Source organism: Mustela nivalis (assembly GCF_964662115.1).
Source record: "Mustela nivalis genome assembly, chromosome: 14".
In the NCBI taxonomy this organism is placed as follows: domain Eukaryota; kingdom Metazoa; phylum Chordata; class Mammalia; order Carnivora; family Mustelidae; genus Mustela; species Mustela nivalis.
In genome coordinates this window covers 39,632,832-39,762,105 of record NC_139033.1, presented here as the reverse complement: position 1 = coordinate 39,762,105, position 129,274 = coordinate 39,632,832, and the positions used below count along the sequence as shown (strand labels likewise).

At 37.7% G+C, this 129,274-nt stretch overlaps 3 protein-coding genes and 1 long non-coding RNA gene across 9 annotated transcripts; 3 read left to right on the top strand and 1 right to left on the bottom strand.

Annotated features, from left to right (window-relative positions):
* The first annotated feature begins 16,439 nt into the window (after positions 1-16,439).
* LOC309848189 lies at positions 16,440-20,494 on the top strand. Its single transcript, XR_014302887.1, has 2 exons — positions 16,440-16,518; positions 20,096-20,494. It is a non-coding gene; the product is annotated as an uncharacterized lncRNA (long non-coding RNA).
* A 3,904-nt stretch (positions 20,495-24,398) lies between these two features.
* POLI (DNA polymerase iota) lies at positions 24,399-46,999 on the top strand. 3 transcript variants are annotated; one of them, XM_082699419.1, is made up of 10 exons: positions 24,399-24,632; positions 26,256-26,366; positions 28,421-28,585; positions 31,564-31,716; positions 33,730-33,966; positions 36,474-36,652; positions 37,798-37,889; positions 39,417-39,547; positions 44,130-44,335; positions 45,915-46,999. In XM_082699419.1, exons 1-10 carry the CDS (start codon positions 24,485-24,487, stop codon positions 46,728-46,730), a joined length of 2,238 nt encoding a protein of 745 aa, XP_082555545.1. In that variant the 5' UTR covers positions 24,399-24,484; the 3' UTR covers positions 46,731-46,999. The 3 variants fall into 3 exon arrangements, with proteins under 3 accessions (XP_082555545.1, XP_082555543.1, XP_082555544.1); XM_082699417.1 differs by having other exon boundaries at positions 24,409-24,593; XM_082699418.1 differs by having other exon boundaries at positions 24,521-24,810.
* Positions 47,000-65,999: 19,000 nt separating this feature from the next.
* On the bottom strand, positions 66,000-85,613 carry STARD6 (StAR related lipid transfer domain containing 6). The gene is given in 10 exon segments (XM_082699425.1): positions 66,000-66,374; positions 70,059-70,152; positions 73,038-73,155; positions 76,049-76,175; positions 82,266-82,342; positions 82,344-82,349; positions 82,504-82,597; positions 84,213-84,296; positions 84,916-84,975; positions 85,491-85,613. Coding segments are annotated over 7 exon segments (714 nt in total). The 5' UTR covers positions 82,594-82,597; positions 84,213-84,296; positions 84,916-84,975; positions 85,491-85,613; the 3' UTR covers positions 66,000-66,172.
* Positions 85,595-111,750, top strand: LOC309848185 (lung adenoma susceptibility protein 2). Of its 4 annotated transcripts, none has more exons than XM_082699423.1 (9): positions 85,595-85,976; positions 86,696-86,762; positions 88,385-88,710; positions 89,977-90,282; positions 91,098-91,248; positions 94,360-94,462; positions 99,909-100,040; positions 102,150-102,220; positions 108,651-111,750. In XM_082699423.1, exons 3-9 carry the CDS (start codon positions 88,428-88,430, stop codon positions 108,721-108,723), a joined length of 1,119 nt encoding a protein of 372 aa, XP_082555549.1. In that variant the 5' UTR covers positions 85,595-85,976; positions 86,696-86,762; positions 88,385-88,427; the 3' UTR covers positions 108,724-111,750. The 4 variants fall into 4 exon arrangements, with proteins under 4 accessions (XP_082555549.1, XP_082555546.1, XP_082555548.1 ...); XM_082699420.1 differs by having other exon boundaries at positions 89,977-90,768; XM_082699421.1 differs by lacking the exon at positions 85,595-85,976 and adding an exon at positions 86,045-86,567 and having other exon boundaries at positions 89,977-90,768.
* Positions 111,751-129,274: the final 17,524 nt, after the last annotated feature.

Below are 129,274 nucleotides of genomic sequence, written 5' to 3'. Positions count from 1 at the left end.
TTGCTTTCATTCCAGCAAATACCCCCTGCAAATTTTTCAAAGCTTATGATTATACAAATGATGATCTATTAAAAAAGGGGAAAATATTAGGCAATTAGCAAAACCACAGAAGAGAAAATTAACAAATTTTTCATTTTTTGTAATAAATGGGAAAAATTGTATGGTTGCCAGGTAGTTTAGTGATAGTTTTAGTTAATATTGCATCCATTTTGGACAAAAAAATATAACATTTTAAAAATCAGAACTCCATGAGAAGCACAAGGATTCCTCAAACGCAACCTTTCTTTTTTTTTTTTTTTTTTTAAAGATTTTATTTATTTATTTGACAGAGAGAAATCACAAGTAGATGGAGAGGCAGGCAGAGAGAGAGAGGGAAGCAGGCTCTCTGTTGAGCAGAGAGCCCGATGCGGGACTCGATCCCAGGACTCTGAGATCATGACCTGAGCTGAAGGCAGCGGCTTAACCCACTGAGCCACCCAGGCGCCCTTTAAAATTTTTTTTTTTTTAAAGATTTTATTAAACGCAACCTTTCTTAAAGGTCCAAGTATATAGTTTTCTATGTACCTTTTATTTTAAAACAATCTCAAACTACCAGAAAAATTGTAAGAATATTTGTTTCCTCACTATTTGGAAGTAAATTGCTAACATAATGTTCTATAACCCCAAATATTTTAATGTGTAATTCTAATAAACAAGGACATTCTCCTTTATGATAACCACAATAAAACCATCAAATCAAGAAATTAACATTGACAGACAATCACGATCCTCAGACAGCATTCAAGTTCTGCCAGCTTTTCCAATAATGTCCTCTACAGCAGAAGGATCTAGTCCAGAGTCATACAGCACATTTGGTTGTCATTTGAAGATTTCAGATTTGAAGATTTGGTTATTTTGTAGAATGTCCTTCAGTTTGGGTTTGTCTGATGTTTCTTCATGATTAAACTCGGAATGTGCATCTTTGGTAGGAACATCACAGAAATGACACTGTGTTCTTTCTTCTCCTTACAACTTATCAGCTGACACAGGATTTCTTTTTGTCCCATTACTGGTGGGTATTCACTTTGATCTCTTGACTAAGGTGGCATCTGGAAATCTTCAACATGAAATTCTATTTTTTAACCTTTGTAATTTATACATATTTAAGTATGTAAATTAAACTTTAAAAAATGATAATAAAACACATTTGATGGTAGGGAGACAAACCATAAGATATTCTTAATCTCACAAAACAAACTGAGGGTTGGGGGGTTAGTTAGGGAGAAAGTGGTTGGGTAATGGACATTGGGGAGGGTATGTGCTATGGTGAGTGCTGTGAAGTGTGTAAACCTGGCGATTCACAGATCTGTACCCCTGGGGCTAATAATACATTATATGTTAATAAAAAATTTAAAAATTAAAAAAATACATTTGAATATGTTTTAAAACAACTTTTAATTCATTGGAGGCCATTTCAGCTTGGTGGCTTAGCTCATTTTGCACAGAGCTCAGAACATTGCTTACTAGTTCCCCTCAGGTTTCTACCATATAATTTTGAATGCCTCTTCATACTGATTTTTTTTTAGTTGATCTGAGTTTTCCGAGCTGACAGAAATTACTCTCAACTATACTTCTGAGCTTAAAGAATGTTTACACCAAATGATAGCTCTGAAATATTCATAGTATTTATTTGCCTGGGATTAAAGCATCTGCATTTGTTTTCTATTGTGGGATAACAAATTACCACAAGTTTTGCATCTTAAAACAACACACATTTATGACCACATAGTTTCCATGGATCAGGAGTCTGGGCGCAATTTAGCTGGGTCCTCTGCTCCAAGGGGATACGGAAGGCATTGACTGGGACCAGGGTCTCAATTTGAGGCTTAGGTCCTTCTTCAAGCTCACTTGGTTGGCAGCAGTATTCCTTCCTTATAACTCGGGGTGGCCTATGCCTTCAAATCCAACAGAAGAGTCTCTGATTTCTGCTTCTGATCTCTAGACCCTCTTTTAAAGGGTTCAGTGGGTTAAGTCAAGCCTATCAATTATAATATCTCTTTTGATTAACTCAAAATAAACTAATCAGGGACATTCATTACATTTGCAAAAGCCCTTCATATTTGCCATCTGAATTAGATACTTGAACTTCTGTTATTTCACAGGCCATTGGCTTTGTTACTCAGTTCTGACTCAGCTTTTTCTTTTTTCAGTTTTAATGTAGAGTTTCACATGTCTGAACACATAAAACTGTACAAGTAAAAACACTGTTGCAACATTTGTCCACCATTGCGAAATACCAGGTGAGACTTGAAAGTGTCTGCTCTACGTGTGCTCACCACAGAATAAAAGTTGTACAATAACAAATGCACAGCACACCGAGTTGTGATACTTCCATAGTAAATAATTTTAACACTTACTGTAAATGTTTAGTGCTTCTTGCCTGCTTTTTTTTGGTAAGGAATGAAATCAGGTGTCAGATACTATTGGGGGTTCCATCTGGAGGTAAACATTTATTAACATCCTCTCTAGTTTCTGGATCAGTTCAACTGAAGAGCATACTCAGTTTACAATGGGCACTGATCAAAAATATATATACCATTTGAAATTGCTTATCTATATGATTCTGGAATTTCTGAAAACTCTGTGATCCAAACCAGATAAAGAAATAGGTGCCGAGGTCGATATATGAACATCACTCACAAACCTAAATGGCAAATCTATGGTTACCATTCTTTAGTTACCTTGCACTTATTGGTAAGAATTTAAAAACACAACCTTATAAAATAGAGTCATAAGGTTTTACTTTAATCTACAGCAGAGACAATGATTGAGGTGGGTGTTTCAGGTGAAATTTTTCTTGATTAAAGAGTCTATTGCTCTAAGATTATTTATTTACTTATTTATTTATTACAGAAAGAGATAGTGAGAGAGGGAACACAAGCACTGGAGAGTTGGAAAGGGAGAAGCAGGTTCCCTGCTGAGCAGGGAGCCTGATATGGGGCTTGATCCCAGGAAGCCAGGATCATGACCTGAGCCGAAGGCAGAGGCTTAATGGCTGAGCCATCCACGTGCCCCCAGGAGTCTATTGCTTTAAAAGAAAATTTGAGAGTCACAAAAAAGTTTGAACAGAATAGTAAAGGGAAAGCTGGATCTATACAGTTAGTGAATGAATCTAGGAAATCCAGAGCTTAATTAATTAATACTTTAATTCAATTATTTCATGCCCCTTGGTAATCCCTCCCTAACTTTACCCCTTTCCACAGAAAGCCACTGATCTGCTTTGTGTCATTATGGATTAACATTTTCCGGAATTTTATATATATGTTATCATCCAATTGCTCTTTTTGTTGCCTGCCTTTTACTCAGCTATTCATTTTAAGATCCACCCATGTTGTGATGAACATCAATTGTCCATTCCTTTTTACTGCTGAGTAATGTTCCATTCTATGGATGTATCACTTTTATCTGTTCATTACAGATGGACATTTGGGTCGTTTGCAGTTTCAACTCTTTCAAACAAACCTGGTAAAAACTTCCATGTACAATTCTTCGTGTGGGCATCTGTTTTCACTTCTCTAAGTCAAATAGTTAGGAATTGAATGACATATGGCAATGCTATGTTTAACTTTTTAAGAAACTGCCACACTGCTTTCCAAAGTTATCGCGTTGTTTTGAACAGTGTATGAGAGTTTCAGTTGCTCCACATCCTCATCGACACGTGGGATAGTCCATTTTTCTTGAGTTTTCTCAATGGGCCTGCACTGGTTTTAAGTTACATTTCTCCAGTGACTCATGAAGTTAAGCGTCTGTGAAGTGTCTGTTCAAATCTTTTGCCCATTTTCTTGCTAGGTTGTCCAGTGTATTTTTAATGAATATGTCTGGAAAAGACTTGGGCTTTAAATAACCCATTTCCATATGTTGAACATTTTGGCTCTGGAAATGATACATCAACCGTTTTGATTTCCAGCGACTTCAAAGCAACTGCTACTTTCCTTTCCTATAATAGATCTGTTCTTGCTTCAAGAATCTGTTCTGTGCTGCTTGACACCTAGTAGATTCGATGTCCTCTACCTCTATATTTTTATCTCTCATACCCTGTGGCAGATACTATTTTTGGAGATATGAGTACTAGAATTGGTACAGAAGCTATTGAAAGCCTCCTTACGATCAATGTAGAATGGGAGAAGGGTTTTGTCTCTTGATTTATGATGATCCTTCCAGGGAGATCATGCCAACTTAAATGAAAAACTTTTCTCTAGCTATCTCAATAAATACATGAGATACTGCCAATAGAAATCTAAGGGAAGCCTTATTTTATTTACCCGTAGACTTAGCATTACCTGTTTAAAACAAGAGAGGTTGATTGAAAAAAATAGTTAATCTCTCTTCGCTAACTACCATCCCCAGGAGAGATATTTTGTATTCAATAGGCAGTGACTGATACCACTTTACTCTAAATCTTGAATAGTTGTCTCCAAAGGAAGCTGTGTGCATAACTGGACTTTGAAACCAATATTGTCTGATCAAACAAAATACAGATAAAAGAATGAAGTCACACCCAAAATAATCGTGGTCATCTATTTTTCCAACTGTTGTCAATAGTGGGGGAAGGGTGTTAAACATTTGCTCTTAATATTTTAATAATGAAAAGGACCTCTGCTCTACTGCCCCAGAGGCAATGTATTTACTTTCTCTCTCTCCTTTTCTTTCTTCATCCTCTCTTTGCTCTTCCCCCGGGCCAAAATAGGTATTTATTTAATTAGTGAGGAGGAGGGTCTGACAATCATAAGTCCAGGTGGGGTTAACGTGCTGCGGCTCTGCCTTCAGAATCCCTCCCGGCTCGCCTCCCCGGAGGCATTGCTGGCGTGCGGTGCTTCCAGGTTCCAACCAGGCAACCGGCAGGTGAGTTGGGCCTCCTGCATGCCCGGACAGGCCTCTGCTGTCTTAAATCTAGCTTCTTACCCTGTTACTGGGAAGGAAAGTCAGGTTGACTGTTCACATGGGACTATTTATCTTCAATTCATGGTGGGGAGGGCGATGAGGTAGAGGGGAAAAAAAAAACACCCTTTTTCCTTCAAACCTAGTTTTGTGGGGGCACATGGGTGGCTCAGTCAGCTAAGTATCTGCCTTCGGCTCAGGGGTTCTGGGATCAAGCCCCATGTCAGGCTCCCTGCTCAGCAGGGGAGCCTGCTTCTCCCTCTCCTCCTGGTTGTGCTGTCTCTCAAATAAACAAATGAAATCTTTTTTTTTTTTTAAGATTTTATTTATTTGACAGTCACAAGTAGACAGAGAGGGAAAGAGAGAGAGAGAGAGGAGGAAGCAGGCTCCTGCTGAACAGAGAGCCTGATGCGGGTCTCAATCCTTCATCACTAGGACCCTGGGATCATGACCCGAGCTAAAGGCAGAGGCTTTAACCTACAGATCCACCAAGGCGCCCCTAAACAAATGAAATCTTTAAAAAATACCCACAAAAAACAAACCTACATTTGCCACTAATAAAGTTGAGAATGAAAACATCGTCTGTGTCCTTGGGTCTATTTCTGAGTTAGTAGATTTGGAGGGAATGAGCTATGGGCTGTGAGATTTAAAAAAAAAAAAAAAAAAAAAAGCTTGAATTGACTTATATAAATGTGTGACTTGATTCAGTTCCTTTCATGGAAGCATTGCCCAATTCAAAGGACGTGTGCATGATGCCGTTTGTGGTGAAATCTGTTTTTTTGCTCCACACTCTGTACATTCCTTCAAGACTAAGCTCCCTTCTCCCAGCTACTCCGAAAGTATTGAGATAATTTGAAAAAAAAAAAAAAAAAAGTGTGTGTAACACAAGCATTTACTGAGATTTGCAAAAAAACAAAGGAAATCTTAAGTAAAAGAAATGTAAGTAAAAGAATTTTCAAGGTAGAAAGGGCTGGATTCAAAAGCATTAAATACAGTTACAGTCTGATAACACAATGTTCATGTGAGAATCTGGCTCAGCAATTTTTCCCGAACTGTGGTTAAAGGTGACGCAGGGCAAGGGTGACCCCACTGGAGAAGGTATTCAATGCCAGCAAGTCTGGCTTGTTGCTGAAGCAGATGTATTCTGCTTTATTGAATTAAACACATACATAATATTTTTATGACATGCATTTTCTCCTCACCCTCTGTGTTCTTTGTGATTGGGGTTGTAGAAATACTTTAGTAAATGGCCTGATCAAAATTAATGGGCTTTCAAATTCTATTATGTCTTAAAATTTGCCTTAGATATAGAAAAACAGATAATAGCAACATAAAGCTGTTTTATCCTTCTCACGTTTAGTCAGCCAGCTAGAGGCACAGACTCCAATGAGACCATCAGAGAACTCTATAATTTTCATTTTTATTATGAATTTATTATCTATAAAAATATGTATACAATCCTGAATCTGGCCATTAAAACTTCAGTGAGGACAGTGGAATAATGCTGGTGGATGAGATTATAGAAGCTCAACTCTAACAAAAATGTGGGAGGCCTTCTCAGTTCTAATATCCTAGGACAATTATCCTGAACTTTGTCCACTGAAGTCTTTTCTCTAATTTAACACCTAATAATATTTCCTTATCCACTGGAATAAAAAGTTTGAATTAAATAGGTTATACAGATAAGATTTTTGTGATCAGAACAGTTCAAAAATTTGAGATACATGAATTTGGAGGCTTGCCAGCTTTATCTTTCTTAAATTCTATGAGCAAAATTCTGTTAGAAGGTACAGAGAAGGAACTCAACCCAATGTCCAAGAAAGTATTCTTCCAAAATTCAACACTGTAAACAAATTAATGTGTTGTCTATTTCATCTAAAACTTATGTCAGTATCCTCTTCAATAATTCCAAATCTAAATTTTTACATCAATTTGAGTTAAACTTTAGGCAGAACCATTCCACGATTAACCTGTTACTCCACGTTAGCGTTTGTGTAATGAAATCATTTGAAAATGGTGATTATTGACAGCATATGTTATCCATTTGTTGACCCTGAAGGAAAGAGCTAATCTGTTTAAGCTTAATGTAAATCCTTGCTATTGAAGCTTTTACAAAACCGCCACCTCAGTGAGCAAGAATCATTTCCAGGCAGATATTTCACATAATGTCAAATAAAATTCCTACTCATCTATAATCCTTGTGCATTTATCTTTAAATTGTCCTGCTCTTTGTAAGCTTGTATATTTAATTATACTCTGCAGACCTGGCACTTGAAAAGTATTTGGCTGGGGTATCTGGGTGACTCCGTTGGTTAAGCGACAGCCTGATACCAGGGTCCTGGGACACAGCCCTGCAGCAAAGAGCCTGATTCTCCCCCTTCTACGCCCTCTGCTTGTGCTCACTCTCTCTCTTTGACAAATAAATAAATAAATAAATACGATCTTTAAAAATAACATAAGAATAAAAGTATTTGGCTCTCGAGATTGTGCTTTTCACACCATCAAAGCGTACAGCTGAATGACCGGAGAGGAACACGCTCTACCTAGGAAGAGTATGCTGAGATTAAAAAAAAAAAAAAAAAACACTGGTTTAGGAACCAGGAAACCTGCTCTGCTAAACAGCTCAATGACAACAAGGCAAGTTAATCTTTCTGGGTTTTACTTTCCTCCTCTGTAAAATGACCCAGTTGGACTCCATAATTTCTATGATCTCTTCCAACTCTGAATGTTTGAGCAAATACAGCTTTAAAATATTTTGGCATTCATTTGCAAAGACGTAGATGGAACTAGAGGGTATTATGCTAAGCAAAATAAATCCATCAGAGAAAGGCAATTATCATATGATCTCACACATATGTGGAATTTAAGAAACAAAACAGAGAAGGGGCACCTGGGTGCTCAGTGGGTTAAAGCCTCTGCCTTCGGCTCAGGTCGTGATCCCAGGGTCCTGGGATCGAGCCCCACATCGGGCTCTCTGCTCAAGCAGGGAACCTGCTTCCTCCTCTGTTTCTGCCTGCCTCTCTGCCTACTTGTGATCTCTGTCTGACAAATAAATAAATTAATTAATTAAAAAACAAAAAAACTAAACAGGATCATAGGGGAAGAGAGGGAAAGATAAAATAAGACAAAATCAGAAAGGGGGACAAACTGTAAGAGACTCTTAATCATAGGAAACAAACTGAGGGTTGCTAAAAGGAAGGAGGATGGAGGGATGGGGTAACTGGGTGATGGACATTAAGGAAGGCACGTGATGTAATGCGCCCTGGGTATTATATAAGACTGTTGAATCACTGAACTCTACCTCTGAAACTAATAATACATTATACATTAATTAATTGAATTTAAGTTTAAAAAATTTTGAGAGATAAATGAGAGAAGAAGCAAAGACGAAAGGGGGGAAAGCTAGAAATAAAAACCAGTAAGTGTTGGTGCCTGAGTGGCTCAGTGGGTTAAAGCCTCTACCTTCAGCTCTGCTCATGATTCCAGGGTCCTGGGATCGAGCCCCGTATCGGGCTCTCTGCTTGGCAGGGAGCCTGCTTCCCTTCCTCTCTCTGCCTGCCTCTCTGCCTACTTGTGATCTCTGTCTGTCAAATAAATAAATAAAATCTTTAAAAAAACAAACAAACAGTAAGTGTTGCTCCTTGTATCTAAAATAAAAAAGAGTAAAATAAAATATTCTGGCATTTGGTATAAAGCCCCTTCACATATACTTTAGCATTTATTCTCAAATGAATCCCTAAAGTAGACAAAGCAGGTCTTTAGAGGATAGAGGAGTGAGTATCCTTTTATTTATTTATTTATTTAAAGGTTTTATTTGTCAGAGAGAGAGAGAGAGAGAGAATAAGCAGAAGAGGGGCAGAGGGTGAAGCAGCCTCCCCACTAAGCAAGAAGCCCAACACGGGACTTGATCTCCAGGACCCTGAGATCATGACCTGAGCCGAAGGCAGATTCTTAACTGACTGATTCACCCAGGCTTCCCGGGAGTGGGTATCATTGCAGGTGAGGTGACTAAGGTTGTGAGAAGTTTGGTGATCAGAGATTACCTGTGTGAGAGTTTACCTGTGTGACAAATAGCAGGACTAGAACACGAGCTCAGGTCTTCCAGTTTCCACAAATTTCTGTGTAGGCCACAAAAAGACGTAAGAGAAAGCATAACTGTTTGGAATCCCTACTTACATGCATGAGTTACTTCTACGATCCATACTGACTTTAGTTACTAAGCCCATGCTAAGCTCAAAGTAAAGGTAAATAACAGAAAAAAAAAAAAAGTAACACAATTACCAGTGCTCTGTTGTGATAGGAATATGGGGGTAATTACAAGAGATGGAGAGATAGCAGCTGTGCTCTGGGTGGGTAAGTTTGAGATGGCAGTGTGGAGCAAAGTTATGATTCAGTTATGGCCACTCCTTCCCAGAAATGTAGAGATAAGCCACAGGAGGCGGTACGAGGAACAAAGCAATGAGCAAAGACAAGGAATTGGGAAACCCTCACTAGTCAGCTGGTTAAAAATGCAATATGAATCTAGAGAAAACTCATAGACTGAACGTATTTGAACAGCAAAAGCATATGAGAAACAGAAAATATGTACCATGTTGCAAGGAATTAAAATTAGGAAAGGATATAAATTCAATGGTTATATTGCAATAAAAAAGATCTGTGAATACAAAATTATATGTCAATATGAGTTATAGGATTTAGGAAATAGATGCTGGAATATTAAGGGGTAAGGACGTGATGTATGGTTCCCCCCTTCTTCAATACAAAAGTTTTCTCCCCAAGCTGCCAAACCAGCTGATCTTTAAGGATGATCTCAATTATGAATTGATGGAGTTCAACTCTTTGAGGGTAGTGCATTGTATCAGCTTTACAATGAGGACCCATGCACCAAATACAGCCTACAGAGGGCTTTGGTAGGACCAAGAGCTAAGAATGGTTTTGACATTTTAAAATGGTTTTTTAAAAAAAGAATATTTTAAGGGGTGCCTGGGTGACTCAGTGGGTTAAGCCTCTGCCTTCAGCCTGGGATGGAGCCCTGCATCGGGCTTTCTGCTCAGCAGGGAGCCTGCTTCCCTTCCTCTCTCTCTCTGCCTGCCTCTCTGCCTACTTGTGATCTCTGTCAAATAAATAAATAAAATCTTTAAAAATAAAATAAAATAAAATAAAATAAAATAAAATAAAATAAAATTTAAAAGAATATTTTATGACACAAAAATTATGAAATTCCAGGGGGCCTGGGTGGCTCAGTCAGTTAAGTATCTCCCTTGGGATCGGGTTGTGATCCGCCAAGTTGGGCTCCCTGCTCATGGTGAGTCTGCTTCTCTCTCTCCCTCTGATTCTCCTCCCTCACTCATGCGCGCTCTTTCGTTCCCTTGCTCTGCATTTTCTCTCTCTCTCAAATAAATAAAATCTTTTAAAAAGTATGAAATTCCAATTTCAGTGCTCATAGATAAAGTTTCGATTACAGCTATGCCCGCTTGTTGATGTATTGTCTCTGGCTACTTACACTTACAAAGGCAGAGCTGAATATTTGTAATGGACACCAGAGACCTTATGCCTAAGAAACTTAGATATTTACTACTTTGCCTTACAGGAAAAGTTTGCCAACCTCTGTGTTATGTAAAAACCAGTATAGATTATAAATTTCAGAAAACTCGGTGACTTTTGTGCAAGAAACTCAGTGACTTCCATGCAGATACTCAGTTCAAAAGGAAAGTGGCCTTGTAGGACTGCTACATTAACTAGGGCAAGCCCTTTAATTCACTCAGGAGGTGACAATAAACTGCACTTACTCATTTCCTGCGTTATAAGTATCATTTTTAAGTTGGTTCTAATTGGACAGTTGATCTTTGCCTCTTCCCACAAGTCTTTGCCTTTTCCCATATAAACCCCCAAAGGAAATTCTACTGTCAACTCTATAACTGCCGCAAGGGATATGTGCACTGCACAAAGGGCTCTTCTAGAACCCTTTTCCAGGGTGGGAATTTCAGGCACTTTGATAGTACCCTGGAGGTGTGAGAAGGTATGATGCCCTTAGGTAGTGCCCTTCAGATCTTACCATTTCCATATAAAGAAGGTCTTAGGTCCATCTCTCCTTTGATTTGCCAGACAGCCAATCTCTGTACAAACCAGAATAGGTATGTTCAGCTTTCTGCTGCTATCTGACACAATCATTCCTGATGGGGGCTGGGGCAGGGGCATGGAGTGGGGAATCCTACCCAGTTCCATAAGGATTTGGGATGTCAGCAGGGCTTATAGACAGACTGTATTAGCAATGTTCTTGCTACTTGGACCCATACTTGAAGGTAATACACTAAGCTCCTGTGTGGATCAAGGTTTCTGTGAAGATCAAAGAATTAACAAATAAGAAAGTATTTTGTAATGATAATGAAATAATACACATGAAAGCATTCCTGAACTGTGCCAGGCAATATGACTATAATAGTTACTAGTTATAATAGACGTAGTTGTTATTCAGCTAAAAGCAAGCCAAGTTAAACTGAAAAAAGAAAATATCAGATGTCTTGTTGTTTTAATTATAAGCACATTATAGACAGTTTATCTGCCCTAATCCTGACAAATACAACATCCCTTACTGTTTGCTCTTCCCAGTGACTCATGAGGTATGTTAATTTGCTAGATCTGTCGCAACAAAGTGTCACAAAATAGGTAGCTTAAACAATGGAAATGTATTGTCTCACAGTTCTTGAGGCTAGAAGCCCCAAATCAAAGTGTTACCAGAGTTTGTTTCTTCTGAGGTAAGACTGTGTTCCAGGCCTTTCTCCTTGGCTTGATGGATGGCCATCTCCTTCCCAAGTCACTTCACAGTCTTCCCTCTGTGAGTGTCTGTGTCTAAATTCCCTCTTCTAAAAGGACACTGGTCATATTGGATTAGGATTCACCCTCGCGACCTCATTTTAACATGATTACCTCTGTAACAACTCCATCTCTAAGTCAAGTCACATCCTGAAGGTTGGGACTTCATAATATGAATTTGGGGACGATATAATTCAACCTATCCCATGAAGGATGGTTTATTTGGTGAATTTAGGTACAAAATCCTTTTTGTTGAAGACCTAATCCTTTGGTGACCCCTTGATCTTAGTGAAAGATGTTCTCCCTTACTTTCTCGATCTTGAGACATGTCTCATTTTCCCTGCTAATCTATCCCACCAGAACAGAAAAGAGCAGATAAGCTTGTCCTCCACAACACTGCAAAGGATGGTAGTGAGTTCAAAGACCTACATGTGGAATTCAGGCATATTCAACTTGGTGTTCGGTCTTTCAATATACAGATTTTTTTCCCCCAAGAATTTAGGAACGATAGGTTAAGAGTGAATCTACCACCCTCTGCAGAGCGTAGAAAATGGGGGGGTGTGGTTGTGGTTGAGGTCAGTCCGCTGGCTTAGCTGCAGAGTATCGTGTAAGCAGAAGCCACTCAGGATGGGCGTTCATCTGTGTCAAAGGGAAAAATCAAAAAGACTATTTTTATGAGAAACAGGAGTGATAGGACCCTAACAAAGACCAGACTTCAATACTTCAATACGTTCTGTTGGGGAGCAAACTCATTAAGAAACACAAGGCATAGAAGAAGACTTTCGTTTTGTGCCTTGGGTATCTATGAATCTGAAAATTAGCCCATTTATTTTTAAACATTAAGCTAAGTTTATTTGAAGTTTTAATAAAAGCATTTCAGTTAAAATGTTCATTGTTGCAGCTGGCCTTTTCCATTGTTCCCTGAGTGCACCCCCGATGTTTAAAATATAGTCTTCATTTTCATTGTCATGTACTAACATGTGCTACTGCACATCTAATGCAGGCAATTACCGAAAATGTCTTTGATGCAGTAAGACAGGTTCTACCTAGTTCTCCTCCTCTGACATTGCAGGCTTCAATGATAAATCTGGAAGGGGGGGGAAGGGAGCCCCAAAACCCTTTTATGAAACCTTATGAAAATTAATAAATAAATTTTTATTTAAACAGCAGTTTAAACATTAACTACAGGTCTCCCCTGCTACCAATAGTTGCTAATTGGTAACAGAAGTTGAGCAGGAAGCTCCCATTGAGACACGTGGAGAGGCTTTGAAATAATCCTTAGAAGAGACTGTAAAATGACTGTTGTCAGCTACCTGCTTGGGGGAGTGTGAAGGAGCAAAGGCAGAAATCCTCAGACTTCACCTTTTGTGGTAGCCTGGTTTCCAGCCCATGCATTTGTTTACATATGGACCCCTTTCCACGGTGCACCAGAGAGAAGGGTACCTGCTGGGCTGAAACCAGCAATAAGAAATGGTGGTGACAGTCACTGAGCTCCAGCTGAACTGGATTATTGGTACAATGACGATAATGAAGAGGAAAGAATCTAGCATTTCCTGAACACTCACTCACTCAGTGACTAGGTCAGCGTTTCACTGACATTAATGTGCCTATGAATCATCCAAGACACCCTCTTAACAAGCATGTTCAGAAATCAGTGGGTCTGGGGCAGAGCTTGACATTCTGCATTTTTAACAAGTTCTCAGTGACTTCTAGCTGCTGATCCTCAGACCAGAGAGCCTGGAGCCTGAGCAAGAGCCTGGATCCTTTATATTTAATACTTATTATAAATTTAAGAGATAGATATTATCATTACCTTTAACAACGGGCATTGAAGGAGAGGTTAAAAAAATTCATAAATGAGGAAAACTGAAATTTGACAGATAGCAGAGTTCTACTGTCCCCAATATTCCGATAACACCCCATAGGAGCACAAGATATTTTATTTTATTTTTTTTTAAATTTATGTCTCAAATATGCCTCATCATCTGTGACATTCGTCTAAAATTCAGAACCTTGGGCTCCACTACAGTCTATAAAGTTAGAATTTCTAGGGACTCCTGGGTGGCTCAGTCATTAAGCGTCTGCCTTCAGTTCAGGTCATGATCCCAGTCACGATGCCAGGGTCCTGGGATCGAGCCTTGCATGAGCCCTACATGAGCCCCACATAGGGCTCCCTGCTCAGCGGGAAGCCTTCTTCTCCCTCTTCCACTCCCCCTGCTTATGTTCCCTCTCTCGCTGTGTCTCTCTCTGTCAAATGAATAAGTAAATTCTTTTTTTAAAAAAAGAGAAATTAGAATTTCTAGAGGACATGCCTGGAAAAAGGTATTTTAAGTTGGCGTCTAGATTATTCTTGTGCTCAGGAAAGTTTAGGAAACAATGATCATGCAGGTCACACTGTAGTTCTGAAAACTCAGGTAAGGAGGGCTGGTGTTCTTTGTTTATTACATCCCCCCGGAGGGAACATTGTCTGGTCTGGCAAGGAGGATCTCAGAACCCCTTCACTGCATTTTGACTTCACTGAGAAGGGTTGCTGATGTGCAGGGAATGAAACTTGTTGGGTTTTGTGATGTAAGGGATAGGTTTAAACCTGTATCTTATAACAGGGAGCAAAAGTATAGTATCTAATTATGTTCCTTTAATTGTAAGGTGAAAGGGGAAATAGGCACAACATTTTCCTTGCTTCTTTATCAAGTAAATGATCTTTGTCTACCAGTTCAATTACAGAGCATCTGTATTCTAAAATAAAAGCTCCACTGAATAATGTTTCCTATGTCCAAAGTCCATAATTAAAATTTTTTGTTGGAACTGTCAGTGAGATCAGGGTAAGATTGGTTATTTATCTTTGCTTTGAAAGAGTGACTTTGTACTGAAGAGATTACCCATAAATTTTTCACTATGCATCTGAACGATAAATAAAGGGCCAAAGAAGTAGACTTTTCAAAGTTAACATTGAGTTACTTCTTTTAGATCACTGACTTCTTTTCTGGCTTTTAAAAAACACATTTATTATACTGCAATACTATACATTATGAAAAAGCATTCTAGGATCTTGATATAGTTAAGTTAATGTACTTATAAAATACATAATGTATTAGCTTAATACATTCCATTACTAATAGAACCTAATAACTTAATAACTAGAAGATGTTGGATTTTCTCATATATTTCTACATACTGAAGGAAATATAATTATATAAGACCATTTTCAAGTATCACATCTCCTCTTAAAATTAGCAGACTATTCAAACAGGTCATAGGACTTATATTACTGAAATCTCACTATGACATAACTTCACTGAGGGTAGAATTTGTTGCAGGCTAGGCCAACCCCTACAAATAGTGAGACATTTAGAGATAGCCCAATCTGAGGTCAAAGCTTAGAGTGGGCCAGTGGCTTAACTCTTCTAAGAGTCCACTGTAAAATATAGATGTTTCCTTCTTGAGTTATGTGTTAGATAGACCAGAGAGAGACCAATGGGTAAGCACGTGGTAGGTGATTACTGAATAGTAATTATAAAACAATATTATTGCTGAAGTGCCAAAAGAACTTGCTTTTAATGATTATCATTTAGAAGATGATCTCAAAGAGTGAACTCCCCCAGCACTTGAATAGCAAAATTCGTGGGTACTTACTTCCTCCACTGGACCACAGTGAAGTCACATGATATCTACATTTTATTTATTCAAATTCCACTATGTGCACTTGACAAGAAAGAAAAAAAATGGAAAGAGGAAAATAGTTCCCCCAATTTTAAATTATCTAGGCATTATAGCCCAATAGTCCACTCAGTAAACCAACACTCTGGTGTAAACACAAGTTGAGAAATACGGATCTTTCTCTCAGTTGGTCTTGCCTCCGATGGGCCTCTCAAAGTATAGACATTTCATGGTGCAAAGTATAATTCTGGAATCTTGAAACATGTATTTCTGTACAAAATATTCCTAAAGCACACATCAATAATCGTACTTTATCTGCTGCTCAACTAAAGAAACAACGCTCTGTTCAAAGCTGGAGGGAAAACCAGCTCTATTGGAACTATTGAGAAACAGTATGTTTCCCTCTGAAATAACAACTTCCTGAGGAATTTTCCAACGCAATTACAAAAAAAAAAAATTTATTTTGCAATTATTATAGACTTAAAAAAAATTGGAAAGAAAGTTGCAAAAATAATTCAGAAAGTTGTTTTCTCCCTTTTACTCAGTTTCTCTGTCAACAATGTACATAACCATAATCAAATCATCAAAAGCAGGAGACAAACATTGGTGCAAAACTGTGGACTGCATAGCTGATTCAAATTTGCCTGTTTTTTTTCCCCCCAACGTCTTTTTTCCGTCCCAGGATGTGATCCAGGATCCTAGCTCTCATTTATTTGTTTCATTTTCTCAGTCTCCTCCCATCTGTGATATTTCCTCATCTTTCTTAGTCTTTCCTGATTCTGATCTGTGCCTTCATGAAGGGAAAGAAAAGAAAGTCAACATTTTATAAACGTCCCAAGTAAGGATTGATTTCTTACGTAATGCTGGATAAATCTAAAACCAGAATCTTTTCTGATTTTGTATTAAATTAAATTCAAAATCAGAATCGTTCCCCTTCAGTGGATTATTTATTGGTTTGTCATTATACAAGTGAAGGTAACAGATGCCATTATCTGAATGAAGATGACAGCCTGAGTGAGAACAAAAGTAACAAAGTGTTTTTGCTCTTGCATAGTTACTACCTTGTAGGAGGAACGATTTCAGACCCCAGCCGAAGAATCTGTTGGTAATGCTCCGTGTCTATCACCTCAGGTGGGTTGCATACTGAACAACTCTGACTTCAGGTTCTCATTACCACTGATTTCTTGATAATCTTTCTGGCTTTTACTCAAAAGAAAAATAACTAAAACTTATAGACAAGTAAGAATCATCTCATGTGGAAACTCTTTTTATGGAGTGATGATTTTAACAGCAGTAATTATCTGTCGGGTGCCAGTATGTTCAAAAATATCCTTCAATTATAAAAATTAAATGGGTATTAACTGCACAGATAGCATCTTTTAAGGAATTTTACAGTATGGGAGTAGAAATGGAAAACAATAGTTGAGACCTAGGAAGTTCAAAAATGTTGTAAACATGATTCAGAAGATAGTAGTTATCAATTTCTACACATGTGAACTAATAAAGAGGCAAAATGTTCATCGCACTTTTGGATATCAGCAACAACTATGTAAGTTTTTTCCCCCCAGCTTTATTGAGGTATAATTACAAATAAAATTATATATATTTAGGGTATGCAACATGATGATTTAATATACAAACACATTGTGAAATGATTACTACAATCAAGTTAATTAACACAGCCATCACCTCACAGAGTTAGTTCCCTGTGTGTGTGTGTGTGTGCTCAGTCTAGAGGACTCTCTTTTCCATTTTTGTATTCTTTTATTTGTAAAGATGTGAAAATAAAACATTAAGGTTTATTTAGGTTCTAGTTTGTGAGTATTTTTTAAAAATAAGCATCGTATTTTGGAATAAATTGACACTTAAAGAAAAGTTGCAAAGGTAAAGAAGAGAGGTCTCTCTCTCTCTCAGGCCTCAGCCGTTTCCTCAGGTGTTTGCATCTCACAATACCATGGTACTTTGGTCAAAACTAAGAAACCAGGGACACCTGGGTGGTTTAGCTGTGAAGCATCTGCCTTCGGCTCAGGTAATAATTTGGGCATCTTGGGATTGAGCCCTGCCAGGGGTTCTCTGCTCAGTGAGCAATCTGCTTCTCCTTCTGCCTCTATCCCCCACCCACTTGTGCTCTCTCTGTCCCTCAACTAAATAAATACAATCTTTAAAAACAAATTAAGAAACCAACATTGGTGTATTTCCACAAACTTGTGATTTTATTTGGATTTCACCAGTTTTCCCCATAAATGTTCTCTTTTTGTTCTGGAATTCGACTACATTGTGTTTAGATGTCAGGTCATAGTCTCTTTTAACCTATAACACTTCCTTTTACCTTTCTTCTTGTGACGTTGCTGCTTTTGATGACTACTAATCAGTAGTTTTGTGAAGTCCCTCAGTTGTCAGAGGTTTTCTTATGATTGCATTGCGGTTCTATGTTTTGGGCAAGATTTCCACAGATGTGATGTTATGCCCTTCAGAATGCATCTCACCAGTGGTTTATGATACCTATATGATCATTTGATTGAGTCATTGACTGCTGGCCTTCTCCACTGTAAATTTACCATTCCTCTCTTTCCATCCTCTATGCTTTGTAAGTCACTATCTAGTCCACCTAGAAGAGGAAGAGATTAAGCTCCACCTCCTGGAGGAGCTTATCTACATATAATATTTAGAATTCTTCTATAAGGAAGATTAGTTTATATAGTACTTAAAAATCTAACATTATTAAGTTAGCCAACGGATGTTGAAATAGTGCCATTCATTTACTGCACATATGTTTTTGTTGCCTTTGTTAAAAATTGCCTTTGTTAAAGTATAAGGCATACTAGGTCCCTGCCCTAATACAGTTTACATTCTAGTAGGAGAGAGAGATTAAAAACAAGTAAATAGCAAATGAACAGTTACATAGTTGGTGTTATAAATAATACTCGGTATGTCAAGAGAGAATCTGATTCTGGGGGAGGCCATCTGAGAGAGTGTGGTTTGGAAAAATCAGTTGGAGGTGTTGACATTTGAACTGAAGGCTGGAAAAAAAGAGCAAGCCAGTTAATATGAAAAAACTTTCAAATGGTTGAGTGGTCTAGAGGCTGGAAGGTCCTGTGGTAATTTCATTCATCAATTTGACTGGGCCACAGGGCGCCCATATATTGGTTAAACATTATTCTGGGTATGTCTATGAGAATGTTTCTGGATGAGATTAACATTCACATTGGTAGAGTGAGTGAAGTAGTGCCCTCCCCAATGTGGATAGCCTCATCCACTTCTGTCGCAGGCCTAAATACTGCCAAAAAACTAAGTGAGAACCTGTCTTTCTTTTCTACCTGTCATAGAGTTGAGATGTTGGTCTTCTGCTTTCAGAGCTGGACTCAAAGTGGAATTTACACCATTGGCTCTCCTGGTTGTCAGGCCTTTAGGTTCAGACTGGAACTGTATCACCAGCTCTCCTAGGTCTCCAGCTTGCTGACTGCAGACTACTATACACCCCCAGAATAGTAAGGGGGCTGGCGTGGTGCAGGTGCAAGGAAGAAATGATAAACCGTTATGAGAAGAAGTAAGGAAGAAAGGTCAAGTGTGCCCTAGTGGTGCCGTGAAGACTATGGCAAGAAAGGCGTTTGATTTTTACTCTAAACATTGTGGGAAGTCTTTAAAAGGTTCTTAGCAAGAAAATGAAATTATACATCATTAAAAGATCATTCTAGGGCCCATAGATGGTAAAAGGCAGATGGATGTGGCCTGGACATGGGGTGTATCAGTTGCAAATTCAGAGGAGTGGAGAATTTTGAGAGCATGTCCAGAAGCAGAACTGACAGGCCTTGTGTATATATCACAGTATGTTTTCACATGGTGTTTTCTTAATATAAAAAGATAAAGATAACATTCTTACTAGACTTTTAGGTTAAATTTCTGTTAGGAAAGGGTGGGTTCGAATTCCTAAAGAAGGGCAAAGATGTTTATTACAGTAGAAAATAGGTGATAAGTGCCTATCAATATGGAATTGTAGGGCGCCTCGGTGGCTCAGTGGGTTAAGCCACTGCCTTCGGCTCAGGTTATGATCTCAGGGTCCTGGGATTGAGTCCCGCATCGGGCTCTCTGCTCAGCAGGGAGCCTGCTTCCTCCTCTCTCTCTCTCTGCCTGCCTCTCTGCCTACTTGTGATCTCCGTCTGCCAAATAAATAAATAAAATCTTTAAAAAAAATATGGAATTGTAAAATAATGCAACCACTAAAAAGAATACAGTACATTTTTTTAAAGGATTTTATTTATTTATTTTACAGACAGAGATCATAAGTAGATAAAGAGGCAGGCAGAGAGAGAAGGGGGGAAGCAGTCTCCCCGCTGAGCAGAGAGCCTGATGTGGGGCTCGATCCCAGGACCCTGGGATCATGACCTGAGCTGAAGGCAGAGGCTTTAACCCACTGAGCTACCCAGGTGCCCCAAGAATACAGTACATTTTTGTACATAGAAAATAAATATTCAAGAGATACTAATTGAAAAAACATAGTGCAGAAAGTCTGTATGGTATGAGCCCACTCATCTAAATTAGAAATGATTATTGCTGTGTCTACCTTATACTAAGCATTATAAAAAAAGGTCTGATGTAGTATATCTATATATTGTTAATAGTGGTTCACTCTGTTTGCAGTGGTTGTATCAAAGTGCAGTGTGGTTATGGAAGATTTTCACATTATACTCTTTATTTTTTGTCTTGCTAGAAAATCTTAAACAATGGATAAGAAGAAAAATAATTTTAAAAAATATCAGGGACACAAGCAGTACTTCTAGGATTAACAGGAACTTTAATGAAGTCTTTGAACCAGCTTTAAAAACTAAGTCCTATACATATAAATACATTTCCTTTTGAGTTTATAGTAAACTCAAACCAGGGACATGGAGATTATTGATTAAACTGAAATTATTAACATCTCCTAGATGACGCTAAAACCATATTTATTCATTTCCTCCGTATTAACATCAAAAGCAAGTAAATGTATAAAGGTTTTTCGATGTCATTTGTTCTGACAATGCATCTCACAATGGTTTTTGCGGTTTGGTAAAGAAATAGATGTGGAAATGTATTTGTGAAATAAAGAAAACCCCTAAGTTGTGCTTTATGAAAAGACTGTTAAAGTATGGTTATCTCTGAGCACCCAAATTATGGGTTATTATGGATTATTTCCATTTTCTTTTTCCTTCCTTCCTGTATTTTCCGAATTCTCCATAATAATCATGAAATTGTCTTTGCAATCAGAAAAAGAGTTTCCTTTTTTAAAAATTGTTACATTAAAGCTAGATGCCTATAAAGGTAACAAAATAAACCTGATCTATTTCAATTTGCTTGCACTTTCTATATGAGATCCAGTAGTTCTCTTTCCCTCAATGGCTGAAGTTTGAAGACTGTATTTACAAGCTGGGACCTAATGACTTGTATTGTGATCACATTGGTCCCCATTTCTCCAAAATGACAAAGAAAGGTCCATTGAGCACAACCTGACAAGTCATGTTTTAAATGTCATTACTAAAACAACTATGCAGACTTTTCATCAGACTTCTACAGAACCACAAAGAAAGGTCAGAGCAATGAGAAGCTTACACCTTCTCATAGCCGCAGTCACATGGTATGAAGCAAATATTTTTAGGTGACACAGAGAAAATTTGAAACTGCAACTTTGGTGTGCATTGGGATGTGCAAAGAGAGACAGGGAAGAGGTTTTCTTCATGATGATTAAAGTTTTTGCACAAAGGGTTTGAGATCCTTGGATGAAAGCTGTTAAGTAAATACTGCATGATATGCATATTGCACGACAGTGTGTCATAATTATAGTTCGCTTTCAACCATCTGAAGCCTTTCTGTGTTTTCTGGTTTTCACTTCTAAACCTTATAAATTATTTCTGAGTCATCAGCCTTTCACCCTGGGGCAACTCACAAAATCCATAAAAATGTGGCTATTTTCTTAAATCTCTTTTCTAGCAAATGTGTTCCTCTTTAGCCTCAGAATGTAAATTCCCACAAAGAAAAGCAACTAAATAATACTTCTCTCCCTCTCTTATGTCCTCCCTTCTCTAAAAATGTCCATTTATAATGAAAAGCCCACATACGAAGAACAGTTCTTCATTCCAGTTGGGGACCTGAATCTAATGAGAAGAGAGAGAGATGGTAAAATGGAGGAAAGGATGGTAAAAATGCTACTACAAGGTCAAAGTGCCCAACCTCTGGCCAGCCCACCTGACACTTTGGGCTAGATAATTCTTTATTGTGCAAGGCTGTCCTGTGCATTATAAGATGTTCAGCAATATCCCGGGCCTCTACACACAAGACTACTAATTGGCTTTTGCCAATTCAGATTTTCCCTTTGACCTCAGACTCAACCTCTACCTGCCTAGTTGCTACCAACATAAAATACAGACACTCACAAACACCTTCACTCTTTTCATGTTAAAGCCCTTGAACACTGTCTAGAGTTTCTCCTCTGAGCCATATGTGGCCAATTTGACTAGGAGGAGAGAAGCACTGGTAACTTTCGCACACTTCACTGATGTGGCTGTTCATGCTTTTAATGTTCATGGTGTTTTTAAGTGACATGGTTGTTTGTGTCTTTTAATAGTCATGGTGTCTTGACAATTGAAGCTTGTAAATGTCTGCATTTTTAAAAATATGCTAGTCACACTGCAACCCCATGCTCTCCCACAAATGTTGGTTCAACTATGATTTTATTTAATTAAATATGTTTATATACCATCTAATTAAAACCAAGAAAGGGATGTATGGAATTTAAAAAGCACTTCCTAATTCATTCCACAACAAAGCAACACATGTTACTCATATAAACTGTATTTTTATGCCTCTTATTATATTCAAATAGTGTTTATTCTCCCTACTTCAAGTTGTCTGATGTTTGAAGCACCAAGGAAAATGGGCAGATGGAGTGATTTCCTCTATGGAAGAAACATTATTAGTAAATTCTTCTCTATGAAAAACCCTGACAAGTGGATTTATCATTACCAGATTCATAATCGTGAGTAAGTACCTTAGTCTCTGCTGGCCAGTTTCATTTTTGGTAAAATTAAAATGATAATCCCTACCTTCTAGGGCATGTTGAATGAGATAATCTGTTTTAAGCTTTTAGCCCTGTGCCTGACATACAGGTGTTTTATTAATATCATTTCTGTGGTACTTCCCTCCTTTGTTCCTAGCACCAGCTAAATAATTTGTGAGATTCAGTGCAAAATAAAAACGAGTGCTCCCCTTGCTCAAAATCAAGAATACCAAGATGACGGGGCGCCTGGGTGGCTCAGTGGGTTAAGCTGCTGCCTTCGGCTCAGGTCATGATCTCAGGGTCCTGGGATCGAGTCCCGCATCGGGCTCTCTGCTCAGCAGGGAGCCCGCTTCCCTCTCTCTCTCTCTGCCTGCCTCTCTGTCTGCTTGTGATCTCTGTCTGTCAAATCAACAAATAAAATCTTAAAAAAAAAAAAAAAAAAAGAATACCAAGATGACAACAGCAAAACATTAATCCAATGAGAGGCCCTTCTAAGTATGGGGCTCTCTTGGTGTTACTGCATCAGCTATATGTTCATAAACCCAGCCCTGCTTGCTCCCCTAGTGTTTTCAAGATTCCATTTGTCTATTCTACTAAATTAAAAGCCCCTCTTCAATTCGACAATTGACAGGTAAATAAATGTAACTAACCAAGCAGGGCCTGACTGTGTGGCTTGGTTTTCAATGCTGACTCACTTTTACTCAAGTTGTTGAGTGTTAGTGGGCCTAGAGCTATTATAAAGGAGCTATTTTAATCTGCCATGGCATTTCAGGGGTTTGTATCATTCTCAGCATGGAGGAATTAAAAAAAACAAACAAACCTTAGTTGTCTATAAGAAATTGGACGCTTGGTGATAGCTCAAGAGGCACTTAGAGGCCAAAGAGGCACCTAACTGAAAAGTTCTTCATCCAGAGTAATCAAACAACATTCACACAAAAAAAGCATAGCTTTAATTATTTTAGATCCTAGATTGGAGACCTGGTCCAGAAGTCTAAAAGCAAAATACCCAAAGAGGAAGACTTGGTCTCCAAACCGAGCCCCAGTATTACAGGTTACTCCTTCTTAAGGATGCATCAGCATGTCCTTTAAAGGGTTTGTCAAGGTTCTCAGATCTTACTTGTAAGAAGAGAATCCTGTAAAAAAGCAAAATATGTGTGTGAATGTGTATAAATACAAAGATACACAGAGAAATGTCCAAATTTCCTCTATTGGAGCACACACACACACACACACACAAGCACACAAGTATTTTAATAGAAGGCAAAGAGAATTAACATTTATTGAGCACCTTCTACATGGCAGGTGTTTTACATACATGGGAATACTAAGGTATATGTTAGTTTTCAGTTGTTCATTCAACCTCAAGACACTGAAACAACTTTATTTTTTTATTTATTTATTTTTTTTACAGTGTTCAAACTGAAGCTCAGAGCAGTTAGGCAAGTTGCCCAAAGTCACACAGTTAGAAAGTTGGAGTCTGCGTTGGAAATTGCATCTGATTCCAAAACTCATATATCACAACCCTATTGACATGGTAAAGAATTCAGGGGTCTAATTTGCCACAGTGTCTTTGAATGAAACAACAAACAAAATGCAACAAACTTTAACATACTTGCTAATTATATTAGTTTATGTGGCCGCCTTGCTCTGACCGTAAATTCCTTCCCTTTCTCCCACTCTCTATCACCACAAATGGTTCAGTGTCTAAGGGTTACCAACTGTGCTAACAGTTACCTGGAGAACAGACTGGCCTTTTTGCAAAGCTAAAAAGTTAAAATTTGTGGTATGGGACTAACTCCAAAGATCTAAAACAAAAACAAAAACAAGACAAAACAAAAACTGCTGTTTGGGACTGCAATCCCTCACTTCCGGCCTCGACTGGGCGAGATGGAACCTCAGCACGTGGCACAACACGATTCCCAGCACGCGCATCCGTTCCGGCCACTGCTCGGTCGGCCTGCACTGCGCAGGCGTGAAAGCCTAAGCGGCTGGGGGCGGTCGGCTCGCGGTTTCCCTGGAGACCGGGCGGAAGCGGCCGGAAGCTGCGCTGCGGTTGGCCGCGGCGGGATGGAGCAGCTGGGGGTGGAGCCCGAGGAGGAAGCCGGCCGAGACGAGGAAGAGGACGCGGCTCAGGCCATGGAGCGGGCGGAGGCGGGGGAGGCAGGCGGCTCGCCCCGTGCGCCCGAGCCTGAGGAGCCGGGCGGCCTCACTTGGTGTAAATAAGAAGGGCGGGGCGGGCGGAGGCCAGAGGCGGCGGCGGCCGTTGGGGTGCGACGGTCCCCGCCTCGCTCTGGTCCTTTCGTTTTCCCGGCTTGATGGAAAGAGCTGTTCTCCGCTACCTGGTGTTTTACGGTCAAGATCCCGAAGGGATGGCCTCGCCTAATAGGACTAGGGTGGGCGTGTCAGTTATGATAGTCGAGGATGCACTTGTGATCCCCCCCCCCCCAAAACCGCCCGGTGAAGGCCTAAGGGGCGCCGGGAAGGTGTAACGTTGCAGAAGTAGAGAACCTTGTCGCGCCCTTGGCAGAGGCTGGGGCTCAGGCTGGGCTCGGGACCGAAGACGGGGCACATCTGCAGTGGCCGTCTCCCCCTGACCCACTTCCAGCCTCTGGGCTCTACCTTGTACTGCCCAACCGCAGGGCCTGGGGCCAAGGCTCTAATTCCCGGCCTCCCCTTCCCCTTTTAACTTTTAAATTTAGGAATAATGCTAAACTTAAAGGAGTTGCAGAAGTGCTTTCCCTAATGTTAATGTCTTCTGTGATTGTAGTACGTTAGTCAAAACTGAGAAGTGAACACTGGCATAATGCTCTTGACTAAAGTGCAAACTTACCAGTTTTTTCCATTAAAGTTTTTTGTGCCATATTCAGACCAGAATTCCACATTGCACTTAGCGTGCCTTGTTTTTAACTGGGTAAAAGCTGGAATCTCCTCTCTCTCTCTTTTTTTTTTTTTTTAAAGATTTGATTTATTTATTTGACAGAGAGAAATCACAAGTAGATGGAGAGGCAGGCAGAGAGAGAGAGAGGGAAGCAGGCTCCCTGCTGAGCAGAGAGCCCAGTGTGGGACTCGATCCCAGGACCCTGAGATCATGACCTGAGCCGAAGGCAGCAGCTTTAACCCACTGAGCCACCCAGGAGCCCTGGAATCTCCTCTCTTATCCCCCATCCCTTCCCCACCCCATGACATGAGCTACTTTTTAAAATTCGAGAAATATTTATTCCTTCTTTTAATTTAGTGAGTATTTATTGGTAGTCTGTTCCATACCAGGCACTCTTCCAGGTATTTGGGATTCAGCACTGAAATAGATAATCCTGCTATCATATGGGCACAAAATATAGTCCATTGGAACCCATAGGTCTGGCTTCTGCCCTTTTGTATTTTTGATTCTTTTTTTTTTTTTTTTAAATTTAAGAGCATGCTACTTAGAATAATTTTTAGTTGGTCGAAATCAGTGTTTAAACTTTTCTTTCCCTTATGATTTATTCTGAATGTTGTTAGAAACTTGCAAGTGATAGGATTACCTCTTCCTTCTATTATTGATCAAGATTTTTTGCCTCAGAGTTATTTCTAGCCTGAGAAAAATGGAGTGCACAAAGAAATAGTAAACAGGACTGAAGACGCTACTGTAGATGGAGTTTCTCTCAAGTCTAATTTTTAGATGCTTTGATACATGAATCCAGGATAAAACTTAAAATCATTCTGCATTCTTCTTTCTCAGTTACCATGTTTTAAGGAACTGCCAATTGCTCAGAGATGATAAGCAGCCTGAATATATTTTTCTGTTTTTGTTTTGTTTTGTTTTTTGTTTTTGCATATTGTGCATTGGTTCATGATCAAGTGGTGTCAGAAGGAAGTTCTTCATCCAGAGTCATAGTCCATGTGGATCTGGATTGCTTTTACGCACAAGTAGAAATGATTTCAAATCCGGAATTGAAGGGCAAACCTTTAGGTAATAATAATTTTCATTTTGTATTAGAGTATTATTCATTCATTTATGTTGATTATATTCTGATTGATTAACCATATTAAAGATTTTGGAAGCAATTCCTAAGGTCCTTTATAGACAGTAAACTTTGCTTCACTACAAGGTATAAAACTTACAAACCTTATTTAATAAATGGTGAATTTTATACAAGTAGTATAGCCAACTGAACATGTGAACAGAAAGACCATAATGAACTTTTAGTCTTGTTCTCAGTGATTGAAATTTTATAATCTCTTATCTCAAAAAAAGCCATCACATTCTAACGGACATTTTAATTTATCCTCTCCAGTTTTGAAATTAACTCTTGGGTTATGTAACATGACAAAAAAGTTGGATTTTGAAAAGGCCCCTAAATACTTAAGGGCTATAGAGTCTAAGTTTTCCATAAAAATGCAAGAATCTTTTAAAATAAAAGGCAAAGAGAAACTTTACGTTAAAGATTTACTTATGGGGCACCTGGGTGGCTCAGTGGGTTAAGCCGCTGCCTTCGGCTCAGGTCATTATCTCAGGGTCCTGAGATCGAGTCCCGCATCGGGCTCCCTGCTCATTGGGGAGCCTGCTTCCCTCTCTCTCTCTTTGCCTGCCTCTCTGCCTACTTGTGATCTTTCTCTGTCAAATAAATAAATAAATAATCTTTAAAAAAAAAAAAAGATTTACTTATAATATGTTGGCTTATTTCTATAACATGTGTATCTTAAATTGGAAAAATCATTTAGATTTCCAAAGATTTCTTTTATGCATGTAGTAAGAATTTATCTTTTAGTATAAGCGTAAAGAGCAATTCTGGTTCACCTGCTGCTAACCTCTGTGTGTCTGGTTTTGATAAATCCCAGTTCAACACAGCCTAGTTGATTTACTAAAGAAGAGCAAAGGGAAGACTAGTTTTTGGTATGCCAGTATCAGTCTAGGATCTTTAAACTTTCCCAGGGATGTCATGGACTTAGGATTAGAGGATGTAAGTTTTCTCCTAAAGCCATTTGTAATTAGTAGCAGTTTAACACAAGATGCTATGTAGATAATGCTCAATAAAAAAGTATTGTGTAATTAAGACACAGGGAAAAATGATTATCTGGAAGTGAGAAATGTGATGTTGAAAGTTTCTGGGAGAAAGCAAAAGTAGTCTTTGAGTTATGCTCAACAAATGTGTGATTTAACTTGGGCTGGTGACATAGTGGTGAGTCCATATAATTTAATTCTGTGTTAAAAGACTGGTTTTTTAGTTGAAGAAGTTACCAATCCTATTTTTTTATATAGTTCACTGATAAATCTTTATGTGAAATAATGTTTCTTTTTCCTGTTTATAATATCAACATTTTAGAAACATATGTCTTACATTGGTGAAATGGACATGACCTTTTTTTTTTCTACTACATGTTTCTATTTTACATATGTTAGATGAACATTACTTTTACAGTGATAAACAAGTGGTCAACTTCTGTAAAGAGAAAATTAATTTCAGTAATCTTAAGCTACCACTAGTAAACTAGAGTTTTTATAATCTGTAGATGATCATAATTTAATCATTATTGATAAGGAGGGGGCCCATTAATGATGGCTCGCTGTCTAATATTTTCTGCAAATTACTATGAAGAACAGTTCAATAATTACAACATTTATTGGGGGGAGATCTTTAATGATTATAGGTTAGCAATTGTAACAGAACATTGTTTTATATTCATTGGAAAGTTTTGCTAGCAGAAACCAGTAATTAATTATACTGAGTTATTTTCATCTGCTTTATTTTTCTGGTAAAACATGGCCTAGACTTTATATAGAAAGTTAATTTAATAGAAATTAATCTGGTTTGTATTGTCTGAAAAAAAAAGTCCTACAAGGATTTTATTTGTATTTTTTTTCCTGAAAACTCCAGAGAGTATACTGATTAATGATAATTTTTGTTAAATTTTACTTCAGAGAACCTTGATGAGTGGAGGCTATCCTTTTTAAATAAATAGAGCCTTTTATTCTTAATCAAAATAAATTGCATTACAGTTTAAAGTTATATTTGCTTTTTATAGGTGTTCAGCAGAAATATTTGGTGGTTACCTGCAACTATGAAGCTAGGAAACTTGGAGTTAAGAAACTTATGAATGTCAGAGATGCAAAAGAAAAATGTCCACAACTGGTATTAGTTAATGGAGAAGACTTGACTCGCTACAGAGAGATGTCATATAAGGTTACAGGTATGTTGAGCATTAATTTGTATATAGGATGCTCATTCACTACATGAATCTTTTAATTAGTAAAATGCCATAAATCACTTTCTTTTTGCTAATAACTTTTATTTTGGGTCTTGCCTGCTTTTAAAAACATTTTATGTAAGAGGATGACTTTATATGAGTAATTTTGACCCAAAAACGTACAATTGGAAGACATTTGAAGTCTCTTGTGACTGGTATTTATATAAATGTGAGGAAAAATGTAAAACAAAATTTGGAAGCAAGAAAATGGAAAGATATAGAAAAGATATGTAAAAAAAACATTTTTTATTTTAAGTTTAACAAATTTAAATGAATTAGGAAATATCTGTGCTCTGATGCACTAATAGATGCACTAATAGTTAGGCTTCTGTAATGTTTGATTAACACAATTAAAACTAGATTTGTTAAGAACTGTCAGCAGTTTATACACACACTGAATATGATAGTATAGATAAACTCTTCCCTATTAAGGTTTGGGTTTGAATCGAGTTTTAGTAAATTATAGGAAAAATGAGAACACATTTGTACTGGTATATTGCAATTATATATATATAATTTAAAAATATGTAAGAATCAACTGTTTATCTTTTCTGCTGTTGTTTTTGCTTGTTCTTTTATAAATTATAGCAGTTTTCAGATGAAAGTGTTAACTATAATATCCAAAGCCCTTACAAGTTTATAAGAAAAAGATACTTAAGAAAAATGGATGAGGGTGCCTGGGTGGCTCAGTGGGTTAAACCGCTGCCTTCAGTTCAGGTCATGATCTCAGGGTCCTGGGATTGACTCTCGGCATTAGGTTCTTTGCTCAGCAGGGAGCCTGCTTCCCTCTTTCTCTGCCTGTCTGTCTGCCTACTTGTGATTTCTGTCAAATAAATAAAATCTTAAAAAAAAAAGAAAGAAAAATGGGTGAAAGGTATGAATAGGCAGTTGACAAAAAGAATAAACCCAATGTCCACAATTATGTGGAAAAAGAATACTCAAATTCATTAGTAGCTAAGGAAATTTGAATTAGTGAGGTATTATTTTATGTCCATCATACTTCAAAAAATAATGTGAAAGTAGAAACAAAATATTATACATTTACAAAAAGTAATATAGAAATATTTTTTGAAATTAGAGATACTATTTAACCCTGTGATACTACTGCTGGGAATTTATTCAATAGAAATAAAGTCATGAGGGGCGCCTGGGTGGCTCAGTGGTTTGGGCCACTGCCTTCAGCTCGGGTCATGATCTCAGGGTCCTGGGATCGGGTCCCGCATCGGGCTCTCTGCTCGGCAGAGAGCCTGCTTCCCTCTCTCTCTCTCTGCCTGCCTCTCCGTCCACTTGTGCTTTCTCTCTGCCAAATAAATAAATAAAATCTTTTAATTAAAAAAAATAAAAAAAAAGAAATAAAGTCATGAGAACATATGCACAAAAATATTTCTTGTGGCATGGTTCATAATTGGTAAAAATATGGAATAAAAACAAATGCTCATCAGGATGAGAATGGCTAAATTACAACTTCTCTATGATGGAAAATTAAATAGCAAAAAGAATACATTGGTGTTATGCAGTTTGACTCGGAGTTGTTGAGTAAAAGGCCTTGTTGAGTAAAAGGCAAGATGCAAAAACGTGTCATATTGTTTCGTATGTGTAGAACAATGGCCCAAACCCTTCCCTTTACACATACATATATGTCTGTATGTAAACAGGAAGGGAAACATGAAAGGATGTATACTAGGTTTTTAACATTAATTAACTTCTGGAGAGAACATGGCAATGGTGAAATGGGAGAAGGGGAAAGAAGGGATAGCCAAGCAAGGATAAGACTCTATTCCAAAAATATGACTTGTGCATCCATGCAAAATTGGATGTGTCTCAATATGAAGAAGTTAATCTTTTCTTTTTCTTGTTCATTCATCTTGAAAGAAGTTCATCTTTACACAGAAGAGGTTGTACATACAGTTGTGCCTCCTAGTGATCTTTCATATCCTTCGTATAGCTCTTCCTCATTCTTTTTAATGACTGCATAGTACTACATTGTATTTGATTCCATACGCATTTAACCAATCCTTTAGTGATATGAAAACAGTGTGTCCCGCTTTATGCCTCCTATCCCTACATAATTATTAAAGCACTCCTTTTCATTCAAAAACGTGTCTTATGTTGAATGATAAGTTACATGGTTTCCTGACAAAATTGGCTGTTACCAATTTTTTGCTCTTCCAAATATATGCTTCAGTAGACATTTTCATATAGAAATTTTGGCATATTTTTATGAAGATATCCATGAGGTGAGTGCTTAGAGGTTAATTTCTAGGTCAAACTGACTTTTCTTTGTGATTCAGTAATAATTGGAAGTTTTATTTATTTGAAAGACACTGTGTGCACATACACTAGTTAGGGGAAGGGCAGGGGAAGAGGCAGACTAGACACCCTGTTGAACGTGGAGTGTGACGCTGGATCCCAGAACCCTGAGGTCATGACCAGAACCCGAGACGCACGCTTAATCCACTGAGCTGCCCAGATGCCCCTTGAAGTTTTACATTTATTGGTTTTGTCTTTTTAAGACTTGTGGAAAATACAGCTAGAGTATGTTATTACTTGTCTTTGCTTTCCTAGGCTGCCTGTATTCTTTGGAACCACTGTTTCAAGATCATAATGAACTACGAGCATTGATAGTTAATATACTACAGGTATAGAAATTGTAGGTGTAGGAGATTGAGCTAAATGTACTGGCATAAGCATCTGTCCACAGAAAGTCATTTTGGACTTATTTTGTTGCAAAATATTGCCTTTACTCAAAATGTGGTATAGGAAAAAAATCCAGCTAATGGAAGACTTTATTTAAGATATTGTGGAAGTGTGAATATATGTTAAACTTTTAGCATATTTGACACATTTTAAGCATAGAATAGTTAAATCCATTTTAGTTATGACTTTAGTTAACATCTGTGTACCAATATTATTCAATTTAGAGTTGTTGGAAGAATTTAGTCCAGTTGTTGAGAGACTCGGATTTGATGAAAATTTTGTGGACCTAACAGAAATGGTCGAGAAGAGACTGCAGCAGCTTCAAAGTGATGAACTTTCAGCACTGACTGTGTCGGGTCATGTATATAATAATCAGTGTAAGTGGATTCTAACTCTGTTTAGTAACTCAAAATACTTATATCTTAATGTTCACTGAGTTCAGTAAGTTCAATGAGTCAACTATCTTTCTGAAGTTGTTATGGCTTTTATTGGAGGTATAGCCTTTTATCAGTGATCTGTCTCAAATGACTAAAATTAGGTGTTGGAATTCCATATTAAGTAGGGAGAAAGTAAGATTTTGACGACATGTGTAGCTCAGTGATTCATGCACTTTTCATTTCTCTGACACAGTTTGTGTGTTACTATTTTTAAGAGCCCTACCTCCTTAAGTTGTCCTTCAGTTACAAGGGTTTCCTTAATGATACACTTTTCATAATAATTTTTGCTTCTCCTGAAACTGTCTTTAAGCAAAATTTTGAGGTAAACTAAATTTGTGTTTTGTTGCCTCTTTTGCTTGTTCCCATCTGTTCCCCCCAGGCATCAAACATTCATGTTGCTTTCCAAGTTCCTGACTTACCCTGTGGAAGCTTTCCAGGCCTACCTGCCATCTTTTGCAAGCTGATATCCAGTCAGTTTGATTATCTTTGCCAACTCTTAGCAAGAAAACAAAATAGTCCATCTCCTTCACATATTTAAGTATAAATGACTGATGGTATTTCCAGAGATATTTGCCTTTGGAAATAAGCTTCAGTAAGCCCCAGTGAATATCTGTTACAGTTTAAAACATCTTATAACTCTGTTGGTGACTTAAGTATCACATGGAAGACATGCTACTCTGCTTTTGTATAAGACTTGCCCTGACCCTCCTGGCCTAGGTCTCAGCATATGTGTCCTCTTATCGCCCTTTTTTTGAGGGCTGGTCATCGGTCTCCAGTCTAGTTCTTTGCCATCCTGATACTAAAGAAGAAAACGGGTAGAGCTACAATTCTCTTCTAGAAGAGGACAGGAAGCTTTTCATGTGTCTTCTGAACCTGCTCTTTTGTCACTTATAGAAGAAGTTTCTAAGTATGTTTCTTTATAATTTTCAAAGCAAATTCAGCATTTGTTAGAACATATTACAGAGAGCTAGGTTTTTCATCCTAAAAAGAAAATGTCTGATTCTTCATGAATCCTTCCTCACAAGATTCTGTTAAAAAATTTTTTCAGGGGTGTCTGGGTGGCTCAGTGGGTTGGGCTTCTGCCTTCGGCTCAGGTCATGATCTCAGGGTCCTGGGACTGAGCCCCTTCTCCGGCTCCCTGCTCAGTGGGGAGCCTGCTTCCCCTCACTTCTCTCTGCCTGCCTCTCTGCCTCCTTGTGATTTCTCTGTCAAATAAATAAATAAAATCTTTAAAAAAAATTTTTTTCTCAAACCCAGAGAAATTTGATTGAGTAGTAGAGTGAGAACACTTTTTATTCCCTTCCTTGTGGATACACCCATTGTTTTTTCCTACATTTACTTTATCTTGCTCCCTCTTTATTGATTGGGTTTGGTTGATTGATCAGCCATTTAAAAGTAAATTGCATGACACTTCATCTGTAAATACTCCTGAGGATAAGGACAATCTCCTATAATTCTAACACCATTTTCACCCCTAAGAAAATATGTTTCTGTATATTTTCCCTACACTTTTCATAAAAGATGCCTTAAACTATGTACAGATTTGGAATTGTTTTCAGTAGCACAATCAGCTAGTATGTATAAATTTAGACTCGAATTTTTAAAGCTGTAATGTTAGCTCTCTTATTAGTGTAATACTTCTACTTTTATGCTTGCTTACAGTTAAGCATGAGTAAAAGTTTTACTAATATCAGTAGGAAATTTTTTTATGAGATCAGTTTTCATAATCTGTTAGTCATTAAGCACTCCCAGGATGCAGTCACTATCACAGGCACTTGGAATTCACTTGAGGAAGTTCTTTACTTTACAGGATTCCCATAAAGAATGAGAGAAATGAGTTAAGTGGGTGACGGTATGGTGGTGGGGTTGGGGGGACGGTTGGGTTTTTTAAAACTCATTTGTAAAAAAAAAATTTTTTTTGCTGACTTCTAATGATATTGGCTGTTCTTATAGGTATAAACCTGCATGACATCATGCACATCAGACTGCTTGTTGGATCTCAGATTGCAGCAGAGATGCGGGAAGCCATGTATAACCAACTGGGTCTCACTGGCTGTGCTGGCGTGGCTTCTAATAAGCTACTAGCAAAATTAGTTTCTGGTGTTTTTAAACCAAATCAGCAAACAGTGTTATTACCTCAGAGTTCTCAAGTTCTTATTCAGAGTTTGAGCCATGTAAAGGAAATGCCTGGTAAGACATTTATATTAAAAAATACACAGGGGCGCCTGGGTGGCTCAGTGGGTTAAGCCTCTGCCTTTGGCTCAGGTCAGGATCTCAGCGTCCTGGGATCGAGCCCAGCATCGGGCTCTCTGCTAGGTGGGAAGCCTGCTTTCCCCTCTCTCTCTGTCTGTCCCTCTGCCTACTTGTGATCCCTCTCTGTCAAATAAAAAAAAAAAAAAATTAAAAAAAATACACATTACTTTTCTTGCATTTCTTTAATTTTAAAAATTAGAGATACAAGTTATTAATTCTTAGAGTCTGAATACTTAGCTCTTGGAGAAAACTCCAAACCCTGATGCGTTCTCTAGAGGGAATCTGGATTAGGAAATCTATGAAAGTACTTTTCTTTTTTTATATAGTTTTTTATTTTTTATTAACATATAATGTATTATTAGCCCCAGGGGTACAGGTCTGTGAATCCCCAGGTTTACACACTTCACAGCACTCACCATAGCACATACCCTCCCCAGTGTCCATCACCCAGCCACCTTCTCCCTACCCCTCTCCCCCCAGCAACCCTTAGTTTGTTTTGTGAGATCAAGCATATCTTATGGTTTGTCTCCCTCCCGATCCCATCTTGTTTCATTTTTCCCCTCCCTACCCCCCAAACCCCCATGTTGTTTATCAAATTCCTTATATCAGGGAGATCATATGATAATTGTCTTTCTCTGATTGACTTGTTTCCTCGGTGTAATACCCTCTAGTTCCATCCACATCATGAAACTACTTTTCTAGTTTCACTTACTTTCTGTATAGTTTGAATATGATCATGAAAGTTATAACCTGGAATCACGTCCTTTTATTTCCAGTCCCTGCTTCATATTCTTACACCGCACACTGCATCCAGAGATGGGCATTGGCCTTTTTACTAACTCTACTTTGGGATTATATAGAAAATATTAGAGCTACAAGGGACCTTCCAAAGCAGTTAGGCCAAGTTCTTATTTTAAAGATGAGGAAACAAGTTTTCTTGAGGGGAGTAGTCACTAATTCAGGTCATGGGACAAACTTTTGTCTTTGAAGATCAAATATGGTTTTATAAACTATTAATAAGGGATATGTTAAGCTTCATTTCCATGGCATTGCTGGGGAATAAGATATTAGAATTCTGTAGAAGTGAATTTCTAAGTCAGCTGAACCTTTAGATGTCATAACTATTTATTTTTTAAGATTTTATTTATTTATTTGACAGCGAAGCAGGCTCTTCGCTGAGCAGAAAGCCTGATGTGGGACTTGATCCCAGGACCCTGAGATTATGACCTGAGCTGAAGGCAGCAGCTTAACCCACTGAGCCACCCAGGCACCCATAACTTCTTATTTTTAACCCATGTTTGTGTGATTACAAAATGTTTTGTACACTGCCTTGCCTTCATTAATACAATATAAGTATAGAAGTTTTCTGGATGACTCTGAGTCTCTGTTCTGAAGACAGTCACTGTCAGGTTGTAATAAATTGAAGACTGTCTACTGATCATATAACATTACTATTTGGCTTTACTTTTTGAGCTCTTATATTTCTTTCTTTCTTTACAGGCTTTCTCTTAGGGTTAGGGTTATGGCACCTCTCTTTTATTTCCATTATGAAAATAACTGACACACTACTTTAATAATTGCCCTTCCTGGGGTGGCTCAGTTAAGCTTCCGGCCCTTGATTTTCAGCTCAAGTCATGATCTTAGGGTCATGAGATCGAGCCCCGCGTGGGGCTCCGTGCTCAGCATGGAGTCTTCTTGAGATTCTCATCCTCCCTCCTTCTGCCTTTCCTGCTTGTGTTCTTTTTCTCCGTCTCAAATAAATAAATAAATAAATCTTAAAAAAAATAATTTCTCCTCCACATCCATTGCCTTTGATTTACTTCTTTTACTGTGCAGAGAAATCAAAATACTATAGAATTCTTTTTTTTTTTTTTTTTTAATGAGAACAATAAAGGGGTACTGAATTCCCTCAGCATCCCAGGTAAGGTGATAAAGTATAACTAACTGAGTTTTAGCGCAAGAACTTTGGTAGTTTTGCTAATGGGTAGATTTTTTTTTTTCTTTACTTTCTGGCTCTTATATTTGGGATAGTAAATATTGCCAGATAAGACTTGTGGATAAACGTGTGATATTATGTGTAGGAATCAGGTCAGCTGATTAGCACATGCTAATTTTGTTGCTATAATGACAGTCTCTCTTTGCATGAATCGTAACTATTATTCTTGAATACTTCCAAAGTATTATGTAACAGGTGGTAAACATTTCATTCTATCAAGACAGCATTTATTGGTTGTCTCCATATTCATTATGTTGTACTAGGTTTGTGAGGTTTTCAAAGTGGTTCATTTAAGAGGCCCTGAGCAGAAGGAGGACAGCCTAATTTTCAGTAAAATTTAATCCTAGCAAAATATTCATTATGGAATTTAAAGATGTGTTTGGTATATACTGTAGTAGCTTTATTTTAAGGAGAAAAACTACTCTAATACCATATTTCTTTTTTCTAGGTATTGGCTATAAAACTGCCAAACGTCTTGAAGCGTTGGGTATCAGTAGTGTGCATGATCTTCAAACCTTTTCACCCAAAATACTAGAAAAGGAGTTAGGAATTTCAGTTGCTCAGCGTATCCAGAAGCTCAGTTTTGGAGAGGATACTTCTCCTGTGACGCCCTCAGGACCACCTCAGGTATAAGATAATGATACTTATTTTAATTGAATACTGTTTGTCACACTTGAGATAAAGATTTCTGGTTTTAGTACTATGTTCTTCCTATTCTAATTTGCTTACTGGGTTAGTATATGATTTCTTCCCTATGAGAAGGTTAATTTATTAAGTTAGTAAAATTTTTTTAAGTAGGCTCCCTGCTGGAGCTTGAACTCATGACCCTGAAATCAAGACCTGAGCTGAAGTCAAGAGTTGGATGCTTAACTGAGCCACCCAGCCGCCCCTAGATTAGTAAATATTTTTAAATTTAATCTTAAGAATTAGTATTTCTGTCTCAAGTTGGCTACCTTGATTAAATATCACTTAATTTTAACAACCTATATTACATACATTTGGCAAAATATTTTCATTTTTAAGAAATCTTATTTTCTGATTAGTCTAATGATTTAGGAAATGGAGACAGTATAATCACCTAGTTAACACTGATTAATTTTTTTCCTATGTCATAGGCACTTTACTAAGTGTTTTATGTACCTTAGTCCATTTAATATTCATAACAAAGCTTCAGGGTAGATAGTATTATTATTTGTTCATACCCTTTTTTCCTCTCTCCCTTTCTTTTTTTGAAGATGAGGATACTGTTCTTTAGAAAGGTTAAGTAACTTGTCCAAGGTTAAACTCAATCTTAAGTGCTAGGAGGTTAAGAGCCTCATTGTAATTGTAGAATAAAGCTTGGAGTTGGTACTAGAGCTTTATAATTTTGACTTTCTAGTGGGGTACAGTAACTTGGAGATAAAAAGAGTTATTATAAAGGTGAACTAAATGGCTCAAATTAAGCATGAGAGGGAAGTTAGTAAAGAATGTACTGAATATATATGTTAGTAAAAATAAGTAATAATAATAAAAAAAAGAGGAGCACCTGGGTGGCACAGTGCCTTCAACTCAGGTCATGATCCCAGGGTCCCAGGATGGAGCCCCATGTTGGGCTCCCTGCTCACTGGGAAGTCTGCTTCTCCCAATGCCCCTCCCTGCTCACGCTTGCTCTCTCAAATAAATAAATAAAATCTTAAAAAAAAAAACGAATGTCCTGAATATTTGGCATGCATCCACATAATGGATATGCTTATTTAGGTTTACAATAATCCCTATTTGTGCTTCTCTGGTAGTCCTTTAGTGAAGAAGATTCATTTAAAAAATGTTCATCTGAAGTCGAAGCTAAAAATAAGATTGAAGAACTACTTGCCAGTCTTTTGAACAGGTGATTTTCCATTTTGCCATATCATTCTATATATTCTGTATAAAGTATATGGAAAATACAGTTGATATTCTGTCTTGGAACTTATACATTAACTGGAGACTGAACAGTGTAAAGAGATTATTTATCTTTGAATTTCTCTACATTATAAACTATTGCAAAGATAGTAACAGGCGCCCTTAACTAAATTTAATTCATTTGTTTCCTTTAGTCTTGATTTTAGTAACACTGTGGTTATACTGTGGCTCTTAAGGTGCCTGTAGTTACTTAAGAGGGTTTTATGGGCCCCTAGCATCTCGACACCTATAAGAGCACCAGGGACGGAGAAAGCAGAAGAACCCTCATTATCTCCTTTGCCTCAGACCATATGAAAGAAAATGGACTCAGACAAAAGAATAGCTCAGTGGGGCTCTGTGTGAGCAGTCAGAGTGTGATGAGTGCAGGGCACTGGTCTGTAAATTCGCGGGGATTATAAGTGTATGAATAGCACAGCATAAACGAAACAAGATGTTTAGTTTTCTGATGCTCCTTTACTATCATATATTTATTTCTCAGCGTTCCTAGAAGAATATTATCTCTTTTCCTCCCATCTCTTTGATTTCTCAAAGTGTCAGGCAGGGGTCAAGCAGTTTTGAGTAGCTATGCTTCTGTAAATGAGGGTAGGATAGCTAACTATGCCTGAGAAAAAGATTTCTAGATGACTCTAAATCTCAGTAAACTGGTGAGGTAAAATTTCCTACAGCTTCGGTCTCCCATGCTATGTGGTTCTCATGCCTTGAGTCGAGCTGTGCAGCTCATCGTTTGCTGCATGCAGCTGGGGCTGCTGAATGACCCAGCCCCAGTGATACAAGGCAGGCCGGGCCTGTGAGTGTGCTTCTGAAACTGGGTCATCTGCTCTGCTTCAGCTAAATGTGAGACTACTGTGAAATGCCTGGCCATTGGAAAGAGTTCTGCATGTCGAGAAACCACAACAATTTTATAGGCTCTCATATTTGAAGCATCAACTCAGAGATGAGGCTATGTGCTCTAAACCTGTAAATTACCAACTCTGAACCATGTATCCTTACCTCTGTGTTCTACTCCCTTTCTACTCCATGGCCCCTGATTACGGTGATGGAGGTGGAATACCATCGAAGTTACTGGCAAAAAAATAATTGTGTTTGTGTGAATGTATTTGCCCACTAGTTTAAGTTTCTTAATTTCATGCTGATTTTAATAAGTTGTTTTTAGTTTTGTGTGATTTTGGATTATAAAATGGTTTGTTTCAGTTGTATCTTATTTCTCTTCTTTTCCTGATTGCACTCAATTCTGAATGAGTCCTGAGAGCTTTACACTTAAGATTTTATAGCTTTGGTGCATAGATGTGGTGAAATTTGTTTGGGCTCTTCAGAAACTTTTATTGCTTACTGCCTAGGTATCAACCATATTTATAATTCTTTCAATTACTAAATCTGATACCTCTAGAGATTAAAAAAAATCTTTAGGTAATACTTTTCTAATTCCTTGTTTCTGCTTGCTCCTTCCTTTTAGAGTATGCCAAGATGGAAGGAAGCCACATACAATCAGATTAACAATCCGTCGGTATTCATCTGAGAATCACTGTAGCCGTGAGAGTCGTCAATGCCCTATTCCATCGCATGTAATTCAGAAGTTAGGGACAGGTATGGGCTAATTTTCTAGTAATTTAATTGCAGGTTGAGCTCCTAAAAAAACAAGTTGTGTATTGGAATTATGATCCAAAGATGGAGAGTCTTCATAGGGAGTTAGGAACTATTAAATACCTTCATTCTATCAGGACTTTTTTTTTTTTAAGATTTTATTTATTTACCCGACAGACAGAGATTACAAGTAGGCAGAGAGGCAGGCAGAGAGAGAGGAGGAAGCAGGCTCCCTGCTGAGCAGAGAGCCCAATGTGGGGTTCGATCCCAGGTCTCTGAGATCATGACCTGAGCCAAAGGCAGAGGCTTTAACCCACTGAGCCACCCAGGCGCCCCAGTATCAGGAATTTTTACAGGAAAACTTTTGTTGTTTTTAAATAGATAATAAAAATAAAAATGCAGTTAACAGGGTTTCCCAAGTTCAGAGAAGATAAAATTACGATAATGTGTTATATGGCACAGGATAACTTCATTATGGACACTTAAGTTGTTACCATTTTTTGCCTCTTATAAAAAACGGTGCTATGAGTATTTGCATGCAAGTCATTGGGCAGATACACGTTTTTGTTTATCTTGAATAGATTACCAAGAGTGGAATTGCTGGGTTATATGGTAAGTTGAACTTTAAGAAAACTACAATACTTTTTCCCAAAGTTGGTATACAATTTCCATTCTTACCAAGAATGTATGAGGGTTCCAGGCTTTCACATTCTCCCTCACACTTAGTATTGTCAGTTTACTTTATTATAGTCATTCATGTGACCTTGTAGTCATATTGCATTGTAGTGGTATTTCATTTTTCTCTTTTATGGATAATGCTTTTGGTGCCCTATCTAAAAATTATTTGCCTAGCCCAGAGGTTACAGATATTTCCTCCTGTGTTTTCTTTTGGAAATTTATAGTTTTAAGCTTTACACTTAGATCTGCTTTGAGTAATTTTTGAGTATGGTATAATATAAGAGGCTTGTTCATTCTTTTGTATGTGGATATCCAGTTGTTTGAACAGAATTTGTTAAACAGATTATTCTTTTGTGAATTGTCGTGGCACCTTTGTCAAAAACTAATTGACTCTAAAGAAGTTTATTTCTTGATTTTCTTATTTCATTGATTTATGTGGTTATCGTTATACCAGTTCTACCCTATCTGATACTTTGTTATTAGTTTTGAAATTAAATAATGTAAATTCTTCAGCTTTGTTCTATTTTGAAATTGTTTTGGCTGTTCAGGGTCCTGGGCTTTTGTGGAAAGATTTTTGAAATGGGAAATTGTTTTTTTTTTATTTATTGTAAGTTTATTCAGACTTTCTATTTATTTTGAATCAGTTTTGGTAACTTTTATCTTCTAGGAATGTATCCATTTCATTCAAGTTGTCTAGTTTGTTGGCATGAAGTTGTCATTATTCCCGTATTATCTGTCTAATTTTTGTAGGATCTATAGTGATGTCTCCTCTTTCATTCCTGATTTTGCTGTTGCATGTATTCTCCTTTTTTATCATTCTAGTAGAGGTTTATCTGAGTGAGACCTCACTCAAAGGTTTAATTGATCTTCTTCTAAGATCCAACTTTTGTGACATTGATTTCTCTGTTGTTTTTCTACTTTCTATTTAACTTATTTCTGCCCTGTTTTGCCTTTCTGCTTGTGTTAGTTTAATTTGCCTTCTTCCCTCTGGTTTCTTAAGATGGAAGCTTATATTATTTGTTTTATACTTACCTGATTTTCTAATAATTCAAGTTTAAGTTTTACATTTCCTTTTAGTGCTTTAACTGCATTCTGTAACATTTGTTATATTTCCTTTTCATTAGGTCAAGATTTTAATCTGTTGTTGATCTCTGCTTTAATTTCATGTTGATCATAGAACATATTTTGAGTAATTTTGGCCTGTCTAGCTTAATTGAAAGTAATTTTATTACCTAGAATATGGTCTATCCTAGAAAATGCATCATTATCCTAGAAAATGCATCATTTATGTTTGAAAAGAAAAGTTGAGCATCACTATAAACCATTCTACCTAACTAAAATTTTTGGAAGACTCCGCCAGGATAACATTTTTGAGTGGCAATTTGTCTGTGTATAGAATTTTTGACTGTTTCTCTTTCCATAGTTTTAATGTATGATTCTGTTATCTTCAAGTTTCCATTTTTTGGATGGGGGGGTCCATTATTTTTTTGATGAGGAGTCAGCTCTTAATAGTTTTATCAATTTTCTTCCAATTGGGAGAGGATAACCACACAAAAATTTGAATAGAGAAAGTTTCACAGAATTATTAAACTGTATTAGGGAAGTGACTATAAAGGTATAAGGAAGACTCTTTAGAGGTATTCAAGGGCTGTGGAAAAGTACCTGAAGAAGGACAAACTTAGAAAAGAGAGTCCCTCTACCGCTTAAGGAGAAGGTATGGTTATAGAACATTTGATGGTGGAGAAATCCTTTGAATTACCTGGCCCAGAGATGTTATTATTAGACAAAGAGAAAACCATCCTCTGATCTGTGGATGAGTTGAGGCTGGTTGTTGGGCACACAGAAGGAGTTGGGATTTTGGGAACTTGCTCATTGGTAAGGCAGTGAATCATTTGGAGAATGCGGTGTTTGTGTTAGGAGGATTTTTGTTAATAGCCCTTTAGAATGCAGGCAAGCTGAGGCTGGTGGGTGGTTGTGGTGAAGGTATCTGTAGTCATCTAGTACAAAGGCAGAAAGTATGGTGCCTGCATAGGAAGACCTGGAGGAAACAACCTTCTGAGATAGAGGCAAGTCATTAGGTAGGTGTGCAGAATGAGTGGGGGCATTGCCGTGGTATGTATGGCATTTGAGTTGGTAGTGCCATGGTACATAGTCACTAAGCTCAGGCTGGGGTTTGAGGTTGCTGAGGGACTGAGTGTTCCACATGTGTGTGATGGAAAGCACTATTAGGTGTCCCCACACATATGTACTACAAATAAACCATGTAATGGGAGAAAGAAAAATTAAATGACCGTACATTGGAAATTAGTGGAACCAGGTTCCTGGAACCAGGAAGAGAAAGGTGGTTTCTCTTCCTGGTCTTCCAGTCTTCTCTAATGACAAGGTGTAATGTCATATTCAATGTGAAAAATTTTAGAGTCTAGTGCATTATCACAGAGCAGGTACTGATGGGTGAATTTGGAGCTGAGTTATACTGCACTATAATGATAGTTGTGTTGTTTGTATTGTTATTCTCCTTTATGTGATGAGTCATTTGTCTATTTGTCTTTTTATCAATTTGACCATGATGTGTTTTCTTCTTGTGGGCTTTTTTTTTTCCTCCCTTTTCCTTTTCTAACTTCTTTGAACTTAAGCTGCAGAATCTACCTCCCCTGTGATGTGTGGCCTCTGATTTCTTTACTTAGCTTTCCTTTCTTTTCTTTTTTAATTTTAATTTTTTATTTTGGCTTCCTAGGGTACCTCTATGTCCGCATAGTTTAGTGGTTAGCCAATAACTGGTCAAAGCTTTTGGTCAGATGCAAGAGCCTGAAAGACTTATGCTTTCTGTAAATGGATAAGTGCATGGGTTGGAGAGTGCTTTCAAAGTTTAGGCCATTTTCAACTCTGCCTTGGCTTTTATTTTCTGTAGCCTTCTTGCATCTTCCATGTATGCTTGTTGCCATTTCTGCCAGTGATGTGTAGAGAACTTGGGCCCTTTCTCCGCTCCCCTCCCCGTGCATGCAGTCTCCCAGTCAGCTGGGGTTGTGAGGAGAGCTTATCCAGTCCCTCTGTGGTTCTCTCATTTCTACATCCCCTGGTTAAATTTATGGCTCGTCCACTGATTTTTCACTCACTCCAGCCACAATTGCAACCTCAGGCTAGAGAGAGCTGTGCGATTTCCCCTGTTGTTTCCTAAAGCTTATTCACTTTACTGGAAATACTGCTGGGAATGGGCTTTTGCCCTCTGCCTCAAATCAAATCTGTCCTTTCTGACAGCAAAGCTACTGGCCCTCATAGCCAGCCTCACCGTGGCAGGACTACTGCTAGAGGAAGATACAAACAACCCCAGCCAGTAAGGCTGCAGTTTCCTCCTTTCTTATCTAAGTTCTACTAGCTTTTATTTATTTTATTTTATTTTTAGATTTTTATTTATTTATTTGTTGGAGGGTGGAGACAGCACAAACAGGGGGAGCAGCAGGCTGAAGGAGAAACAGGCTCCCCACTAAGGAGCCCAAGGTAGGACTCACTCTCAGGTCTCTGGGATCATGCCCTGAGCAGAAGGCAGATAGTTACCCAACGGAGCCACCCAGGACCCCTCTACTAGCTTTTATAAATCGGTGCTTCTCAGTTTATCTGCTTTTGGCCCACTTTCAGATCCTCAGTTTTGTCCAGTTTTATTATAGTTTTATGGGGAACGCTTACTTCTATAACCAGAAGTCCCATATTTCAAATCATTTGAAAACTTTAACTCATTTGGCATTTAGTATTAGTGTTGAGATAATCCCAGGGTGGTATGTAATGTCAGGCTGTCCCAGTGATATCCGTTTAGGATTTTTACTTCTTAATCTAAGCAATATGAATTAGATTAAGCTTTTAATATAAATTATGATATAATGTGCTTATAGTCTTCTCAAACATTTTTGTTTAGGAAATTGCGATGTGATGACCCCAATGGTTGATATACTTATGAAACTTTTTCGAAATATGGTGAATGTGAAGATGCCATTTCATCTTACCCTTCTAAGTGTGTGCCTCTGCAACCTTAAAGTATTAAATCCTGCTAAGAAAGGGACTATTGATTATTATTTAACACCATCGTTATCAACAACTTCACGGTCTGGCAAGCGCAGTTTTGTAAGTATACTCTTGTTGAATTTGTGTGGTTAAATTACAAATCTAAGTTTGTGTTCCATTGATACAATTTAGAGATTCTTTTGGATGATATTATTTGAATGCCTTCCTTGTGTATAGGACCTCTCATATTATGGTTGCTAGCCATAAGTGTACTGTACTGTGATCTGAAAAGAAAACAAAAGAATCACTGGATAAAAGAGAAAACTGTTATGGAGTTTCCTTGTTTTGGAAGTGTTAAAACATGTTTTAGCAACAAGAATATGATTAGCTAATAAGTATGAAAATATTTCTAGATACCGGAAATAAAATTTTTGTCTACTAATTTATACGTAAGCTAACAGCATTCCCCCAATGTTTTTGTTAAAGTATTTAACTTTTCTTGGCTTTGAAATTACACTGAATTTTGATAGCAAGATTGATGTAGTATGACTACTCATTCTACAATTGTAGAAATTAAGAGTGTGGCAGTAGAGAAACAGAGGCCAGTCATATTTTCCAGTGACTAAAATAAAACCTTACATACATGGCCATTTAGCAAATGCCTAGTAAATATGGGATGCTTTAAAAAATAATCATATTTTACAAAATTGTGCTTGCCTACAATTAACTCTTAATTACAGTACTTTTATTATTTTCTTTGTTTTAATGTTTGATCAGTATAATTTCAGTAGTATTTTCATTTACATTTCAGTTTAAAATGAGAACAGAATACTGTTACAGAAGTAGTGAATCAGTACCCTCTTCAAAGTACTTTTTCCTGTGGCCCTTTTTATTCCCTTTATTAACTGAAATTTAAAAAGGAATTTACTTTTTGCCTCTAATTTTTGCCTTAATTTATAGTGGTATTAGTGAGGTAAACATAAGCAAAAGTACCTTGTACAGGTCTGGCATACAGTAAATATAGTGTCCCAAATCTCTTTTACTTTTACTTTTTTTCGGTTACTGTTGTGTTGATGTTTCCTGAGTTATATTTGATTGTGTATACATTTTCCTGGTGCTTAAAATGAGAGGGAAATTTTAAGTGAAAAATTTACGTAAAAAAATTATGAAAATTAGAACTGAAAGTACCTTTAAATTTTTATTTTATGTAAATATAAACAGTGTTATAGCTTCATATTGATGTTGGATTTTACCATAGAAATATTTTTTTTTTTGTCTGTTAATTGTTACACTTCAGAATAGGGATTTTGAGAAAACCAGCCCTTGATGATCTATGCATATATATTTTTTAGATACTCATAGGCGAATCATTTACTTTTCTAGGCTATCTTTCCTTTATTTACAGAATTGTGAATTTTGTTAAGGTGCTTTCCAAGTTTCCAAACAAATAACTATCTTCTGGCTCAATGCTATCTAGGAAGGAAACCTCTCCCTAGAATAGTGAATAAAAATGCACACAATAGTGTGACTAATTTTGCTAGATTTATTATCTCTAGTAGTTTGGAACTGGCCAAAAGGAATGAAATTACTGAGTAGATTAGAAACATGTTAGTCAGAAAATGGCTATAGTACTCTTCAGTGGCATGAATATTTCAAAGATATCAGATATCTTAATTACTCTGTTATTCTTGTGTTCTAGAAAATGAAAGATAGTCATATGGAGGATTTTTCCAAAGACAAAGAAACAAATTGGAATTTTCTACCATCAGGAAGAATTGAAAGTACAAGAACTGGGGAGGCTCCACTAGATCCTAATTTTTCCAAAGAAAAAGACAGTGATGAATCTCCACTCTGCTCACTTCCTGAAGGTATTGACCAAGAAGTCTTTAAACAGCTTCCAGTAGATATTCAAGAAGAAATCCTTTCTGGAAAATCTGGAGAAAAAGTTCAAGGCAAAGGAAGCTTAAGTTGTCCATTACATGCCTCTAGAGGAGTATTATCTTTCTTTTCTACCAAACAAATGCAAGGTAGTCCCTTAAATCCTACAGATCATTTATCCAGTAGTAAAGAGATATCTGTATCTCCCTGTGAACCAGGAACATCAGGTTTAAATAGCAGTAGTTCCTCTTCTCTATGTAGCCAAAAGGATTATTCACATTATATAGACAGTAGATTAAAAGATGAACGAATGAGTCAAGGACCTAAAGAATCCCAAGGATTTCATTTTTCAAATACAAACCCTACTGTATCTATTTTCCATTCATTTCCAAATTTGCAGAGTGAGCAACTATTCTCCAAAAACCACACTACAGATAGCCATAAGGAATCAGTAGTGACAGTCTCTCATCATGAAAGACTTACAGAAAATAAAGAGCAAGATTCTAGTGATGAGAAAATTACCTTTCCTTCTGACATTGATCCTGAAGTTTTCTATGAATTACCAGAAGAGGTGCAAAAAGAGCTGTTAGCAGACTGGAAGAGAGCAGCATCAGATTTCCCCATTGTACATAAATAAGCATGTTCAGAAAAAAGGTCTAGAAAGCAAAGGAAAGGCCATTGTCCTCAGATTTAGCAGTTTATTAAGCTCCTCTAAATTAAACACTAATAGATATTCAATAATGTAGAATCCAATATACAATGTTCTAGATAAAAGCAAGTGTAGTTATGGGAAGTAAATTCTGGCACAAAGCGTAAAAATACTCATAACAAGAAATAATGTAAAATTATCCTCTTATTTCTAAAGTTATTTTATATTGCTTTTCAATAAAAAGAATATCATGGTTACTACATTTCCCATAAATGGGGGAGAGGGGAAGATACATACACCTGTGTGTAGAAACAAATAGACTAGCCAAATCATTGCTATAACATAGCAAAGAATCTTTTTTTTCTGTGAAATATGGAATGTCTCAAGAAATTCAGCCCATTAGGAAACTTCCAAATAAGAAATTCTGCTGCCAACTATTAAAAACACAGATCTCTTTGAAGTACTCTGTACCATTTAATACGTTTTTAAAAAAATACCAAAGCAGTGTATGTCCTATTAATTAATGCTTTTGAGTACACCAGAGCCTACTGCAGTGCCTAGTACCTGGAAAGCACTCCGTAATTATTGAATGAATGGTATGGTAGGGGCTAGGTGGGAGTTTGGGCAGGAGAGTGTACATGTTGTAGAGAACTAGAAGGAACTCTCCATCCAGGTAGATTAAGGGAAGGATGGACTTTAGAAAGGCAACGTGATAGGTTTTTAAGAAGGCTGGGTAATTGGGTGCCCAGGTGGCTCAGTTGGTTAACCGGCTGCCTGCGGCTCAGGTCATGGTCCCAGAGTCCTGGGCTCAAACCCTGCATCGGGCTCTTTGCTCAGCAGAGAGCCTGCTTCTCCCTGCTGCTCTGCCTACTTGTGCTCTGTCTCTATCTCTGTCAAATAAATAAATAAATATATTTTAAAAAGATGCTGGATAATGGGAAAAGTCCCATTTCCTTCTGGCTAGTCTGTGTAGGGTTTTAAAGTAATGATTAGATGTTTTTGTATCTTCTTATTTTGGGAGATCAGATTAAGGATATCATATCCACAACAAATACACAAAATTACTACATCGATAGGTGTTCTCTTTTTCCCATTGTTAATTGCCTTCCCCTTTTGCCTGCAAGGTTAAAAATTGGGAATAAGATTGTGGACATCTTACAATTCTTAAGACGTAAATTTCTAGAACACATCAAAGTACACCACAGTACTGATTCAGAAGAGTCCTGTTCTCAAGTTTATAACCTTTGCAGATACAATCTAAAGAAAAGATAATAAAAATAAGGTATACAAATGTGAATAAAGAGTAATGGAAAGGGGTTTCTGGGTGGCTCTGTGGGTTAAATTAAAGCCTCTGCCTTCTGCTCAGGTTATGATCCTGGGGTCCTGGGATTGAGCCCTGCATCAGGCTCCCTGGAGCCTGCTCCCGGCCCCCCTCTCTGCTTGCCTCTCTTCCTACTTGTGATCTCTGTCAAATAAATAAATAAAATTTTCAAAAAAAAAAAAAAAGTAATGAAAAGATACTTTCTTTTTGGTAAGAAATTTTAACTTAGTTTTAGATTTCTTGAAATTTTCAATTTCCTAACTGAGGATTTTAAGAGTTTGGGGTTATCAAAAACAATAACTTAGAGCAAGAACATCAAAACTGATTCATATGCAAATATTTAGTACCCTGGATCAAGGAGTATGGAATTTTCTAAAGGTAGTATACTGGTAAGGTTTTATTATTTTTTTAGATAATACATTTTTAAAAAATTTCTAATAATCCTTGTATTATTTCAGCCAGAAATTATTAAACAGCTAGAAAGGTTTTTAAAAAAGGTTAAGAGTAAGGCACTGCAGTAGGCTCTGGTGTACTCAACAGTTTTGGCCAGTTTAAAAAGGGAATAAAATAGTAGTTAAAAGTACATTTTTTGAAGTGAGCATGCGGTGGGTATTATCACAGCCTTGTTACTTATTCTGTGGCTTTAACTTAGCCTTTCAACATCTTCGTGCCTCTGCACTCTGACTTTTTAGTCTATATTTCCATATACTTTTAATCCTTGTTTTTTTTTTTCGATGGTGTTCTACAGATTTACCATAATGTTTGCAGATGTATATTTCCTTTTTATCCTCAGTATATGCTGGCTCCTGTTTCTTTCAATTCACGTTAATTCTGTAAAACATTTGGCCACTAAGATTGCACAAATGATGGACTTCTTATTCCATCCTGCATGACCCTTAATCTCACAGGTTTTGTCATCTTGTTTATCTGCTGCATTTTGGTTAATCTCATCAGCTCTCATTCATTAACTAGTTTTTCAGCATTATCTGGTCTACTGTTTAAAATACTAATGATGGTTTTAATTTTAATAATTATATTTTTCATCTGATTCTTTTTCTAATCTTCCCATTTATTCATTATAGCCTTTTATAAGTCTTTCTAATTTTTAAAAACTCATAACTATTTTATATTCTATTTTTGATATCAAGATTTTAAATCTTTTTTAGTCTAAGTTTTTGGATATTGTTGTGTACCTGTTGATTAGCCTGTTTCCTTGAGTCTATGGCTAAGCTTAGTCTGTGGGAAGATGAAGAACCAAAACTGTGCGGTGCTTCCCTCCAGATAGGATTTACATTTGCTTCCAGTGAGTCAGCGCGTACCCATTTGGTATCACTGTAGCCCCTGAAGGTCCTTGCTGAATGCAGTTGTTTTAGTTTGTCTTATTCTCAGCTCCCTGACCTTGCTCCTGTCCTAAGGTTTTGTCTCCAAATGTTTATTGCAGGCATTTGCTGTCAGGGAGAACCCCATCTTTCAAGTTTGCTTTTTGCCTGATGCTTCCTGTTCCTTTCCTGCTTTTGTTTCAGCTCAAATTTTTTTCCTCCGTGACTGTAGGGGATTGGGGCCTGGAGATTTCCCTTATATAGTTCAACCAACAATGAATTAAAAAGTCTTTTTTCTGGAATCTAGTATTTTGTATTGAAGGAACTCAAGAGTATTTGTCCCACCGTAGTGCAGAAGCGCAAATCTGTTTGGATTTATTTTTTCCATATTATTTGTGCTTCCTGTTTTTCTCTCTTTCTATGCTATGATTCTTTCCCACCCTTTTTCTTATCTTGTTTTTAGATTACTTGAATTTTTTCAATAAATTTTCCCTTGACTGATTTGAGATGTAGACATTCAAAGTACTCTCGATTACCCTTAAAAATTGAACATGCCTGGGACGCCTGGGTGGCTCAGTTGGTTAAGCAGCTGCCTTCGGCTCAGGTCATGATCCCAGCATCCTGGGATCGAGTCCCACATCGGGCTCCTTGCTCAGCCGGGAGCCTGCTTCTCCGTCTGACTCTGCCTTCCACTCTGTCTTCCTGTGCTCGCTCTCGCTCGCTCTGACAAATAAATAAAATCTTTAAAAAAAAAAAAAAAAAAAAAAAAAAATTGAACATGCCTAACATCCAAAAATGGTAAATAGATGTACCTTCTCCCAAACAAGATAAAGATGTTAAAATATGTTAATTTTAATTCCTCTAGTTCTTTATTAACCTCCAATTGGATTTATTAATATTTTATAGAGTTAATGTTTAGGTTTGTGAACATGATTATCTTTTTTTTCTGCTCACCTTTTTTACTTGCATCTCATATATTCATTCCTTTCAAGTAGAATTCACTTTCTGAAACTATGTCTTCAAAACTGCGATTTTTGAGCTGACGTCTTTGGACTGTTTTAAGATATTCACTGTTATCTTTGGAGAGCTGCAGTTTTTATTACATGTCTAGCTACGTATTTGTTCTTATGATGGTTGGGATTTAGGTACTTCCTGAATCTGCAGGTGTATGCCTTCATCAAATCTGGGTTAATTTCAATATTTAAAAATATTTTATTGTGAAGTTTTTATGCAGAAAAGTGCGTAAGTAAGTTAATGGGTAATCATAAGCAAAAATTATGTAACTAGGTCAAGAAATAAAACATTCCAAGTGATCGGGAATTCCAGAGGTTTTTGTTTGTTTTTGGTTATGTAACTGAACTTAAGGGGTTCACTGTTGGGGGTTGAACATCACTTTGAACACAACCTGAGGAAATGATAAAAGCAAAGAACTTTTTATTGCTTGTTACATGTAAGAAGACAGGGAAGTAGCTCACGAAGAACTGTCTCACCATGCTGTTAGTGCAGGAAGCGTTTATTCAGTGTAAGGGCGGGAGCAGGGAGCTTGCGCAGGCACTGTTGGTTCAATTGCTCATGCTTAGCACGTCCAGGGGCTAGTGCATACATCATATGTTCCCAAAATGGCAGAAACTCCACCTATAGAAGGAGATCTTAGTATTATAATGAACTAAAGGTAACTTTAGGACAACTCAGGGAGGCTTCTGCCCTGGTCTTCAGCTCCAGATACGGAGCTCACAAGTGAGACACACCTAGCAAGGGGCTGTCTGGTGAAACACCTACTCCAGCTTAAACTTGGCTGGAACTGTTAGTTCTGCAAAACAAAACATACTCCTTCCCGGCTTTTGTCCCTTCCCCCTCCTCCCTTCTGCGGAGAGCTTTGAGCTCTCTGAGTAGCTTTCCAATGCATCCTACCTAACTGTTGTTTTCTTATTAAATTTACATCTAATTGGCATATTGTTTCAGGGCTGCAGTACAATTATTTGGTATTTGTATATATTGCAGAATGATCACCACAGTAAGTCTAGCATCTACCATTCATAGTTACAAAATTTTTTCCTTGTAATGAGAACTTTCAAGATCTAAGGAAGTCCAGAGTTTTTCTTAGCGTTTTATCATGTTGGGAGGGTTTAGTAAATCATTGACCTTGTGGTTAAACTCAGTCTCCAATTCCTCCGGGCTCATACCCTCCCAGGATGTCAGGATGGCTCAAGGTCTCAACATTCTAATCATGTGGTGGTCTTTCTGGTGTGGGCTATACAATCCTAAACCTTACTGTTGGCATAAACTATCTAGGGCCCCCCCAGTGAGTCACCTCATTAGCGTATACCATGATGAATAAAAAAGATACATTATTTGGGAAATTCTAAGGGCTTTAGGAGCTCCATGCCAGGAACCCTGGACAAGACCAGATAAATTCTACTGCAGAATATTTGGAAATAAGTCTTGAGATGTTTTATGACCCCAAATGTGCCCAACCTTAGTAAGTGTTCTGTGTACACTTGAATGTGTGCTTTGCTGTTGGATGGAATATTGTATAAATGTCAATTAGTTTTATTTAGTTAGTGTTCAAGTCTTCTGTATCCTTACGGATATTTTTGTGCATTAATTATTGAGAAAAGAGTATTTAAATCTCCAACTATAATTATAAATGTATCTTTTTCTCCTTGCATTTTTTAATCAATTTTGCTTCTTGTTATTTGAAGACACGTTCAGGGCTATTATGTTTTGAGGAAATGCCCCTTTATCATTCTGAAATGACCTTTAAACCTGATAAATTCTTTGCTCTAAAAACCAGTTTCTTTGTAAGAGCCACTATAGCTTTTTAAAAAAGTAATGTTAGACTGGTGTCTTTTCCTAGGCTTTTAAGGTATTTGTATGTTTATGTAAAAAATGAAGTTTTACATAAGAGACTTAATCTCACAAAACAAACAGGGTGGGGGGGGGTAGGGTGGCTGGGTTATGGACATTGGGGAGAGTACGTGCTATGGTGACTGCTGTGAAATATGAAACCTGATGATTCATACACCTGTACCCCTGGGGCAAATAATACATTATATGTTAATAAAAAATAAAGTGTTTTAAAAAATATTTTAAGGGATTATACAACAGACAGTTGGGTCTTGCTTTGTCATTCAGTCTGATATCTTTGCCTTTTAATTGAAGTTTTTGACCATTTGACATGGTGACCAATATAATTTTGTTTAAATCTACCAGTCTGCTGGGGCGCCTGGGTGGCTCAGTGGGTTAAAGCCTCTGCCTTCGGCTTGGGTCATGATCCCGGGGTCCTGGGATGGAGCCCCACGTCGGGCTCTCTGCTCCGCGGGGAGCCTGCTTCCTCCTCTCTCTCTCTCTGATTGCCTCTCTGCCTGCTTGTGATCTCTGTCTGTCAAATAAATAAATAAAATCTTAAAAAAAAAATACCAGTCTGCTATTTATTTTCTATTTTTCTCCATGTGTTCTTTGTTCTCCTTTTTTTTTCTTCTTCTTTAGGGTTTTACTGGGATTATTTTTTTTAATTATTCTTTTATCTCCTTAATTGGCTTGTTACCTTTGCCATCTTAGTGGTTGCTTTAGGGTGGATATTATAGATCTCTAACTACTACCTTATGTTTAGGGGACTTACACCAATATACTTCCATTTCTCCCCAACTGGCCTTTATGCTATTGTTACCATACATTTTACTCCTCCACACATTGAAACCCCATAATATATATTATTTTATTTATATTTTTATTTATATTTTTATTATTTTTATTTTTGCCTTATACTATCAAATTTTAAAGATTGTATTTCTTTGTCTTAGAGAGAGAGCATGTGTGTGGGTGGAGAGAGGGAAGAGGGACAGAGAGGGAGAGAGTAGGGAAGGGAGAGAATCTTAAGCAGACTTAACACCGACCATGGATGGAATCCACAATGGAGCTAGTCTCACAGTCTTAACTTCATGACCTGAGCTGAAACTAAGAGTCAGACACTTGGAGTAACCAACTGAGGCACCCCTATACAATCAAATTTTAAAAAGATTTAAAAATAGGGGGGAAATGCTGTTACATATACCCACATTTCTGGTGCTCCTCATTTCTTTGTGTAGATCCATACTTTCATCTGCTATCTTTTTTTTCCTCCCTATTAGACTTTCTTTAACATATTTTTCTAATGCAAGTTTGCTGGACATGAATTCTTTCAGCATTCCTATGACTTATGTTTTTCTTATGTCTTTATTTTACCTTTTTTATTTTTTTAAAGATTTTATTTATTTGACAGAAAGAGATCACAAGGCAGAGAGGCAGGCAGAGAGACGGGGGGAAGCAGGCTCCCTTCTGAGCAGAGAGCCTGATGGGGGGCTCAATCCCAGGACCCTAAGATCATGACCTGACCCAAAAGCAGAGTCTTAACCCACTGAGCCACCCAGGCGCCCCTACCTTTATTTTTTTTTTTAAGATAATTTTGCTGGGTGTAGAATTCTAAATTATATGTGTTTTTTTAATGGGAGAAGGAAGGGGTCTGGTGGCCTTTAAGATTTTCTCTTTATTACTGGTTTTAAGATATTTGTGATATTCTTTGGTATAGTTTTATTTATGTTTGTTGTGCTAAGTATTTGTCAAGTTTCTGGAATCTGTTAGTTTATAGTTTTCATCAAATTTGGATTTGTGAGGAGGTTTTTTGCTCTGAGTTGTCATAACAAAATATTTCTGATCCTGTGTTGATTCAGGAAATAGCTTCCTCTGCTTTTTTCAGATGGTTCCTTCCCCAGGATTGGGTAGTTTCTTCATATGCATATACTAATGAGTATAATCGAAGACTCAAGAGGTATTCTGTGCAGCTCTTGACAGTACTCTGCTTTATTAACTCTAGTCACCTTGGTGCCTCTAGACTCCTAACTTTGTCTTCCCAGCTCACAGGAGACTGCTAGGATCTCTGACATCCCCCTTCCAGGACTCCACCTTGGAAACTACTTCAGAAAAGTAAGCTAAGGCAGTTGTCAGGCCTCATTTGCAGACTTTTCATTTCATTTCTGCTGTATATATATATATATATATATATTTTTTTTTTTGAGAGTAATTTCTCATTCTCTAAATGTTCCTTTCTACAGTCTCCTGTTCTTGTTTCTTGGATACAGTATCTTCTTATCTCTCTAAAGTTGTTACTGATAGAGCTTTCCAAGATTTTGTCTTACTGCCTAATCTCTCTTGAAGTGGGTTTTGTTGATTAAGGGTACAGGACTAAGAGCCTAAGGGAAGCTCTGCTGGTTTTGATAGGACTTCATCGACTTTGAGTTCCATGCAGGATGATCTGTCTGGGCCATTTTTGGGGGGAACTCTTGATGTCAGTATCACTAGATCTTTCCTTTGGGACTGGGTTATGTTTCTCAAGGTATCTTAAGGTATCCTGCTTAGTTTAAGGCTGCCTGGCTGCCTGTGTTATAGGAACAAAGTTGGGGAGGATGAACTGAAAATTTCAGCATTCAGTCTACATAGGATTATTTAAACCTGTTCTTTGTATACTTCCTAGGTTCTCAACTAGGCATTTCCCAGTTCAAGAGAACATCTGTTTTACAGAATAAACCTCCAGTTCTCTGTTGGAATTAAGACAATATCAGGATATAATTTTCAGTTACTTTTTACCTACTCCTCTTTATCCAATGATGTTAGCATCATATTGTTAATACCGCGTGACTCCTTTGGGGAAAAATTGATTTTATCAGTTAGATGTAATCTCACGATTTTTGAAAGGTGAAAACTGCGACAAAATTTACATGGTGAGGGTGAGATGAAGTCCTGTCTATTTTGAATATTTTCTGCTGACAAGGCTTTGCAAACATGAGTTATTTTTATAATGATACTGCTCAGTCTGTTCTCTAGTTTTCTGGAGATGGAATTTTTATGGAGATGGTGACTGGAATCTTTGTTCTAGTGCCCAGTTACCAGTTCATAGATATCAGGAAGCATTTGTGGAAGTAAAAGTAATGATTTCTTGATGTTTGAATTACAGCTGTAATATATGTTCTTGCACATGATACTTTCAGTGTAGACGTAGAGGTAGTAGCTCTTCTGGCAGGATGCCTCCTTAGTATTCTAGGAGACATCCCTTGGCCAAGAACCTGCCCATCCAACAATGTTCTCAGTACCAATTTATCTGGCAGGATGCCTCCTTAGTATTCTAGGAGACATCCCTTGGCCGAGAACCTGCCCATCCAACAATGTTCTCAGTACCAATTTATCTGGCAGGATGCCTCCTTAGTATTCTAGGAGACATCCCTTGGCCGAGAACCTGCCCATCCAACAATGTTCTCGGTACCAATTTAGCTGTTTTAAATCCATCCTTTTCTACTTAAAATACCTAGATTGTTTCTTTTCTGTACTGTTCCTAGAATGATACAAAGTTCTATTTCATTTTCTTAAAAACTACTTGAACCTTTTCTTATGCTCTGTATTAAATCAGTTTATTAGTTTTGTCTTTATTTTACTTATTTTAAACATAGCCGTGTTAATTCTCTATTAGGTAGTACAAATGTTTGAATTCTTTGGTGGAAGACTAATTCTTTGTCTTATTTATTATTTCTTCTGGCAACCTATTCATGCTTGTCTTTTTTCTCAGGTATTCTATGATTTTGGATTGTGGGCTCACACTTGTTGGGCTTTATTTGTGGAACTCCTATAAGGCCAGTGTGTCCCTCCAAAAAATATTTGTACTTGCTTCTGCCAGCCCTTTGAGAAACCATAACCTTGGACCATTTTAATTTCTCATCTGTACAGTTAAACCCTAGATCTGGACAGACTATGGGCATGGTTTTGCAGGGGATATTTTTACCTTTTCCCCTAAACCCATTCATTTGTCTTTTATTTTATGTTTGGAATATTTTTTTTTCTAATTCATGGTTTTACTGAGCGGATAGTCCTGTTAGGTTCCCGGCCCATCTCATCCCAGTTACCTGCCTTGGATGGGCCCAAGGTTTTGTCCTTTGTCTATAAACTTAGATTGATTTATTTTGTTTTCTTGTTTACCATAGGTTTCTCTTTTGCATACTGTTTCCACTTATAAATAAATGAATAAGTTGTATGAAATTCACTCTCATTTGTTATCTCACTGTATTACCTGTACTATCTTTTTTTTAAACAAAGAGATATAATTCCCATATATAATGAGATATAATCCCCCTTGTTCTCCTATAAAGTTGATTGACATTAACAAAAATGTCTTACAAAGAGCTCTGCTTTTGATATGTAAAGGTGAGCCTCTCATCTGGTGATATTTGGGTATCCTTTCTTTCTTAAATTGTATTTATTATATATTAAATTTAAGATACTGAAAAAATATTTTTTAAATATGCTAAAATATTTTGAGGATTGTGATCTCTCTCATCAAATAAATAAAATCTTAAAAAAAACAATTTTCAACTTACTGACTAGGGAAAGAAGTTAAAAATGAGAAGACATATGTGTGTTTGTAGGTATACAGTATGCATATTGGATTATTACTCAGCCATAAAAAAGCACTAAATCTTGCCATTTGTGAAAACATGGACAGACCTAGAGGGTATTATGCTCAGTGAAGTAAGTCAAGCAGAGAAAGACTAGTACCATATGAATTCATTTATAGTGGAACCTAAAAAAGCAAAACAAACGAAGAAAACAGACTGACAGAGAACAAACTGGTGGTTGCCAGAGGGGAGGGAGTTGGAGAATGAGTGAAATAGGTGAAGGGGAGGTGGTTAAGACATACAAATTGCCAGTTATAAGTCACAGGGAGGAAATGTACAGCACAGGCAGTATAGTCAATAATATTGTAATAATATATGGTGACAGATGGTGACTACACTTATGGTGAGCACTGAGTAATGTATAGAATTGTTGAATCACTCTATTGGATACCTGAAACATATAGCCCTATATGTCAACAGTACTTCAATAATAAACATTTTAAAAGATTGAGTTAATACGGATATTGAGAGAGTACATGTACTCAGTAACTGTGATGAACATATATTCTTTTTGAGTCAACAAAGAAATATGTGGTTATTTGTGTTGTGGTATTATTTGGGTAATCGATTACAGCTACCCAAATTGGGACTGAAGTCGGGGAGCTGTACAACAAAAACCTGAAGTCTATGCTATTGGCTCTTGGATGGTGACAAGGTGAGAAAACTGCTGAGGCTGTAATAATGGTGAGGAAACTGCTTTCTTAAGAAGATGTAATGATGGGGTGCCTGGGTGGCTCAGGGGGTTGAGGCCTCTGCTTTCGGCTCGGGTCATGATCCCGGGGTCCTGGGATAGAGCCCCGCATCAGGTTCTCCGCTCGGAGGGGAGCCTGCTTCTCCCTCTCTCTCTGCCTGCTTCTCTGCCTACTTGTGATCTGTCAAATAAATAAATAAAATATTAAAAAAAAAAAAAAAAGAAAAAGCTGTAACCATGCATATGATAAGACAGCTGTTTGTAGTATCTTAGAAAACAAAATAAACCAAATGAACTTTTTGGCTTTAGGCAAGGATGTCTCTAGGCAAGGTGAAGATAGTGCCACCTGGTGGTTTTAGGTTGCAAGGGCTAAAGTACTACTACAAGCAAGTTGAGCTAGGAAGGGAGGAAGGGAGGAAGCGGCCGGTTAGGTTGCAAGCAAAAGTAGAAGTTAAAGGTTATATTACATAGAGAGCCAGAGCTACTAAACTGGAAAATGAAACTGTTGTCTTATCTCCAGCCAACTCAGCAAAGTCTCAAATTAAGACATGGGCTTACATGCACCATCAAATTGTGTCTATCAGATATTTTGATAAGACTGCTAAGTTAAGGTGGTACTGAGGATATCTCAGGTGGACAAAAGCCCAAGGGTGTCATCCCACAGAGCCTGATACCAAAAGAGCAATAAGAAAATCTAAAGACGCTATGTTGATACCAATTACAGGTATGGCTTTTGGGTGTGGGGATGGACCAAAACCAGACAAAAAAGCTCAAAAGTCTTAAAGAATGTTGTACTAGCAAAAACAACAACTGCTTGGGCTAAACTAAAAGATGATTGCGCTCTAAAAATGTCTCTTGGCCCTTGACTTTCTTTGGCAGGAAGCAGCTTGAGAAAGTTACTAAGTTGCTAATAAAGATCATTTCTTCAAAGAATAAAGGAGGGTGATGGAAAAAGAAGGCAGTCTCAGATAGTATAGCCAAAAGCTGTGGGGAGCAGTGAGTAAGGGGGCAACTCCCAGAGTGCAATTAGAGATTGGGCTCCAATCAGGAAACATTTCCCCATTGCCAGAGAAGTAGGCCCAGTAGGGTATCAGAACTGTGAGGAACTAGCAGCGACGATATGCTTCCCTTGCTTTCCCCTTTCCAGTGAACTATTTACTTATTGCGGTTATTCTAATTATTATATATATATTGTGTGTGTGTGTGTGTGTGTGTGTGTGTGCGCGCGCGTCTGCGCGTGCGCGTGCAGAGGGGCAGGTTACTTAGCAAGAGGAGCTGCATCTGGGCCTGACATATATCATGAAATCCTAGATTTGAGGGCTGATGCTGTGATTTTATGGGAACTTTGGAATAAGCACTGAATATATTGTGCATGTGGAAGGGATATGATTATGGCCAGAGAGTGAGTGAACCATCCTGGGACAGTTGTATTAATGGTCTCACTTCTCCACCTCTCGTATTCATACTCTGTTACCATATGACTCTACAGTTTCACTAAAAGGACAGATTTGATTTTTTTTGCTTCTTTATTACAAGTTTGGCCATGTGACTTGCTTTGCCAAAGGGATGTTAGACTTGAAAAAACACAATGTTTCCACTTCTTCCCTTTGCCTTCATCATTAGAACATCCCTGGGCTAGGCTGGGGGAGGATGAGATGAAGCACAGCCCAGGATCTCCGGTTGCCCATCCTTTTTCAGATGACTAAGAGCCAATTATTGGACATGAAAAGGAGCCCCCCTGACTCCAGCCTAAATTACCCACAGACTTAACAGATAAAGGTGACGGTTATATGCCCCTAAGGTTTTGTGATTGTCTATGATACATTATTACTGTGGTAACTGGTATTCATATTAATTGACTATAATATACTTGATGAATCCTCTTCAGCACAGAGTATACAAAGAAAGTGTTAGTGAAAAAAGTGTTAGTGAAAACATATTTTCGTCTGACCTATTAAATCCCAAAACAAACTTTAAATGGAGGATAAAACTTATTACAGTGATTATTGTAGACTGCCACTTGATCTTATGTGTTTTATACTATCAAATATGTAGTGTCTGCGGGTATAATCTAGTAGCTGACAATACTGAGAAATTATTTTCCCCTGCATTCTCTCAAAATTTAAAGTGTTGGCTTCTAAGTTCTTTAAACAAAATTGTAATTATTTTTGGATAAAACCTTAGATTTATCATTAGATCCCATTTCATTTAAGATGGTGATAATAGGAACTGGCCAACATTTATTTTTTATTATTGAAGAATAATTGATACATAATACTGCATCAGTTTTAGATGTATAACAGTGATTTAACATTTATATACATTATGAAATAAGTCACCACAGTAAGTCTAATTGCTATCTGTCACCATACAAAGTTGTTACAATATTATTGACTACATTTTCTTGCTGTACATTACATCTCTATGTCTTATTTATTTTATAATTGGGATATTATACCTCTGAATTCCCTTCATCTATTTTGTCCATTTCTCCATCCCCTCTGCTCTGGCAACCATCAATTTGTTCTCTGTATCTACGTATCTGTTTGTTCATTCATTTGTTTTGTTTCTTAGATTCTACATGTAAGTGAAATCATATGGCATTTGTCTTTGTCTGACTTACTTCACTTAGCATACCCTCAAGGTGCATCTATGTTACAAAAGTGAGGATTTCATGCCTTTTTTCTTTTGGCTGAGTCATAGTCCTGTGTGTGTGTGTGTGTGTGTGTGTGTGTGTGTGTGTGTGTGTGTGTACACCACATCTTTTTTTATCCATTTGTCTCTCAAAGGACATTTAGGTTGTTTCCATATCTTGGCTATTATAAATAATGCTGCAGTCAAACAAAAGGGTGCATATATCTTTTCAAATTAGTGTTTTCATTTTCTTTGGGGAAAATATCAAGAAGTAGAGATACTAGATTTTATGATAGTTTTATTTTTAATTTTTTGAGGCTGCTCCATACATCTTCCATAGTGGCTGTAGCAGTGGGCATTCCCATCAACAGTGTACAAGGTTTCCCTTTTCTCCACATCCTCACTAACACTTATTAGTGCAGAATTGCTAAACTATTTTTATTTTTCATATTATTTGGATGATGGTGTTATCATCAAATTTTACATGAAATTGTTTTTATTACAGATGGTACCTTCTAAGATTCCTACCTATTTAGAGGTAAATCAAGATGTTAAAACACCATAATATATGGGGATAATGACAGGACAAGGAGAAGAAATCAAAGATATAGTACTTAGTATTATTTCTTTGGTATTATTTACATTTTACCTTAAATAGGGTACAAGTTCAGAAATATATTATTTTTATGTTTGTGTAATGGGGAAACAGTTTAAAAAATCATTTGTCGCGGTGCCTGGGTGGCTCAGTGGGTTAAAGCCTCTGCTTTCAGCTCAGGTCATGATCCCAGGGTCCTGGGATGGAGTCCCGCATCGGGCTCTCTGCTCAGCAGGGAGCCTGCTTCCCCCTTTCTCTCTCTGCCTACTTGTAATCTCTGTCAAATAAATAAATAAAATATTAAAAAAAATCATTTGTCTTTCTTGGAAAAATTTACTAAAATGTGTAATTTTGTGATTTGTGTGTTTATGGCTAAAAGGCTCACATTCTTCTGAAAGTACAGTCTAAACTGGAAAACAGTGAAAGTGGCATATTCACAAAATAAGGCACATTCTAAATCATAGTATAATTGCATATTTATGTCTTTTGAAAACTTTGTTAGGAAAGGAAAAATAATCAGAACCTGCCAAGTTTTAGGGAGACCATCATCCAAGGAACTGGTGACAGAGGTCAGAGACTTCCTTTAGGTAAGCTGCTCTTCAACATCACAGTGGTTTTCTCCACACTTCCCAGTCTTTCCACTATGCCCTCCCGTCCTCCTCCTCGCCAGGTTTCCGTGCATCCTTTCTCACACAAGGGAGGCTAGAAGGACTTATGACGCTAGAAGGTGACTGATTATTAGAGGAGTTACTTTGCTATGAAAAATTTAATCATTCTTCATGAGAATGGTATTTCTGCATCTTCTTACACTTGAATTTTGACACAATTTTCTGTAAAATATCAGAAGCTGTTCAAGCCACAACTCCCCAAAAGGTGTGTACCTCTCTCTGTATTTGACATTTGTAATATAATATTTATAAACAAAACCAGACTTTTTCATGGGGCTAAATATCTCCTTAACAGTCATTCCATACAACCAGACTGGAAACTCTCCACTAGAGGAATTGCTTATAAAGAGTGTTAAACAGGGGCACCTGGGTGGTTCAGTGGGTTAAAGCCTCTGTCTTCAGCTCAGGTCATGATCTCGGGGTCCTGGGATGGAGCCCCGCATTGGGTTCTCTGCTCAGGAGGGAGCCTGCTTCCCCCTTTTCTCTGCCTGCCTCTCTGCTTACTTGTGATCTCTCTCTCTCTGTCAAATAAATAAATAAAATCTTAAAAAAAAAAAAAAAGAGTGTTTAACAAGTACTTCTAATGTAAACATACCAACTTTATATTGGTAAAAAAAATGAGACCTTTGGAGCACCTGGGTGGCTCAGTGGGTTAAGCTGCTGCCTTCAGCTCAGGTCATGATCTCAGGGTCCTGGGATTGAGTCCCACATTGGGCTCTCTGCTCAGCGGGGAGCCTGCTTCCTCCTCTCTCTCTCTCTCTCTCTGCCTGCCTCTCCATCTACTTGTGATCTCTCTCTGTCAAATAAATAAAATCTAAAAAAAAAAAAATGAGACCTGTGATAGATTAAAAATCAAAAATTTAAAAACAAATGATACTATGAGATAGCCTTATAGTTTATAATTTTATGACCCATTCAATTTGGGGGAAGTTTGGATAGGTTTTTACATTTTTTTCTATTTTTAAATTTTGAGATAGTTGTATATTTGCATGTAGTTGTAAAAAAAAATAATGCAGAGAGATGCCATATTTCCTTCACCCAGTTTCCCCCAATCGTAATATCTTGCATAACTATAGTATAATATCACAATTAGGAAATCCACATTGGTAAAATCCACTGATTTTAATCAGATATTTCCAGTTTTATGTGCTCTCATTTATGTGTATGTGCATGAATGTGTGTGTGTGTTCAATTCTGTGCAGTTTTATCACATGTAGATTCATACAACCATCATCGCTGTCAACACACAGAACAAGTTTATCACAAGGATCCCGCCTGTTACCCTTTCAAAGCCACAGCCACTACCCTGCTTGACCTCACCTCCATGATCCCAGCAAATCTCTAGTTCTGTTATCCATATCCATCATTTTGTCAGCTCAAGAATGTCATAAATGGAATAATATACTAATTAACCTTTTGAAATTGGCTTTTCTCACTCAGCAATATTCCCTTGAGACCATCTAAATTATATCAATAGATTGTTCTTTTGTATTGCTTAGGAGTAATCCATATTACTACCGTTTATTCACCCCTTAAAGGATATGTGACTTTTGGCCTGTTTGGGGCTATTTATAATGAAACTGCTGTGAATATTTGTGTACAGCTTTTGTTTTTAGAAAGAGAGAGAGTGAGAGCTGAGGTGGGGAGGGGAAGGGAGATAGGGAGAGAGAATCTCAAGCAGGTTCCATAAAAAGGATCCCGACACGGGGCCCAATCTTATAGCCCTGAGACCATGACCTGAACCCAAGTCAAGAGTCAGACATTTAACTGACTGGACCACTAGGTGCCCCTGTGTACAGGTTTTTACATGAGCATTTGTGTGTCTCAGGATAAAGCATGTTACTGTTGGGTTGCATAGTAAATGCAATGTTTCATTTTGTAAAACACTGCTGTAGTCTTTTTCAGTGTAGCTATACATTTTTCATTTCCACATGCAATGTATTAGTGATCCAGTTTCTCTACAACCTCATTAGTAACACTTGATATAATCCCTATTTTATTTTTCAATTTTAGCTATTCTGACAAGTGTGTATTGATAACTCAATGTGGTTATTATTTGCATTTACTTAATGGCCAGTGATGTTGGATATCTTGTGAACTTACATGCCATCTACATGTACTCTTCACTGAAATTTCTTTTGTTCATTCTTTAGTAAGATTTTAAAGATGTATTTATTTTAGAGATGCAGGAGGGGCCACTGATGGGGAAAGAGAGAATCTCAAGCAGACTCCCTACTGAGCATGGAGCCCAATGGGGGAGCTCCATCTCATGACCCTGAGATCATGACCTAAGCTGAAATCAAGAGTCAAGCACTTAACCGACTATGTCACCCAGGTGTCCCTCTAATAGGATTTTTTTTACTGTTGAGTTCGAGTTTTGAAGGTTCTTTACATGTTCTAGATACAAGTCCTTGACAGAAATGCCTTGCAAATATTTTGTTCCAGACTGTGGCCTGTCTTTTCATTTACCTCACAGGGTCCTTCCTAGAGTATACATTTTAAATTTTGACTAAAGTAACTGGCTACTGTAACAAATTACCACCAATTTGGTGGCTTAAAAAACCCAGAAATTTATTCTCTCATAGTCTGGAGACCAGAAGTCTAAAATCAAAGCGTCAACAACCTCCACTGAAGGCTCTAGGCAAGAATCTTCCTCGCCTCTTCCAGCTTCCGGTGGCTCTCAGTGTTGATTGGCTTGTGGCTGCAAAGCTCCAATCTCGAACTCTCTTCTGCCTCCACCACTTATCTTTCTTTCTTTTTTTTTTTTTAGATTTTTATTTTTATTTATTTGACAGAGAGAAATCACAAGTAGATGGAGAGGCAGGCAGAGAGAGAGAGGGAAGCAGGCTCCCTGCTGAGCAGAGAGCCCGATGCGGGACTCGATCCCAGGACTCTGAGATCACGACCTGAGCCGAAGGCAGCAGCCTTAACCCACTGAGCCACCCAGGCGCCCCACCACTTGTCTTTCTTATGCGCCTCTTAAAAGGACACTTAATGACTAGATTTGAACCCACTTAAATAATCCAATATGATCTCATTCTAGGTCCTCCATTCTAGGTACCTGCAAAGACCCTTTTTCCAAATAAGGTCACATTCAAGGTTCCAGGGATTTGAAGGGATTTGAAGAACGTGTCTTTTGGAGGCCATCGTTCAACACACTGGACTACACCAGGTGGGAACAGAGGTGCAGCATCCGGGGTCCTGTTGACATTGGGCATCAGGGAAAGGCAATGAAGTGAAGAATGACCCACACTTCTTTGTACTAGTTGGCTAAGAAGACACGGGACCCAAACTGACACTAACCCAGGAGAGATATACTACCTTCTTTTGTTGGGAGGAAGATGGAAAATCAGCTCCCTGCTTGGTCAGCCTAAACCACCTGGCAGGGGTGTCAAAGTGCTACTTCTCAACTCTATCAGAGCACCACCAGCTGCTTCTGTGGGGTGGAAACAAGCTGGCTGTAAGATCATCTCTCTGCTTTGCCTGAATGAAATCAAAGAGGGAGTGGGCGCAGTTTTTAGGTTGATGTTTGGCTGCTGTAGATCTTGTTCCATTGGGCCACCCTTTTGTTCATAGCTACTCTTACAGCTGTGAGGAATAGCTATGAGGAACAGGCTTTTTCTTGAAGCTTTTGTTGTCATTCCTGCCTGGTGGTGGTTCCGGACTGCTGTCTGGAATATATGGAAGGCAATAAGGAGACCCTGACAATGACTGCTATGTCATTCCTCAAGTCCTAAGGTCCTTAAGCAGTTTGCCTTCTTCTTTTTATATATGCTTTAATCTTCCTATGCTTACATGCAGAGTCTTTTGGTTTTAAGAGGAAGGATTTGGGGTCACCTGAGTGGCTCAGTCGTTAGGCGGCTGCCTTCGGCTCAGGTCCTGATCTCAGAGTCCTCTGATTGAGCCCCGCATTGGGCTCCTTGCTCTACGGGAGGCCTACTTCTCCCACTCCCCCTGCTTGTGTTCCTTCACTCACTGTCAAATAAATAAATAAAAATCTTTAAAAAAAAAAAAAAAGGAAGGATTTGGGAAGAATGGATTACTATATCTTGGCCAGAACAAGAAATTGATTCATGACCCATTCAATTTTAAATTTCAGGTATCATTCTTCATACATTCTATTGGAATTCTTTTCAAGTGTTATGTTCATGTTCCTACATTGATCAATTTAAGCAGTAAGCAAAGAAAAAACAACTTAAAATATATTTTAATTTTTAATTAGTGCTGACTTCTGTGTATGTTTTCTTACTATTCTTTTTGCAGAGCATTTTCCAGGGGAAAAAAGCAATAGATAAAAGGACATTAAGAAAACTTGTTATGGGGGCGCCTAGGTGGCACAGTGGGTTAAGTCCCTACCTTCAGCTCAGGTCATGGTCTCAGAGTCCTGGGATAGAGGCCTGCATCAGACTCTCTGCTCAGCAGGGAGCTTGCTTCCCCCTCTCCCTCTGCCTGCCTCTCTGCCTACTTGTGATCTCTCTCTCTCTCTGTCAAATAAGTAAATAAAATCTTAAAAAAAAAAAAAGAACGCTTGTTATGAACATCATTCTTATATGAGATTAAAAACTATATTTAATGCTGTTCTCTTGTACAACTATGAGTTCTTATTTCCACAAAGCACCTTCTGTAATTTGTACAAGGATACTGTTTAGAATAGTTTAACAGGATTTATGCATACTGACTTGGAAGTAAACTGCTGTAACTGCCACACGTGCTTTTCTATGGCCTCACTTCTTCTTTAGGAATGATGAGTGACCGCTCTGATGGTATCCACGTCCTGCTGGAGATCTGAGTGCCTTTATTCCATCCTTTGCATTGAGGATGAAGCTTACTAAGTTGGAAGGCATGGTTGCTTCAATTATTGATGGGGACAATTTTCCTCTCATTTCTGTCTGGATAAACATCACTAGTTTGGAATGCGCTGGGTTCCTGTAAACAAAGGAAGAGTTAAAAATAGAGATTTTTAGATTTATCTACTGAATTTACAAGTTGACAGAAAGCAGGATTCTTGTCTCATTCACCATGGATTCCCTCCAAAGTGCTTATGATAGGACAGTTACTGAAGGGAGGGAGGAAGGATACAAAAAAGGGCAGAGTGATTGGCACTCCTAGACATTTTACATAAAACTACTTAGTCAGCTTATACGTTATAGTCTTAAGTCATCTTTTCCTTTTTGTCATTTTGTTAACTTCTTCAAATTACAAAATTAATGTTTGCTTATAAAAATTTAAATACAGAACTTTCATAATTATTGTTCCCCAGAGCTAGTCACTATTTATACTTTTAACTGTTTTTTTAGATTGTCTCTGTATATACAAAGATAGCATACATATATATGTATACCTACCCCATATATTTTTGTTCTTACAAAAATGAGATAATATATTTCTGCAACTAGTTTTATTTTCCCTCTTAATAAGATATCATGCACTTCTTTCTGTTAATACATATGTATCTGTTTGTTTTTTATGAGTGTATATAGTATTTCACTCTCTATGTAATCAGTCCTTTATTGATTATCTTTTGGGTTTTTTCTTCACTTTTCTCCACTATACATAAAGCTGAAATAAAACATTTTTGTAATGTATCTATTTTCACTTCTACAAATACATGGAATTTCTAGGTCAAAGGTTTCGTGCACTTAACATTTTGAAATATTCTTTCCAAATGACATTAGGAAGACTGTAGTATTTTATATTCTAACCCAGTAACCTTTAAACTGGAGTATGTGAAGACTTTCCAAAGGGTACAGGAGGGTGAATAACGTTTAAAGGAATAAATTTTCAAATCTCTAACTTCCATATGTACCTCTTCCCTAAACTGATCTGAGACCATCTCTGATGGAAATGTAGGCTTCTTCTTTCCCACTAGCCTGTTCATCATCCTTCTGTTGTTTTAAAGAACAAAGGTACCGTCATCTTCCCTGAAGAGTACCAAATGATACTACGGTGTTTTACTCTGACATATAAAAAAATGAACGACAGAAAGTGAAGGACTAATGATTGGGTAACAAATCCTTACCAAGTCATGTCAATTCTTTGTTTTCAATAAAATTTAAGGATCTAACTTGGTTGTCAGCTGACAGGTCATTAAAAATATTTTTTGATTATAGGTCACTATGTACTTTATGGTATATAACACAAAAGAATTCAAGGCATTTAATGAAAGTCCTGGAATTATACTCTTTTCATTTTAACCCACTTATTTATGCAAACAAATTTTCTTACTGCTTACACTCATAGAAATGTGACGTAGGAATAGACAATAGTAAGTGCTAGCTCATTTTTTTGTTTTGTTTTTATTTTTTCAATGTTCCAAGATTCATTATTTTTATACCACACCCAAGCTATCTTATTTTATTAGTATTACTAATACACAATTAAATGAATTGTAATTGTTAGAAGCATGGACTCTGGAACCAGTTTGCATTGGTCTGAAGCTGAGCTTTACTATTACCTATGTTTAACCTCGAGAAAATTACTTAATCTCTCTGGACTTCCATTTTTTTTTCCTGCAAAATGGAGATAGTAGTACTACCTACTTTATGAGGTTATTGGGAGGACCAAATGAATCAATATATGTAAATTGTTTATAAAGTTCCTGGCACAACGTAAATGCTATCTAAGTTTTGCTAATAATAAAAAATGTGTTTTCCATAACTTTGCCTTTATACTTAATAGTCACATCACATTTGGTAATATATTTTTTATTTTGATCATGTAATAATAATTTAATCTAGTACACACATATATTTTGTAACATTAAGATACTTAATGTCACAGGAAATAAAATGGATTTTCAAAATTAAACATTTTTTTCAAAGAAAAATGACAGGGTGATTAATAAAAGAATAAGAGAACTCAATAATATATATTCTGTTAGGATTAAATTATATGAGGAAAAAAGAAAGAATGTGGGAAGAAGGAGAAATTGATGTAAATTTTTGACTGGGGTTGTATGTATTTTGAAATTGATAGTTATCTAGGTTTCTAGTTATTATGGTATTTAGAGTTTATTGGGTATGCTTACAAGAATGGCAGAACACTTTTTTTAGAGTGTCAATATTTAGAGTGCTGAAAATTGCACCCTCATAATTTAATCTTATGAAAAATTTTAATATCAACTTAAAAATGTGCAAGGCACAGTACAGTTTTACAACATTCTTTTGCAGGGATATGAAGATCACTCCTCCAACAAACCATGTGTCCATTTTCCTATACTCTTGTCTATGGAGAGTGTAGACTATTTTTACAGCACCTCAAGTGGCTAGATTATGAATATTCACTAGCTGTTGAAAAGGTCTTAAATCTCTATTTGAGTTTGCTAGGGCTTTACATGCTTCAAAAACCTTTCCAGTATTTACTAAACAGTACCTTTACTACTGATAATAAGTTCTGTAAGTTTACTACATAACTTGTTTACAAATGTTGGCTGCCCAAAATATTGTGCTGCAGGGAAAGAGAAGGTACAAGAGAATCATTTTTGTCAGTACCTTTCTCTGAGTCCATGGATGAGACTGTATCTTTTCCTCTAACAGCATGCTAGGCAGAGCTCCCACCCTTGATGGGATATCCACTTCAGAGCTTTTGCCCCATGTTTTTTGCAGTGGAAAGGGAAAGTTGACAAGATGCAAGAAGGGGACTTAGCCTGTAAAACACACATCAGAAGTGTAGCTTTCCAGCTACAGTCCCTGCCAACCACTAATTTATCCAACTGACCTGAAGCAGTAATCCTTCCCTTGTTTTGTTTTCTCCTGCTGTGAAGAATAAAGTCTTGACCATAGATTCAAAATTGACAGGTGTGTAAAAAGACCACCAATGTCACCATCTGCATCAATGATCCTGTCCATTAATGTATGTAATTGTGAATTTCTTTCAGTTCTCTTATTCACAGAGAAAACATTAAGGAATACAGCCTAAAATGTAGTTTGATTTTTACTTTCTTTACATTTTTTTTTTCTCCTCCAAATGAGAGGTTCATATCTGGCCAATATAAAATTTTATATGATTTTATGTGCCAATAGCTATTATTTGTATAAAATCATTTAGCAAAAACTAAAACTTAAGGAATGTATGAATTAATGTACATACATTTACAAAATATATGTACTTTATGTTACCATTTATCCCTAGGCTGGTCACCGATGGGCAGTGACTCCTCTGATTTCTCTAGCTCTTTCCAAATTTACCTATTGTAGGTATTTGTAGGCAGTCCACTGGAAAGAATTCATTTAAGGTAAAGCATTCATTGCTGATAAATGTGAGTGTATTATGATTCTAGGGATATGTATTTTTAATTTACAAAAAGTCCTTAAAAATTCACAGAAGTAACTCAAACGGAGAAATAAAAGCCATCAGGTTAAGGTTCACTGGGGGTCAGGGGATAGAGAGAATGTGTATGTGTGACTAGTCCCAGAGACCTCCAATCATACTTGTAGGGAATTAACCATTCTGGTGATGAAAATACTTATAAAAATTATTTTTTAAATTGCATTTAGGGGAAATTTTTTTTTTCCTAACAGAATATGCTGGCATGTACTTCTACCAATGAGTTAGAAATAACAAATTGAGCTAAAAAACTTGTTAAAATAAATAAATGCAAGTAACACTTACTCTTGCAGAGGGGAACATATATAGCCGCAAGCATGGTTATAACCACGGACATAACTTGAAGATGGAGGATATGCTGGAAAATCCACACTGTTAGCTACATGATTAAAAAAAATTAAAATGAAGCCTATTTCAAAAATTCTATTTCAAGTAGCATATTTTAAAAGATAGATGATATAGCATTTAGTTTAATTTAGTTATTATCAGTACCGATATTTGTTTTATACATATATACCTACATGTTTGTAATATGCTTGTATACAGACCAAAATTGAGAAAATACCAGTATAAGCACTAATGTCCTCTCAAATTTTCTCATGCTATTATCTCTAAAGATACTGTTATCTTTTACATACAAGAAAAAGTATTAAAAGTATCATGTAGTTACTCTCTGAGATTTGAAGCAAAAGAAGAAATCACAAAGGAGAAGACTATTTCATTAGGAGAGTGGGATTAGAGATACTTTTTTTGGTTAATCATTTTTTTTTTTAAGACTAGATTCTTTTTAACCTACTTATTTATATTTTAAGTTTTTATTTGAATTGCAGTTGGTTAACATACAGTGAAATACTAGTTTCAGGTGTACAATATATGTGACTCAACATTTATGTACAACATGTTAATCATCTTCTAAATAAAATATTTGACATGGCTATTTTGTCTATCAATAAGGATAGTTTAAATGCTCTTTTCTGCTAGAGCACCTGATGGTTAAGCATCCAGCTCAGGTCATGATCTCAGGGTCTTGGGACCGAGCTCTGGGACAGGCTCCAAATCCAGCATGAAATCTGCTTGGGATTTTCTCTCCCCTCCCCCTGAACTCTCTCTGTAACATAAATAAATAAATACATCTTAAAAAAAAATCAAAAACTTCTTTCCTGCCAATTTCCTGTAGCTAATTCAAAGTATAATTAAAAATCAGTACAGCTTGTTTTTGGAATTACGCAGCATAACTATATTGTATGTGAATATAAAAGGGAGGTGATTTGATTATGATTGTTTATGATAATTACATACACTCTAAAACTATTTTTTAAAAATATATTTGTTTTTTGGGCACCTGGGTGGCTCAGTGGGTTAAGCCTCTGCCTTTGACTCGGGTCGTGATCCCAGAGTTCTGGGATCGAGTCCCACATCAGGCTCACTGCTCAGCAGAGGGCCTGTTTCCCTCTCTCTCTCTGCTTGCCTCTCTGCCTATTTGTGATCTCTCTCTGTCATATAAATAAATAAAATCTTTTAAAATATATATAAATATTTGTTTTTTCTGTACAACTGAATCCTGCTTTTGTCAGAGAAGATGGATTTTTCTATATGATTTTAATATAAGCAATCAATTCTCTGGGAAATGCAATGTTAAACACTAGCTTAGGAATAGCTTAAGAGACGAATGTGGCTGAATGCATTTTCCACATTCATGACTTCTTTATCATCTTAACAGAGCCTACTGTGTTGGCATAGGGGTGCTGCAAGAGGTGATTTTAACGTATTTTTTTCTTTGTTTAAAATATGGAGATTGTCCTTGTTTTTCTTTAAAACTTGTTGTTGTTATATTCCACAAACAAGTATGGGTCTTTTGTGAGACATGTGGTATGATAGCACAGATTCTGGAAAGCCAGAAGACTTGAGAATTAATTCTGGTTCACGTGCTTATTAGCTATGTAACTTAATTTCTGTGAACTTTAGTTTCATAATTGGTGAAATAATGCACACAAAATATTGAGCTCAAAGCAAGCTGCAGAGTAAGTTCAACAACAACAAATGGAAGAACATTAAGAAGAAAACTCAGTATTCATCAAAAATTCATTTAAAGAAAAATTGCTCAAAGAAGATTTGGTACTGAGTCATTGAGTACTACCACTATTTGGTTATTTTAATTTCCATAATTCTTTCTTACCTTCCCTTTGACACTAAAAATGAGATTGAAATGGTCTGCTTCAAAATACGGAAAATAACAGATCTACAATTCAGACATAGTATTTTGTGCTGTAGACGGTGAATAAAATTTATGTGCTCTCAGATAAGAAGGAGACAGCTCAATGAAAACTGTGAAACTACAAGACACACCTACAGAGAAGTGCTGAATCTCAGGCCTTACTGGCGTGCTGTCCCCAGAACTGTGTTTGAGTGAGCGCGTTAGCAGAACGATGACGCAGTCTGGACTCTGAAACTTAGAGTCTCAGAGACAGAGCAGAGCAACTGAAACCTTGCTGGAAAATAATAATTAACAGCACTTAACTGTCCTATCCCCAAGAAGTTTACACTAGAGAAGGCTATTCAGACAGGGACGGTGACATTTAACTGAAATCTGAAGAAATTAGCTCTAGGCTAAGAAAGTATCTCTAAGCTACTGTCCTACCAAGTCCTTTCACCAGGAGTTACTGCATTTCTCTTGAGTCCAAAGAACATTGTGGTGTGAACTGGTATGTTTTAAGTGAATAAAGCAAGTTCGGAAATGATTACACTTTTGCATTTTACCTAGTGATACATTTGATACATTTTTGCGAGGGCAAAGGATATATCAAAACCTCTAATTTCTAAAAGAAACATACAAATTTATGTAAAGACGCATCTAGACGCGTCTAATGAAAATTTCTTCAGGAATTTTATTACTTACTGGATATTCAAATATAACATAATATAGCCAAAGATTAACTTTGTGTCTTATTAGATTTTAAACATATGCTGTAAGATTTTTTGCCTGCAAGTATCTGTCTATACCCAGTGTAGCACGATACAAGATACAAGATACAAAACTACCAAGCAAAAGATGCCATAATTACTGACTGATGTAAATGGCACCTCCAGCATTGGGTAAAATGTTAGGATTCTTTGTCTGTATTATACATATGTTTATTGGTCTCACTAAGTAAATAAAAAAGTAAAAACTGAAAACACAGTATTTTCCAAACTGTGGGTTAAAGGAAAACACATTTATTAATGTCTCATACTAATTCCAAATGTGGGCAAAATGTTTCAACTTACAACTGATAATATCCATATTCCCTTCGTAGCGCTTGAAGTACACTAAGTCGATAAAGTCTCGGGGGGAAATTGAGCCCATGGCAAAACTCTGTGTAATGGTATGACATATGATTGTGTCCTGGAACAAATTAAACCATAAAGATTCCAACAGTTATTTGATATCTATTCTTTGTATCGCTTCCCAAAGAATTTCACTGCATATGGTTATCTACTATTCAGAAAAAGCAGGGCTTTGAAGCTATAAGAACTTATCATCAAATCAGCTTGCATTTTCTGTGTTAGAGGAATATTAGATCTATAATTATAAGTGCAAGGTAAAAAAAAAAAAGCAGAAATAAACAAGTGGGACTACATCAAACTAAAAAGCTCTGCATAGCAAAGGAAACCATAAATAAAATGAAAAGGCAATGTACAGAATGGGAGAAATATGATTTGCAAATCATGTATCTAGTCAGGAATTAAGTACAGAAAATTTAGAATGGAATCTTGTCATCTACTCTAAACTTTTAGGTGAAGAAATCGAAGACTAAGAGATTAAATCATGCAAAACTAGAGGTAAATACAGAATTAGAACCCTGTTCCAGATTCCCAGGACAGTACTATTTCTACCAGTCCACACTGGCTACATAATATATTCTGAAAAATACATTGGTTTAGCACCGTGGTGCCTTAGATCCTACCTCTCTGCCTGCACCCTGTCTTGACTTCCCCACGTGGCTCCTAGCGGTGTGCCATGGACTTGTGAGTAATAAACTTCTCATTTCGATTTCTCTTGTGGTCTTTTGTTGAAACGTGGCTCACCATCTGGCACCCTCTGCTCCATTTAACAAATGCCAATTTAACAAAGTGGGAACAGTCCTCCTCTCCCAGGCTGTGACTAAGGATTAATGCACTGCTGATCGGATTTGTCTAGTGCTGGATGACAAGTGTTTGATCACCCCCATAGCCCTAGAGCAGGAATCCTTCCCTCACCAATGGGGGTGAATGAATCAGTTGAAAAACACGCCTGGAGACTCATACTATTATATTCATAGGAAGGTAAAGTATTTCTTACAGTGTAACGCTACTTAGAGATACGTAGTATATTGGAAACGGCACAGAATTTGGAATCTGGAGATCAAATAGTACAGAATTTGGAATCTGGAGATCAAGTGTTAAGCCATGATTTTACTACGTACTGGCTGTGATGACCTTGGGCAAATCACATAATTTCTCTGAATCTGTTGCCAGGTTTTTCTGATGCCAAATCTAGTATTCTTTCCATTAATAAAGCTGACTTGCAGCAATAGCAGAAATATATGAAGTATAAATTGAACTGTACAATCAGTCATGAAAGAAACAGTCCATTTGAATTTTAACTTCTGATGGACTATGTTTCTCAAACTGAATGTTTAAATCCCAAGAGGGTAGTGGAAAGGTGTTTTTTTGTAGACAAAAACTTCAGGATCCTCCTACAAAATGAAACATTTACTTTCCTCGGCTTTTCTATAACCTCTCCCTACTCCCAAGCTTTAAAATAAATTTAATAAAAGGAGGCAAAGGTAACCTACAGAATTTTTTTTTTCCTTTTTTCTTTTTTTTTATTTGTCAGAGAGAGAGGGAGAGAGAGCGAGCAAGCACAGGCAGACAGAGTGGCAGGCAGAGGCAGAGGGAGAAGCAGGCTCCCCACCGAGCAAGGAGCACGATGTGGGACTCGATCCAGGACACTGGGATCATGACCCAAGCGGAAGGCAGCCACCCAATCAACTGAGCCACCCAGCCGTCCCCAGAATTTTTTTTTTAAGATTTTATTTATTCATTTGAGACAGAGAGATAGAGAGGAAGATAGAGTAGGAGCAGTGGGGAGAAGCAGACTTCCTGCTGAGCAGGGAACCTGACATAGGGCTCCATCCCCGGACCCGAAGACAGATGCTTAACCATCTGAGCCACCCAGACGCCCTCACCTACAGAATCTAAGTAAATGATAAGGTAATGGCAGATATGTGAGACATTTGTTTGATGTGTGGAACATGGCTTGGAGACATAAAGGACCAAAGACCTGGAATTTTACAAATGTGAAAATCCTAAAAGTTTGCTTTATGATTCAATTTTTCAAAACAGCTTATTGAGGGGCACCTGTGTGGCTCAGTTGGTTAAGCATCTGCCTTTGGCTCAGGTGATTATCTCAGGTTCCTGGGATTAAGCCCCACACCGGGCTCCTTGCTTGGTGGGGAGTCTGCTTCTCCCTCTCCCTTTACCCTTTCCCACCGCTTGTGCTCCCTCCCTCTGTCTCAAATAAATACCATCTTTTAAAAAATCAGCTTATTGAGGTATAATGTACATACCACAAAGTACAGCAGTCTTAATAAATAAGAGGTCGGTTGCATGCCGCCCTAATTCTCTCTTAAATTCACTCTTTTCTCTCACCTCTATGACTTAAACTTTCTACTCTAATTACCTGTATTTTTTTCTTTGTTTTTATTCTTCCTCTTCAACTATTTACTTGAGATAAAGTATTTGAGATAAAGCATTGCTGAAACTACAATCATATTACTTTATTCCATACTGTATCCTTACTCTTGAGAAAAGTGCTATTTGCTCTTAAGTCCCTACAGTATGTGTCTGCATTATTCCTGTTATCTAATGTGTTATAATTAAGATAAATCTACTGACTTCCCATCAACAAGGATAGGAAAATCAACAATGTTTTTCCACCTAATGGAGGAGATGAATACATACATTTCCAACCCCTCAAGACCAAAGACACACATCTGCAAAAGCCAGCTAGATTCAGGACGTGCTAAGCCTTTACAACAGAATCAAGCTAATTAGAATTAAACTTTTGACTAATAAAGAGGGAAGTTTTAAGACTTTTATAAAGCTTTCAATGCGAGCCTATAAAATATGAAGGGTCTACATCACACTGATGTAGAAATCAGTGTCTACATCATACAGGTTTGATATGCTCAAATCACTAATAAAACTAAACATATACTGATATAGTAAAAATCCAATATCAGACAACAAATTACCGAATCAATCCTGTGTACCATATTGTACACCTTCAGTGATTTATCCCATGTAACTCTGTTTTCAGGTTTGTAGAGGAAATCAGACAGTTTAGCTGTTGATTCTGGAATTATCCCTTCGACACGGTATCTGCAGTTAACAAAATAGAGAAAATCAAAATTAAACAAGCTTTGCCTAAGCTCAAAATATAATGTTATTATAGTATAAAGAAGGCTAATTTCTCTGCTTTCAGCAGGGAGCCTGCTTCCTCTCTCTCTCTGTCTGCTTCTCTGCCTGCTTGTGATCTCTGTCTGTCAAATAAATAAAATCTTTAAAAAAATAAAATAAAATTATGGGCGCCTGGGTGGCTCAGTGGGTTAAAGCCTCTGCCTTCAGCTCAGGTCATGATCTCAGGGTCCTGGGATTGAGCCCCACATCAGGCTCTCTGCTCAGCAGGGAGCCTGCTTCCTCCCACCCCTTTCCTGCCTCTCTGCCTACTTGTGCTCTCTTTCTGCCAAATAAATAAATAAAATCTTAAAAAAAAAAATGGTTAATGTAGCAAACAGGAAAGGACACTTGAAAGTGATATCAGCAATTCAAAACACTAATATTCAACTGGAAGTAGCCAGGTTTATTTAAATAATCACTGTAATAATTAATATAAACTATTTCAAAATGTATTTTTCTACAAATCTTGTTTATACTGTTTATAGTTGTCTTTTTAGAGGGGGCTACTTTCTTTTAGGATTTTTCTAAAATCTTTTTCATAAATATTTGCCATATTTTATCATAAGCCAAAATAACTGATGAGAAGTTTGTGTGGTTACACACTATCTTGTAGCCCCAATTCTTAATTTAAGGATGTAATGTGTCTAAAGCAGTAGTCAGCAAATTTTTCAGGCCAGATGGTAAATAATTCAGACTTTGCAGGCCACATGATCTGTATTGCAACTATTCAGCTTTTGTAGTGTGGCAGTGAAGTAGCCAGAGACAATATAGAGTGAATGGGCATGCCTGTGTTACAACTGAACCTTGTTTATAGACAGAGACTTTTGAATTTCATTCATTTTTAAGATGTCAAGACTTGGACAAGTCCATCACTGAAATTAGATATGGTTATCCATCAATGGAATTAAGACAATGTGAGAAAACTGGATTAAAACTCACTATTTAGCAGAAGGTTGTTCAATAAAAATGAAGTCTGAATGCTACTGGCTGTCCTTTTCTCCCTTTTAATGATTCTTTTCAAACTGAGAGGATAGGTTTAAGTAAAATCAAAATTTTTAAATCTCTAAAATGTTAAAAGTCCTAAACCTCTAAAATGTTAAAACCAAATACTAGTATTAGTCTAAATAATTGTCATATTTGTAAATGAAAACTGAAACTTTGTTTTTATGATTTGGCAAACAAATAAGGAATTCATTTGACTATTTCTTTGTATGTTAATTTCTCTTTAAATCTGTTAGTCCTTAATTTTCTTTATGAGATAGCCTCAAATTTCCTTTTTTAAAAAATATTTTATTTATTTATTTGACAGAGAGAGAGAGAGACGAGCACAACAAGCAGGGGAACAGCAGGCAGAGAAAGAAGCAAGCTCCGTGCTGAGCATGGAGCCTGATGTGGGACTCGATCCCAGGACCGTGGGATCAAGACCTGAGCTGAAGTCAGCTGCTTAACCACCGAGCTACCCAGGCACCCCTCAAATTTCCTTACTTTGTAATGTTTCCTTTCTTTAGATCTATAACGTTTTTAGTAGTTTATTATTAAGCTCTGAGTAAGATGTGAGAAAACAACCTGAAAAATTATCAGGTCCTGTGAAAAAGAAGTCAAATATAATACAGATAAAATTTAAGTACAAAACTATGAAGGGATTTGTATATATTACTATGGATTTTTTTATTAATCTGTTCTCTAATTATACTATAAATTTTGAAGATAAAAAGTTTTGAACTTTTTTGTATTTTTTTTACCTTTTTATATTTCTAACTAATATATACAGATCTTCCTTGATTTACAATGAGGTTACACTGAGATAAACCATCTTAAGTTGAAAGTTTCTTAAGTCAAAAACACATTTACTACACCTAACCAACATCATAGCTTAGCCTCACTTGTGGCAATCTAACACAAAGCCTGTATTATAAGAAAGTGTTGACTATCTCATGTGATTTAGGGAAGGGTCCCTAACATATACGTAAGTTTATCAGCATTCGAGGATTTGAGATTTTTCATATCTACTGTTTAGGACAGGGTTTGGCAACCTAAGGTCTATGGGTCAAGTCTAGACTACTTTCTGTTTTTGTAATTAGTTTTACTGAAACACGGCTATACTTACTCATTAATGTATTGGTTGTCTACTAATGTTAGTGCCTTTGTGCTATAAGGCACAAAAATATATTATCCATTTATGCATTGTGCTGCTATGCTATAATGGCAGAGCTAAGTAGTTGCAACAGAGACCAGAGCAGCTGCAAAGCCTTAAATATTTACTTACTTTCTACCCCTGGTTTATGCAGTCTACTCAATGGCTGATTTGTTCATTTTCCAGTCATTCATAAAGGTTAGAAAAATATAAGTTACAGGTATTACATGACTACAAGGCAGAAATTATTTTGCTTTTTGGAAGATTATAAAACATAGTTAAAGTTGTGGCAGAGGATAGGCTTCTACTCAAAAATTACCTTTTTTTAATTCACTAATTGGAGGTATATTAGAGTTTGTGGCTTTTAAAAATATGTAAATATCAAGCCTCTTTGAAAACACAAAACACTTATGTGTATTGAGTACTTGAGTCTAATTGCTTCTTGGCCTTTTGGCTAAGATCAAGTGGAATACTTGAGTCTATCAATGAACAATTCAGTATCTACTGGGTTCATGGCTCTTCAGAAATATCAATTTTGTCATACTTGAATCTAAGAACTATATTCTTATACATATCGATCATTAAGATGAACAGCTCATTAGATATTTTATTATGATCTATAATAAAGCTCTGTTCTCATTATACCGTGAAGTGACTTCAGGTCAAATTAAAAATATTTTAACTATTTTCTCTTGTCTTTTACAGTTTCCAAAATACTTTAGCTAGTATATGGAATAACTGATAGATTGGTACACATAAATTGGTATACTTTTTACAGACCATACATTTCTTTTTTTTTTTTTTAAAGATTTTATTTATTTATTTGACAGAGATTACAAGTAAGCAGAGAGGCAGGCAGAGAGAGAGGAGGAAGCAGGCTCCCTGCTGAGCAGAGAGCCCGATGTGGGGCTCGATCCCAGGAAGCTGGGATCATGACCTGAGCCGAAGGCAGAGGCTTTAACCCACTGAGCCACCCAGGCGCCCCAGACCATACATTTCACAAAGCTTTCAGGACAAGAAAGTAAGTAGGAGGATGAGGGAGGAGGAAAAATAATGTAAAGGGGCTATTTTGGCACACTAGAATTGTAAACTTGGGGAAGCGCCGGAAAGATGATAAAATAGTCACAGGTTTTTAGTGATCATATTTTGGTCATATCCTATGTGATTATTAGGGTTGGAGATGGGAGTTCCAGAATAGCTGTGTAACGATTTTAGTAAACCCTCCTCCCTAGTGAAAGAACTGATGAAAATTAAAGAAACAACTATTTAAATTCTCTAGAAAATGACCTAAGGGCATGCAAGAAATGGAGAAAAAATTATTCAAGAAAATCTACTAAATCTAGGTAGGAAAAGACTGTAGCATTTGAGCCACAATCGGCTTCTAGCCAACACCTCCTCACGCCTGGAAGCTAAGGAGGCCGTCCCTCCCCTACTAACTCCCAGTCTAGGGCTATGGTTTCATCCTAGGAGAGGCAGGATACTGACATCTCTCAATCTTGCACCCTCATCTCACGCTATTATACTCTATGCCCAGAAGGCACTGCTGAGAAGACTGGAGCTTCCTTATCCCCACCCAGAGTTTACTGATAGGGTGAGGGCTAGGTCCAAGGCAGTCAATACTGGGGCCTTATTTCCCCTTCCCGCAACAAGAGGGGCAAGCTGAAGCTATGGTACCACTTCTCCCTAAAGCCACCCTCACGTCCCCTTTCTGCTCATGGATGGAGGTGTCACTCAGCTCCAGCAGTAGTGCTTAGGTTCTGCTCAGGGTCAAAGGCAAGACAAAATGAGCCGGCAGCATCTCAGCTGTACCTGTGAAAATGGATTTCATTTGGAATAAAATGTGGAGAAATTTTTGAAAAAAAAAAATTTTTTTTTTTTGTTAGTGAACAATCAGAAGAATTACGTGGAACTAATGCAAAAGCACATGAAGACCAGAAGTAGGGAGAGATACAATTAGATGAACAACATAAGATCACACTCATCTCTGGCAGGGGGGTTGGGGTGTGGAAGGCCTGTGCATATGCAGCAGACTGCTCTCACTCACAGCAAGAGGAGTGGATATCTTCTGTTGCACCTATTCAAGATATCAGAATGGAGGTATGAGGATGCTTTCACTCAGAGCCATCAGAGCAGACACATTAGGCTGCCCCTACTAGAGTCATTAGAATGGATATACTAGGATGCCCCTACTCAGAACAATCACAGAGCATGTACCAGGCTGTGTCTACCTAAAGAAGAGGGGATGTACTTAGCAGCCCCTACTCAGAGCAATCAGAATGGAGGTACTAGGATGCCCCCATTAGGAGTTATCAGATTGTATGTCCCAAGCTGTCCCATACAGAGCAATCAGGATGTACCTAAATAAAAGAATTGGAAGGGTGTTGTACTAGGTTGCCCCTCTCTGAGCAATCAGACTAGATGTACTAGGCTGCTTCTCTGCAGAATAATCAGAGTGTATACACTAGGATGTCCTTACTCAGAGCATTCTTACTGGATGTACCAGGTTGCCACAACTATGGAATAATCAGAGTGAATGTAAAAGACTGCCCACTCAGAATAATTATACTGGATGTACCAGACTGCTCCTATTTAGGAATAATCCTACCAGATGTTCTAGGCTGCCCCTACTCAGAACAATCATACTGGATGTACTAGGCTACCCCTGCTCATAAACAATCAGAGTGAATGTACTAGACTGTCTATTTTAGAAGCATTCAATGCAAGATCTGGGTTGGTGACTTACAAGCATTTTCCAAGCTGAATACAGATTAATCAACAAAGAGCTGAAGTTTTACTGGTTTAAGAGACTGAAATATAATCTCTGACACATAAAAATTCTGACCACTTTAAAATAAAATCATACTCTTTGCTGCTGTTCTGGAAGACTATCTATATGCTCACGACTGTTCCTTCTGAGGAGTGATTAGCTACAGAACTTCAAGCTAGCTGTCCCTGGCTAAGTGCAAGACAAAATCATAAAACTGAATTGTGAAAGCAGGCTGTAAGCCACACACAGATCCACCTGTAAAGGGTAAAATTTTTTTATCAGTTCCGGGGTCTGAAGCACAGCTTGTGAACTTGTGATCAGTACAGCTTATGCTGACCCTCCCATAGGGTAAAAGATAAAAACAAGGGAAAAAGTGATTCTGATAACATATGATCTATTTGCATTAATGTGATATCATGAGCAGTGAATGAATAACTCTTAAGAATAAGATTAAAGGGCACCTGGGTGGCTCGGTGGGTTAAGCCTCTGCCTTCAGCTCAGGTCAGGGTCCTGGGATAAGCCCTGCATCAGGCTCTCTGCTCAGCAGGGAGCCTGCTTACCCCTCTCTCTCTGCCTGCCTCTCTGCCCACTTGTAATCTCTCTCTCTCTCTGTCAAATAAATAAATAAAATCTTTAAAATGTCAGCACAATTTCTCTCGGTGTAATTATATTTGAAATAACATTATCCTCAAAAATATCCTTAAAAGCAGCTTTCAGAAAACAATACATAGATCAGCCAGAGAAGTAAATTGGGATAAACTGTTTTTTAGTGGTTCATTTAATGGAAAGTGAAATGTTAGAAGGGCCACAAAATACTCCTATGATCAAGAAAATACCAATCTGCTTTTATAGTGATTATTTCTTGAGTTAGAAATTTCCTATCTTAATGAATTATTCACTTGACTTTTTTTCCTGATTGTCTTCAAGTATGAAAATGATTAGTTGGTATATAATTGCTCTAATGTATTAATATCAACCCAGTGACTTCATAATTAATTTTATATTTCCTGATCACTATCAAGCAACGTTATATCTAATGGAGTAGCACTGAGTTCTAGCTATATCAATGCCACCAAATTCAAAATGGCTATAAAAGGGAAATTGTACTTACAGATTTCCATGGAATTTTTTAGAAGCCTTGCTGGAAACAGTTATCTTTTTCTCAAAGGGGAATAAAAATCCAGAAATAAATTAGCTGGCAGATATGGAAAAAAAAAAGAAAAATAAAAACAAACAAAAAGTAAAAATACATTTTTTTGATTCATAAAAGAAAGTATTTTTAGAAGTCTTTATGAATCGCTTCTCATTAAAAAATAAACTCCTGAAATATATTTAACTTGTTTTCTTACTGAAGTCTTAACCACTTTCCAGCCTGATGTGTCTTGACTGTAGTCTAAAACTTCTCGAGCAGTTTCTTGGGCAAGTGCCTTATAGTCCATCTATCTGCAAAGTTGTAAAAACAGACAACTGGTAAGAATATAGCCATACCAAACAATTTTAAAATGTTGTATTACATTTTGATACTATTTTTATAATATCGGTTACATTGTAATGAACAATACTTATTTTTATTAAGTTTTTACTTAATAATTGCTAAGTGTATGAATGAATTGCTTCTTCCCTAATCATAATCTTTCAAATGAGAAAATGTGGTATAGTACAAAGAGTAGGTTTTGGACTCAAGAAGATCAAGCTCAAGTCCTGTCTCTGTCACTAATTATGAAACGCATTACTTAATATTTCCATTTTTCCCTTTTCTGGGACAATAACTAACTGTAAAATTAATGTGAGGATTAAATGAGATAATGCATTTAAATGTCCTATCCCAATACCTGGCACATAATAGTTATTCAAGAAATCATTAATATTTCCAACAGTTTCATCTTGCTTCTTTTCTCTTATAAAGCATCATAACCTGTTAATCATGTGTTCTTCGGAATCAGTCTTTTAAAAGTAAGGGCAATGAACTACATGATCTGACGTTTGGCTTCCACTCCAAAGGCAACTCCTGTCTTCTCTTCCACCTCAGCTCCAATCGTATTGACCTGGCTGTTCCTCAGACACAACCAAGCATCTTCCTACCTCAGGATCTTTGTACTTGCTATTCCCTCTGTCTGTAACATTCTTCCCAAATATGAATGACAGATTCCTCTTCATTGGTATCTTTGTTTAAATGTCTCCTCTTCAGACAAGGTCAAGTTCAAATCAATTCATTATGAACATATTTACAAAACTCTTTACTAATGATTAGGTAGGTGTGGCAAAAGAGTTGAGTAAGATACTATTTCTGTTCTGAATGAGTTCAGAAAACTGGAGTCTCATTGGTCCTTTGGTTCATTATCTAGTTTTCAGTTAGGGGAAGCTGGCTTGGACGATGGAAGGAATGTGACAAAACACAGCTGGATTCAAATTCTAACTTCGCCACTCACCACCAACTATATTATTTTGAATAAACTGCTTAACCTTTGAACTTCAATTTTTACATGTATAGATTGGGGATAGTAATACCTACCTCATGGGGTCATTATAAGGATTAAGTGAGTTAATATATGCAAAAGTGATTGAAAAAGTGTGGGACTCCTTGATGACCAGAAACATTAGTTTCTTTTCTCGAAATGACACATTTAAATCCAATTTTTAAAAAACTCTCCAGGGGCACCTGGGTGGCTCAGTGGGTTAAGCCTCTGCCTTCAGCTCAGATCATGATCTCAGGGTCCTGGGATAGAGCCCCGAATAGGGCTCTCTGCTCAGCAGGGAGCCTGAGTGCCCCCCCCACCTCTCTCCCCAGTTGTGATCTCTGTCAAATAAATAAATAAAATCTTAAAAAATAAATAAAATAAAAATAAAAAACTCTCCAAAGGGCTGCCTCAATAAACCTTAAAGTTTAATTACCAAAACAGTGTCTTAATGAACTCTCACTTAAAGCTCTAGGTTGCATCATAAATCTACTTTATCTTGTTCTCCAGCAATGTGTAACATCTACTTGACATCAATATTTGAAAAGCTTTAGTAAACCATTACAACTCCTTTTTCCTAGTAAGACTTTAGGTTTCTTTACCTTTCCTAATAGATCTAGTCCAGAATTTTAATAATTATTGGGACTCTTCTCCAAATCCTTGTGGAGATCTCCATATCTCTTAACCTGTGAAGGAGAAGGAACAAAGTAGAATTATTTTGATCCATGAATTAGGTCAATATATTTGATCACTTCCTTTACATTTTCTCAGTGTCTTTTATTTTTACTTTATGTCCTCATTAGGAAACATTTGCTGTATATGTCCATGATAAAAGAAAAAGATAGTAAGAGAAATGTTAATAATAGTGTTTACGAAAAGAACCTTTAAGAAATTATCTTAAAGAAGGACAGGTTAAAAAGACATTCAGGGGGAATGTAAATAAAGAAGTCTGACTTTTTAAGCTCATGCCAGTAAACGTCGGGGCTAGTCCCTGACTTGGGCTTTTTCCCAGCACATAAAACACAGTTCTTTACTTCCAATCTTGATATTGAGTGATCTAGAAAAGGCACCAATTACTGGCACACAGCACTAGACTATAAGCTCCTGCAGGGGCTTCTACTCATTTTCAAATCACTAGCACTTACTTGCACAATAAATGTGTTTAATTGAACCCCTTAACTGAATATTATAGCTTGTGGACTTTTTCATTGGTTAAGAAAAAAAAAAAAAAAAAAAAGAAAGGTTAAGTTTAGTGGGCTAGAGAGGGTGAGAAGAGAACAAAGAGCAAGACTAGAGTTGCATTACCTGGTGATGTAACGTCGGATGAACTGGAACATATTCAGGTGGAGTAATGGTCAAGGGTATCTTCACCCATAGGGTCAGTGGAAAATAAACATAAACCAATATTGAGACGGCAACTTTTTTTGTTACACCACTTGGTTGAAACTGGATTCTTCGCACCTCATCTCCTGTCCCAGCCTCGTAGACAGATTCACACATGTTGTTACTGGGTCTTTACATCTGTTTGTATAATCTCCCTTTTTCTGGGCTGCCTGACTGGGTCCCCCAATCCGTGCTGGGTCACTGCCATTCTTCCCTGGGAATCAAGGTCCCCAAGGAATTTGTTAAATCCCGTCCCTGGCCAAACTCCCTCCTCCAAACCCGCACCTGCTGAGTGTGACGGAATGGCTGCAAGCCCAGGAGCGCCGGGCTCAGGAATGGGATGTGGGAGGCAACTGAGCAAGGGGGTAAGGAAGTGGTCTGGGACTCCCACCCCAGCTGGAGATGGTGTCTTATCCTGGGAGGGGGTGCTCCGAAACCCGGAAGGAAGGCTGAGGTCAAAATGGCAGCCGCCAGAGCCCCTCAGTCTCCTTTCCCACCTCATCCCCTTACTCCCGGGGAGCGCGCGGAGGGAAGCTCAGCCTGTCGTCAGCGCTGAGTGGCCCTGAGGAGGGGTGACGGTGGTGGGGAGAGCGTGCGGGAGAGCGACAGGGAAGCAGTCCGGAGATCCCCATCCCCACCCGCATCCAGAAAGATGAGGAGGGAGAAACTACACTTCCCAGCATGGAGTGCTACCAAACGCCCCGCAGCTCCCCCTTTTCCTGGCGGCCTCCTCCCCTGGCCCAGCTGCCCCAGGCGCCGAGCGCCACGCATGCGCACCGCAAGCCAGCGCCATGTTGGATCAGTTTGAAAGTGAGCGCGGGCGTCGTGCTCCGCTGTGACGGCGGAGGAGGCTTCCAGCAAGCGGAGCCTGAGGCGGGGCGGTGTCCGGGTCGGGGATGCTTTGTCGCGTACCGCCGTACGGTAACAGGCGCGGACTTTTGGTGGAGAGTTGTGGACGTGTGCGTTTTTCTCTCTTTTGGTCGGTGAGTGTGGCCCCCCAAGGCGGTGTATTTTCAAGAGGCGCCCCATCCCACAGCCCGTGGGAAAGGCTAGAATCAGGGTGGCGCGGAGGGGAGAGGAAGTCTCCTGAGGGAGAGCGCGATGGACGTTCCGGCTGGGAAGAAAACAGCTTTCTCGGGAAGCTCCCGAGCGGGGCAAGGTCCCGGAACGAGACGGAGGGGACTGGACGTGGGCCTCTTGAGACTCCAGGCGTCTATTGACGACGGCGGGGCCGGGGCGGGGGGCATTGGGCTTTACGCGGGGTCACCTCGGAAAAACTCCGTCCGCCCACGAGGGAGCTCTCGGCTGCTGCCGAATAAATGGTTCTGAGTGGAAGTACCTAACGGAAGCCTGTGTCTGTGACTGCCGGGGGTGCTGGAATCCCGGAGGGGGGGTGTTTCCTCGGAAAGGGCGGAAGGGTTGAACCCCAACGCGTCGGGTGGGGAGAGACGCTCTGGTGCGGGGCCGCCGGCGATTCTCGCTTTCCGGGCTCAAGAAGGCTTGTCGTTTTGCTGTCGAATAAACAAATGTTCGGTTTCAACACAGAAATCACGGAGCTGTTGTTTTCTAGGAAGGTGCGCGTTTCCGGTGAGCTGTACCCACTGTTTAACACTGAACATTCTGTTTTTGAATCAAAGGTAGTTGACATTTTTTTTTTTTTTTTTTTTTTTTTTTTTTTTTTTTTTTTTTGCCATACCTTTAGCATTTTATGCTTCGGAATGATGGATTTCCTTCTGGAGATGAGAACGGAAGTGTTTGCGGAAGTAATGGTAAGATACACGGATTTGCTCCCAAATCATCCTGTGGCGGAAGTGGGGAGAAGTGGCTGGATAAAGTTGGGGTGTGTTAGTAACTGTTTGAGGAAGGGTGATGGGTGCATGAGGTTTTACTAAACTCTCCGTCGTACTTCTGTATACTTTTGGAAGCTTTCCACAATAAAAATTGACTACGGATTTTCTTTCTGCCTCCTGTGCATTAAAACAAATGTGATTACCCACTTACTGAGAAGGGTAATCCAACAGCTTAAAACAAACTTTTGTTTTCAAAACTAAATTGGTGACCTGTACTGTGTTGGAATAAGGGAGAAAATGTTTGGTAAAGCGATGTTTTCCTGAGAAAATTTAGACATCATTAGTGCAAGGGGTAAAGAAAGAACAAAGCTGATTTAGTCTAGCTATTCGTTAGAGATACACCAACATCGCAGCATTCCAGGAAATCAAAGAGGCTAAATAACTGTTGTGTTCTGCTGCCGCTGCCCCTGGCTGCTGTCAGCTCTCTTGCAGAGGCAGGTGCACGCTCTAAAGCTGAGGCAGGATGATGTTTTACTCTGTCTTTGAATGGAAGACTATCAGTATTTTAAAGTCAAATTTGATAGTTATTAAGACTCCATTAGAAGTTGTTATAACTTAAACGTTTTTTCCTAAAATTATAGCCGAAAGTTAAACATTGTAACTTTAGAGCTTTATAGGGTGTATTAAGTCCTAGACAATAATTTTTCGTTTTTAATACAGAAGATCCATTTCCACTGGTCTAATTTTTTAAAAGAATGCCACATCATGTACTGAAGCCTTGTTATCTTTTACTTTTAAAAATGTAGATACTATTACTATCCTAAGGTAGGCAGGAATTCTCTCAATGTTAGTAATTCCTCTCCAGTGAGAGGAATATGTTGTCAATTTCCAAATTATCTAAGTCTCTTTTGAAAGAAAGGGTGAATGTGTTTAACATAAGTGGAAATGGTAAGAGTATTGCCATAAATGGTGAGACAATGATAATGTCTTAGGAAAAGAGCATTTCGCTAGCTCAATAAACTTGGTAGTTTATTTCTTTATACTAAATATTATAAATTATTTTGTTCTTGAGTTTTGCTGGGGGAAAGATTTGGCTAAAGTTGCATATTGACATTTACAACATTGAAAGTAAATATTCTTTTCTTGTTTCTAATACCTCATCTGATGCCTTTAAAAATTTATTGAGCACCTACTATCTGTAATGCATGATAGTAGGCTTATGAAATGAAAAATATTCTATATAAGGGAATGTTAGGTATTGTGATGTCATAGAATCTATCCCCATAAGAAAATACTGTACCTCAGAAGTTTTTAGGGCTTAAAAATTGTGAGTACTCTTCCCTTGGTACTATTCTCAGATAATTATGTATACAAAATTCCAGGAACATAGTAGTTACTCAATAAATGTTTCTAAATCAATGATGAGGGAGCTCACAATAATGACAATAATAGAAAATCTATAATGTTCATTGCCTTAAAAGGGTGATAGAATGGATTTTATTCTTTAAAGATTATAAAAAGTTTACATATTTAGTAATTTTCTCTCTGTATGGCTGTTACTCCTTTTAATGGAACCTTAACCTATTGTTTTTGTATTACAGATATTGAGAGAAATGAATAGAAATAACCCATTTTGAGGAAGCCATGGCAAAGTCAATTACAAAACACAGAGTTTGTTCTCAGCAATCTTCAGTATCTTCTCTGTTAGCAAGCTGCAGCCTGAGTGGTAGTAATTCCTCTAAATCTGATGACTCTTTTCAGTATAAGGATAAACTGTACAGTTCTGCCTCTCAGGCTCTACAGGCCTATATTGATGATTTTGATTTAAGCCAAATGTATCCTGGTGCAAGCACTGGAAAGATTAACATTGATAGATGTTCTGCTAATATGCCCGAATTCTCCAACTATATTTATAGACCAAACAATGGTATGCTTTTATTTTTTATTTTATTTTATTTTATTTTAGTACACTGATTTGAAGTATTTGAGAGATGCATTGTAGTCTTAAAAAGCTAGACACTTTTTTCTTCCTTTGGGGTAAAAATGACTTTTATAATATTGAGGTCTGGATATTTTTCTTAAATGGTTCTGTAATTCTCTTGAGTCTCACGAATTTTCAGCTGAAATCTTGTGACCTTGGAGGGAGGGTGATGAATACAACTAATAACAGCAGGTGGTAGATCCTAAACCCTTAAGCTATTTTATTACAGCATAATGGAAATAGCATTGACATGGTGGTTCTAGGTTTTATTAACTAGTTTAACTAATTTAAACAAACCAATTAACTAATTTAAACAAACCTGTCTTTCTGAATTCATTCTTAATTAATCCCAATTAATAAGACTCTATTAGTCTTCCTGATCTGTATTCTGTGGGATAATATATAAGATGTTAAGAGTTTTACCTTGATAAGTCTTCCACAAAGACAAGTTTGGAAAATACATCTGTTGATAACCCAGGTAACACTTAGATAAGTACTTATGGAATGGCCCTTGTATGGAAAAAATTTGCATTCAACTCTTAGAAGTATGTGGGCACTATATTCCAGAAGAGTATTAGAACAGCTGTTCTCTTTGTGTTAATGCTGTTGCAGGTTTTGTAGGCAGAAAGCAAACCATTTTTCCACCTAGTTTAGTTCATATTTTTCTTCAAGGTTACAGCCAATTTTAAGTGACCAATATTAATGTGAGTGTATTAGTACATCAGGTATGATGAGAAAAGTTGAAGAAACAGTAAGTTAAAGAACGAGGGAAAATTTAGGAGTTGGAAAGAAAAGTATAGAACTTAAAGTAAATTAGAGAGATATAAAGAAAAAGCACATTGTATTTCATCAACCTATATCTTTTATATTTTGAATCAAAGCTTTAGTGAAGATAAAGGGAAGCAGCAAAAATGATTCTTAAATTTTTTTTTTTTAAAGATTTTATTTATTTTATTTGACAGAGATCACAAGTAGGCAGAGAGGCAGGCAGAGACAGAGGGGGAAGCAGGCTCTCTGCTGAGCAGAGAGCCCGATGCGGGGCTCGATCCCAGGACACTGAGATCATGACCTGAGCCAAAGGCAGTGGCTTAATCCACTGAGCCACCCAGGCACCCCTGATTCTTAAATTCTTAATTCTATTTACTTTTGAGTATTATGAAGTATTGTTATATGTAATGAGGAAAATAAACAGAACTGCGCTTTGTTTTTCAGCTTTTGAAAATCTTGATCCCAAAAAAAGCTTCTCGTCCTTATCTTGTAGAAGAATGACTGTTAATGACATAGACTGCATTAGCCTAACAACTGATGATCTATTAAAACTTCCAGCAGATGGGTCATTTTCTTTAACTTGCATTGGATCAAGTCACCGAAATAGCAAGAAAAACAAGAAATGCATTCGAAGACTGAGCTCATTGGATACTGAAAAGAATCAAAATTTTCAGGAATCTTCCACTCCCATGTGCAAAGATAACTTAGTTACTCCTGTTGTATACATAAATAAAAATGGAAAGCAACGTGGTAGGCTAAAAAACCCAAAACTTGTGAATAAGACTAATAAATACATTTCTGATCCATCTTTATCATTTTCCAAGAAGTTGTCTTTCAAAGACAGTTCAGAACACAAACTTGAAAAGAATTACCCAAGATGGCTCACTAGCCAGAAATCTGACCTTAATGTTTCAGGAATAACTAGTCTACCTGATTTCACATACCCAGTCTGGCTCCACCATCAAGACTTGCTACCCGACACAAATAGTCAAAAAAGGATTTCTAAAATATTTAAAGAAGATCAGTGTTCCCCTAGACATAGTTACCAGGCACAAAGAACTTCTCGGCTTATGAATAAATTAGATAGTTTTGAATATTCTTTTGAACCCTCAAACATTTCAGACTCCTTGAGTGCTGATAAAGGATTAATTAATGAATATAAATGTGATTCTGAACGTAGCCAGTGTCAGTGTGAGAATCCACTTCTCCCAGGACAAACCAAAAAGCCATTCAGTGGTAATTGTTTTGTTTTGTTTTGCTTTGCTTTGTTTTTAAGAATCAAAGGAAGTGCTGTAAATTTGACCTAATGTCTAGGAGCTTTTATGCTATATTCTTGATGTAATGATGAAATGATAAATCTTTTGAACACTTAATGGTCTTCTTTCGTGTAGCATTTTGTGCCTAGGAAATGTCTTTTCCCCTTTTCTTCTTTGAAATGTCATATTAAAAAAGTTTATTATTACAGTTATGTGTATATTCCAAATTAGTCTGAATTATTTGTTGCCTTTGAGAGTTTGCTGTGCTATTTGTTTTTTTCTCTTAAAGAATTTGATCTTTTAAATTAGGTGACAAAATTGAATTGCTTATCCTGAAGGCCAAGAGAAATCTAGAGCATTGTACTAAAGAGTTACCGAAGTCTACAAAAAAGGATGATAGTCCTTGTTCATTAGATAAACTTGAAGCAGAAAGATCATGGGAAAATATTCCTGTTACTTTGTACGTAAGTTACAATGAAAGAACTTCTTAGTTTTCCAAATGAAAAATGTCATGTGAACAGCTTATTTATAAATAAATGGATGATAATTAATAATAATGAATGTTAATTTTATAAAACATTGCTTTGTGTTTTCTTTAAATTGCATTTTTCAGTTGTTACCACAAGATGGTGTAATGTTTCATAACCTTAGGCACATTATATAACTTGTCTTTGTTACATGTTTCTTGTACTGTAAAATAGTGATTTATGTTTAATATGAAGAATCATAGCTAATAAGTTCTTTCTCCTTCTATATTCTCTCCATATGTGGAGTTATGCAGCTATCCACTTGTTTTCATTTACCTTTTACTTTTGCTTAGTTATTTTCCTTAAACAGCGGTATAATTTTTGTATGGTCTGTGGTATAAATTTTTATAGTTTCTAAGATTATTTTCATTTGTATGCTTAACCTTCCTGCATAGCTTCTCAGAGTAATTAAAAGCAGTGTTTACCTAGATACCTATGAGTGTGAGTGTGGAGTAAGAATTGAGCTTAAGTAGGAGAGTTTTTTCCCTAGTAATATTTTTACATCTGAACTCATCAGAAATGCATTCTTGGTAACCCTGTATCCTGCCTTAGGCTCTGAAAATTTATCATCTTCTGTTGTCTAAACTTTCATTCTTTTATAGTCTGTTATAGACAGAGTCTGTTAATTCCTGTATCCATTTTTTATCACTTCTCAGGAACGTCTTGTTTTTTTTTTAATGTGGACACTCAGTATAAATCTGGTTTGGAATCCCAGCTCTGTGACTTCTTTGCTAACATCTTGTATAAGTTATACTTCTGCTTTTAACAAATTACTACTGCTTCGTACAAATTCTCCTTTGTACAAGTTACTTCTACCTTGTATAAGACCTTATATAAATTATTTTTCTATTTGGTGTTACTATGAAAATTCGTTTGATTAGAAAATATATATAAGGTACTTAAGACACTTTTTTTTAAAAGATTTTATTTATTTGTCACGAGACATAGCGAGGGAGGGAACATAAGCTGGGGGAGTGGGAGAAGGAGAAGCAGGCTTCCCGCTGAGCAGGGAGCCTGATACGGGGTACGAACCCAGGACCTTGGGATCATGACCTGAGCAGAAGGCAGATGCCTAACAACTAAGCCACCCAGGCACCCCTGCTTAAGACAATTTCTGACTTATGATAGGCTTTCTTGTAGTTGTTAATAGTGGCGATGATTATCCAGAATATTTTTTTCCATATTTCGCTTCATTTCTCAATTGTTGGTTCAATAGTATCTTTATTTTTTAAAACTTGGATTATTAACTAGCTCACTTAATTCTTAAACTTATTTTCTAATTTCTTACTTTCTCGTGAGGTTGCCTTTATAAAGTACTATAACTGTAGTACTTTGCTTTCACTTGCACTCAAAATAGGTGAGCAAACAGTATCAGAGGTATTTACCAGTAAGATTTTGGAATGTGTGTAGTGCATTATGTAATTAGATAATATAATTTATGCTTGTATGATTATTATTACAATCATTGGTTTGGTCCAGTACTTAATGTATAGATGTTGACTTTTGGAAGATTGAATTCGTATTGTCATGGATATGTTTGTACATAAAATGAATGATGGATTGTGAGGAGAAGGAATAGACCTGACCTCAGTCAAGTGTCATGTTGACAACTTATTGTCAATCTATCATCAAAACAAAAATTGTCTAGGAAGTATTCAAGGATTATACCAGAAGGTAGAACATAACCACAATCAGATAATTACTTTTTCTTTATTTAACATTTTTAAAATGAAAAATTTCAAAAAAATACAAAAGTAGAAGAATAGTGAATCCTTATGTACCCCACACTCATCTTCAGTAATCTGGTAAATGCTTTTTGATGGTAGGATGGATGTGCAAACTCCTTTCCTAAAGGATGGGCAAAAAGATTACTTAGGAGCAAGAAAAGCTCATAGTAAGTTACAAATCAAATGAGCCAATAATGAAGCACTGTTAATCATTAAGAAAAAAATGGAATTGTGACATTTTAAATGTTAGATAAGGATTCTTAGGTATCTGAGCACTTGAGTTAGGAACACTTTTTTCTTTTTTTAAAGATTATTTATTTATTTATTTATTTGTCAGAGAGTAAAAACAATCCCGCACACATGAGCAGGGGGAGCAGGGGAGCGGTGAACAGAGAGAAGCAGGCTACCTGCTGCGCAAGAAGCCCAGTGTGAGACTCCATTCCAGGACCTTGGGATCATGACCTAAGCCAAAGGCAGACATTTAACTGACTGAGCCACCCAAGCATTACTAGAAACATAGTTTATATTGATATATGAATTAAGGGAGAGAATGAGTTTGTTTATTCTCTGTGACTAATAGAATTTGTTTTGGGAAATTTCTGGCTTTTGCTGAGGTTATCCTTTGTTCTACTGTCCCTTGAAACATCAAGAAATAAACATATTTATTGAGTATTTATTACATATTACAGGTACATAGAGTTAATTTATGCAATACTTCTGTAAGATAAGTGGGACTATAAATATAAAACTGAAATTTAGATAAATAAATTTTATGTAATCACATAGTGGGATTGGGATTTGAACTTTGGAATTTTAATTTCAAAATTAGTATTTTTCCCAAAGTAATTTGTCCTCTTTGTAAATGCTAATTCTGGAGGGTAAGTCCTATTTGACATGGAAGAGGATGTACCTGCCATTCCAGTAGAAACTCATGTATTTGTGGGGGGTTTTTACTATCATTGGGTAACTAACTGTGTTTATTTAGGAAAGTGTACTGCTTATTTTGAACCAAACAGCTTTTAGAGTATAGCCTATAGTTGAAGGCTTATTTATTTAAAGACTAATGTTTTTTACTTTCTTTATAGTTTTAACTTAAAGCTTTAAAGGAGAAACAAGGAGATAAGAAGGGTTAGATTTTCATATGAGTTCAGACAGAAGATGAGGGAATTACCAAGCAAAATCAATATGAATCATATCTATAATGGTTGTTTCTTGGTGACTATTTCTGTTTAAATGATAACCATTTAGTTATATGTGAATTTTTATAAATTGGGTACTTAATTAAATTACTATCTTATATCCTTAAATCCTATTTAGCAAATCTCCTGTTCCTGTTAACTCTGATGATAGTCCTCAACAAACTTCAAGGGCAAAGTGTGCTAAAGGGTTCCTTGATGATTTTTTAAATAATGATAATCAGGTAGGTGAAGTTAAATCTTTTTAACTTATTAAAAGTTTTTTTTAATTATTAAAAGAGGATTTATGACTAATATACAAATTTTAATTTCTAAGCTGTTAAAAAACAAAAAAATGATTAAAATTTCCTTTTTCTTTTTTTTCTTTTTTTAAGATTTATATATTTATTTGAGAGAGAGAGACAGAGAGAGAGAGAGCTGGGGGAGAGGCAGAGGGAGAGGGAGAAGCAGACTCCCTGCTGAGCTGCGAGCCTGATGTAAGGCTCCATCCCAGGACTTGGAGATCATGACCTGAGCCAAAGGCAGACGCTTAATCATCTGAGCCACCCAGTCACCCAAATTCCCTTTTAACACAAATGCATAAAACCATCACTCCTAGAATTATTGATAATTTTGTTTTAATATTCTAAAGTAGAGGGACCTGGGACTGAACTCTACAGAGAACTTAAATTATCATGGAGAGCTTAAATTATCATGTTTTGGGGGGGGGGGCAATGTATAAAGCGTATCATTATAGAGTAAGTTATATTTTACCATACAACTGTTAATTATTGAGAGTTCTGTTTCTAAGAAAATATGATAAATCTATCATGATAAAATTTAAAATAGGAAAATTATTGTCCAGTTTTGCAAAATCAGCATATGTGCATCTTGTAAGTAACCCTAAAATAAAGTATAAATGTGTATATGTGCACATAAGAAAGTATATATCATTTGACATAGAAATATAGCCATGGCTGTTAAATATTGAAATCATACTTTTAAAATATGGAAGATTTGAGAGGTTAAGTCCTCAAAAGTTAGCCGAAAAATATACTAAAATGAACTCCTTCTGTGGAATTTACTAGAGAAAGTAGAGGCTGTCATAATATGTTTGACCCTGGAACTTTGTGTAAGATATTACAGCAGATATTGGGTAAGTTAAGCTTAATTATCAAGTATTTATTTGGCAGATATTTGAGTACTAAGCACATTTTTAGGAGCTGTATCCCTAGTAGTGAATAAGAGGAAATCCTTGTGTCTTGGATTTTTTATTTCAATTAGAAAAACTAAACAAAAATATAATATGTGATATATAAGGGAATACTGTAAGTGTTGTGAAGAAAAATTAGTTCGGACAGGAAAATGAGGGTATAATTTTAGCTAGGGTTGTCAGGGATGACCTCTAATGAGGTGATACTTGAGCAAAAATCTAAAATGAGTGAATAAGCCAGATACACATGGGGGAAATATCTTTACATGTAGAGGTAATAGTAAGTGCAGAAACCCCAAGGCAGAATTGCATTTGGCATGTTCAAGGAATATTAGAGTCCAAAAGGGTTGCTCAATCAGAATGAACAAGGGAAGGGATGGTAAGAGGTAAGGTGCGGAGAGGTGATCAGGAACCAGATTATGTAGGGTCTTATAAGTGATGAAATAAAGATTTTATGTTTTATTTCGGTGAGATGAGAAGTCACTGGAGGGTTTTGAGTGGAGGAGTGAAATGATGAGATCTACATTTTAAAATATAAAATGGCTGGGACACCTGGGTGGCTCAGTTGGTTAAGCGGCTGCCTTCGGCTCAGGTCATGATCCCAGCGTCCTGGGATCGAGTTTCACATCGGGCTCCTTGCTCGGCAGGGAGCCTGCTTCTCCCTCTGCCTCTAGCCTGCCAGTCTGTCTGCCTGTGCTTGCGCTCTGTATCTCTCTCTCTAACAAATAAATTTAAAAATATATATATATATATATATGTGTATATATATATATATATTTATATAAAATGGCAGCTGTATGGAGTACAGAGAAGGAGCTTGTAAAGGAGCAGGGAACCCAGTTAGGAAACTTTAGTCTTTCTGGATAGGATTGGCGTAGGGTGGGTGCATTGAAGGAAGTCAGAAATGGGCAGACTTGGAAGTATTTTGAAGGTAGACCTAGTAGGATGAGGATAGAATTCAAAGAATGAATCCAAGGTGTTTAGTCAAGCAGCTAAAAGATTGGGTGGTGGCATTTACTTAGGTAAAGAGCACTGGTAGAGGAACAAATTGGCAGTTCTTTTAAGTTTAAGATGGATGAGTATTAAATACTAACCAACTGGTCCCTTTTCCCCTGCCACTACACACATAATCTCACTGCCAGGTTGTTTTTATTTCATTTTATTTCATGTTTTTATTTCATTTCATTTTCAATTTTAGATGTACAGAAAGTTCTTGTCACCCTTCTTTCAGCTTCCCTAATGTTCTCACATGCCATACTATAATGATCACAAACAAGGAATTAAGATAGGTAGAATTCTATTAACTAAACTACAGACCTTACTCTGATTTCACTAGTTTTTCTACCAGTGTCCTGTTCCAAGGTCCAACATTGTGTTTAGTTGTCTTGTCTCTTTAATCTACTTCAGTCTGTGACAATTCCTCAGTCTGTCCTTGTCTGTCATGCCTTTGACAGTTTTTAAGAGTACTAACTGGTTGGTTATTTTGTAGATAGTTCCTCAATTTGGATTTGTCTGAAGGTTTTTCTCGATTAGAATGAGGTTCTTGTTTTGGCAAGAATGCAACAGAAATTATGCTATGCCCTTTTCAGTACATCATACCAGAGGGTTCACGATACATTGATATCATTGATTTACTGATATGTGTTTTAGTCAGGCTACTGTAATAAATATGGCATAGACCTGGTGGCTTAAACATTTATTTCTCATAGTTCTGGAGGCTGAGAAGTCCAGCATCAAGGTGTCTGGTGAGGTCCTGCTTCCTAGTTTGCAGATGGCCATCTTCCCCGTATGCTCTCCCACAAGCAGAGAACAGGGAGGAAGCAAGCTCTCTTGTGTTTCTTCTTATGAGGGCACTAATCCCATTCATGAGGACTCTACCCTTGTGACCTAATTACCTCACAAAATTCCTTTTTCCGAATACCATTGCATTGGGATTAGGCTTCAACATAAGAATTTTAGGGGGACACACATTCAGTCCACAGCAATGTGTTAATGTAATAATATATGAAATTATGTTAATGCTTGTGATTTTAACCTTGAATACTTGGTGTTTACTGGCCCTCTCTCTAGTAAAATTATAGTTTCTCCTTGTATTTAATAAATATGGGGAGATACTTTGACACTGTGCAAAGAGTCTCAAAACTTCACTCACTAATTTTAGCACCCATTGGTGGATCTTCTTTTCTTTTAATTGAAATTCTTGTAGAATGAAGACCTGTTCCTTTTTTTCCCCATATATTATAATTATTCTAAGTTTTTAATACAATATTGTTATTTTGTTGCTCAAATTGTTCCAGTTTGGGCCATAAGGAGTTCCTGAGTTACTTCAGGTTGGCCCCTGTGTCCTTTGACATGTTCTTATCCTTTTTTTTGAGCACTTCTCTGTGGGGCCATGGTGGTTTTTTTGTTTTTTTTTTTAATTGGAAAATGGCAGTTAGAAACAGATCTGGGCACTAGATGTGCTTATTGCTACTGGGATGTTATTCATTCTAGACTTTTTCAGCAGGCAGTTCTGAAACATGTATGTTTACTAATCCAGGTATGCATATCTGGATTTCTATATCTGTATATTTTATATGTATGTATAAAATCATGCATTCATACTGATACCTCTGACTCCAGTCCAGTTCTACGGGGATTTTAGCCTTTCCTGTTCCTTATTTGTAATTCTTTCCACTGGTGAGAATCCCATCTATTATCCATAATCCCTTAACTATTCATGTATTCTTAGCATACACCTACTTTGACAATTGTTAATCCATATACTTGTAAGAAACAATTTACTAACTAGATCACATTATTTATGTATAGTTCTTTTTATCTTAGCCTTACTATATCCAGTCAAAGTATTGTTTTCCAAAGTTACCTTGGTTAATTATTTTCTTTCCAACCCATTTCATTGTGGTCATGTTGTTCAATTGTAGTACTATTAGGTGGTTCACTTTTATTGTATATATTGAGTTTAAACCACATTGTATTTGGTTTAAATTATTTGGTTATTAGAATATGTGAAACATTACTATAGTTCTGAGAGAGCTATACAAAAAGCTATCTAAGACATTCACTACCAGGTTTTAATGATGATTCTCCGGACAAATTCTTTTTTTTAAATTTATTTATTTGACAGACAGAGATCACAAGTAGGCAGAAAGGCAGGCAGAGAGAGCAGGCCAAGCAGAGAGCTCGATGCGGGGCTCGATCCCAGGACCCTGGGATCATGACCTGAGCCCAAGGCAGAGGCTTTAACCCACTGAGCCACCCAGGCACCCCTCAGGACAAATGCTGTCAGTCATAGCAACATTTATTAAATATTCATTAGTGAATAGTACAGTTCTATAATCTGTTTCATTGTTTTCTTTTTTGGAACTCTGATCACTAGTTTGCATGAAAAACTCACTCCAGAGGCAAGCTTTTGTGACCCTTATGGTTGGCATCAGGCAGCTAGAAATTCTTCTAAGTCAGTGCTAGTTGGAGGTAGTTTAGAGATGATGCTTCAGGTGGTGTCCACAAGAATCAGAATCAGGAGTATAAGACTAATTGGATCCTTTTTTGTTGTTGTTTTTTAAAGATTTATTTTTATTTGAGGAGGAAAGAGATAGAGGTAGGGAAGGTCAGAGGGAGAAGGAAGGATGAGAATCCCAAGCAGACTTCCTGACACAGGGGGCTCAATCCCGTGACCCAGAGATCATGACCTGAGCCAAAACCAAGAGTGTGATGCTCAAGCAACTGCGCAACCAAGGTGCCCCAAGGCTTGTTGGATCTTTAAGCCCCGTTTATTTTCCTTTATTTAAAAAATTTTGGTGAAATATGTATAGCATAATATTGAAGATATATGTAATATGTACTCTGGAAAATATTTGTTTGGTAAGAAGACTTTAAAAAAGAAGTTTAAAGATATCCCTTATAGATTCTCTTAAAAGAATCCTGACCTGTAGTGCTGTTGCCCTCCTTGGATACATAAAATCAGTGATAATTGAGATATGAGTGTTTTTTAGGTAGTGAGGAATGTGTGGTCAATGAATAGGTGATAAACTAGCATTCTTTGTGTGAAAACATAAATTGTTTATAGAATGCTGTATTTGAAATTCTAGTCCTCATTCCGCTGATAACTACCTTCATTTACATACCCAAAAAGCATGTTGACCTACCTGAGCTCTGAAGATCTTTCATTTCTAAAAAGCTATGATTTTAAATGTATGAATGAATGCATTGCAAATTTGAAGGTGTACTGTTTCTTTGAAAAGAGCAGAGACTAGAAAGAATACTGCCAAACTTTAATAATGGTTGTCTGTAAGTAACTCATCTGGGGACTGGGTAAGGGGAGGTGTTGAGTTATAATTTTGATTTTTTCAAAATACGTTATTGACTTTTATTGTTTGGTTTTTTTGCACTAATTTTATATTGGGGGAAAATAATACAAAATATGACTTTTTCCTCCCTGAATTGCTTGGTTCATCATTCATCTATTTTAATCTCAGAGCTGTACCCTTTCTGGAGGGAAACATCATGGTCCTGTTGAAGCCCTGAAACAAATGTTATTTAATCTTCAAGCAGTACAGGAAAGTTTTAATCGGAATAAAACAGCAGAACTGGAAGAGGAGATTAAGCAAGTAAGTACAAACTTGATTTATGAATTGAGACCTGTGAATGTGAATTGAGATCTATGAAGATATGATTTGGTCTAGATCTTTTTCAGCTTGACCACTATAGTTTTATGTTAATAAACATGCCACAAAACACATGTTGTAGAGTTGTGCTATTATTTTTTTCAGAAATTAACTCACTCAAATTAATACTAATAGATTTCTGTAGTTGTGTGTAACCCTAAATGGATTGTTATGTTTAGTTCATGATTGGTTAGAAATACAGCATCTTATTTAGATCTAACAATGTTACAACTGTAGTATGGGAGAATTACAGGAGTTGTTTTTTAACGTCCTACAAAATTATTTGTATAATCCAACTCTTTGTATTTATATTTGGGGAGGCCTAGAAAACCTTTTCAACTTATACTTCTCCACATAACTTTTGTTTTCTGAAATTTTGTTTTGTTACCATGAGTTTGGCTTTTCTTATAGTTGATATAAAATTTTATCATTTAAAACCATTGGGTTTTTGTGTATTTTCTAGGAACTTAGAAATTTTTGTGCTTTGGACTGCTCTTCCCTAGGGATTGAATTTTCTTCACAGTAGTACAGTGTTTACAGAGGGTTTATATTCTCCCAAATCTGATTGTGAATTCTAATTCTACCACTTAACTAGCAAGTGCAGTATTTGTACAAATCACTTAACCTTTTTAGTTTCTGCTTCCTCTTCTGTAAAATGAAGTTGAGAAGATAAATTGAGATAAACTATGTGAAGTACTTATTATGTAGTACTTAGAACCGGATTAAAAAATAGCTTAATAAATATAAGTATATTAATAAGTATACTTAATAAATATTTTTATTGTCACTGTTTTGTTATTCTTATTCATTAGAGCTTTATGAAATTCAGTTTTTTTTTTTAATACTTTATTTATTTGACAGATGGAGATCACAAGTAGGCAGAGAAACAGGCAGAGAGAGAGGAGGAAGCAGGCTCCCCACTGAGCAGAGAGCCCGATGCAGGGCTCGATCCCAGGACTCTGGGACCATGACCTGAGCCGAAGGCAGGGGCCCCAACCCACTGAGCCACCCAGGCACCCCTGAAATTCAGTTTTAATTACAAATTAATGGATCACCTCTTGGAAACTGTCACACCCTGAATTGTATTAACTTAATTTTTGTCTATACATTTGAATGATTAACAAATAGAGTGTATTCCATCCTTTTTTAGACATCATTGAGATGTAACCTTGTTCTTACAGTTATAATTTCAAGTCAAGGTTTTATTTTTATTGGACATACATTTAGAAGCATACTTGAAAGATGAATCTTAAATAGTAGTTACTTTTTAGAATCAAGAGCAAATATTTATTGATTTTTTTAAACATTTTATTTAGGGGGGGCGCCTGGGTGGCTCAGTCGTTAGGCATCTGCCTTTGGCTCCAGTCATGAGCCAAGGACCCTGGGATCCATCCCCACATTGGGCTCCCTGCTCGGCAGGAAGCCTGCTTTCCCTCTCCCACTTCCCCTGCTTCTGTTCCTCTCTCTGTGTCTCTCTGTCAAATAAATAAAATCTCTTAAAAATTTTTTATTTAGGGGCACCTGGGTGGCTCAGTCATTAAGCATCTGCCTTCAGCTCAGGTCATGATCCCGGGTTCCTGGGATTGAGCCCCACATTGGGCTCCCTGCTCAGCGGGAAGCCTGCTTCTCCCTCTCTCACTCCCCTTGCTTCCCCCTCTCTCACTGTCCCTCTCTCTAAAATAAATAAAATCTTTAAAAATAAATAAAAGGTTTTATTTATTTATTAAAAAGACCACAAGCAGGGAATGGGGAGAGTGAGGAGAGGGAGAAGCAAGCTCCCCACTGAGCAGGGAACCCAACATGGGAGTTGATCTCAGGACCCTGGCATCATGACCTGAGCCAGAGGTGAATGCTTAACCAACTGAGCCACCCAGGCATCCCTAGAATAAAGAGAAAATAGGTAATGCTTCATTGAAAATTACTTCCTAGAATTATTTCCTTGGAAATACGGACAAGATTTTTTATTGTTCTTTTTATTCACATATTAAATGGTACTTAAGTTTATAGTTACATAATATTTTCAATATCTTGTTATATTTGGTGTTTTTATAGGTTTCGGAAGATAATTTCTCTAAATTACAGTTGAAAGAAAGTATGCTTCCTATTACTAGGTCACTTCAAAAGTAAGTTTTCTCTACTACTTTCTGAATATATTATGGATACATACCGGTTTTATCCATTTCTTTGCAATCAGAAGATGATAGGAGGAATTAAATACCCATAGTCCTTGGGTATAGTGTTCCTATCTAGTAAGAATCAGTGAATAATGAAACTAACATTTATTGAACACTTACCAAGTGTCAGTGTCAGTGCTTTTGAATGTAATTCATGTGATCTTTACAACCCTATGATGTTAAGTACTATCATTATTTTCATAATTCAGATCAGGTAATAAAGATCAAGTAATAAAGTAACTATCCAAGGTCACATAGCTAGTAAGAGGTAGCAATGGGATTCAAAACAAATAGTTTGATTCTATAGCATGTGTTCCTAACACTCCTTTTATTAATGATAGTGGTACATTATCCATTTAGGCTAGTGCAGGGTCTCAACTGATTATTTAGGATAAAGACCTCATTGTGCTTTAAAATTTAAACTTCGTGGATGACCTCAGGCTTTCCAAGTCTCTTAAAAGCATTTATTTATTTATTTAAACACTTTTTTAAAGGATTTTATTTATTTATTTGAGAGAGAGAGAGCAAACATAAGAGAGCACAAGCAGGGGGCAGGGACAGAGGGAGAGGGAGAAACAGACTCCCCACTAAGCAGGGAGCCTCCATCCCAGGATCCTGGGGTCATAACCTGAGCCAAAGGCAGCCTCTTAACCTTAACTGCTTAACTGACAGAGCCACCCAGGCGACCCTCTTAAAAGCATTTATATTGAATTCGTGTCACAGACTTAAATGTGTTTTCTGAGTTAAAGTACATAGCCTAGAAGATGTTTTTCTTGGTGAAGATGAACACTGGGCCATAAGTAATTAAATTACCATAAAAATTGGTATTAATTGTAGATACTTTCACTATTAGCTAAAATAATTTTTTTTTTAAGATTTTATTTATTTGTTTGACACAGAGAGATAGAGAACACAAGCAGGGGAAGTGAGAGAGGGAAAGCAGGTTTCCCATTGAGCAGGGAGCCCCATGCGAGGCTCCACCCCAGGACCCTGGGATCTTGACCTGAGCTGAAGACAGAGGCTTAATGACTGAGCCACACAGGCACCCCAGAATTTTTTTTTAAGATTTTATTTATTTATTTGACACAGAGAGAGAGAGAGAGAGATCACAAGTAGGCAGAGAAAGAGGGGGAAGCAGGCTCTTCACTGAGCAGAGTGCCCAATGTGGAGCTCGATCTCAGGACTCTGAGATCAGGACCTGAGCTGAAGGCAGAGGCTTAACCCTCTGAGCTACTCAGGCAACCCTCCCCTCCAGAATTTTTTTTAATAGTATAGTAACTTTTGGGGCACCTGGGTGGCTCAGTGGGTTACAGCCTCTGCCTTCAGCTCAGGTCATGATCACAGGATCCTGGGATCCTTCTCTGCTCAGCAGGGAACCTGCTTCTGCCTCTCTCTCTCTGCCTGCCTCTCTGCCTACTTGTGATCTTTGTCTGTCAAATAAATAAATAAAATCATTTAAAAAAATAGTAACTTTTTTCTAGCTTACACAACCAATAATCTTACCTATATGTAGAATGCCATTTTCAGAGCGTAAGATTCATATTTTGTTTAGCTATTGATTCTGGTGGATAAGCTGGGGCAATCTTAATTTGGTTTTTACTTACATTTCAAAGGTATTATCTGTAAGACATTTGTACTGTTATGAAGTCAGTTTAAACTTTTAAAAGTTATATTAGTACATGTTTTTGTTATTTTTAATCTGTAAATTTGAGGACAATTTGAAATTCAAATATTTCTGGTTAGGTTTATAGTCATCTTTTCGTAATTCAAAATAAACAGACTCAGCTTCTTCAGAAGTTGCAGATTGTACCTTGGGTGCTTTAATGACCTCTCCCAAGAAGGAAAGTCTAAATAGGTCTTTCTCCACCCCTCAAGTAATAGTTTTTGTTTTTAACAGTTTGATAGCTAACCAGTTTTAAAATGTCTTTCATTAGCCTTATGAAATGTCAAGCTCTCTAGTATGGGTTCTGTTTACTCTGTTGGACACTCAGTTTTCTTATGTTCTTCCATTAGAAATAACTGCTCTCTAGGAAGACTGATTGGACTTGAAGTATAAATGATTGAGTAGCTTAAAATGGTTTGTTTTTTTCCCAGAGAGATTTTGCTTTTAGTAAGAATATAAACTGTAATTGTTTTGTATCCTTATAATTCTTAGCTTTGTCCTATGCAATTACATATTAGGAACTCATATTATTAGCTAAAACCTTATTAACTGTTATTTATTAAATAAAATTTATTAACTAAAACCTCAATAAGAGAAGCTTGTCATCTTAGCAAATGAAAAACTTGTGGTTTTTGAGTAGGGGCCTTTTCTAGAATCTTATATGTCATGTAAGCCACCAGCTGCTCTACCCAGGTTGGCTGTGAAGAATGAGCAATAGCATATTGCTTATATGCTATAAAGGATTGTAAAATCATCAATCATCCAAAAATAATTTGTATTGGCTTTGGAATATATTGTTTTATATATAATTTAGAAAAGAATGTGTAACGTTTTATAGTTCTCAATACTAAGGGCCATGCTCTGAAGACTTAATGATAGCTAGAAAGTTGTCCTGTTTCTCAGTTCTCTTCTCTTGCTCGATTTTCTAGTCTTCATTATATGCTAGAAATAGAATTATCTCTCAGATTTGCAAAACATTATCCTAGAGTAAAGATTTCTCTCTTAATCTAATGTACTCTACTAAAACCTAGGACTTGTCGGCAGTTTGTTCAGTTGTTGCTGGACACTAGGCTGAATATAGGCCAGTAAACAGTACTTAAGAGCAGCCAATATAGCAGTACTAATAGGAAACCTCATGCAAGATATCAGTGAGTAAGTTGAAATATAGTTAAATTGCCTTCATATAATCAGTCCATTACTGGATTTCGGTGGGTTGATTTCTGTTTATTCTAATGCTCATTGATAGATACTTTCTCACTATAAGACATGAGTTTTATTTCAACTTCTAAGATGAATGACTATTCAATGTTGTATGTAACATGACTCTTAAATTGATATTTTCCCCCATTAACTACCTTTTTCACTTTTTTAGAGAAGAAACTCAAGAATAACTTCCTTCTATAATTTTATTCTGCACTTGTCCCTACACATAATAGCAAATCACTTCTGATAGCCTGTTGTCTAAGTAGATTGATTGCCTTATTCTTAGCAAAGTAGATAGAGGTTAAACCAAAGGAACTGCTGACTGATTGTGTAGGGGGACTGAAGGTTTCACATTTCTACATAGCTTTTTTTTTTTTTTTCATTCCCATCATACTACACTCTTCCCTTTCCTTCCCATTGTTCTTCTTTCTCCCTAACATTGTTTTGTAAAGACATACATAATGTATTTAAATAAGATATTTAAAATATAGATAAGTTAAATTTCATTTTGTAAAAACCTATTAGTTTGAGGGCCTTTTACATCACTTGAATAAAAGTGTTAAACCATGCTGTGGTTTTTTATTTACCTTTCACATGTTGATCAGCAAACAGAGTAAGGGAATATTGGAAAGCATCAATCTCAGGGTCACCAGGAAGACTTCACTCTTCAATGGATGAACAACAAGGCTCAGAGTTGTCTAATAGTTGGCCAGTTATGTCATAAAAACTTTCAGACTATAGGGAGAAAGACTTAGAATATATATGCTTTAGCAATGGGGTTAATAATCAATGTAATTTTATAACTATTATATATGACTATTGTAATTTTTAAGTAGTGGTAAATCTAAAAGGTATTTTGAGATACCTGTAGTGACTACATGTGATAAAAAATACCTCTGGTTTCTGTGACATGAGGTCACAGATTTTGGTATATTGCTTACATTCATAATGGAAGGAAATGCTAATTTACAGATAGCATTTAGTGAAAATAAAAATGAGGATTCCCCCCCATCCAATTTCATAAACCCTCTAAATCCAAGGGGTCTGTGGCCCTCAGAGTTGTAAACAGTAAGGTAAGACTCTAGCTGCTTACACCTCCCTCCCTCTCACTTTTCTTTCCTTCCTTTTTTTTATGATTTTATTTTTAAGCAATCTCTACACCCAGTGTGGGGATTGAACTCATGGCCCTGAGATCAAGAGTCACACTCCACTGACTGAGCCAACTTGGTGCCCCTTCTTCTTTTTTTTTTTTTTTTTTTTTTTAATTTTATTTATTTATTTGAAAGACGGAGATCACAAGTAGGCAGAGAGGCAGGCAGAGAGAGAGAGAGAGGGAAGCAGGCTTCCTGCGGAGCAGGGAGCCCGATGCGGGGCTCGATCCCAGGACCCTGAGACCATGACCCGAGCCAAAGGCAGCAGCCCAAACCACTGAGCCACCCAGGCGCCCCTTCTTTTTTCTTTTTAAGATTTTATTTATTTATTTGACAGAGATCACAAATAGGCAGAGAGGCAGGCGGGGGGGGGGGGGGGTAGCAGGCTCCCTGCTGAGCAGAGAACCCGATGCAGGGCTCCATCCCAGGACCCTGAGATGACCCAAGCTAAAGGCAAAGGCTTTAACCCACTGAGCCACCCAGGCGCCCCTTCCCTTCTTCTTTTGAATCATAGGTTGCTAAATGATATGCCTGAAAAGAAAAAGATAAATCTAAGTCCAAAGCATATTCATGCATTATCTTCTTTCTGATAAATGTATGTCTCAAGGAAGAAAATAATTTTTGATAAAGAGATACTACTATAGGCTGTAGAAATGATAGAGTCTAATTAATTTTACCTCTGACTGCATAGTAACTTTGGGTAATTTGTTGTCATTTAGTTAATGAAGATGAGAATCTCAAAACTTAACTGAAGTTAAGGGTGGCAAAATCCAGATTTTTTAAAAAGATTTTATTTATTTATTTGACAGATAGAGATCACAGGCAGAGAGGCAAGCAGAGAAAGAGGGGGAAGCAGGCTCCCTGCTGAGCAGAGAGCCCGATCCGAGACTCAATCCCAGGACCCTGAGCTCAGGACCTGAACCAAAGGCAGAGGCTTAACCCACTCAGCCACCCAGATGCCCCCAAATTGAGATTCTTGTTACATTTGAGTAAAGTTGTCCAAGAAGTAGAGTGCAGGGAAATATATATAATGCAGTAATTAGCAGTATTTTATTTAATACACATTTACGAAACCTGTGTTAGAGACCATAAAAATAGGGTTTTGTAGTCATCACCTTTTAACTCAATTTAGAAATTACTAACAGTTGTTACATTACGTATTTTTGTTGGTCTCTTATTTGTCAGAGACCTGAAAAATGGTTAACTGACATTTTCTGGATGGTCTTTAGGGATCTGAATGAATAATAGGGGAGAGGAAAAAAAGAATATTTTTTGAGCAAGACTGGAAAATTATGGGCCCCTCTTTTCTTGGTTTTATTTGATAGATTATTAAGTTTTCTCCACTGAGACTTGACCTATAATCTTAGCTTTATTTTATTTTTATTTTTACTTTTTTTTTTTTTAAATATTTTATTTATTTATTTGACAGAGAGAAATCACAAGTAGATGGAGAGGCAGGCAGAGAGAGAGAGAGGGAAGCAGACTCCCTGCTGAGCAGAGAGCCCGATGCGGGCCTGGATCCCAGGACCCTGAGATCATGACCTGAGCCGAAGGCAGTGGCTTAACCCACTGAGCCACCCAGGTGTCCTATTTTTACTTTTTAAGATTTTATTTATTTGACAGAGAAAGATACAATGAGAGAGGGAACACAAGCAGGGGGAGCTGGAAGGGAGAAGCAGACTACCCACTGAGCAGGGAACCTGATGTGGGGCTCGATCCCAGGACCCTGGGATCATGATATGAGCAGAAAGAAGGCAGACGCTTAACAACTGAGCCACCCATGCACCCCCTTAGCTTTATTTTAGAGGGAAAAAACCCAGGTTGTTGGTATTATACCATGAAATTTTCATTTGTTTCCCTTTATGCTCATTAAAAATGAGTTTTCCTCAACTGTAATTGATCATTCAGTGCTATTTTTTAAATTTTAGCTCTCCTGAATATACGTCTTAATGAATGTACTTTCTTTCTTAAATGATACAAACAGTATTCCAAAAGAAAAGGTATAATTTCACAAAGCTGTTGTAAAAATGACATGAACAAAATGTTAAGTGTTATGCAAACAAAACCTATTATTATTAAACTTCTTGGCAAACTTTCAAAAAAAAAAACCCTTGAATGTCAAAAACATTATTTTTTAAAGTAAATGTTTATAAAATTTAAATGAATTATTTTAGCCCTCAGTTATTCAGATCTCAAGGTTTTATAAAGAAAAGTTCTAAATGTTTGATACTTATTCTATAAATTCATTTTTCATACTAATTTTGAAGTTAATAAACAATGTAATCCACCATTAGTTGCTGTCTGCATTGTCTCTTCAGTCTTTAATATTGGTTTATAATGTGTTTTATACTTTTTAATGAAGGGCTTTGCACCATTTATCTCGCCTGAGAGACCTGGTTGATGATACCAGTGGGAAACAGTCACCGAAAATGTGAAGAGGAAAATAAAACGGTCCAACAAATAGTCATCACAGAGCAAAGATGTATTGTTTTTCCTGTTGCTTAAACTGACAAAGAAATTATAAGCCATGCATTATTCTGTGATTGGTTCAAGTATTATATATTCTTTAAAAAACAAACTTGAAAACGTGTGTAGGTTTTGTGACCTATCCTCATTTTATGTCAAGATACCAGAATGTGAACTGAGAGGACCCACACTGTGTCCTACAGTCTGACTTTGGTCTTCAGGCCAGCAAATGTCCAATATTCAAAGATGGATGTTGTCTGCTATTGAAGCTTATGTGAACTTAATCTTCTTGAGCATCTGCATCATTTTATCTTCTGGTTCTGGATTATTAGGAAACTCTTCCTGGTTTCTATACAGAATCTCTTTAAGTAGACTTTTTGATACAAGTAGCATCTACTTTTAAGTTGGCTAAAGGAATATCAAAATTGTTATGGTGTAACTTCTCCATATATGTTACCTTTAATTTTTATAAATATTTTAAGGTATGTGGTACATGCAAATAACAGTTTAATAATGGGATGATACAGTGCAAAAGGAATGTTTTATGTTGTGAAATCCAAAAGAAAAACTCATTTAACTAATGCATTGATTTTGATTCTGTGTAAGATAATCTTTTTTTTTTCTTTTTTTTGTGTGTGTGTAAGATAATCTTGATATCACGTAAGAGTTTACAAAATATCTTTTGGGAGTACATTTGAAAATTTAATATTTTGATATTCTCAGATTTTAGTTTTGGGGTTAGCTCAAACTAGTAAAAATTCTAAGATCAGTGACCAATTGCTTTATGCAGTTTGTTAAGTAAACTTAAAATGAATGTGGAAAATCCAGAAGCAGCTCTGTATTATAAGGCTATTTTGTAAGAGCTAAACATGGTTTAAAGCAACCTATAAAATTTGTCTTTAGCTGGAACTCAACAGAGCTCTATAGTTTCGCATTTTCTAACCAACTAAACTAATAAGCAAGAAAACACCTTTACTAACAAAACTAGGAATTAAATCATAAAGCATATTTTAAAAGCCTGATGAAATGAAAGAATGAGTGTCTGTATACAAACAGTACAAATTAACACTGCCCAAATTGTAGTATCTAGCAAAGATACAATAATAAACCTTGTTTTTTTGTTTTTTGTTTTTTGACCAGTGAGTCAGAGTTACCACCATGCAATTGTTTTTGCCCAGTTTGAGACTCACTGGCCGTTAAGTTTGTTTGTTTACTCTGGAGGTATTTCTGCTACCAACATTCTATTTTCTGATTATTGCCTCAAAACATACAGTTTGCATGTAATCAAATAAGATGTTACTTTGACAATGAAAGTATGGTGGCTGTTAAAAATGCAGATTTTAAGTAGGTGAACGCTAGGTGGGTCTGGGTTGATCATGTTCCAGGCTTAGACAAATCCACTGTGACACAAATTCTATAGAAAGCAGAGAAGATGAATGCATCATAATAAACGTCTAATTGCATAGATGTTTATTAGTATGCTTAAAAAGCATTTGCAAAGGGATTATGCTATAATACTGAACAGCACTGATTTGGTTAGTACTGTCATTTGCGAGAAGATATCTCCAGTTGTAAATAAGATAAGCCTTCTAAATTTTTATATTACACCTAATATTTTAAGAAACTTGATTGTAGTTACTAAAGGAGTATTTTTCCTTTTGTGTTAAATATGGAAGCTTAGTCATTTACCTAAAAAGGGAATTTAAAATGATTGATTCCAACTTTTTAAAAAAAGAAATGTATAGGAGAGTCAACTGAGAAAAATCTAAATGATAAATGGTCATGAAATTCTCCAAAGAATTGATTTAATTACATGTGAAATATTTTAGTATTCTTTATTTTGAGTTTCCCAGGAGTAAAAGGGTGACAACAGTATTTAGATTGCTGAGCTGAAAATTAAAAGCAGACTATGGAACAATTAAAGGTTTTTAAAATTGCCGTGAGAATATAAATTTTTTATCAACCCCTTTTAGGTATATTTCAAAGTGTTAGGTAGAAAAGGAATTTTTAGTTGAGTATGAAAAAAAATTTGACAAACCTAATTCCAAAATTCCTTTGAGATCAAAGGGTAAAGGTGTGATGAGTATATAAAGACTCAAAACTCAGTTGTGTGTTCTTTATTATCAGTAGGAACTTTACTTTCAGTATTTCTGGGTTAGCACATTTCAGCTTCATAGAGAGTTCTTACAAAATCGAGGAGCACTTTTTTGAGTTTGTTTGGGTTATATGTCTGCCTAGTTTTGTTATTTCTTTTTTGTGGTTTAAGATTTTATTTATTTATTTGACAGAGAGAAATCACAAGTAGGCAGAGACGCAGAGAGAGAGAAGGGGGGAAGCAGGCTCCCCACGGAGCAGAGAGCCCAACATGGGACTTGATCCCAGGACCCTGAGATCATGACCCGAGCCGAAGGCAGAGGCTAAACCCACTGAGCCACCCAGGTGCCCCTAGTTTTGTTATTTCTTGTTGAAATTTATAAATGTGGGGTGTTTTTTTGGTGTTATATTTAATGTTTAAGATAACATTTTATTAAATTATATACAGTTTTACCAAAATTTTTTTTTAAGATTTTTATTTATTTATTTGATAGACAGAGAGAGATCACAAGTAGGCAGAGAGGCAGGCAGAGAGAGGGGGGAAGCAGGCTCCCCGCTGAGCAGAGAGCCCGATGTTGGGCTCGATCCCAGGATCCCGAGATCATGACCTGAGCTGAAGGCAGAGGCTTAAACCACTGAGCCACCCAGGCGCCCCCCAAAATATTTTTTAAAGATAAATAAATCATGACATGATCCCCCCCCACCCCCATGTTTTGAATGCATGGAATCACTCATGGATTTGAACTTTTGTTTCATCTTTCCTTTTCCGATGTTAACTGTCTCAAAACCCATTTGGTGGATGTATTATGGAGCTGTATGGAGATGTACTATGGACAAGTGAACTTGCCAAAAGGCAAGTATTGTGATAAGAGACAAAAGAAGCAAAAGGCAAAAAACAAAAACAAACAAACAAACAAAAAAAACCACAAAACAAAACAAACAAAAACAAAAGGCTAATAAAATTGGTAATTTCTGAGCAAATGAAGTTTCTTCAAAAGTGAAAGACTGTGTATCATTCTATGTATCCATTGGGTGTTTTATACAGGGTTGTGTGTCCTATTGGGTTGTAGTGCCTGTCATATAATGATTGGTGCAAACCTAGGCCTAAACCTGAACATATGTTCAGGTTATATTGTTACATTTCCCCCATGGCATTTGAAATTATTCTTTTCCTATTTGGTTTTTTCTTCTTTATTTTCACCTGTGACTAAGATCATTTTCCTATTTTGAAAAATATCTTTCTATCCTCCCAGTTTGTTCTGTATTGTTCTTACTCTAGATCAGACTTGTATAACAGCTTTTCTCACAATGTAGTAACTTTGCTAACAATGTAACAAATATAACAGCTATCCACCCTTCATTACCTTAACTAAGAGGTGCCTGTTGCCTAATACCTATCTCAACGTGAAACATTCTTTCCCCTCACTTTCACCCCTTGCATTGGAGACAGGCTAACTGGTCTTTCAAGACACTATTGTAACACCACTGCTATAACATTACTAATTTATTTCAGGAATTTCCTATAGCTAAATTGCTTTACTCATATTCTCCCAGACTTTCTGGCTGTATTCTCACCTTTGGGCATATTTTCCTATACTTGAAACATTTTTTTTTTTTCATTCTGGTTATGTAAATCTTACTCTACCATTGCTTTAATTTTCAAGACTTGATGGGTAGGCTTTCCTTTTTCCATACCCATCACTCATTTAGCTATTATATTTTTTATTCTTGTATTAAATTGTGTCTCTTTACCACACTGTATCTCCAAGGGAGAAAATGTCTCAAAAGTTAGAGGATATTTTTTTTTTGTATGATACTTATATTTTTAATTTTTTTAAATTTTTACTTATAAACATATAATGTATTATTAGCCCCAGGGGTACAAGTCTGTGACTCACCAGGTTTACATACTTAACAGCCCTCACCATAGCACATACCCTCCCCAATGTCCATAACCCCACTACCCTCTCCCTAGCCCCTGCCGCCTGGCCCCCCTCAGTTTGTTTTGTGATACTAAGAGTCTCTTATGGTTTGTCTCCCTCCTGATCCCATCTTGTTTCATTTATTCTTTTCCTACCCCTACCCCCCCTCCACCGCAGCTTTACTTCCTCATATTAGGGAGATCATATGATAGTTGTCTTTCTCTGAAAGACTTATTTCGCTAAGCATAACACCCTCTAGTTCCATCCACGTCATTGCAAATGGCAAGATTTCGTTTCTTTTGATGGCTGCATAGTATTCCACTGTGTGTGTGTGTGTGTGTGTGTGTGTGTGTGTGTGTGTGGTGTACCACATCTTTATCCATTCATCTGTTGATGGACGTCTAGGTTCTTTCCATAGTTTGGCTATTGTGGACATTGCTGCTGTAAGCATTCGGGTGCACGTGTCCCTTAAGATCACTATGTTTGTATCGTTAGGGTAAATACCCAGTAGTGCAATTGCTGGTTTGTAAGGTAGCTCTATTTTCAACTTTTTGAGGAACCTCCACGCTGTTTTCCAGAATGGTTGCACCGACTTGCATTTCCACTAACAGTGTAGGAGGGTTCCCCTTTCTCTGCATCCTCGCCAGCATCTGTCATTTCCTGACTTGTTAATTTTAGCAGAGGATTGATTTTTATCTCCTTTAATGATAGCACCTCAGGGCACCTGGTTGTCTCAGATGGTTAAGTCCCTTCCTTCGCCTCAGGTTATCTCAGGGTCCTGGGATTGAGCCCCGTGAGCTCTCTGCTCTGCAGGGAGCCTGCTTCCCCCTCTCTGCCTCATGTGATCTCTGTCAAATAAATAAATAAAATCTTGTTTAAAAAAATGATAGCACCTCTTAACATTGTATAACCAGGAGCATGTAAACTTAAAATGACTCATGATTTTAAGCCTAGATCTCTGTAAGATTATAGGCTCAAGAAAGGAGAAACCAATTTTTTTATTTATGTGATGTTCTGCAAATCCTTAAAATGAAGTAAATTAAACCTATTTTTTTGATAGGTTTAGTTTACCTATAAACAGATGTTTCACTGTTTATCAGATAGTATCAACGTATGTGTAAGTATTTTGGATGACATCTATAAACCTAACCTTTGACCCTCAAAACTAAAGACTTTAGTTTATATATATATATATTGCATTATTTTATATATATTACATATTTTGCATTTCATCAGATATAAAAATTATTTTACAGGTTTAGGACTATGTATAGGAAAACTTTCAGTGGCTGGTTTTCATTGTGTTGCTTCTTTGAGCCTGGCTTGATAGGAAACTCAGTCTGCGTCCAATCTAAACAGAAACCATGTAGTGATTATAACAAGGGAAGCTTAATGTAAAAAAAAGTTTTAAATTGTGGCAAAAGAAAAAAGATAAGAGAATTCTATATGGTAACCCAGAGCTAAGGAAGAGTACCAAATGAAGAGGTACTTGAGTACCTTTTGGAAGCAGGGGACCTAAGATTTGGGTTCAGGTTTCCCTGAAGAAGGGGTAGCTACAGCCCACAGGGTGACAGTTTACTGGTTTGCCTAGGCCAGAGTTGGTCACTAGGCAAGTAGGAAGCCACCCTCCAATGTTCAGGGAAGCTGTAGCTAGTTACTGGGTGTTTGAGCACACAGAGACAGGGAGGGGTCTCAGGGTGAGCGGGAGCATGAGGTGTTTGTGCTGGAAGGGTTGAAAGAAGGTGATCACCAGCCTGGCCCAGGTTTAGGAGTGTCAAGGAGAAACATATATTCTGGGATCATGACTGGGGAAGAGCATCGCCAATCAGTTTACTGATTGTGCAGCTGCCAGAATGCAGTGGGAGAGCCCCTTCAGGGTGAATTTGGAGCTGAGAGATTGTAAATTGGTAGATTCTAGAAAGGTTTTGGTAGGAGAGAGCATCATACAGAAAATATGCTTTCCCTGTTTTGCAATGTCTTACATAGCCTGTTCAAACCAAGAAGGACGCATAAAGGTAAGGTAGCAAAAATGTCAGGTTGTTTAGAAAATAGGCAAAAAGAAAACTTGGGCCAAGGTTTTAAACATCTCTCTTTTAAAAGATTTGTCTACTTTAGAGATAGTGTAGGGGAGTGGGTCAGAGGGAAAGGGAGAGAGAATTTTTAAATATTTTTATTCATTTGACAGATCACAAGCAAGCAGAGAGGGAGGCAGAGGGAGGTGGGAAAGCAGGCTCCCCACCGAACAGAGCCCAGTGCGGGGCTTGATCCCAGGACCCCGAGATCATGACCTGAGCTGAAGGCAGAGACTTAACCCACTGAGCCACCCAGGCACCCCAGAGGGGGTAGATTTTAACCAGTATCCTTGCTGAGCATTGAGCCTGGTATGGAGTGCGGTCTCACAACCTTGAGATCATGACCTGAACCTAAACCAAGCTTGACATTTGACTGCACGACCCAGGCGCCCCTAAGCATCTAATGAATTTGATAACTGTGAAACAGTTCTGAACTGGAGATCTGGGCTATTATAAGTATTCTGAAATTACATGAATTATACTCTTAAATGTCAGAGATGGGAATTAGTACATTCCTTCCATTATTTTTCATCAAGGTAGCCACATAACTTTTACATTAACTTTTCTGGAAATGGGGAGTTTCCTGTAATTGGAATGCTTTATTTTATAGTCTTATTTTTGCTTCAATTAAATTATTTTTTGCTTTGCTGTGTCTTCTCCATATTGCTTTTAATTTTGCCACTCAAGACCATCTCAATGGATATTTTAGTCTTCCACGTGTTGAAATCAACAAGAGTGGTGCTCTTTCCATGTTTCAGGCTGTTTCTAATTTCTAAAGTATTTTTTTTGGACAAAGTTTTGTTTCTTCATTGTTCACTTTTTGGATGTTCTCTAGCTTTCAATATATTTTTTTAAGATTTTATTTTTATTTATTTAACAGACAGAGATCACAAGTAGTCAGAGAGGCAGGCAGAGAGAGAGAGGGAAGCAGAGTCCCCACTGAGCAGAGAGCCTGGTACGGGGCTTGATCCCAGGACCCCGAGATCATGACCCAAGCCGAAGGCAGAGGCTTAACCCATTGAGCCACCCAGGCACCCCTCAGTATTTTGTTTTTTAAAGCCTATATTTTACAGATGATCCAGAGCCCTTCTTAATAGCAAAACTAGATTATATGCTTTATTTTTTTATTTTTTAAAAATTGAGTTATAACAGTTTCATGTGTACAACATAATGATTTATTTGATATATGTGTATTTCACAATAAGTCTAGTTAATACTCATACACTTTTTTTTCCTTTTTTTTTGGAATTTTAAGTCCAGTGTAGTTAACATACAGTGTTATATTAGTTTCTGGTGTACAGTATAGTGATCCAACAATTTCATCACTCTGCGCTCATCAGGACAAGTGCACCCCTAATCCCCATCACCTAATTCACCCATCCCCCCACCCACCTCCCCTCTGGTAACAATTGAGTTTTTTCTCTACAGTTAAGAGTCTGTTTCTTGGTTTCTGTCCCTCTTTTTTTCACTTTATTTTTTCTTGCCTTCTCTGACTAATTTTTTAAATAGCTTTATTGATGTATAATTGACAAAATTGTAAGATACTTGAAATGTGCATTTTGATGATTTGATATACATACACATTATGAAGAGTTCACCATCTCATATTTATCTTTTTTTTCCCCTTTTGGGTGAAATTTTTTAATTGTGGCACCAGTATGCAAGATGCAAAGAGTAGAATGGGCACTCTACATTTGATGCTTTAATAGTTTATTACTCCAGCGAGCATTTATTTGGCTCCTGGCACTGTACGAGATGTGTGTGGAGGTGGACGGAGGAGGGTAGGAATGCGACGGGAGGGGTGATGAATAAGAAGGCGTAAGTCTGTCAGGAGCTCAATGGTGGGAAGATATAAATGGACACAATTATACTATAACCACTAAGTATTGTTTCAGAGAAATGAAGATGGAGAAACTGTTGTAAAGGCACAGAAGATGCAGCAGCTAAGTGGCCTGGAAAAGATCAGGAATGATTTCACTCAGGAGGGAAATTGTGTTGATCTAGAAAAATGAACAAGTTTGTCATCAAAGAAATTGGGTGGAAGAGTATTCTAGGCAGAGGGGAACGTGCAAATGTACCTAAGCGGTAAAATAGTCTGATTCAGAATTCACAGACTTGGAAGCATATGTTGTGGAAGAACAGTCGGGGGAACCTGCACGGTATTATCAAGTATATGATTCCACCATTTATTAGCTCTTCATTGTGAACAAGCAACTTGACTTTGCCCGAGTCTTTTTTGTTTTCTCTTCCATTTGTAACAGCTACTTTGTAGTTTTAAGGATTAAGTGGTACAGTTATGCCTAGCACATATGACACAGTAAATAGTAGCTGCTTATGTGATGATACCTCTAGCTGGGGAGAGGAAGCAGGCTCCCTGCCGAGCAGAGAGCCCGATGTGAGGCTCGATTCGAGGCTCGATCCCAGGACTCTGAGATCATGACCTGAGCTGAAGGCAGAGGCTTAACCCACTGAGCCACACAGGCGCCCCTGTGAGCATGTAGTTTTCTTAAGACAGTTTAAAATTTTAAAATTTTGAAAAAAAAATAATTTTGTCCCTCGCCCCCCACCCCCTTGCCCTTACTGGCTGGGGTGTCTTGGGCAAGTCGTTTTAAGTTAAATTTAGAAAGCAGAGTTAATGGTACCTACCTCACACAGCATTTAATGAGGTAATACCTTGTAATGTTTGCTTAGCACAGGGACTCACACGTAATAAGTGTCTCGCGTCAGGTTGTATTGGTAAATACAATTATTTCAGAATTTCCATGGATCACAATTATTGCCATTTAGCTGCCTGCGTGGATATTTTGTAGAAATAGCTAATAGCGGCTCAGTGTTAGTAATAAGGGCTGCTTAATTTTTTTCCCCACTAGGAGGCACTGTGTCCTTTGAAGACAAGATTAAGAAACTGCCTGGCTGGTTTACTGCCCCTAATCTGGTTTTGAGCTCAACCCCTGGCATTCATTCTCCAGTTAAAACTCTTAAAGACTGTGTGGGAGTACATTAAGAAATGATCTTTCGTGGCGCCTGGGTGGCTCAGTGGTTTAAGCCGCTGCCTTCGGTTCAGGTCATGATCTCAGGGTCCTGGGATTGAGTCCCACATCGGGCTCTCTGCTCGGCAGGGAGCCTGCTTCCCTCTCACTCTCTCTGCCTGCCTCTCTGCCTACCTGTGATCTCTGTCAAATAAATAAAAAGAAATGATCTTATCTTCCCCTTCCTTCCCACTTCAAGGTATAATTTTTGTCTTCCTTTTTTTTTTTTTTTTTTTTTTTAGGAGGGAGAAGCATCTTTCTCCATTCTGTAAACTGGATATATTCTTTAGACGTAAGAAATTATGATTCTGACCCTGAATCTCTTCTTTTCAGTATAGGTTAGCCCCAGGATTCCTTTAGACCACTCATGAACATGTATCATACCAGGTCTCTTCCTTGTCACCCTCCCCAGAATTGCATCACGGAGGAGTGTTTGAGCCTTGGCACATACTTTTGCCATTGTAAAGGGGTGGCCCTGGAAAGAAAATTGGCTTTGGGTCTTCAGCAAGACATCGGCTTGACATCATGAACTGGGAGTGGAGGTCCAAGGGAGGTACTCTTGTTACTTATCATCCTTGAAGCCTCTTCCCTCTGCATATGGTTATAGAACAGTTAGTTGACTAAACCGGTGACCAACTTTCCCAACACCTCTTCATTTCAAGTCAGGGAGAGGAGAGGAGAGGTGAAGTGTGGAAAGAGCAAGAAGGTGGGAAGGGGCAACCAAAAGTGAAATACAAAGTTTGGTAACATCGTTATCGTTAATCTTTTCATGGATTAGATTGCTCCCTAGTGCCTGTGTCTACAAAGTAGCTTTGCAGAGGATGATGTAACATATGCATCCTAGCCTGTGTGTGACTTATCGTTTCCTCCCTATTTCCTTCTGTCCGTCTGTATACAGTGGGATGTCAGTGTGGGGGCCTCCACTTAGCGATGGCGGCAAGAGGGAGCCCCTAAACATGAAAGGGTGAGTCAGGTGTAGAGATAAGGGAGGAGGAGGAGACTGGAGGATCTGCCAGGATGACGGGACTGCTAGGGGTTTCTCTAGTGGGAATGGGGAGGGAGGGGTTCCCCTTTGAGTCACCTTGTATGGTCCTGAAATGTAAAATCCTATTAGGAGCTGGAGTCCCTCTAGCCCAGTTTTAGACATTCTAGAAATGTCTAGATTTCATAGCATATGTTTTTCACAACATTCTCTGTGACCCACAGTGTCAGAGTCAAATGAAAAAAGTCTGAATTTAGCATTAACATAGCAGGGGCTTCTCTGGCTGTTGGAAGGCCTCACTTGTCGAGAGTGACCCAAACCAGGGCTTTGGTTCAGCAACTGAAACAATATCGCATCCAAGGACCATACATTCTGACCTCAACCGAAAAGGGCGAGGTAGGAATGCTTTTAATATTGACAATTGAATAAGGGATAAAATTAGAAACGACTAAGGAGTTTCTTTTTTTTTTTTTTTTTAAAGATTTTATTTATTTATTTGACAGAGAGAGATCACAAGTAGGCAGAGAGGCAGGCAGAGAGAGAGAGGAGGGAGCAGGCTCCCCGCTGAGCAGAGAGCATGATGCAGGACTCGATCCCAGGACCCTGAGATCATGACCCAAGCCGAAGGCAGCGGCTTAACCCACTGAGCCACCCAGGCGCCCCTGACTAAGGAGTTTCTTGAAAGCTACTGACTCAAAAGGGAACAACCACTGCTTCTGCAGGAACTAAAGTATAAACAATCTAGTAGAAATAATCATCCTTTTAATGAAACAGGATCTACCACTCCTGAAGGAGAAAGCAATGAATGATGATTTTTTAAAGAGAGGGAGAGAGTGAGTGATTGAGTGTTGGGGGAGGGGCAGAGAGCGAGGGAGGGAGAAGATTAAGTGGGCTCCAGGCCAGCACAGAGCCTGTTGTAGAGCTCGATCTCTGAGATCATGATCTAGAATTGGACACTTAACTACTGAGCCACCCAGACTTCCCCAATAAATGGTGACTAACTGATTCTTGTAATATACCTTTCTAGATGATGGAGAGAAATAAGTGTGTTCTAGAGCAGGGGTGAGCAAACTATGACTCACAGGTCAAATTTTAGCCTGCTGGTGACCTTTGTACAGTCTACAATACAAGCTAAGAATGTTTTTCACATTTTTAAATTATTGCATAAAACTGAAAAGAGTATTTTATGACAAGTAAAAGAATGCAATCTACGTCAACATTATTGACTACTCATTGTAATATCTCTAATTCACTGAAAAGCAACTGTCAAATTAGAAAAAAAATTGTAATAACTACAGCAAATTTCTTCATAAAAATCGAAAATAAAATGAGGTTGAAGCCATTTTTTTTTATTTTAAAGATTTTATTTACTTGACAGAGATCACAAGTAGGCAGAGAGAGAGAGGAAGGGAAGCAGGTTCCCCACTGAGCAGAGAGCCTGATGAGGGGCTTGATCCCATACCCTGAGATCATGACCGGAGCTGAAGGCAGAGGCTTTAAGCCACTGAGCCACCCAGACACCCCAAAGCCATGGTGTTTTAAGTGGCTTATTTGTTAGCCAAATAAAGGAAACTTCTTTATTGATAGCGGGTTCGTTAAATCGTGATTGATTCCAGCAACTGAAGGGATGTGTCCAGAGAAAATAAACTTGTGTAAGACTGTTGCCTTTGGGGGGAATAGTTGATCAAAGAGTTGATGACTTTAAGAGCAATATCAATAATAAATTAAAAATCACGGCAAATGATGGGCACCTGGGTGGCTCAGTCCATTAAGCATCCAACTCTTGAATTCTGCTCAGGTCATGATTTCAAAATCATGAGATGGAGCCCATGTCAGCTCTGGGGTGGGTTAAGATTCTCCCTCACCCTTGCCCTTCCCCCACTTCTCTCTTTGCCCCCCTGCTGCCTCTCAGGAAAAAATAAATAAGGGCAAATGATTTTAATGGGTTTTTTGTTGTTCTTGAGGAGTCCAAAAGATGAAATCGATACTAAGTTTTTTATTCCTGAAGTCAGTGCTGCCTTTGAAGTGAAAAAAGAATTAGTCTCCATGAAGAGTCTTCATGTGTTGTAAATAAAGGAGGAATATTTCAAAGAAACAATAATTAATCATGATAGTTAAACATGAAGTGGAATCTGTTAAGATGAATTACAACTTAAAAAGATGCTTGAAGTGGGAAGAAAAAGCTTAATAGTACAAATCTTGTGAAAATGTAAGATGTCTAAAGCTTATTTTTGGTTATTACGCATAAGCAGGTGCTCTGCAGGAAGTGTGCAGGTCTACCATGTGTTACCAAACCAGCCATGTTATGGTGCATTTGTTTATTCTTGTGGGCTTACCCAACAGTTCTGTGAATTTTTGTCAGAAATTGAAGCTAAATCTTCTCTCTTGCTTTGCCACACATGAATTTGATGGCTCTGCAGTGGTAAAGGTTTCTCGTGACTTTTTTGATCTTGGGACCAAAATTGATATATTTCTTAATGAGAAGAACCAGCCTCAAATGTAATGGAACACCAAATGGCTTTGGAAGTTAGTTTTGAGGCAGACTTCAGAATGTTTCTTAATAAATTCAACCTAAAACTGCAGGACGAAACATCAATTATATGCAAATCATATACCATGGTCAAATCATTTTGGTAACAATTCATGTTCGAATCTTAAGTAATGTCAAACACTTCTGTACTTCCAAATGTTAAAATAAGCAGCAAGATTTCCACTCCCACACACATTTTCAGGGAATGTATTTGTGAAGCTTAAACTAGTTTTGGCAACATATTTTGTATCTCCCAGCAAATACAAAGAAGATTTACATATTAAAAAATCTATTCATGTGCAGTTGAAGAACTTTCACCTTACTTTCAATTGGAGGTGATTAATGACAAGCTAAAAAGGGCAAATATCCAGTGAAGAATCTAATAGAATTCTGTAAATGTGTCCCAAATGTTAAATATGCTCAACTAAAATAATATGCTTGTGGGCTGATATCAGTGTCTGTCAGTCACTTTCTGTGTGAAAAGGGGTTTTCTAGGATGAGATGTGTAAAATCTCATATGGGTCAGCATTAATAGATGAACACGTACGATTAGTTTTGATGATAAGAGGCATTAACTTTTAATCCCAATTAAGCAAAATGTTATCTCCCTACAAAGAATTCAGTTTTCTTCATTAATTGCCGGGGTCCAGCCTCAGCAGGTCCAGGTGTCCCTAAAGGATGGACGGTGTCGGTGAGGGGAATGAGAGAGCCACAGAGTGAGTTCTGGTCAGTAGTCAGGCTCTGCTCTACTCTATTCTGATTTTAGAATCAGAATAGATTCTGATTATAGAGTAGAGTACATCTCTATTCTGATTTTAGAGCTTCTTATATAGGCAGTTTACTTGGGGGTAGGGAGTTACATTCATGCAAAGGACATCAAAGGACTCAAGCACTCATCAGATAATTTCTCTTTGTTCAGCACAAGTTATTCTAGTTAAGCTATAATGGGTACAGACTGGTGCCAGGGATGGGGGACAGGGTCTTGCTTCTTGAGTAATCATGTCCCTCAGAAAGCCATGGGAGATAGCACAAATATGTGCTTTTTGGAAACTTATTCTGGGGTCTCCAGGAAAACAGGATATAGGTTAATGGAAAACGAGAAGCTATATGGAGGAACTAAGTATATAGGAGTGAAGTAGGAACCGGAAAGCATTACCTTTGCAGGAAGCAGGGTGTGTATCAATGGCTCAGCTGTGAAAGCATTGGACAAACATCAGCCTAGGGAGGAATCAGCTATCGAGGTACACATCTAAAGTTCTCCAGTGTCCTAGATACAGAATAATTTACCTCCTTGAAGTTGCTCCGGCCCACAAGCCTGAGAGATGTTTGCAGCAGATTAGCAAGGGGTTCTTTATTTGAGAGAGTTACAGGGATCAGAGAAAAAGGCAAGAGACTATCAGACCATGCTTACTTGCGGGGTTATCGGGCCCTCGGCTGGATTAGGCCTGCATCAGTTCAAACCTTAACCTAGTGGGGCAATGCCCTCGACCAGGCCTCATGGCTCCCAACAATTAATAGACTTAATTATTTAAAAAATTATACTCTTTATTTTATTTTGAGTTTTAATTTTTAAAAAAGTTTGAAATTTATTTTCTTTCTTGGTAGATGAAAACTTACATAATACCTTTGACTTTGCTTCTTGGATCACGAAGACTAAAATGTGTACTATCTATCCCATTACAGGAAGAGTTAGGAATGTTTCTGGAATATAGCATTGAGGAGTAACCCTCTGAGTGTATATTGAAAACCTATAGCTCTATCAGGACTCAGTTGCAGCCTAACGCCTAGAATGCCTGAGCCATTGTCCTGTTATACTTTATTGACCTGCTGTGTTGGCGTTTTTCAAAATCCCTGGTGTCTAAAAGGTGGTGTCTGTCTGATCAGATGGGGGCCCCCAAATGTGCTGTGAGGATTTGAGTAGAGGCCAGTGGTGTAGGCAGTGAAAGGATTCACCTGAGGCAGAACAAAGGAGATGAAAGTTTATTGAATATGCTGCAAGGGAACAGCAGGCAGGACAGCAGAGGAGAGGTTGCTTGCAAGGCAGTGGGTGGGGGCTGTTTTTAAAGGAGGAAGATGAGAAGGTATGGAGACAGACAGAATTCTGCCTTTTCTGGTAACCGTTCCTGGTTGAAAGCAGCCCACTGATCAGTTAAGGCATATGGATATTCTGAGATGGGTCTCCTGATGACCCTGTCTGTATACAGTCAGGTGGTCCGTGTGGGGCCTTTTCTGCATTCCGTTGCTCAAGCCTGTGTGTCTAAAAGCAGCCTCTACGCATTCTTTAAAGAGTTTTATTATAATTAGTAGGATCATCTAGAAGTTCTTTTCTCCTGGGAGATGACAATTGGCTGTAAAATTATACCTTCTGCTTAGAAATTTAGGTAATTTAACCTTTTGGAACACATGTGAACCCTTCTGTTGCTTCGTAAGTATATGTAAGCATAGGTGCTGATTAAGTGTTGGGCCCCTCTTCTAGTTTTACATGTGTGCTCTCAGTCCTTCCTGGTTGGGGTATAGCATCTGCTTTTCCTAGGATTACTAAGTTCACTCACTGTTCCCTTCCCCTGGTGTCTACATAGAAATATGCATATATCTATAATTTATAAACAGATATTAACAGAAGAAAAGGATCCCTATATATTAGTACTTTTTCTACTTATTAAAATACAGAATATATTCTAATTATCCTTTTATATTACAACTATTCTATCCACCCTTTATATTGCCTTTTATCTTTGAGTATCAGAGTATCACTGAACATTTTACAGGTACAGTATGTTCCCCTTAACCACAATGGAACTTAATTGAAGCTCAAATGATCACAGTCTGGCTTTTGAAAGCCTCCTTTGTGTTGACAATATTGAAAACATCATTGCTTTCTGGAAACAAAGGATGTTCCAGATCGTTCTTTACCCCCCGCCATGAGACATAGTCATAACCTCCTTTCAAGGAATCAAGGGTTCTTGTTCTTAATAGCAGAGACTGTTACTAGAGACCAAGGTCTGGACACTAGGGAAGAATGCAAGAATGGATGCAGGGCAAAAGTACAACTACAGATGTTGTTGGACTGTTTTTAGTAGTGACAGTGCTCGGAATGTAATACGAATTTACACAGATGTTTCTTATTTAGCTAATTGTATTGCTATACCATACCTGTTTTGTTATATTTTGTTTTTAAAAACAGTTCTGTATATGATTTCATTGACCACTTAGATGTTCTCCTATTTTTTTAAAGATTTTATTTATTTATTTGAGAGACAGAAATCACAAGTAGGCAGAGAGGCAGGCAGAGAGAGAGGGCTAAGCAGGCTCCCTGCTGAGCAGAGAGCCAGATGTGGGGCTCTATGCGGGGCTCTATCCCAGGACCCTGGAATCATGACCTGAGCCGAAGGCAGAGGCTTTAACCCACTGAGCCACCCAGACGCCCCTAGATGTCCTCCTCTTTAACAGTATTCTAGAAGGCTAAGACAGGGAGCTGATGAAGGGTGGGCACATTGGTCGTTAGTAGGTAATGGTTTGGGGGACGAGACATGATTGCATGGAATGTAAGAGAGCATGTGAGAATGAGTCATTTATTCATGTATGCCTACTAAATACCCAGGTATTATGCTAGGCTTTGATGATGAGTCTCTGTTCCATGTGGTTTATAATCTGGTAGTGGAGGCATTCATGTAACAAATAATTTAACCATTGGCTGAAACGAGAACTTCAAATGAAGCATACGTAATGTATTATAGGAGCACTTACTAGTTCTGGGGGTGTTATATTAGATAGAAGGGAGCTAGGAAGTGGCACTTGGTGGTGAATGGTAAAGAACAATGAACCACATTCAGAAAGTACTTGCTATATTTAGAGATATTAAGGGCCCACGTAGACAGGAGATGAAATTGTAGCTATTGAAGGCTTATTTTTTTTTTTAAGATTTTATTTGTCAGAGAGAGGGAGCGAGAGCGAGCACAGGCAGACAGAATGGCAGCAGAGGCAGAGGGAGAAGCAGGCTCCCTGCCGAGCAAGGAGCCCGATGGGACTCGATCCCAGGACGCTGGGATCATGATCTGAGCCAAAGGCAGCTGCTTAACCAACTCAGCCACCCAGGCGTCCCGAAGGCTTATTGTTTTTAAAGAAATAATTTGTACTTTTCTACCAAAGCCTTGTGAATTAAAAGGTTTAAAAAAAAAAAAAGGATCATAAGATTAAAGTTTGTGGTGAAAAGAAAACCACAGCCCAAAAACAGTATCACTTGTGTAAAAGTCCCAAGTCAGTAAACTAAGACTTAATACCTAACCTAACTATAGTTTCAGCCACCACCCCCCAAGAATGTAACCTTGACCCTATTGATGAAGTTCTAGAACCTAGGTGAGGTTCGGTGGGCTGAGGTCCGGAGCCGATGCCAAGAAAGAATTCTTGAGACATCTTTGGTGCAAAATGGTGGTTTATTAAAGCACGGGGACAGGACCCGTGGGCAGGAAGAGCTACTGCCCAGGGCCTGTGAGGAGTGGCTGGTTATATACACAGGAGTTGGGTAGGTGAGGACAAAGGGGTGTTCAGAAGGGCTATTGGGGTAAAGAAGACTATCAGGATATTGAAGGCCTGGTTACTATCAAGCCAAGGCCACTTTCCCTCTAATGAGGCATTACCATAAAGACAACTGGGAGTCTCCTGGTGGAATGTTACATTCCTGCTATCAAGGGTCCTTGTGAGTGAGATTTAGGGTTAGACGAAATTTAACTTTATTTACTTTTCTTTTTACCTCGGCCTCCTTCAGTTTTTTTATGGAGGGGAGGGTGATGTTAGGGCTTGAGGAACTGAGTTATGTGTCCTTGGAAATTGGGCTATTGATAAGGTAACTTCTTTGTTGTAAATCTCAAGGACATTTGCAAACCAAGGGAGACTCCTGCCTTACAGGACTGTGATCTCTGCAAAATAACCATTTGTTGTTCTTTTAGGGCAGTCAGGGGTGCCTGAGGAATGTCACACATATTACCAAGGGGAGTGGGTGGAGAGGGGGTGCAAGGCGCCAGCCCCTGCTCCGTCCTCAGCCAGCCTCCTGCTCCCTCATCACTATCAGCATGGAATTTTCTGGATAATACAAGGAAAATTTATTGATAAGACCCCTTAAGCTCCCCTTAAGAGGGCAACCTTGCCTGAACAATGCATTCCATGCTAATAAATTACTTTTTTTATGCCTGCCCTCTGCCTTTGAAAACCTTTCTTTTGTTTAGCACAGTGAAGCTATTTTCCAAATGGGGTGTGCCTATTCATGAATCATTTAATAAAGCCAAATAGATCTTCAAAATTCACTCTGTTGAATTTTGTTTTTCGGTGTTTTTTTTTTTTAAGATTTTATTTATTTACTTGACAGAGATCACAAGTAGGCAGAGAGTCAGGCAGAGGCCCAACCCACTGAACCACCCAGTGGCCCCTGAATTTTGTTTTTGTTTTTTTTTTTTTAAAGATTTTATTTATTTATTTGACAGAGATCACAAGTAGGCAGAGACGCAGGCAGAGAGAGAGGAAGCAGGCTCCCTGCTGAGCAGAGAGCCCAATGCGGGGCTCGATCCCAGGACCCTGAGATCATGACCTGAGCCGAAGGCAGCGGCTTAACCCACTGAGCCACCTAGGCGCCCCTGAATTTTGTTTTTTAACACACATTTACCCTAACAGTAAGAAAGACACAATTTGGGGTACTTGGGTGGCTCAGGGTTAAAAACCTCTGCCTTTGGCTCAGGTCATGATCCCAGGGTCTTGGGATGGAGGCCCGCATCTGGCTCTCTGCTCAGTGGGGAGCCTGCTTCCCTCTCACTCTCTGCTTGTGAGATGCCTAAATTATAACCATTACCGCTATTTCTGCTCTGTACCTTCGCTTGCAAACCCATGAGGAGATGGAAAAATACCAGCAGACTTTCTATAGGCACTCTGTAACCACACATCCCCCCCCCAGAACTGAACCTGGCAGAGTGGCTGCTCCCCGACCCCACCCGGCTCTGCGCCGAGAGAGAACAGTCATCTGGCGCCAGAGAAACCCCCACCCAGAATTGGACGTGACAAAATGACTGCTCCCAGACCCCCCACCCAGCTCTGGGTGCAAGATATAATAACCATCCGGCGCCCCGCAGCTTGACAGGGAGACCCCGGCCAATCCTGAGGTGACACATACCCTAGCGGTGCCAACCAAACAATTTGAAGAATGACAGCCCTTTGACCTAACCAATAATCTGTTCCCAGCCTTTTCCCGCTCTGTAGCGCATCAGTTATATTAGAGTTCCTTTTTGTTTTTCCCGCGGTATGTGGCGATTTGTTACAAGATACTATGATGTATGCTAAGTCCCTGCCTCCCCAAAAATAGTGTATAAAAAGTGCTGTGATCCTGAGCTCGGGACCTCTTAGCGTTACCGGCAATGAGTGCGCGGAGATCCGGGTTCGAACTGGTAATAAACGACCCTTGCTGTTTGGCTTTGACTCTGGACTCTGGTGGTCGTCTTTGGGGGGTCTTGGAATTTGGGCACAACACCTGCCTCTCTGCCTACTTGTGATCTTTGTCTGTCAAATAAATAAATAAATAAATAAACTCTTTAAAAAAAAAAAGACACAATTTATATTCCTTTCCTATAGGCACATAGCTTGGCACCAATAAAGCCGAGCCTCCCTTTTAAAGGAAATTTTGATTACCTTCTTAAAATTGCTTCTTTCCATAGCACACACTTTGCTTCTCCTCTGCTTTTTTTTTTTTCTCGTAACACTTAACATTTTCTAATGTAGAATGTCAATTACTACTTTTTTTTTTAAAGATCTGTTCTGATTCTGCACATGGGCAGGGGACTTTTGTCTTTTTCATTTACTGATAAATCCCAAGCAACTAGAAGGACAGCTGGCACATATGGGGCACTTAATATTTGTTGAATGAATGCATTTGAGCTGTGTTGGAGAGAAAAAAATCTTTCTCTGCCCTTCAAGATCATTCTGGCTGGGCTAAGAATTAACATGAGGCAGTAATAGGAGAAAATCAAACAAAAGTTTATAATAACACTTATACCTCTAGCATACATTGGAGAAACCCAGAAAAACTGAGTAACTTCCCATAATGACTGAAACCATCAACTTAAATACCATCTTTAGCTAAAGACAAAAGAAGATGTTGGGGGTGGCAAGTCAGTTATGGGAGGTAACTAGGAAAAACAAAGTAAAGAAGAGTAAGATTGTTATGCAAATTTAATTCCAAGCCTCCTCCTTGATAAGAGTTTCTAAAGATTGAGTCATCCCCTTTCTTCCTGGCATAGCAAGGGGGAAACACCCTTCCAAATGAGATTTCCCTTAGGACTGTAAATACCTTTTAGGAAGGGTGACTTCTACTTGGTTTTCAGTTTCTCTCACTTCCACTGTTTTTTAAAAAATAACCCGCTTAAAATAACCAATATGCCAAAGAGGCATATCTTGGGGTGGCAAAATTTGCTCCCCTTCAGCTATAACAAGTTTTCTGGAGTTGAATTCAGTTGATTTTGTTGGTCATATAATCACTTGATGGCTTTCCTGGAGTTGTCTTTCTCTGTTAATATTCTGTTAGATTTGTTGTACCCGAGTTTTCGGTCCGAGAGACCACCAAGGAGCCAACACCGATGCGATCACACGAGGGTTTATTTGACAAGCTTAAGCTTGGGCCCAGTATACCTGACACAGCAGAGTAGGGACTTGGACCCTGATCTTAGTTAAGGCAGGGGTATTTATGGGTTCCTGTTACTAAAGCAGGGTGGGGGTCTCTGGAACCAAAGCAGGATGGGGGTCCTTAGAACTAAAGTAAATTAGGGGAAAGTTCAGCCCTTGGGCATAGGAGTCTGAGATGGCTGCCGGAGCTAAGATGGCTGTGCTTATGCTACGGCTAAACCTGAGGTGGGAT

Excerpts from the sequence above, each read along its gene's own strand:
- POLI (XM_082699419.1), top strand. The coding sequence starts at position 24,485 with ATGGAGCAGCTGGGGGTGGAGCCCGAGGAGGAAGCCGGCCGAGACGAG. Across the intron at positions 28,586-31,563 it reads GATGTCATATAAGGTTACAG|AGTTGTTGGAAGAATTTAGT; the intron begins GTATGTTGAGCA and ends TATTCAATTTAG. Across the intron at positions 33,967-36,473 it reads CCATGTAAAGGAAATGCCTG|GTATTGGCTATAAAACTGCC; the intron begins GTAAGACATTTA and ends TCTTTTTTCTAG.
- LOC309848185 (XM_082699420.1), top strand. The coding sequence starts at position 88,428 with ATGGCAAAGTCAATTACAAAACACAGAGTTTGTTCTCAGCAATCTTCA. Across the intron at positions 94,463-99,908 it reads TTTTAAATAATGATAATCAG|AGCTGTACCCTTTCTGGAGG; the intron begins GTAGGTGAAGTT and ends TTTTAATCTCAG. Across the intron at positions 102,221-108,650 it reads ATTACTAGGTCACTTCAAAA|GGCTTTGCACCATTTATCTC; the intron begins GTAAGTTTTCTC and ends TTTTTAATGAAG.